Source organism: Thalia democratica, chromosome 1 (assembly GCF_965202585.1).
Source record: "Thalia democratica chromosome 1, ktThaDemo2.hap1.1, whole genome shotgun sequence".
Taxonomy (NCBI): domain Eukaryota; kingdom Metazoa; phylum Chordata; class Thaliacea; order Salpida; family Salpidae; genus Thalia; species Thalia democratica.
The window spans coordinates 72,094,154-72,225,148 of NC_139165.1; the positions used below are offsets into that span (position 1 = coordinate 72,094,154).

Genomic DNA, 130,995 nt, shown 5'->3' on the forward strand with positions numbered 1-130,995 from the left:
TTTATTTTAAAAACTAAATTTTATATCGTTTCTTAACGTAATACTAGAAATCTTTCAAACTATTCAAAAGCTTTTCCTAAAAATTTAAGGTTAAAAATAAAAACATTTAAAGCTAAGTTTTAAATTGGCGACAACATTGACAACGAAAAGTTGTGGTGTATTAACTTGTATGGTTTTTCTTTTAAAAAAATGATATTTTTAGAAAATTTATTGAAGTCTTAGTATTATAAAAAACTGACTTTGTAAATATTGAGTCATAAAAAAGTCTAAATTTTTATTACAAAATTTACAAATATTACAAAATTTTTAAAAACATACTAAACCTTAACTGCTTTCTTTGTCTGAGCTTTAACTTTTTCAGTTGTTTCTAATAGACTTAAAAATGCTTATAAGCAGTAAACTTTTTTAAATTAAATGCGTAAAAAAATAGTTTAAAAAGTTAATAACTTAAATCTTACAAACAAAATTCTGGTTGAAATATTTTGTTAAAAGTACATTTATCAGAGTAGACTTTTGATAATCTTTATAATTACAACATTGTTTTTAAATTTGAGAAACTTAGATCTATATACACTGAAATTGAAAAGCTTTTTGTACCTATAGTTTCTTGTACTTTTATGACTCTAATGAATTGCCAAATTTTCTTATTTTACAAAAACTTACATTTGTTTGTCTTTGAGAATGGGTGCACGACTATTCAAATTCGGACAATTCAAATTCTATAAAAAAAACTGAAACGGCCACAAATAAAAAAGTAATGTACGTTTGTCGAAAAAAAATACATATGTAAATCATATTAATATTTAGAGGCAGTTTTTTCTTTTTGCAAAAAATTAAAAAATTTGAGATATGGCTTTAATAAAGTAAAAAACATAGTCATTTTATTAATTTAAAAATATCTTGATAAATATTTCAGATATTGCAAAAAAGGAAAAAAAAAATTTAGATATTAATAAGATCTACATATGTAATTTTTACTTTTTTCTAAATTTATATTAATATTTGAGATATAGTCTTTTAAAAAATTTTTAAGATTAAGAATTGTCGGAATTTGAGTTGTCCGAATTTGAATTGTCATGTAACCTTGAAAATATATTTGTTACTTCAGTAAACTGAAACTTTCAAAGTTTTAAACACAGACAAAATAACAGTGAAAAATAAGTCATTAGGATTAATTAACTAGAAAGATATAAATCAAACTATGTAAATTGTATAATTCATTTTGTGCTAAACTGAATGCTTTTAAAACAATTTAATTTCAGCAATTTCTACTTTTACACTGACCTTTCCTGATTGAAACTTTTGAGATTTGCAGCATTTTCTTTTTGTTTATCATAACAATTAGTCTGTGAACAAGACAACTTTTGTTCCTGCCTAACTTTCACAGGATTTTCTAAATCTCTTTCAAGTTTGTCCAGACGGGAATTAATTCTTTCAAATCCTCCGACAATGGTTATAGCAAGTTTGTTTATCGCACGATCTATCTTTTCTATTTTATTTTGAGTGAGTCCTGTTGAACAGTTCTCGGTTGAAGAAGTTTAATCGGGATTTTCACACTCGACGTCGTTCGAATGAGGAGTTGAACTTGCGACTTCGCTTCCGTTTGAGGCTTGAGAAAATTCGCTGAAAATTTTGGAAAAACCTCATCATAGATAAATGTTTATTTTTAACCTCACTAAGAAAACTAATATAAGTATTAGTCGTAAATGTTTAATTATACTTAGCTAAAAAACGACATATAACTAGCACAGATGATTTTAACACACTTTACTAAATTTATCTAAGGTTATTAATTATGTACAAACTTTTTAATACCTTGGAAGTTTTAATTGTTTACAGATCATATATTAAATTTTAACTTTAAAGTCTGCAGAAACAACATTTTTTTGAGAAAAAAAAACGCGCTTTTGTAATAATTCTTTAGATTAAAAATACTTTTTCTTCTTAGTTTAGATATGAATTTTTACTAAAGTTAGTATTTCTGACATATAAATTTCAAAAACATAAATTTATTCCAAAGCTTTTAAAGTAGTCATAGGTGGAAATAAATAGTATTTATTTGAAAAGCTCTAATGCTTTCAATCTTAGAGCTTTTGATAATAAATAAGTATTGGAATTTATACACAAACTTTCGCTTTCTCTTCGAAAATGGGAGAAAAAAACAAAAAAAAAAACACAAGTTGTTTTATTATTGAAAATTACTTGAAATTATGTTATATAAAACTCATTAAAAAAAACTTCATTTGATGTTTTGAAGTTATGTAAGTAGTAAAAAACTAAACGATTAATTTTGTACTACATTAATTAGCTTTAGCTAACTGTTTACAGCAAGGTTTCCCAAACTTTTTTTCAAAAGACCCCTAAACAGTAATTAAAAAATCTATGTCCCCCTCCAACAAGATTACTCAAAAAACACATAAAACCTTTTTTGTTGCTTTCATCATCAACTCGAGAATATCTAGTGTAAGTTTCAAGTTATGATCTCATGGCCCATTTGTAGCTCCTTTACATCTCATGCCCCCAAGGGGCCACTTGGCCCACTTTGGGAAACTATGGTTTACAGTATATTACAAAGTATTCTAGCCTCATTGTTATTGACCTTATTTTTTATTATAGTTCTAAAAAAAAGAATTTCTACCAGCGTTGATGCGTGCTGCACTTGGTAGGGGTTGCTGCAGTTTAGTAAATTACCGAAATATCCCTTAGTTTTAGACTTATGTATTAAGCTAACCATAGTTGTACTATAGAAGTCAAAACTCGGTACTCCTAAAATATTTTTGGGTAAATATCAAAAACATATTTTCTTTTAAAGTAGAGCTGGCCAGATCAGGTCCTCGGGGTAAAAATGACTGGCCCGCTAATGATTACAAAATTTAAGTAGAATCCAGCTAGCAAAAGGTAGAACTTAGACTTTCCTCCATGTAAACCTGATCCCTTACCCAAGTTTGGAGTTTTACACTAGATAGTTCGGAATTTGAAATGAAAAGTAAAAAAAAAGGTTTTGGGCACAATTTTAAGGCAGATTTAATACAAAACTATAAAAAAAAGAGACCCAACAGAACTAGTAACTAGTAAAAAAGAATTGGATAATTAAGTTATTTTTCGTCAATTAAATGAAACTGAACATCTCCGGCACGCAAAAAGCAAAGTTTTTCCACATCTGGCCTGTTGACTAAAAAGCTGCCCACCCCTACTTTAGATGCAGTTACTAGTACTACCAGTTGTAATAATTTTTAAACCTTTTTTTGCCCTTATGTTAGTTATACTTGTAATACAAAAACAAGTGAACTTAATTTTATCTCTTCATATAAATACTATCTTTAAGCAAAAATAAAAAGATTTAAAGCTATTCAAAAATTACATTGTTGACATTAAAAAACCCTGTTTATATTTTGATTAAAAAAAATACAGTAAAAACTTAATTATGGTAATAGATTTACAATATCCCATTAAGTCGTCAAAAAGACGTCTAAAAATCTCATTTCTTTGAATATCATTTTGATAATATATAATTTTAAAATCATTTTTTTTGATTTCGATTTTAATTTTATAATTACTCTATCTATTTTGAAAGTTGTTTCTATAAGCCTTGTAACTGTCTCAAAAATGTATTCAAGTTTTCAAGAATTTTAAGCTAGCTGTTCCAAAATAAAAGAAATGATCGTAATATTATTACTATAATAAAAATTTGTGTGTTGAAATTTTTAAATAAACAAAAACTACTCAAATTTCCCTTATTTTAGAATGATTGTATTAAAAAACGGTAAAAAAGCGATTACATCGAAATGTTTAAGCGAGCAAACGTGCAGGCCACGCGAGCTGATGAAGCAACAAGAGCAGGCCAAGTAGCAGCAACACGAAAATGGAAGCATGTCAGCTAGTAGGTGAAGATAGAAAGTTAGCAGCACGAGCTAGCACGCGTAGAGAAGCAACCAAATTAGCAGGTTATGCTAGTGGGTGAAGCTACAAGCTAGGCGACAAGCGCAAATTATCAAAAATGAGCAAAGAAATTAACAAGACGAAGCGCTCATAGCTCAGACAAAAGTTTTAAGTACAGGAACTTTTTAAATGAGTAATTTTTCTGCACCCCCTAACAAAAATATACAATGCGTCGCCGCTGCTACTGAGCACAGTTTTTTAAGAATTAAAGAACCACTGACTTAAGCTACTGTTCATATTAAAATACTTTTAGTAAAAGTTTAATACTTGATACTATTTTACGTTCTTTAAAGAATTTAAGACTTTATAGTATCTGTAATAACATAACAAAAAGCAAATGCTATAAATACTGTTAAAATTAGTGCAGGAGTGGCATTCAAGTAGGCAAATCTTATAAAAAACAAAAGCATAAACCTTCTGAAGCTTTTAAATGACGAAGTTTTCTTTTTTAGTCAAAAATTTTCATAAAATTTTCATTGTATATATAACTAAATCTTGGTGTAACACTAAGCGAAAAAGTAAATTTCAAAGAAATCCAATGATTTTTGTAACACTGAATTTTTTCCCGGGAAATTTACTAAAGTTAATTTAAATCCAGGGAAAAGGGAACCATGCTATGAGCATGACAGAAAATGTAGGTTTGTAGATTCTGTGTTTACAAAAAGCAATAAAACAACTAAAAAGCTAATAAAACAACAAAGATAGTAGTATATTTTTAAATTATATGCATAGCTGGGAGTATGTCTATTTTCTTATCTTTAAACAGCGGTACTGAGTTTGTTATGTATATATATATATATATAAAATTAAGTTATTTAACTTGATAAATCAAATTTTTCACACTGAGCCCACCTTAAGGACTTTGTAAATAAAAAGGTTTATTTCAAGATGTAAAACTTAAAGGACTCGAGTTTCGTGCTTATGCACTCATCAGCTTTGAAACAAATTTGAAATTTTATTATTGTATTGTATCAAAAGTTAATGCTGGTAAAATAGACCTAAACATCTAACTTTGCAAAAATTCCTAAAAACAAAAAATAATCCAAAAAATAATCTAATTAATTAAACATTAATAATAAGCCCATTTTGCTAGATGCAGATTTTTGAGTGTAATGTTTAAAATTTTTGAGAGCTGTGTATTCGTCAAATGTTGTGGTTTTTGTACTATTACAGAAAGAAGTCTAAACCACAATTTACGAAATATTTTAAATACAGTAGATATCCTGGGATTTGCAATGAGTATGGGCGAACACTTCTCTATTTACTGAAAAAGTGCGTTTATGAAAACCAGTGAAAACCCTGCACTAGACTGTACCCTTTTTGCTGTGCAATACTATGATTGTTTTTTTACTTTAAATATAAAAGTTATAAAAATTTAAAAATTGAAGCACTATGAAAACACAGTCTAAGTTACATATGTATTTATGATATATCTTTTAACTGCATATAGCTTTTTTTGAGGATTAGGAAACAACTTTAAGTAAATTTATATTTTTATAGTATCATAAAGAACTGGCAAGTTTTAAATTTGGAAACAAAAATTGTTATGCTGACTTCGTAGTATTTCTTCTTTAAAAACAATTCTTGTTTTAAAGAAGAAACTTAACTTATTATAAACAATAAACTAAAATATATTTTAAATAAAACATAACTTATCTAACGCAATAATATCTTAAAATAATCAATCTATAATCTTAATTAAATAATTTTAGAAGTTTAAATATCGTAAAGGTGCTACAAAAACAACTTTAAATTATTTAGAATGGAACTAATAATTTTTTAAATGTTTTTTTATTTATCAAAATAATTTCTTTACAGAGTTGAACGCTTTGGTAAAAGTTGAGTAATATAAAAATTGTATTTTATCAATGAATTAAATGCGCAAACACAAAAAAAATAAAGAAAATGGAATACTACTTGTTTTAATGATTTTAATGAACAAAGTTTTCTCTAAAAGTATAAAAACAAGTAGTCTTCCATTTTGTCTCCAGATCATCGTATTAGGTTCATTGTCCTGGACAATGTTGTAAAAGTTATTCAAGTGGTGTACGACTCGATAACCGGAAGGTTTTTCGTTCATTAGGTCCTTAGACCAAACTTTTTAGCGCTTTTTTTATCGTTCTGTTCACAGTATCATAGTCACCAACATCTGACACAGTAGTCAGCTGTCGCAATATAGGGTTTGCTTATAGATAATAGGAAATAGAAATTATTTAGAAAACATTTTAGATTAATATAAAAGCGAAAGTAAACTATTCTTTTGTTTACATGAACTAAAAAGCACAAAGATAAATGATCACTACATCGCACTATACTAAAACTACAACTAAACACAAATGAACAATATTAAAAAGTTTCTTAAAGTTTAAGTAAAAAGACTTTTTGATTTTTTAATCTAAGGTGTTTATAAAACAACGTACAGCACACATCAACACCAATTACTGCGAGAAATTGCAAGTGAAATTTGTTTTATAAGCATTTTCAAAAGTGTAACTCTTCAAAATAAAACCGTTTGTTTATTTTTATAACACTTAGTACGAAACTTCAACAAGGTGATAATTTAATGCTAATTATACTTACTAAAAAATCTATATTTATTTAAATTCTTTAAATTCAAAAAACGAAATGTTGATTACATTACACAGCAAACGAACGGCATCTAAATTTTCAAGCAACAATAACTTATTTAAAACAATTAATGTCCTGGACATGATTTTAAACTGTATCCTGGTGTATGACTCGATAACCGAAAGGTTTTTCTTTGGACCAAATATTTGAGCCCTTTTTTTTTTGTTCAATAAACAATATAATGAAATAACAGCACTTATTTATTAAAAGAGCTGTAAGTTTAAAATTTTGAGTTGAAAATTAGAACTACTTGATGATTTTTTTCTGAAATTGGGTTGTTAAAAACTTATTAAAAAAAAAACTTTCAAAAGATATTTTCGAATGAAAAGATAGTTCTGCCCTTTACTCGCATAAAATACAGACCCCTTACTCTGAAAACAGATTTTATTTGTAAAATTAGAAAAACTTTTTTTTATTCTAGACATTAAACTAAATCCATGGTGTATGATTTGATAACCGAAAATATTTTTTGTACACTAATACGCCATAAAATATTTTCTTAGCGCTTTTTTGTCTTTTATTAAATAGTATCATTTTATTTCAATTTGGTTTACGTAAAAACTATAAATAAAAGAAGCCAAATCCTTAGTAAAAACTTTTTTTATCATTTAGTATAGAAAACTAGTTTAAGCAAAAACGTCTGTTGTTATCAAGTATATTTAATTTGACACTAAAAACCGTAAAAAAACTTTTGCTTATCTAAAAAATAAGCATACAGAAGAACATTAGTATTTATTGAAGTAAATCTTTTTTCAAAACGTATTTTAACTTCATTTGAAAAAAGTATTTTTGATAAAGGTTTTTGATAGAGAAAGAAAAACAGAACATTTGAATTTTTTTTTATTTAGTTGTATATAACAGTAAGAAAAGTTTTATCATGAAAGTTAACTTTAGAAATAGGTCTATGTAAAACTGTGTACTTCAAAAGATATGAGTTTATTGATAAACCGTTTAAATTATAAAAAATATATTATTTATAAAAATAAAAATTAAAGTTTGTACTAATAAATAAAAATATTCTTATCAATGAAATATTTAAAAAGTAAAAGTTTTAAATACTGTTTTTTAGCGACAAAAGCGCTTAATATTAAGACTAATCTTATCTGATATTTTAAAACTAAACTAGTATAGTAAAACATGAAGCTTGAATGAGCACTTAGAACACATCGCAAAAGTGTTAAGAAAACCTGGTTTTTATTTAGCTACATTAAAACTAATACAAACATGTTAAAAGCAACATAAATTTACAGCTTTTTTTTTGAAGAACAGCAAATGAAGAAGAGAATATTACATCAGATGAAGATGCGCCAAAAGATGCTGGTAACAATAGTCAAAGTTTACAAGTTACCCATATTCTTGATAATGTTTACACAAAGTCTATTCTAAAATGAGAAGTGTATTAATCAGAAATGCAAGTAGCTGGAACAACCAAAAACAATCACGGATTGTTACAATAGCCTTTTAAAAATAAATTGAAAAGAACTTCCGAAAAACTAAAATTGTCTGCTAAATCCTAACGACAAGCTACACTAACAAACATATTTTCAAAGACCAAAGGATCTAGTTATCAATTAAATTTATCACGCGATATTTATACTGAGTATATAAATTTGATATAGCTTTTTGCACGATGTTTCAATCACGGGGTATGTAAATTTAAAATGTTAGTTTTAAATATTGTATGGATATAATATAAAATTTGTGAGTTATGATTATTTTTTTTTCTTGATTTCATCAGTTATCGTTTTCTTAAATTCAATAGAAAAGTAGGCTTAAAAGTATAGTAGTTTTATATTACTACATTCTGCTAATTCTTTCTTTTTTTGATTTTTAAGTAGAAGAAAATTTTTTATTGAACACAGCGATTTTTAGCTGATAACTGCATACACAACCGGCAGTGTTTACTCGAGTGGCAGGTTCCTGTATTTACCAAATAGGTGAATCTGGCGTTTAATCACACTAAATTGACAACAAAAAAAAAATTGAAAATATACAAGCAATTTATCAAGCTTTTTAAATGCTATGAATTTACAGTAAGAAATACCTTTAAAATGGTAATTAGTTTGTTGTTGGTGTATAAATATTTTAAAATCTTTTCTTGATGATATAGAAGTTTCATAATTTTAATGAATCAAAAAGTAAATTTTTAATTCACATTTTATTGGCATATGCTTTTCTTTGATGGTTTAATAAATAATGATTGGTTTGCTTATAGTAATTTAGTATTTTTCTATGTTGACATTTTTAATAGATTTTTTACATTTCCCTATTTTCAAATCTATCCAACACTTAACTACAAAAAACAACGAATTTTGCTTATAAAGTTCTACAACTTTGTTAGTCTTAAATGCTAAAAATAAAGTTATAAATGTAATACTGATCATCGTAATCTAGGTTCAGAATCATAAACAGTTTTAGTTTATGTTTTACATTATGATTTCGTGAAAAGCCTTTAAAGACCTTTAGTTGTAATAGAAAAAAAACTACTACTTAGAGTTTCTAATCTATTTATATGTATTATTATTTCTAAAAGTAGGCAATAAAGTCCTCTTTTAGCAGATCAGTGGGCAACAAAAAGAAAATTGGCAAAACAGAGCGACTCAAATCATTGAATTTTTATTAATATGTTCAAAGTTTGATTTTTTTAGTATTGTTGAGTAAAGTGTGAAAGTAATAAATAGTACTAATCTATATAATTTTTCAATCAATATTTCAAAATTCTACAGATAACATTTTTAAAAACTTTCAAATTATGTTCTTTTCGATATTGTTTATTAGACGATAAAAGAAAAGCGCTCCAAAATTATTTTTTCCTCAGAATAATCAATTAACCAGTTTTAATAAAAAATATTCTTTCCATTTATAACCCAGTTGAAGTTTGTTATTCCATTAACAAACAGAAACGTATGTTGGTACAATAAAGGAAGATTACTGTATAATTTGAAATCTAATATAGCCATACTCAAGTAATCTTGGACTAAAGCAAATCCACATGATCGGAAAACAGGTACTAAGTTTCATTTTTAAGCTATAGACTTAATATGCTGATATAATCAGTTTTAAACTATTTTAAAGATGCATCTAAATTCTTGATAAAAAAACTGAGTAAAAAGAAAATTACTAAAACAAATGTCATTTTTGTTTTAAATTGGGAATGTCGAAGCTTTCAATCCTTCTTCAAAGCTTAAGTCTTTTGAACTTGCTACGGAAAAAAATAACAAACTTAAAAAGATTTAACGTCAATTTTATTTCCTTCTTTGAGTCAATAAATTCAACTTGACGTGCTTAGTATTTTACAAACGTAACACTTATTTTAAATTCGCTGTTTATTGTGAAAACTGTTTTAGCATTTCTACAAAATATATATACCCGGAAAATAATATTAAAGCAAAAACAATATGAAAATTTGTTTAAAATACGTATGCCGTACTAAAATAATAAAACGAAAATGAACATTCTAAGATTTTTTTCTAATATTTATTTGCTTTCAAAAATGGTTTTGAATATTATAAAATAAAAATATTTAATAAAATATTCAATAGGCGAAAGTTTTCAATTTAAAAAATATTCAAGTCAAACTGCAAAGAGCCGGTAGTCAGTGTAAACAACATAACAATCCAATTTACTGTAAAATAAAAACTTGTATAATCTCATCTTCTAAGTGTTTTGAGGTTTTGGCAGGCCTTTAAGATTGCCAATAAGTCTGTACGTATTGTTCAGCTGTATTTTGATGCAAGTTTTCAAGTTTTTTAAAAATGTGAGTGAGACGCGAAACAAAAACAAATAATCATGCAGCAAGATCTGATGGAAGTGCGAAATAATTAGATATTAAAAAAATAAAAATAAACAGATTATCTGCTCTTGAAAGTAAAAATTTGAAACACGATTGTAAAAAGTTTAAATGATGTAAAACGCGATTAGACACCTCAAAGTATTCGAATTTTTGTCTCGTTTTCTAAGCTAAACGGTGCAAAGTCTCTTAATGATAATGCCAGTTTTCCGGCAATCGTATCCATGATTTTGTCCAGCCTGAAGCTTCAGTTCTTTTATGACGTCACAACACAATTTCACAGGTCGGTGGTTTTGGTCAAGTCGGTGGGCAGCGAGTTGCATGAAGACGACAAACTTTTCTTCTGCTCAACGTCGACCTCTTGCGGCGAAGACGAATTGGCGGCAAACTTGTCGTTGACGAAGGAAAACCCGCGGAACTCGTTCTGGTTGATCACGTTCAGCGCCTGGCTGCTCACCGGGGTGAACTGGGGCGGCAGGCGGGTGAAGTCGGAGTCGAAGTTTCCGGTGTCGTACGCGTTTTTCTGTGACGTGATAAAAATAATGCTGTTGAGTCCATGTAAACAAAAAAGTTTAGTGTAAAATTTATTTAAAAAAAAAATTAATTTTAGTCTTGTTCAAAGTTACTTCTTTACTTAGTGTGAAAATACTAGTTTCAAAATATATGAAAACTAAAATTTTATTCAGCAAATAGCAAAATAACTTGCTGGTAAGGCAACAAAAAGCCTCGTTTAACTTACAAAGTTCTAAAAAAAAAAAACAACAATTCATACCACAGTAGGTATGAACGGAGGCTTCACTTTGCGCTGTTCGAGCAGATCCCACTGCATATTTGAGAAGAAAGAGTGAGACTTGATGCTCCTTTCTCCGTACTCTCCGCATCCCAGCCTTTTCCTCGGATCTTTGGTCATAAACTGAAAAGTTTAATGATTAGTAAACTATAAGCGGTTGGGGTTATGAGGTTTTTATAAGACTTGTTGACTTATTAAAACAATAATGCGTTCTTTGAAATTATTAACTAGTTTTTGATAATGAAGTATTAGACTTAGGCTAATGATAATTAAAAAATAAAATTTTAATATTAATTCGAAGCATTGTTTCCAAAACTTAGTGGCCAAATCGACAACATTTAAGTTAAAAACTAAAAACATTTTTGGTTGTTACACAGTTTTCAGTGATTTCATTACAAGTTATAATGGCAGTATAAAAAAGATAAACATTTTTATCAAATAGGTAAATGTAAAATTTGAAACTACTTAAAAAAAGCTACTTCAGTTAGACTAAGTAGCAGAATTTTTCTATATTTTCATTGAGAGCTATTACAACTAAACTAATTTGTTTAAGTCAAACAACTTTACAAATTACCTAAACAACTGATTTTGAACGGTGTTAAAAAAATCTTTAACTAAATACTTTGTTTAATTTAACCATTATAATAAATAAGTGAAATTTTACGAATATTCAATAGAGTCTAGTTCTTTTCTGGTCAAAACACTAGGTTACATCTTAAATTAAAAAGATACTTTTATAAGATTTTTTCTATTTATTTTTGCAAATTTTGTTAACTTGAGAAAAAATACTAAATATCAAAATTAGTATTTTGATAGCCTTAATGCAGAAAACATTTGAGCAAATTTTTGGTAAAATTAAACTTTAAATTCTGAGAGCAAATGCTGTCTTTTTATTAAATTATGTTGTTGCTGTTATAAGTAATTTCCTAAAAAAGCTTCTTTTTTTGATATTATAAAATTATATTATAGCTTATTTAGCAAATTTCAGGCTTATTGACTAAAGTTCAGATAATGCTGTCTTTTTTATTCAATTAAGTGTCTATTACTAGCAAGTTATTAAAAAAACTTCTTTATTTTGCAAAAAAGGACAGGATCATCTGAGCTCTAGTCTCAATAAACGTATTTGATAAATTAATCTTTTTATGTTACATCTAATTTAGCCGAATTTTTAAGCAACTACAAGGAAATTGCTAGCATAAATGCACAATAACTTTAAGTCACCGCATTTAAATTCTCATTTACTATTTATTTCCGACTGATTATTTGAAATCGCCCAAAAAGGGGCAATATCGCAAACTTTAGGTATGTTCTAATTTATAATAAAACTATTTTAATTGATGCAACTTATTTTAGTACATATATACATATATCGAATTGACCTTTCAAACATGAATTTTATTTTATTTTTTGTTTATTTAAATTTCAAAAAGGTAACCTTAGGTAGAAAAATTCTAAGCTTAATTTATAATCAAGAAGAGAATGCTTTTTGTTTACCCGAAGCGAACAAATTTTGTCGCAAAACTGCAACTAAATTAAAAGGTTAAACAGAGATTTTTCTATCTAAACAGCTATTTGGTGCCGGCGATCAATTATTTACAGTTGACTTTTTATTCAATTATCTTATTGATTTGAGAAAGCTTTCAGCGGCGCAGCTAGCAGCTTTTGAACTTGTCAGTGCTTAAAGTAGTGCACAGAATTAAATCATTGCTTGAAAAAATAAAGCTGTCATCTTCATAACAATTAGAGGTCAAACGAAAACTATTTAAATTTATTGAAAACTCTCATTGAAAAATTAAAAATTTCAGTTATTAAAGTCTGCTTTTCTTTAAACTGGTAACTGTTCTATTACTCTTTAAAAACAATCTTCACAGCTTTTCAGTGAAATTGTGTTTTAAAAACTGACTTATCGTCAAGGTAATATTTTTTTTTAATTTCAATAAAGAACTGCTAAAATTGACTACTTAAAGGGTGGCTACTGGTTTTTTATAAACTTCTAGTAAGTTTTCTGATTTTTTTATATGATTTTCAAAGATTAGGTTTACTTTTCCCTTAAATTAAACCTAAGTTGAATTCTGTTTCAATAACATAAAATAACTGGAAAGATACTGTAACGCTTCTTTAAAAGTGTTTCATAATAAGTAAAACTCTGCATAGTATAAAAAATATTGAACACAATGATTATCTTTATTTAATATAAATTACGTTATTTTGCGAAATGAATTTATTTTAAAATGCAGGTATTTCCATGATTTTGTTAAAAACTGGTGGTTTTACTTTGACTTTATTGCCAAAATTTTCAAGTCCCAGGTTTTGCCGGGTGAAACGGCCACCCCCGAAGAACACAAGTTATAAAACAAACTGCTTTTCTTTAAATTAATAACTTTTCTGAAACACTTTAAAAACAATCTTTATAAAATTTTAGTCAAATTGTGCTTACAAGCGCTAATCTAACATCAAGGTTGTAAAAAACCCCATCACATCAACGAACTATCAAAAACCACAAGTTTCAGTAAACAAACTCAAACTTGTACGGTCAAAATTATTTTCAAACTAAAACTGTTCAAAAGTTGGTTTGTTCGAAAATCAAGGTTTTTTATGCCTGAATTTTCAAATTGCACCAGGACTTTTTCACTACTTCGTTCAAAACTCCAATTTTTTTTACATGAAATTTTCAAAATACCAAACTCGATTGCTGGCCTGCAACCAACAAGTACAAACTCGTGAAATGCATTTAAAATTCCCAGAACAAGCAACCAACCTGCTCCAGCACGTTCACCGCCTCCCGGCTCAGCCACACCGGGTACAGCACGTCGTCGTTCATGATGCTCTCGAACAGGTCGTCCTCGTTGTCGGCTTCGAACGGCGGCTGGCCGGCCAGCATCTCGTACATGAGCACCCCGAGCGCCCACCAGTCCACCGACGCGCCGTAGTCCAGCTCTTGCAAGATCTGTGGGCGGGGGAAAGTTTTCGTTTCAGACAAATTTCAATTAATCAACACTTGTAATTTTTGTTATCTGAATTTTTGTTTGTCTTTACGTTTTGTTTGCAGAAATTGAAAAATTTGAAGCGATGAACGTAAATGTTGTGGTGATTAGTTGTTTACAATTTTTAAACGATATGAGCATTAATTTTAGTTTGTTAAATCTAGAATAAATTTAAACTTAAGGTTGAAACAAGCGTAGATGCTGTGGTGGTTAGCTGTTGGTGACATAACTTTAGCTTGAAATTGTTAAAACTTTGTTGAAGTATTCAAACAATGTAACTACTAATTTTAGTTTGTTAATTTTTGAAACTGAAAAAAAGCAACTTTGAACAATTGTTTTTGTTTTAAAACGATAACTAGTTTTTACTATTGTTTGAGAGTTGACATATTTGGAAAGATGAGCAAAAATGTTGTAGTAATTGTTGATAACGTTATTTTAAATTATTAAGATTTTATCAAACATTTTAAACAATATGAGTATTAACTTTAGTTTATGAAAGTTGAAGAAAAACTTAACTTAAAATAAGCAAACTTTGAGTTTAAATAGTGAATTTCTACTTCAATACATTCGTAATTGTTTTTTAAAATCTTAACTTTTACTTATATTATGTTAAGTAATAGTAAAGATCTAGAACAGATTATTAAGCTCACCAACAGATACAGTATTTCGTCTCAATCCTTTTAATTAAAGAAAAAAAAAGTAAATGCTTTTAACTAATTCTGTTATATACCAATATGACAGAATTATAACGGAATTTAAATAAAAACTAGTGACATACATCAGGAGTGAGTCAGTTATAAAAACAAAAATTTGCTAAATAGTTTCTATGCTTAACCGATATCAGTTTTTTTTTTTTTGGTTGTTAACATATTAATGCTGATCCAAAATACAAATCAACTATGTAAAAAAGCACCATGAAATAAAATGAAATTTCAATGGCAAGCTAACTTTTTCAAGTTAATTTTAAGGTATAATATCTGATACGATTAAGCGGTCAACGACAAACTTCAGGGGCGATGTAGTCGGGGGTTCCGCAGAACGTGGTTGCCAGGTTACCGTCCTTCACGCCGTCCCTGCACATCCCGAAGTCGGCCAGTTTGCAGTGACCCTCCCTGTCCAGCAGGATGTTGTCCAGTTTGATGTCCCTGGCAACGTTTCAAATGTCAATTTTCCTTTAAATAAGCTAAAAATTCATTAATGGTTTTCAATAAATAATTAGTAAAATGAATAAGTTACAAGTTTCAAAAACTAGTGAATTTTTGTATACGAACTAGAAACATTAAACTACTAGTTATTTTAAATATGCTGCAAAACAACTGCTTTATGCTTTTGAGTTTTAAAAGTATTTTTTGGTTATAGCATACTACATCACTGAACTGAAAAGTTTAACTTTTTAGCTCTAAAAAAATACTACTACCATTTAAAGAAATAACCAAAACTGTAATAGCATAAAACTATAAGTTAAACAACAAAATACTATTTTTACATAATTGGAAATTTAGCATATGTTAACGAAATAGTAAAAACTATTGTATATTAAAATACATCTGAAAATTAATCATCTACATCAAATAAGCTTTGGTAAATAAACCAGTAGATATATTTAGTAAAATAAATAAATAAAAAACAAATTAAAATGTCTACTTTAATGCAAATTAAAAACATAGCGTTTTTAATGCATAGTATTAATTGAAAAAGAACTGAAATAAGTTAATTTAAATTGAAAGGATGAAATAAGATACTTAAAAATAAAATAAATAAAGTTCAATGCAAAATACCGCTAATTTGACCTTTATTGCTCTTAAATTAGGCTTACATTTGCAATGACAGAACGAAAACTTATTTATATTCGCTTCATTTGCGTCAGTGGTAATTTTTCGAATATTTCTGCGCTTTGAAAAAAGTTAAAATAGTTTGACTCACAACACATGAACATTTTTATATCACATTTTCTTAAAAAAAACAACTTTTTTTTTCAAATGACCCACAAAAGCGTGAAATTCAAACATCTTTTGTAAGAAGCACCTGCCAAAAAGCAGACTGGAATGTAAAAATATCCGAACAAAAAAAAAGCTACGACTATTTTTTGTTGAACATTTTCAATGCAAGTTTAAAATACAACATCGTTTCAACATGTTTAAATCTTATCGATCGGATGATTTTGCGAGCTTCGAGTGAGAGTAAAGGTTGCTTGAAAGCTCGCTCGTCACACTTTTTTTTTTTTAAGAAAAAGCAACAAAAAGTTGGAACGAAAAAACCGAGGACTTTTCGACGAGAAAATCACAAAAACACACATGGATCGAGCTGATCCAGTTTTTTATTTATGCATGAAAAAATACAATTATGCGCTTTATGAGTAAACTTTCGTTCGGTTCGATTTGAAATAACATTTTGAACCAAAAACAAATACTGTTTAAATATGTTCCATACAAAATTTATGAAACAGACGATAATACTAACCTTGATTCTGGAATTTTCAACTTAAAATTTAAAGAGGGCATATAAAATCTCTCGGCAACTTTAAAAACATTAGCTAGTGCAAACTATGTGTAACTTAACAAATTAACGTAAATTAAATTATTTCATTTAATCCCACGCTTTTCAATCAACTCGTTTTGTTTTCAAAACACCAACAAAAAAACAACAAACCAACGCCGCTCAATACAGCTTTTGACTTAAACGCTTTCAGAAAAAAAAAAAGTTCATTAATTATTAAAGCTTTTCATTGTGATATGCAACAAAAAAAGCTGCAGAGATAATTCAGGCTATAACAAGGATGTGTGTTATATAGAGGCCGCATAACTGGTTATAATGCGTGCAAACGCAACAGCACAAAAGGTAACGCGCTGATTAATATTCTTTTCTTTATTGATTAGCTGCAACTGCAATACTTTATGACGTTATGAAACGCTCACCTAATACTAGTTATTGGTAATGCATGAAACGTTTTGTCGAAGGCACGTTTGAATGTTCTTAGTTGTTTGGTGCTTGCAGTTTTTCTGCTAAAAAACGTTTTGAGACGTTGAAATTACTGGAAACTAGCGGGAAGCAAAACGGCAGTTGCATGAAATTTTGTTTACATGTCAGAATACTTTCTCGTGTTTAATGTTAATGTATAGAATAAACTAAAATAATAGTACAGTATAATCGTTATCTTCGTTTACTGAGTAGGCTGGTGTAAAAATGCATGAATCATTTTGTAATAGTCGTTTTGATACATTATTGAACTTTAAAACCCTACTGGTAACTCGAGCTAAAGGTTAAAAAAATAACAAATAAAGTTGTTTTTAATCAGATAAAATCATACTAAAACCCTGGGAACCAATTACTTTTGAAGACCTTTTTTAATTATTTAAAACCACACAAATTAATGGAGATGACTTATAACTTTACAGATCAAAACTTTTAAATAAAATATATTAAGAATTAAAATTTTTACTATCTTTAAACCTAAGGTTCTATTTGTCAGTTCGAAAGATTGCAATATATTTTTAGATAATGTCAGCTTAAGATTTTTAAAGGCTATGCAAATTTTAGCTAATTTTATTAGTTTATATACTAAAATTGTTCATATCAATGAACAAACATTTTCTAATACAGCATTATATTTTAATTAGTTTTCCATGACAGTCATTTTAGAACTACAACTTGTATATAAGTCTAAAAATTTTGAAACGGGATTCACACTAAATTTAGACAATATTATTAAAATATCAAGAATATAAAGTAATTAATCAAAAACTTTAAAGTATTTATCTTTATCATAAATAAGTTAGAAATACTTATAACTACACTATATTAACAAAATAACAACTTCTTTAAATAAAAATAAAATTATAAAAGCTTATAAGTTATACTTAAAGTAAAAAAATATTGTAATTAGTGCTTTTTAACAAACTTAATTCTTTTCAATTGAAGTCAACTTGCTTAATTCATATACATCAAAAACACTCAAGAAACACAATTTTATGTGTATAGAGTTTCAAAAAAGTTTATTTTTGTAACACAAACAAAAATTCTGTCACGGCTTGACGCATAAAAAAGTAATTTACAACCAAAAAGCAAAAAAAAAACTGTTTATAGTTTGCAAATTCTCAGAACTGTTAAAAAGTTTGCAGTTTTCATGATACATTGACTACTCGATAAAAATGTTTAATTATTAGGTCCTGTTTAATTAGATTAAAACTTACTAGATAACTAAAGCTACAAAGTAAAAAAAAAGCTATTAAAAATCATATACTTGTAAATTGGCTTGTTATTATTAGATAGTTACTAGATTGCTAATGCCATGAAGTGAAAAAGAAAATACCTGTAAATAACTCCGTTATTGTGGAGGAACATCAGTGCGAGTATTACTTCAGAGGCGTAAAATTTGCTCCTCTCCTCCGAGAACCTCCTGCTCTTTTGTATCTGGAACATCAGGTCCCCTCCGCTCACGTACTCCATCACGAAAAACAAACGGTCCTTTTGAATAGAAACGTGTTAATTCTAAATTAAATGTGCATATATATATATATATATATATATTGATTATAATAAAAAAGTGATATTCTAAATTGTAAAAAACAAACTATGTTGTCCGAGGGAATATTATTGCATTCAAACACAAATTGCAATAGTAAAACCTAAAACAAAATTTAAAGCTCTAAGTATATAAATTCATTGAAACCGAGAATACAGTTTCTTAAAGTTGCAAATTGTATAATAACAAATGTAATAATTTTAAAATAAATAAGTAAGTAGTTTAAAATTATTTAATTAACTGGTTTCTCTATTTTGTAAAAACAATAACTTTAGTTTAAACATTTTGAAAAAAGAATATTATTTGTTATAAAGTTTAAAAAAAGTTTATCAATAAGTATAGATGTTTGTTAAATATTTTTTTACAAAATACTTTAATAATAAGGTTTTAGTTTGTATATAAAACTGCAAAAGAGTCTAACTCTATGTTTTAAATTATTACATAGAGTTAAAAACCTTATTTTTTTCTTAAAATGTAGTTCACACATGGTAGAGTAAAGTTCACTTAACTACCTTAGGTGCCTTTATATAAACTGCATTCAATAAAAATTTAAAGTAATTTTTAAAATTACATTACTTACTTACATTACTTACTTACAAAATTAAATTACTTACAAGGTAAAAAATACTACATTACTACATTCGGAACCTCCGAAATAAATTGTTTTCAATAAATATTTGAAACAAGTTTACCATAAACAATTACCGATTTCTCATAAAATAAAAATTAGCGTTGCTTGAATAACAGAGGGAAAGTGAAGGAAACTTTTGGGGTACGACAAAGTGATTAATATTGTGCAAATTGAGGCAATAGATAAAAATTTTAATGCTTGAGTAGCTCTGCATGCTTTCTCATTTAGGTGAAGTTTTTTATAAAAAAATTTTGCATAAATCTACGCTACTTAAAATACTTTCGGCTTTGTTTGCATGTAAATAATAACTTGGTTAGAAAATAGAGTGTTATGGGAATATAAGTAAACTGTTGGAAAGGTGATAAGTCTTAATCAATTTAGAGCCTAATGTTTTACTATTGGTGTATTAATTTTCAAATAAAAAGCATTATAAGTCATTTTAACTTATATACTTTAATTAATGTTCATTTTTGAATGCAACTCTTTTGTTATATAATCACTTTTAGTTATGAATACCCAATTTTTTGAAAACAATACCTTAAGTGTTAATTTGAACCTTCAACTTTTTACAAAAGAAAACATTACTTTAGTTACTATAAATTGCTTTAGTTACAAGAAACTGTTTATTTTCAAGTATTTATCATGGTAACACTTAACAATTAACTTTGATGAAACTATTAATAGTAAACACGGCTTTCGTTAAGAAGTAAGCTATATCAAAAAAAGTATTACTTTAAATAAAATAGTCATAAATATTATCTAATAAAATATGATACTTAACATAAGTGAGCTATAAAAATATTTCAAATGTACTTAACTAACCTATGTTCTTTTTCACAAAAATATTATGATATTTTTTTATTTATACACAATACTATGGTTATTTTATTAAATTTCAGATGGAACAAAAAACAAAAAAAATATTTTACTTAAAGTTAAAAAATAAAAACCATAACAATAAAGATAAAAAACACTTATTATAAAAGTTCGAACATTGAAAGGAAAAATACTTCATAAATCATATTTATTAAGTAAAAAACTTGAATTAAATATTATTTTAAGTAAGTTAATTAATTTAAATCTTTGAAACAACTAAAATGTATTCAAATTCAGTTAAAGTAGTCGATATAGAAGTTGAGGGAACTATTTTTTACAGTAATTAATATTGACTATTAAGTCAACATCCTTCGATAAAAATAGCCAACCAACTGATTTTTGACCACTTATGTCTCGAGAGTTATTTCGAATTTTCTTAAACGTTAAAAAGTGTTTGATAGCTAAGACAAAACTTCTCAAAAACAAGATAAACTTGTAAAACACAAAGTGTACCCCTATAAGCCGTAAAAGCTAATTTCAAAGCAACAATCCTACACTATCATAAGAAAATTTATTAAAAAAAAAATTCATAGAGCATATTAATTCAATAAACCTTTGTTTATTTATCATTTTAAACCGTAAAAGTCAAGCATATTAACTCAACATTGACCTTAATTTAATTATCACTTTTAACTATATATAGTTATTTGTGTTGACCAATAAGTATTGTATTATCATCATGTTAAACTTTAAAAGTTAATTTTCAAACCACGAAACAACCAACTTTGGTTTGGAAAGCGGAGTGTAGGGAGGTGAGGAAGGGGTGCTCCAGCGCCAGCACTCTCTTCTCGGTGAGCGTGCACTCCACGTCGTCGTCCGCGCATATCGAGTCCTTCTTCAGCACCTTCACCGCGAATATGTCCTTCGTGTGCCGGTTGTTCGCCAGCATCACCTGAAAACAGTTGCGTGAGAAATGTTGACTAGACCGTGCTAATGGCGCGCTGAAGGTCTAGTTGTTGTTTAAGAAAAAACTATCTGTTCAGAATAGTTTGTGATAGATCTAACTACTAAAATTGTACGTTGGAATAATGAAGCATCTACCCTTATCTCAAGACAACTGACTGTTCAGTGATAATAAAGCGTATGTGTGTTTAAGTTAATCATTTAAAGCGTATTAACTTTACTAAACTTGTTATGCTTTTTATGTCATTACTAAAGCTTGGTTTATAAAATGTTTTTTTTTATACAAGAAAAATTTCCAGGAAACGATTAGCATACAGTGAGTGATGATGTAAAGTTAATCTACTATCCATCAAAGTATAATGTTCCTTTGCATTTATGTCAAAAAATTATAATAAATGGCTATTTTAGTATACGTTTATAATATGTTGATGGAAATTGATTATTTTTAAAAGGGAAACTTGAACTTTATTAAGAAAAGTTATTATGTTATACTTTATAGTTTATGTTTACTGATATTTGAAATTCAGCAATGCATTAGCCTTTTATGGTTAATGAAGCTTTTTCTTACATTATTGCTTGGTAAAAACAAAAGTTTTAAAGTTTAAAACTATCAAATAAAAAAGACTGAAAAAATTATAATGTAAAAACGCACATTTTTATACACATAAATTTTTTTTTTACTTCATAGGAAAAATTTTAACTTTATAAAAATTAGGCGTTTAAATAACTAATTGCTCTGAACTTAAAACTATTGATTTTCCTAATTGTATTTTTATTGCGTTTGGAAAATTTTCATACCTACTACAGAAAACAAATAAATCACTTTTTCTAGATTTGCATATTATAATTACATTAGCCCTAACTCATAACTTTATTTAATTTTTTAATTAGGATACAAACTAAGTACATTAAATTTAATTCTAGCGACTATTATTTACAAATAACTACAAAAAGGTTATTCAGATAAGTTACCTAAAAAAATAAATAAAAAACACAGTATTAAACAGAATTTAAAAATTTGTACTATTTGATTTAAAAAATACTTTTGAAGATTTACTCTAAATTTTTTTTTATCAGTAAAATACTTTTAAAAAAGATATAACTTAAATTTTTGAATTTTTTTTATTGTAACTTGTTAACTTAAACTACTCTTTAAAAAACTTATATAGCGAACCAATTTAATTATTTTTTTCCTAATAAATACTACAATTTTTTTGTGTTATATAAATCAATAATTTTGTTAACTACTAAATGGCAAAAGACTTCCAAAGTAAAAGGACTACTCAAGGTTTACTAGATTATACCGAAACAAATGTTTAGACTTTTCTTATATATGTAATTTAGATACCTGCTAGACATATTTAATACACTTTATTTAATATGAACAATTTTTTTAGTGATAATAAATAAAATTATAACCAACGCTTTAGTACTTCTCTAATCACAAAAAAAATTGTAAAACTATTTTATCTTATGCTTGTACATATGATCTTAATTGTTTGTAAAAAAAGTTAACTTTTTTAAAGTCATCTTTTACACTTACTAAAGCTATACCTTTTAGTTAAAAAGAGACATATAAAAAACCAATTAATACTGATTTTAAGTATGAAAGATTGTAACTTATCCGTTTTAAACCCAAGCTTCCAACAGTAACAATAAATTCAGTTCAAAAATTACTAATAAACAAATGTACTTTTCCGAAGCTTCCTTTGCCGAGCACTTTTATGAACTGCAGGTCGCCCAACTTGCTCTTGTCAGAAGCAGAAGAAGTGTGGCGATCTGCAAAAGTTACAAGTTACATTGCATAGTACTATTGTACAATGAAGTGAAGATTACCAGCTCCCATGAGAGGCAGCCTGCATTAGCAACTTTTTGCTTTAATCTTAAACTTTTGACCCGAGCACCACACTGGCGTTTGTTGGTAAATTGAAGACTTACTATTAGTATACTGTGTTTATTAGTATACTCAATCGAAAAGCTTGTAGTTTTAGTAAAACTTTTTTTTTTGTAAATAAGTTATCAATCTAAGGATTAATAAGAAACTATTTTGTTAGCTACTGATAAATTGTATGAAAACCTTGCAAAATTATTTTTTTAACAAAGTTAAGGCTAAAAAAATTTACTTTACAAAAACAAAAAGCAGCATTGTATAGTGCATGTTGTTTAATAATAAATACATAGAAAGCATCTAGTAAGGCAAAATTACTTTATTTATAAAGATAAAACACTTAAAGTTTATTAGCGCAGTTCTCAAGTTTTCTGTAAACTTTAAATTAAATGCTAGAACGTGAAAACTTTTGTATTATCAATAAGCTCAAACCGGTAGCGTATCAATCTTATCAGATACATTAAAAAATTGTTAATAGTTGACTAAATTTTCAGGTAGATATAACAGTAAGTTTAAAACTGAGGTTATTTATGTTAAAATAAAACTTAAACAAATATTTCAAACAACTTTTATATACAGATATCTTCCGAAAACTTATGAAATAACAAATCTTCACTCTCAACACTATTGTAAACAAATTATTCTAAATTGTACAAAATCTATAATTATCATGAATTAAACTTTTTCATCCTTTTGAAATTCGATAACAAAAGCTTCTTTAAGTAAATTCCGTTAAAACACTACGTTTATACAGTTTTATCAGTTGTATACGAAATATACTTAAGTTATTTGACATGGTTTCTAATTATTTACAATTTCATTTTTCTATCTATTTGGCTTAAATAATAGTAACGAAAATCCTGTTAAAACTATAATAAGGTAGTTACAGAATTATTAATGAATTATAAAACAACCTAAAGAAGAAGACGATGTGACCGGCTTTAATTTTTGTTGTTGGGTAGAAGTAAGTGAATTTTTCTGCAAAAATATTGAACTAAATTACTTTACCTTTAGTAAACATATTTTTCTTCAGTTAATTCTTATTGAAAATAACAGAGGAAAGAGAATAAAAGTAAAACTTTATCAAAATAATAAGGTCTATTTAAAAAACTAATAAGCAAAAAATTACAATACTTTTTTATTTTTATATAAGCTTATATAATTATAAAATTTATGGCTAATTAAACACAATTAGCTAACGTTTTAACTTTAACGCAATACAAATTATTTTCTGAATTTTGCAAACCAAAAAAAAAGTTACATAAATTTAGTTGTAATACTTTTTTCTGATATACATGTTCTGTAGAATAACTTATTTGAATACAAGTAATTTACAAATTCAAAAGCCAATTTTCTCATGTACTAGTTATGCAATTAACTAATAATATATTCAAAATTTTAGCACGCTTTTCGAAGGGAAAACAAGCAATCAATATTCGCATTAATTCTCACAACGAACAGCTTCCAAATAAACTTAAAACTAATTAAATCATCTTCAATAGACATTGAAACGTTCTCAAGCTTAAACTTATCTACCAAATAAATTTCAAAAAACGTTTCTAATACCAATGAAAATTTTTAAAGAACTTCTAGATTTGTAAAAATACTTTAATAGGCTACCTTAAATATCATAGTCAATTTACTTAAGATCACAGCTTGCCTTTTTATTGTGAGTGTGATTGTTGCTGGTCTTGTCGTCAATGTCGAACTTCCCGATGTCCTTCAGAATGTTTGCTATTTGTTTCTCGTTGATGCCGCACGAGTTCGCGATGTTTCTGGCGCATCTCTTGTGCACGTTCAATTTGCATGCTGAGTAATTTAAATTAGTTAAAAATATTTTTGTTAAATAAACTATTCTAATAACTTGGCATTTCTAAATTATCGCAATGCTTATTGTTGGTATTAAAATTGTTTACTTTTTGAAAGACTAAAGCTTTAGAATTGTAAAACAACACGTTTGTAATTTATTTTAATTTGGTTAAAACTTCAACAAACTTATATATTTAACATTTTATACACTGGTTACTTATCAAAATTTATCAAGAAATTAAACATTATACAATTGCACCCAACTAATTATATACAACAATTTGATTTTTGAACAAGTTTGTTTGAAACAGTATGTAAATAAAGTGAAACTATAATAAATTCACTGAATTTAACTAAGAAATAAAAGAGAAATAAGTATTTTTTGCAATTTATTACGAAAGATTTGAGCAGGAGTGATGAATCATAATGACGTGATATTTACAAAAAAAATATATGTAAAAGCTTCACAAAGTTTAGATAAATTAAAAAAAATACTTATGTATTTTTCTTTAGAACTTTCAAACAACTAATTAATAAATTTGGTAAATTTAAAATCAGATTGGTTTTCATACATTAAAACTTCTTTTGAAATACTGAAGTTATAGAAATATTATAGTTTATGATTTCTAACTTTTGAATATCTTTTTATCTGTTTTAAAATATAAACACAATATTAATTAAATTAAAAAGCTAAAATATGATTAAAATTGGTTGAACAGCACAATTTAAACTTTTTAAAGAAATGGTTTCAAAACAATAATTGACCACAAAATATACACAGCAGAACTTTTTGCGTATAAGTTTGACAAAATACTTATATACAAAACAAGGTTCAAACGAAAGTAAAAAGTCATATATGCCATGCACAAAAACAATGTTCAAACCACTCACACTTGCACTGAAGTCCTTGCGAGTAGAGGCCGTACAGCAGCGATCCGCAGTGATCGCAGTAGGTGAGAAATTTGTAGTTGTGAGGCCTGAACTGATGTGGCACGTTGAAATTTATGCGGCCGAACACGTTGTCCTGTTCATATAATTTATTAGCATTAAATCTATAGTTGAAAGTATGACTTAATACGTCGTTTTAATATTAAAATAGCGAAAAAAATGTACTGATTTTTTTTAATACTTAAATTCTAATTCAAAAGCTTAAAAGGTTAATTAAGCCTCTTTTTAATTGGTGCTTTCAATAAAAATAAATTAAGTATTTTACTCTCTTAATCGCTTTAAAATTTTATCTTAGCTCAACTTTGTGAGTCTATTTAATATTTTTTAAGAGTTTGTAGGTGATATATAATGTTTGAAAATTTTGCATTAAACTACAACAAAGTGAAACAAACCTCAATTTCCTTTTTGCATCCAGGGCACTTTTTCAGAACGTACTTGTGGCATTTCTTGTGGACCACAGTTGTACAGGCTACATTGAAATAAAAGTTAGATTAATATTTAACTATACATAAAAAATATTAATACTTAAGATTATTTTACATATTTCAGTTCTATTTTCCACATATAGCTTAGTATTGATTTTTTTAATATAGCATTAATCAACACGGTTTTTTATTTGTTCACCTAGCTACCGAGCAATTTTTATAATAAAAACTACCAGCTCGCGATACACAAAACACATAACAATTGCACACAATTGATTAGTGTGGAGGCGGTCGATACAAAACAGTTCGATTTTTGCTTTTTTGTGTGTTGTCGCTGATTTTTTCAAGTTGCACAGTTTCAACAAAATCCCCAACAACAAATTGATCGTTCCCATCAATGAAAACAACTGCAAAGCTCCGTCACACACTTGTTTACTTTTGCTTGAAACGAAAAGGTCAACTTGACGGTTTCGTGCTTTTCAAGATTGTTTTGTACGCAGTCTGCGTTGTTATTTTTAGCCTTCAAGTTCAGCGGTTTGATAGCTCCACATATCGCACTAATTAACAGCGCGTCTGCGAAGCCGCACAATAGGTGCGCAGGTTTGGCACTGGAAAGTGCTGATGTCAATAAAATGTTTTCAGTCACGAGTCTAGACTGATGCGCGGCCTGTAGTGCAACGCGTATGAACTATTTACTGTTTTGTTGCGTCACTATACTTGCATTTAGAGTTTTGGAAATGGGGATTAGGTCAAAATAGTAAAAATAAATAGGCTTATTTGGTTGGGAAATAATGCACTACTTAATGCGTTGCTGGAGTTGGCACAAAGCTGGATTCTGTCTGCGACTAGAACAGCATGTCTTATATTTAAAACATTAAATAAGTTTATAATATTTACATAACAGAAACTCACATTGACATTGATATCCTTGTTTTCCTACAAGACCCCTGTAAAGTTTTGTAAGTTCAAGTTTTATATCAATATCAAATGGTAAAAGTTAAGAGTTTTAAACATTAGTTCTAATGTTAATGTAATTACAACAAAACTAAAAAACTAAGTAATTATTAGTTTTAAAATGTCTAGTAAATAAATAAGTAAAGATTTTAACACTTTTGATTTCAAAATTTAGCAAAAAAATTCATAAATAAGTCAAATGCTTTTATTCAAAAACCATTTTTTATTTTAAAAATTAAACTTTAAATAAAAGTAGCTAAATTTTTCATATAAAACTTAACTTTTGTCTTTATCAACTTCGTTCAAAATCAATATAATGATTTTTAAGGAAGTTGATTACGGATGTTTGCTGAATTTCAACGTTTCCTTATATACATTATTTTAAACAAAACAAAATATATATAGTCGAAAAAAACTTAAGGATATTTTTAGCTTATTTATCTTTTATTTAATATTAATTATTTATTCGGGCGCTATCGAATCTAATTAAACAAAGTAAAAATAAACTCTAAAAAATCATTTTGACACATTATAAATTCGAAAATGCATTATACTTAACATACAAATAAAATTACTTGAGTATATTTATTTAAAGTCAAGTGAAAAACATTAATATAAGCTTACTAAAATCTTTAAAACTTATGTAAGTTAAAATAATTATCAATAAGCACAAAAAATAAATCATTAAACGTTTTCTAGCTTTAGCATGAAATCGTATAAGTTTTTATTCTATTAAACAGTTAAAAATAAAAAGGAAAAAGGTTCTGAAATGAAATTATGAAGAAAATAAACTTTACTTATAATAATGATTTAATTTGACTTATTCTAGTTACTAATAGTTTTAATTCCAACTTTTTAACAAAAATAATTCAAAGACAAAAAAGTCATATCATTATTAGGAAACTTTTTTAAGAATGACATAAAACATATAAAATTTATAAATAGTTCACTAAATCAAATTTAAAAAAAAACCTAAACTAAAATTAAAGTCTGAAATTAAGTTTTGTGAAATTTCCAAATATACTTTTTGCTATCATTTTAGAACTTTGCTCTAGTTCTATAGATTTATAAACACTACATTGTTATTTACATTCAAGAAACTTTGTAAACAAAGCAAATGCACTTACCAAATAAACTCTTTACAATGTGAACAGAATGTGGGCTGTCTGAGGTAAGTTGCGAGAAATTTGTGGCCCATAACTCGATGAATTCTGCGCCTAACTGCATTTCTACGGCCCTTTTTGCGCTCTTTTTCTTTAAATCTTACACCTAAAACAAAATTTTAACAGTATTAAAATAAACAAAAATTTACTTTAAAAGATATATTTGAGTTATAAATACATTTTTTTAAAGTATATAAAGAACACAAAAAAAACTTTTAGAAAGTATATCATAAAAAATATCTTTATTATGATAAAGAAATTATTATTTATTATTGTTTTTAATTTTTTCCAAAAGGTTCTAATACTATCAAACAAAAATAAAATTTAATAGTTTTTCAAAAAAAAAGCTAGTTTCCAAAAAAATTTAAATTTTTTCCATTCTAAATATTTTTTAACAATACACAAAAACAGTTAATTTATTTTGACAAACTGTTGCATTTTTAACCTTCATGTAGCTTAATTGACACTCTTAGCTTTCCATGAGGTTCCAAATCCAACTGGATAAAAGATTAAGGTAATGATTTAGCAGCTAATAATATCTAAGTGTTTACAAGAACAAAACATTTAGACATTTTAGATTAATCAAAACAAAAAAAATTTAAGCAAAAAACTGTAGGAATAAAATCAGTTTTAGACATAAACTATTTGATAATAGACATTTTCAAATTAAGCAAGTTAGTTAGTTAATGGATTTATATATAGTTGAAAAGTTTTTTAAATATTTATTCTAAGTTTTCTAAGTTCCTTCAAAATTTTTGAATGTTTATATTTTTCTGTCCATTTTTAGCATAAAATTATATTTAAAGTAAAAAACTGTTCAGAATAGTATAAAATTACTTTAAAATTACATTAAAGCTACTTTAAATGTGTTTTACAATAAATAAAATTTATAATGACAAAAAAAATACTGTATAAAGTATATTTTTTGAATTTAATCAATTTTTTTTTAACATGTAAAAATTGTCTGAAATCTCAGGTTTTTTAGTAAATTTTGTTTAAAACTTCAGGTTTTTTTCAAGTTTCTCAATTTTTTTTGGCTTGAAGTGTTAAATTCCAGGTTTTTCAGGTTTTTTGGCAAACCTGATTATAATACCAAAAAATTTCATCATTAATTTTTCAAAGTTTGCTTTGTATTTTAATTAAAATTTTATAACATATTAAGAATTAATCACAACAAATACATATACAACTAACCCAAAATTCTTTATAACCAGATTGTTTTTTCTCAATAATCTGCTGAAAACTCAACTGAGCATCAGCAACAAAATCGTCTTCACCAACTGATGTGTCATGAAAAATTCTGAAAGCAAGGCTTGTTACATTGTGAACCTAAGAACAACAACATTTTTGTTAGTACTTTAAAAGAACTGCTTCTTGCTTAATGAATACTATTAACATCTAAAACTATGTTTTATAAATGTTAATGTTTCAAAATTTTAACACATAATATTATTATAGATTTTTTTTCAACTTAAATACAGTAAACGCTTTTAAAAGCAACTAAACAGTAAGTACAAAACATTACTTGATCAGAAAACTCTTCTTCCCAGACTGGTGAAAGTGATTTAGGTTTGACTGATGTTTTTCCTATCACTTGATCATCAATATTAATTTCAACATATGTATCCAAGTGAGAGCTTTTCAGGCCAGGTAATCTTTTTATAAATGCAGTTGGTTTCAAGTTGGAACCTTCATTCACTCGAACAAAAACTGATCCTGAAAATCCTGTTGACATCTTTCAGTTCAGTTTTTACATATAACAAAAATACTGAAAAATATGTATTATTTTTTAAGAATAAAACCAATTTAATCTAAGGTTAAACGTTTATCCTTTATTTGCAATGTCCTGTAAAACATTTTTCAAGTATGTATTATTATTGTGTTAAGTATAATAATATTAGATATTGTTTATTTAGAGTAAAATATTTCTAAGTTAACATGGTTTTTAAAAAGGATTAAAAAAATAAAAGTTTCAAAACAAAATTCACTGTTTAAATCATATCTACTTTTAGTATTATTATATTATATATACATATAAACATATAATTGTATAGAACTATTTTAAATTTGAAACTTTGAATTTGATAAACACACAAAATCTTTTTTTAATTTAAATAAAACCTAAGAAGCTACAATAAAAAATAAATATTATAACTTACTTGATATATACAATAACGCAACTAAAAGATATATTTGTTTGCTATAGAAATTTATTTTTTAAAGGTTGTTTGTATAAAGCTGACATTTATTTATTCCAAATATTGTTTTTTAGGACAAGTAACATTGTTCATGATGAAAGTCCACTGTTAGAAAAATATGTTTTGCAAAAAAGTAAAAATTAGCAAGGTGTTGCTTATTTAGAATTTAAAAAACATAAGCAGTGTAGTATAATATGTATAAATTCAAATATTTTTTACAATCATGTCTTAATTCATTTGTTTTCAATTTACATTTTGTTAAATTGTAAAGTAATTGTAACTTGTTAAAACAACAAGTTATTATCTATATACTTTCATGCTATTAGCAAATTATAACTAATAAGTAATTATTTGACAAAATGTTGCAAACTTTAATTTAAACTTCAATGTTCTTTTGATGGAAGTAAAATTCTCTTGAAAAAAAAACTTTTTTGAACAAAAATTGTTTTGTTTTGAACTTTACTATTGGTTGGTATTTTAATTGTTTAACTTATAAAACTACCATACATATAATATTGAAAACTTGTATCAGAGTATTTAAAACCTCTATTTCAGGTTTATTAAGTTTTAAGACAATGTATTCACTGTTTATGATGTAATTACACTCGAATTTTCTAATACTTTACTCTGTGTTCATATAACTAGTCTCCGTTAAGAAGTATTAGAAATTACATTGAAATAATGATGATTTCAAATTGGAAGTAAGGTATTGCATGTTAGAAAGTAAGAGTATAACTAAGACTTTAATCAATGGAAAAAAGGAAATAAAATCACCACACATGCATTTTGGGAACCGGTCAGAAAAGCACAGGTGACACTTTAGCACGGAGTGACACTTTAGCGCGGTGTGAAACTTTAGCACAGTGTGACACTTTAGCACAGTGTGACACTTTAGCACAGTGTGACACTTTAGCACGGAGTAACACTTTAGCACAGAGTGTCACTTTAGCAGAGGTTCACTTTAGCACGGAGTGAAACTTTAGCACAGAGTGTCACTTTAGCACGGAGTGTCATTTTAGCACAGAACTTATTTTGCATTTTTTTCTTTGCTTAAATCACATTAGATACTTAATTGTTTAGAAAATCTAAAAACAAACTATGCAACATGTAAACTAAAATTTAACAAGCTTTAAACGAGTTACAAGTTTAAGTTTTACCTAAAACTAAGACAAAATTTTGTTTAAAAACTTTATTAACTTGTTTTACTATTTAAATTTAGACAAAAATATTTTGATACTTTTACTTTAAAGTTTTCAACATAAAACAATTTTAATAAAGTTAGCAATAAATACAAGCTCTAAGATTATTAAGTTTTTTTTTTAATGCTTTAACTAATTCTAATAAGACTAAACTTTAAGCGTAAGGTTTAAATTAAATAAAAAGTAGAAATATAAAGATTAAAAACTTTCTTATTTCATTTTAAGCCCATAGTAAAAACTTTATTTATAAATTTTTTTAGACAATATTTTAAAAAGTGTTGTAACTAATTTTCAGAAATGTTTGTTAAGTTAATTATTTTAGATAATTAAACATAATTTAAATAAACATTTTAAAAGATTTAAAATTTTTACGTGCAAAAATGTCACTCCGTGCTAAAGTGTCACTATGTGCTAAAATGACGACACTCTGTGCTAAAGTGTCACTCCGTGCTAAAGTGACGCTGTGCTTTTCTGACACCTACCCTGCATTTTAGGTTGACAAAATTAATCACACCTTCTTTAACTTTACTTACCCCATTAATCATCAATTTTAGACAATCAAGTTTAGACATAGAAAAACAAACATGTATGGTTTGATGGTCTAGGGGTCCTGAAAACATGAAAAAAAAAAACTGAAAAATTGTAAGTAGTCAATTGTAAGCAACTAACACGGATACAAAAAGTATAACAATTTTCAGTATTTACTAACATAAATGATAGTTTAAGTACTATTGTACAAACAATATTAAAAGAGAACTAAAAAAGTTAGCTATTAGATAATGATCTTTTGGTAATTACCTAGGATGATGTTTCACATGTATCGAACAAAAATTATATTATATTTGATTTTTTTTCACAATAATTTTAGGCAAAAATTCAATGTTTTAAGCTTAATATGTTTAATCTAAAAAGATACTTTGTTTTAAACAAGCTGCATAAATAAATAATAAGAACTAAATTATCATAAACTAAAATATTTAATTGATTTTATTTTACAACATCATAATTGATATAAACTATTGTATTGATATAATTGCTTTATATCATAAAACAAAAGCAGTTAAGTATTTAAGTTTGAATAGTTTAAGATAAATTAGTTTAATTTTATTGTTATGTATTTAGAGATATAAATTTAAAATTATTGTTAAAAAGACATCAAACATAATAATTTTAGCTTGATATTGGTGCAACATCATCCTAGGTAATTATTGTTTTTTTTTGTATATATGTTGGCCATGGGTTTTTATCTTCCAATATTCAACTCAGAGAGCTTTCAAAGCCATCAATAGGACCTCTATGACTTGTTATATGAACACACACCCACTTTTCAAACCATATTTAGATACCATTAATCTAAAATTATTATACTGGTGACAAAAATTAATTGTCTAGACAATATCAGATATTAAAAACACATGTCCTGCAAACGAGATTGTTTATTAATTTTATGAATGAACAGCAATAAAATTAAGTTTACTCAGTTACCAATTGAACAATGGTCAAGTGTAATTACAGCTACTTTCTTTTGTAATAATTGTATAAATATATAGAATGCAAATAGCTAGTAAATTAACTTCCCCCAAAACAAGCATTTTGCATGAAACTAGTTTTATGTTTTATTTCAGTTTAGTCAACAAAATTATTAACGAATTAATAAAATACTTTTTTCAAAGTTACACATAACTTAAATAACAAAACATATTTCGTACTTAAACTTTACATTATAGAATATATTTTGATAGTTGGGTTATGTGTATCTTTGAAATAAATTACTGAACTGTTTAATCTGAACTAATAGCAACCTTTTTTCTGTAGAAAAATTCACAATTTGAAGACTTTTTTTTAATATATAAGAAACTAGAGCATACAATAAGTTAAATTTTTAATTTTGGCTGATTTTTTTTAAAGTTATATTATAAGATATATTTAAGCGATTATATCGATAGTTTGAAATTTATTTTTTAGTGTAATAAAAGAAGGATACTGTGTAATTGTTATAATTAGTTTAAATTTTACCTATTTTATCAGTGTAAAATAGAATAAAAACTTTGTTAAAACACTTCAATAGTCTATTTAACATAAAAAATAAAAAGCTTTAGATTTAGACACTTCGAATGATTTTTTTGTGTATCAAAAAGGATTTTAGGAACAATATAAACAATGTTTTACATTTGACTTCAAAAATTTTTTTACAAAACAATTTGTAGAAATTTAAATATAGAGAAACAATTTTTTAAATTAGTATTTTTAACTGAGAATTATTACTAATAAGTTGGGAATGGGATATAATTTAAAAATGAATAAAAGCTTGAGGTCAAATAAATTAACTTTCATAAGGAACAAAAAAGTAATAACAATTAACAATGCACAATTAAGAATACTAAAATTTAGTTACTTTTCAATAATTAGTCTAAATACTGGTGTAACACCAGTGGTGTTATACACATAGTCACTTTTTAAATATTTAATTTACATGTATGGCAGAAAAGTTGCCAAAAATAAAGAATTTTTGAAACTAGATATTTTGTAATTGTAACCGCCTGTGTTTTCAAATTTTAAAACTTTAGTAAACTTTAATAATGAAATAGTAATTCTGACTATAAGAATGCATAAAAATTAAATGTACGTTTGATAAAAATCGTTTGCTAAAAGATACAACGAACTTGTTTTTTTATAAAAATAAATTATACCTTTAATTATTATTCAAGCTTTTAACTAAGGGGTGCAATACAAGGTTTAAGAAAAATTATTTTACCAAAAGTATGCAAATATGATTACAGCATTTTGAAAAGTACCAGTTTATTAAACTATACTATGCACAAAAAACGTAGTTTATTTTAATAAATTGAGTTGTTTGGTTTTTCCAACGAACTAATTTTCCTCGGATCTTTTATTAGCAAACATAACTAGTAACTTTTACTTTTAAGTAGTGAATCTAAGAATTCGGACTCGGATTCGGCCAAATCCTATTTTCAAATGAGATTCGGATTCGGATCCGGTAAAATCCTAAATTTCAAAATAAAACTCGGATTCGGCTGAATCCTAATTTCAAAATAAGATTCGGATTCGGTAGACCACTTTAAACTTTTTGATTTTTACTCACTTGTTTGTCAAAAATTAAATAAAATGTAAAACTAATTAATAATTTCACTCGTGAATTGATAAAACAGTGCTTTTTTACACTTATAAAATCCTTCTCAATTTCGATTTATAGTTTTGCACACAGTATAAAAACTTGATAAAATTTTTTAGACTCTTAAATGAAATTAAGTACATAGTTAAGGCGTTTAATATCAGTTTTTTGGACAACCGCTCTTACTTATTCATCATATGTGTATTTTTATGTTTGATCGTGAACCTACTTCGGTTAGAATAAAATAATGGATTTTTTCTTACGAGAATATAAAAATAAATATACTTTTAGGTAGTTTAATTTATTTCACTTTAGTAAGGTTTTCCTCAGGTCACCTAAATTCAGAAAAATCTTATCTGCATAGCTCAGGCCTTACCAAGTTTTTTTTTAACATCTCTATTAAGATTATCTTGAAAATTTATGTCATATATTTTATGGATAAATTTAAGGACTTTTTAGTAGGGAGGTCTAGTTTACAAAGACCGTTAATTATTTAAAGTATCTTTTGTTTGGTTAATATGGTTTTCAGTCATTTAGATGTTATTGGTTATTTATTTAATTGTGTCATAAATGACTTGTGACAAGGATTGTTAGACTTATACTTTTTTCCTATATTTAAAAATTCATTATGTTATTGTGTCTTTTTCTGAGAGCCTGTTAGTTAAAACAAAAAAATCTCAGTTATAGTAAGGTTTTTTTTTTTTTGATTTTTCAAATAAAGGTTAATTATCTAAACAAAAAAAAAAGAATCCAACTTAAATATGTAACATTAAAGCAGATGCTTGCATACTTTTAGCTATATACTTTTTTGTTAATATTTTTTTACATATTTAATAAATAGTTTAAATTTTTGACATATATTTTATAGCTTTAAGCATTTATTTTATTTTCAAAACAATGTTCCAAAGAAAAAAAAATATATTAATAATTAAATCTTAAATGATTTTTAATAAATTTTTATTTTATTTGTTAATCTATTTTTTGGAGTGAAAGATTATTGTGAAAACAAAATCTTAAAACAATTGAAGTTATATCATTCTCCTTAGCACTAACTGGAGACCTTTGATTGTTATTTATCTTTACATCATTTTTTTTAATTGTTAATTATGTGAGTAAAAATTTTGAATGCAAACGTCGTGTTTGACATTGCCGGGAAACGGCGGGTGAGCACACTGGCCAAAACACTTGTAACGTATGTGGCAACTGGTTAATCACATTATTCTACAGCTCTAACCTTTTTTTTTAACAAATGAGTGTAGTAAAAACAATGCATTGCTCTCAAGCGTGGTGCCGCATTCAAGATCACTGACGAAGTTTGTTAACACTAATGAAAATTCAGAAGAACTATCATATGTGTATAAAACTTTAACCAAAAATATAGGAGAGGCTTGCGAAAGGAGGTTCTATACTAGGGGTGGGCAACGTTTTTAATAGGGCCGGATCCGGAAAATTTTTGTCTTAAGCAGGCTGGAGAATTACGAATTAGTGATTTACCAGATACAGTATCCAGATAATACCTTTTTAAATCCGGATCCGGCCGGATCCTAGTTTATGAATATTGTCCGGATCTGATTGGATACTAGTTTTAAATCGAGATCCGGATCCGGTCGGATTCTAAATTAGATAAAAGTTTCGGATTTGGCCGGAAGCTAATTTTATAAATACGGTTGATCACTTTTCTAATCCTCCTAATTCACAAAAATTTCTCAAACGTGACAACTTAAGACGTAAATTGAGACATGTCAGATGTTAATGGTATGTCTATAAATAAAAGTGACATGGTAATTGACAAAGGTTGGTATGTAAAATATCAAAGTTAAACAAACAATTTGCTTTGGGTAATTTGACAAAAACATATTCCAACTAAATTAGAACAACACAAAATATTAGGACAAAATGGTATTTCATTCAGTAGATATTAATTTGAAAAGCCTTTTTTAAGCATTTTTTTATGTCGAAATCTTACAGTTTTGTTTTGTAAAAATATGATACAAAGTTTTATAAAGTTTTTATAATATTGAACTTTTGTAGACCGGACACTTCTATCGCAGGCCGGTCATTTTTATTTGCGGGCCGGATTCCATTGTAATTCAAAAAACGGTCGGTAGCCGGTCATTTCAACTCCGCAGGCCGTAGATTGCCCACCACTATTCTATACCAATAACAACAACTTAAACATAAATGACAAAAAAATACTACTAGTCACAACAGCTGTTGATCCACGATATCGTCATTCCGCTATTCTTTCTTACCTCACCATTGCTACCAGTGATCCAAAACCACAACCCTCTGTAAATTTTTACCCGAAAAAGTTTTCAACTTACTATTCTCTGTTTGAAATGGAATCAAACACAACTACACAGGAGGACGTGCAACAGGATTCTATTGATGAAGAAATTGAAGCAGAAATAAAGGGCTTTTTTGCTAAAGAGAATTTGAATGCAAAGAGGATAAAGTCTTAAACTGGTGGAACTTGAACGAGGCAAAATACCCACATCTTGCCAGCTTTGCAAGGAAATATTTTGCTGCACTATCATCTATTCTAAAAGATTATTTTCTGAAGATGGTAATTTGTACGAGGAAAAGCGTAATCGATTGCTTCCAAATACCGGCTAAAAACTTATTATATCTCCATCACAACTTGAAAAAAACACGAATAGTCTTTTGTAATATAAAAAAGACATCTTTTGCAAATGTAGTTCCTTTTATATTTTTAAACAGTTGCTAAAGTTGATTTTTTTTTGTAATGGTAAAAGTGTAATCCTAAGTGGAATTAAAAAATTTTTTTTATAATTGTAATTCCTATTCTTTCTTAGGTCTTTACTGTAGTTGGTAATATATTTCAATTTATTACGGCTCCATGATATTTTTAATTGCATTTTGTTTTATAAATATTAATACTTGCAAAAGTTTATGTTCTAATTCGTTTGTGGTCACAATAAAAACTAACTCTTAAATTAAACGTTAAATGTTTTAAATTTGTTTGTAATTTGTTTTCTACTCTTAGCATTTATTAAAGTCGATGGTATGTTTATTTTTCATAACAAAAATACAAGTTAATTGTTAATGTTGCTAGCATAGATATCAAAATATTTGAACTAAGATCTAGTCTATCTAGCTTGATTTTTTTTTTCACGAAGACATTTGTTTTTTGGTTCGCTTTTAAAATAAACTATTCTTAAAAAAAATGTATTTATTTATTAACACATTAAAAACATTGTTCAAACCTAATTTACTAAATAAGTGTTAGTATAAAACGTGTTTATTATTTATAAACTTGTGTTGTATTTACATTACAAGCAGCTTAAATCTTTAGGATTCCATTTAAAATAATATTGGGATTCGGACTCGGATTCGGCCGAATAAAAATTTCAAAATTGAGATTCGGATCCGGATTCGGCCGAATCCTAATTTGAAAATAAGACTCGGATTCGGATCCGGCCGAATCAAAAATTTTTGGACTCGGTAGATCACTACTTTTAACATTAACAACTATATTATAAACTTTTGTTAGTATACTGTGGTGCTTATTTTATAGTTAGGTGCATAATAAATTATTATAAATATATAAGTTTGTTAGCTTGAAAAGTTTTTAAATTAACGTAGAGTCCTTAGCATAATCTGAAGGTTTTACTTTACAGAATTAGTATAGTTATTTTTGTCCGTACTGATCGCATAAGATTTTCTTTAATAGTGGTAAAAATATGATAAAATTACTTTTCTATAAATTGATAATTAACGATCAAAACAATTATTTTTTTTAAGTAAAACAGACGCAATAATAAGATTTCTAAAATATTATTACTATCAAAATCTTTTAATTGGTAGAAGTTTTGAAGTTTATAAAAAGCTTTGTATTTTTTCTAATAGTAGAATTAAAATAAAAGCATAGTACCTTATAAATGTTTTGTTTAGTGTAAACATATAAGAAAATAAACTTAACATTTAGTTTATAAAAACTATTCTTTTAAACAAAATCTCCTTTTATTTCACAGTTTAAACTTTATATAATTTTTTTCTCTTGGGTTTTTGTTATTATAAAATTAAAACTTAGACGTTGGAAAACAAATAACATGTTTTGGTTATATCAAAAAATAATTATACTTTTTTTTTTAACAAACAGTCCTAAAAAGTAAAGGATTATGTATGTTTAACAGTTTTACACTTAAAATCTGTTGTTGTTTAAATGTATCTGTGAAACGTTTATTAGTTTTGCAAACTATAAAAACTTTCAATCTTATTTGCAAAGGTTGTACTTTAACAAAAATAAATGATATAATTGAAAAGTACAAAGTGCTAACTTTATATAATAAGTTTCATACTATAATCAATGATAATTAGTCATAAAACTTAAGTAAAAAAGGCTTTTACTTAATTTCACTTAATAAAATATCATCTCAATTTTACAAATCTTAAATTTTATTTCGTCTAAACTAACACTGGTACTTAATTGAAGTTTTATCTTAATACTAAAAATGTAGTAAAATTTTCTAACGTTTTGAAAGCAGTTTAAAATGGCTCAAAATAGCTTTAAATATTAAAAAATAAACAGATAGATCCGCGCAACTAACATAGATTACTGCTTAACAAAACTAAAAGCACACATTATCATATGCTTTACTGTCATCTAATACAGTATTTATCTTTTAAATCAAATTATTTACTTATTAATACATACACACAGTTCTGTCTGAAAACTTATGTTTGTAAATTTAAATACTAAAAAACATAAAAGTTATAGGTCTTTTTAATAAATAATAATATTCTAACAGTATAACCTAACAGTTTTAGCATTATTTAAGTCAGTTGTAAATTACTTATTTATTCTTAACTAGAGGCATAGTATTTCAATTATTTTTTTTTATAAATAAAAAACATAGAACTTTTAATTGATATTTCTTGCAGAAAACGAATTAGTGAATGTTAGTCAGTATATAATGTTCTTCATAACGATTTAAGCTTAAATTAGACAAGCATAAACATAAACTAGATCATAATTTTAGTTACAAATTTTTATTGCTATAGTAAGTCTACAGTAAAACAGTAGTGTTTTTTAAGTAATCGGTACTAATTCTTATGCAATAACTTTAGTAAATTTTATCTTTTACAATTTAATAGATTTGTTAGTTTAAAAGCCTTTAATATTTAACAAACGTCTATTTTAGTAATGTAATATTGTTGAATTCGATGTCAAATTCTTATATATATTTTAACTTTAAGTCTTGAATATACTTTATTGTTATTCTATATTCAATGCAGTTTACTTTTTTAAAGTTGTTAATAAATTTAAAACTTTAATAACTTTAATAAAAGGTGAAAAAGTTCTTATTATAGTAAAAAATGGTTTTTGACGAAGACATGAAAACTTTAAAATCTCTTCCATTGCCGAACAAGTTTAAGGTATTTTTCTGTAAAAGTTTATAGTTTTTCAGTTTAAAACTTGCAAAACCTTTGTCATTTATCATTTTAGAATATAAAGCTTATAGAATTTCAAAAGTTATGATTTTGTTTAATATAAATCAACTATTTTAGTTGGTTTTTGATTCAAAAAAGTAAACTTTTACCCTAATGAGTAAACTGGTTTTAAGTATTAAAAACTTCTGAAATAGTTTCAAGCACTAGCTTTATTAAGTAATGCCAGTCTAGTTTTATTTATACATCAGTACTTAACAGATTTTAATGGAGTTTTTCAGAGCCTTAGAAGCCTTTTTGAAATTATTCAGTAGTAAAAATAAAAAAGCATCATGGAAAAGTTGTAAGAAAATTGTTTTGAAGTTGACTAAAAAGTAAGTTAATAGTTTTAACTAGTTAAAGTTAATTTATATTTAGTGTTTTTTTAGTGTTTAAGTTTTATGTTAAATAAAAACCCTTTTAAATTTTGTTTTTAACAAAATAAAAAACTTTTTAAATGAATATAAATAAGATAAGCTCTTAATAATTTTTTAGGCAATTTACGAAAAAATGCATGTGTCAAATTATACATATTTTTCCCGAAGGATACTTAATAGATTACGAGGAAGACAGTTCTAAAAAGTTTACTTATGGAAAAGTGTACTATATGACGATAGAAGCTAATTTGAAGTTTCAAAGTACTTAAGTTTTTGAGCTCTTCTTTATTTTACTATTTGTATTCTAAATAGTTATTTTTTTAATTTTGATTAAACATATACTACGCACTTAATAAATATAAAAAAGATTTTAGTCAGAGCTTTACTTGATTAATATTTTTTTATAGTCATTCAAAAAATCTTAGCTTTTATTACTTAACTTTAGCAACTTTAGGTTAATTTATATACATTAAAAAAATAAGTTTTTAAAAGTAACCCACTTTATAAATACTGAACTTGTTAACTTTAAGTTACAACTTAAGTGTTAAATTAATTTTAGCTCTAGTTTTTTTTTTTTTTTTACTATTATTTTTACTCAGTAAACTACTACAAGATAAAACTGTCCTTTTCGGAAAACATATGTTTTATAATTTTTTTATTTAATTAAGATAATACTAATTTAGGATAAAGCTACTTAACTATTAATACTTTTTCTTTAATTTAGTGTAATTTCTAGACAAAATACTAAAGAAACAATTCTAATAACTAAATATATGAATTAAAATGCTGTTCAGTTAATGCTATTTCTTAGTTTTTAAAAACAATTAAAATAGCTTAAACAAAAGCTTAATTTAAAAACGGACAATTTTTTAAGTCTGCTTGTTTTAGAAACTAAAGAAAACAATAATGGAATAGAAACATGGAAGGAGCGGGAAAGTATTTTTCACACAAATCTACTGAAGTTCATGTTCAAAAACCACAGAGTAAGTTAATTTTACATTCAGCAATGTATAATAAAATGCTTATATTTATTCTATTCGCAGAACTAGTTCTTTGTATCTTTAAATTTTTGAAAACATTCATTAAAACTAGTAGTTATTTAAACAATGAGAGAAAATCTGTTTGAGAGTTCGTTTGTTAAAAAGTGAATATTTTGGCTTATATTCAAAGAATGGCTCATACCGTCCACTTTTAGTTACTGGTTTATAATCTGCCTTTAACTTTTCTAAACAAAATAGTTAAATTTCACATACTAGTCTTTAAACCAGCTTTATTTTAAAATAAAAGTACACACAAATTTTTATTTTTGCAAAAATATTAAAGGCACCTCTGAAAGAAACTACTAACAAAATTGTGATGTTTTCACAAATTACATCCAGTTCACAAAACATTGAAGACGTCCCACAATCAGACTTGCCGCCTCCCCCCTGCAAAGCTCTAGTTGATTTCAACGCAAAGTTCGATTTCGCTCTGCAACGCTTGAAAAGTAAGGTAAGTGTGAAAAGTAGATATTAAATACAAATTTTTGACTAATTCTTTGTAAAATTTTGAGTTTTGTTTTTGTTTAACCTTCTGTAGCAACATATAATGAGTTCAATAACATTTATATCTGCTGAAACTGTCTCCAACAACTAAAATACACAAAATATTGTTTTTTTCTGATGTTGATTATATATATATATATGTTCTATTTTAATTTTATGTATATAAATAAAATTTCAACAGAAAGTTGAAAATGAAAAACTCCATCAGCGACTAAAAAATAAAGATTTACGATATACCAAAGATGAAAACTGCTTCAAAAATATAAAAAAAACTGTAAGTTTAGTTACTTTGAATTTTAAACAACGTTGTTGGGTTTATTTTAAATATTTTAAAAGATAATAACTACTAAAGTTTATTTATAAATAAAAGTAGAGCTGAGAATATTTATCTATTAAACTGCTTTAGACCATAGAATACAAAACTCAAAAGACTAAAGCTGAATTAAAAAACAATAAAAGAAAAGAAATGTTAGAAGATTTAGAAGAAGTCGCTCGCTGTGTTTACACGTAAGTAAACTGTAGTAATAAAACTTTATTAATAGGGTTGAAAATAAAGTGAGAACGTATGACATAATATTTAAACCAAATATTTTTTATCAACTTTAATGCACTTTTGTTGAATAATTATTACTATTTTTTTTAAATTTCAGGACGTTTATTTCTGAACGAAGGAAGCCAATGTCTTTGTACTTAATAAGTGAAAGAGTGAATAATAACGTAAAACTCAAAAGAAGATCAAGCAACTGTAAGTCATTCGTTTTTTCATTAAGTTTGAATTTATTTTAATTCAAAATTTTCTAGGTACGATTGAAGACCGATTACAGCTGATATCAGATGTTACCAATGGGTGGATTTACATTGTATCTGTAGGCTCTAGAAAGTTTCTTAAAATTAAGAGAAACGAAAGCTTAAAGTCTATAGTGGCAAAAATAAAGTCTGTTCAAATACAAAAACTTTCCTGTTAAAAAGACTGACAAAGCTCTAACTTAATTATTGTGCTAATAACACTATAACACTTTAGAATTTGTTTTTATGTCAGTCAATTTTATTAGAAATGTTAATCTAATTTAACAATCTAATTTAACAGACTGTTTTTAATTTTATTAACACTGATATCTAAATGAATTTTCATTTTACAGAATAGCAATACTATTTAAAACCATTTTAAATAAACTAACACTGTTTTTTTTTAACAATACTTATATGATTTAAACTAAACTTTTATGAGTTGAAGCTAAAATACTTAATAATTCAGATATTATTAAGTTTATAAAATAAATAACAAATTTTCTTAGATAAAAATGACAACATATTGTTTTTGTTGACTTAAAAATTATTATCTTAAAGTTGTTAAAAAACAAATAAAACTAACACAGTAATTTTTTTGCATAAGTTTAAGCTGATATTTATTTATAAAGCTTTTATATTTTTTCAATTACAATATATATTGTTTATTGAACGACAAAAAAGACGCTTAAAATGTTTGATCCTAAGACCTAGTGCACGAAAAAATCTTTCGATTATCGAGTCGCACACCACTTGGATACCTTTTAACGTCTTGTCCAGGACAATATCTCAACAATTACAGATTAAATTTATTCTTTATACATATATACTCTAAATTTAATTTTTTTCTATTCATTATTCATCATTCATATTACCATTTAACGTCTTGTCCAAGACAATATCTCAACAATTACAGATTAAATTTTTTCTTTGTACATATATATTCTAAATTTAATTTTTATCTTTTCATTAATGATATAGCTGTTAATACCTGTCATAGTTTTTTGACCTTCCATTTTAGTGATACTTATAATTATAAAATACACGATTAGATATGTTTTTTGAAACGACGGAACACTAGTACCAATTTAAATTTATGTAAATCATAAAATAAACTTTCACGATTTCATTGAATGTATTGTTTAAATATTTCATTTTTACAAAACAGTTTAATATTCGTTTTAATATTTTGTTTTAACAGCAATAGTGATGTACATCAAAGAAAATAAAAACACAGTATAAGTTATAAAACATTTAGTTATACTTTAAGTTAGAAAAATTCGTTTATAATTTTTTCACAAAAAGTTTCTAAGCAATCAGTAAGAATTTGTATTTAAAGAACTAAAAGTATTACATATTTTTAAACCTTAAAGAAGGTTTTTGATTAAAATAAATGTTAACCACTATCAAAAAGTTTATATTATATTTGTATAGAAAATATTTTTCAACATAAACTTACTTTAAAGTTATCAAACTCGTAAAAATTTGATTTTAGAGATTATAGTCTCCTTAAAATACTATTTAAGGGTACTGTTTAAAATATTAAAAATCATTTTTAAACCTTTTTAAAAGTGAAATATAAGATAGCTTAAGATATATAAAAACAATTTTTTAAGTTAAATGGAATAAGTTTTTTTGGAGTACAAAACTTGAATAAAAATGTCGACAAATAAACTGCATTGTTTTATTAGGTATAAAAACATTTTGAAACACACTTATTCAAAAAACTTACCTTTAAAACTTTTCTGTGCATCTTTAATCTGCTACTTTTAATTTTATTTAACACTTCAGTTGCTTTCTTTCGTACTATTGTTACCCGGACTAGGAGCCTCACTGGTTTCCTTCGAAATTGTCTCGGTCTCAGGCTCGACAATCTCATCAGATTCAAGGTTAGCAGTAGTCTTGGAACAACTCATTTCGGTGCACGAATGTGTGCGTGGCACTTTCAAGACTAATGCCTTTTTTAGTGGTTTTATGGACATAACTATATAATTTATATAACTAAATATAATAAAACTAAGTAATATTGTTTTATTATGTACAAATAAACGCAATGACAACTCACAATAAGTCTAAACACTTAAAGTTAACAATTAGAAGGAAAACGTGCTCTGGATTCCCTCCTTGACGTGTCACTGGAGACGTGTCACTGGTCTGCGGTCGCTCAGTTTCTGGCACTCGACGTTGGTCCGTCTCGTTTACAGAATCTTGATGTACGTGACTTGATCTTCTTCCGTTTCCTTCCCGTAATCGGAGCGTGGCGATAAAATACAATATAAATAGGCACGATGATATAAATATGTATAAATATTACAATACAAGTACAATAGTAAGTAGATACGATAATATAAATATGTATAAATATTACGACAGAATTATTTAAAAGTACGAAAACAACTTGTTCGTAGAAGTGTAGCTAAGGTTGACGCCACAATCTGTGTGGGCTTGCTCAATAAGATGAATGTTCAAGTTTGTTTTCTTTGAACGCTGTGGACTCAATCGTGGAATTCAGTGTTCAAATTGATCCAAAGAAGTTGTCTGCTACAGTATGCGTAGGCTTATGATTATGGCACGTTAACAACTCAAATCGAGTTGTTCGCCCCGTCGACGTTGTTGTATAAGAAGGTTTTCTCGGGTGTCATCTAGCTTTTCCAAGATGGCGGCTAACGCTCAAATTTGCGAGCAGCAGAGTGTCGCTTCGTGCTTGTTTCGAGGTAAAAAGACCTGCTTCACGCTCTGATTGGGCGTATTTATAGTTTTTCGATTCTTTTTCTAGAATTTCCAATAATCACGCGATCTCTCATTTGATTCTCTCATTTTCCTGGACTTTGGACTGTAGATCACTTGATCTATCATTTGATTCTCTCATTTTCCCTTAGCCACACCCATAAACAAGCTATTTCCAGTTCAATCAAGAAATCAAAGACAAAAATCATTTTAACTAGCACTTATTTTGTTTGTGAAAAATAGTTTTTTAGGGAATTAGTTTTACTATATTTATTTGTTGTTTTTTTTAAAGGAAAAATATAATATCAAGTGATTAACATTAATTTCTTTAAGTTATTAAAATTTGGACACAAGGCAAAATAAGATTTTGCATAAGTGTCCTACAGTACCTTTGTCTAAATCTGCTAAATAACTTTTTGGGATACAAAGTTTAATTAAAAAGTGTCGACAAATACATTGCTTTTATTAGAATTTTTTTTTTATAAGAGCAACTAAAGTAGTTGTTAAATAAAATTAAAAGTAGCAGATTAAAGATGCACAGAAATGTTTAAAAGGTACGTTTTTTGAATAAGTGTGTTTTGAAATTTTTCTACTTAATAAAACTATGCAATGTATTTTCGACATTTTTTACTTAAATGAAATATTTTCTACTTGAGCAAAAATTATCGGACTTGAAGTAGTAGCTTTCTAAGATTTGTTGCTGCATACTTTTTGGTGTGATATAAAAAAAGAAGCCTATAGATGTGTAGTAGTTGTGAACAATAAAGTAATGATAACTTTAATCAAAGTCTTTTTTTACATCTATCAAGTGGTTTCGAATGATTTTAGAGACAAAACTAAAAGTTTATACATTTGTAACTAACAATCGGTTATGTGAAATCTACCTGTGTTAATCAATTGGAAACACATAAATTACAGTTATTATTAGTATACTTTGTATATACTATATTATATTCTTTGTTTACTGTGTTTTAACAATTTTTAAAGTTTACCAGAATTAAATCTAAAAAAGTACAACTTTTTTTTTGTAGCAAAAAGAATGGCCTAAATTATTAATTCAGTTTAACAATCGAAAGCTATGAAACCATTTTTTTGTCAACTTACATTTTATAAGCACCAAAAGCCATATTTTCAGGTGGGATGAAATTTTTAAACTTCGGCTTTAATTTAAGTTTGAATGACAAAAAATACATGGTTTTATGATCTACATTATCAAAAAACGTATTCTGTTCCAATTGTAAGTCCATTGTGACATTGTTGGGGTGTACAACAGTTTATTTTCTAATAGTTCTAAAGTTTAGAATATAAACTATTGTCAAAAATATTTTTTATTAATGCTTTTTAATTTTTTTTTTAAAGTTAAATTTAAAAAGTTAAATATTTAAAATATCAATTGTTTTTCCTACTTATAACACATTTTAATACTATATAAATATAAAAATATTTCTTATTGCTTAGAAATAACAATTGATAGTTTTTTGTACCTACTAAATCTATAGAACTTTTTATCAACTATTGTTTAGCTAATAGATAGGATTCTCAATCTCGAGAAATAAATTGTTTATTTACACTCATCTAAAATATTCGTAGTTCCAAATATTAATCTATAACTACTAACTGTAGTACATGTAATTTGCTAAATGTGTTTGGTTGAAAAAAAAGTCGTTTTATAAATGATCAAATATGCTTAAAATTTGTACATATTCGACTATAAAAATAAATACATTTCCATTCTATTTAAGCCATTAAGTAACAAAATATTCCATTAAGTAACAAAAGTAACAAAAAATAAAATACTTTTGTTAATTTAAATTGATCTTTTTGTGAACTCTTAGATAATTTTAAAAATATATGCACACTCAAATCGTTTTTTGTCTTTTTAAATACTAAATAGTTTTAACTTAATTCATCGCCTTAATAATTTTAATACAGAAAATTTTACTCTTTAACACCTTTTTAGCTATTTTAAAGTTTGTCTTGGAGTTATCGAGAAATTAAACAGACTATATGTCAAAAATCTATTAAGCTAAAATAAATCTAAATGTATATACACCAGAAACTGCGGAGAATTTAATGACTTGAGATGTAACTTAGACTTTTTTTCATTATGTGCAGAACAAAAGAATTAAACTTTAAATGATGCATTGATAAAGGTTAAGTGGAATGTTGAAAATTTTACTATATTTATATAGTTTTTTTACACTTAAACTATTAAGTTTTTTTTTTGCATTTTATACAGGTTTTATTTATTTAGGTTTTTCACAGAAATGAAGGAAGTCGAACTGTTTGTAATATAGATATTTTTGTTGGTATAGATAAATATTTTAAGCGAAACAATAAAACGTCTTGTCAATATTTATTTAACGTGATTTTAACCGGCTAAAAGTTTTAATGCTATATGTGCAAAGAGAAAACAACCTTGAGATATCAGTTAAAAAAAACTTATTGTAAATACACAGATTGTTTTATAACTGTAACACAAAAAGATATCACTGCATAGATTGTATAAGTGGTTTAAAAAAGAAGGGTTTTATTGTTTTTTCAAAATCTTTGAAGAGAATAACAGTTTTATCAACAAATTAACATAATAGTTTTGAAGAATATTTTTACATAAGATTTCCGAATAACACTTAATAAAACTATATTTTTTAATGTCTCTATTTTGCAGTTTTTATAAACTTTAAAACTATTTCATAAAAATAAACTTATTTATAGTGTACTTTAAGCTAACCTTAAACTAGAACTTAATAAAGTACTAAAAGTATTCAACTGGAAATGTGTTTGTTTTATCTTTAAGGTGTCTAAGCTAGATTAGATAAGCTTTACAAAACAATTTATCATTCCATAACTTTAGTGTTTTTTTTTACAAAGGATAGCAAAATTTGAAGAAGACAACAATATTTAAAGCTTGTTACTAGATAAAAAAAACAAGTTAGTTTAAGTGTTAGATTATTTTCATTATAAGTGTAGTTTAAGACAAATTACTTTTATTTAATTAAAAAACATTTCAATGAATTTAACATTTAAGCTGATTATTATTGAATATTATTACTAAGTTTGCTTAATATGTTGGTATCAATCAAACTTAGCTGTAAGACCTTGAAATACAAACAAAACTATTATGTTAAATTAGAAGTATTTATGTAACTAACAAAAAATTTGTTTTCCTTTTTCTAATTTTTTTGTCAACATATAATGTTTGAACAATAACGGTGCAATATTACTTTAACGTTAGACAAAACGTATAGTGCATGGTGGGTACAAACAGTATTTACAACTACAACTCGAAAAAGGTTTTGTTTGCTGTTTAATCAAAAAACTTTTTTCAACGTTTGTTTAACACTCTTCTACTAACTAGTAAGCAATTATATGAAAGAGCACTTGCCATACTCACTCACTTTCCATTGTTCACGAAAGAGTTCAGACATATTGTTGTGGTAAAACTTTTGTTTAAGAATTTAATCAATCTTCAAATGTTAAATAGTTTGATTTGAAAAAAAAAAGAGTTGAGCTATGTCACTATATTTCTATTAGCTGTTAAATATTTACCTTAAAAGTATTTTTTATGTAGAAGTAACAAGTTTAAGAACAATTTTAAAGGTAGTCAAAATACTTTTAAACAAGTAATAGAAGTTTTTAAAAGATAGATATGTTTATAGTTAATAGATGTTATAAAAAGTAATTTAGTAAAAAAAGTTAATATTGTTAGGTAAATTAAACTTTAATTGCTTTGTTTTACTTAAATTATACGACTTCTTGAACTAAAATTAAAAATACATTCGCAGAACTTATTAATTAGAAAGAAGTTGTCTTTTAGTATAGTAATTTAATCTTACAAAATGATTAAAATTTTTAATTTTTTTTTTAATTAGCTTTGTTTAAGTTATAACAGATACCATAAATATTTTAAACCTACGTATTGAAATTCTCAAACATTTTTAAAAATGAAGTAATAATCTGTAAATTTACTTAGCAAGTTATGTGACTAGCCTACATAGACAACTATCTATTTTTTAGTCTCATAAAATACAAGTTTTACCTGTAACTTAATAGCTATTTTTATTAAACTATTTGAATATTTAAAATTAATTTTTCCAGGTTACTTTATAAAGTTATTGTGCAGTATCCTTTTGTCTTAAAAATAGCTCACAACCCTAGCTATAATGTTTAATATGTGGTTTTATTTTACCCAATTAAAACTTAGTTTAAAGTAGTTACTGCCCAGCACCAAATAACTGAAAAGTTGTTATTATCTTTTACAACATTTATTTATTGTTATTATTAGTGGTTATTATTTAAAATCTATGGATATTTGTTTGAGTACTTTAACTTCTCTTTTGAAAAGCTAAAATTTTTGTACAAATTTTAAATTCGTTATTAATAAATACTTACCAAAAACATTTGTTTGTGGCTTTTGAGAAATAAAATAACTTAAAGCATTTATGTTGATAGAAGTATATTTTTTGCTTGTTGAACAACCCGACAATATACTTTCTGTGAAATTACTTTAAGCAGTCTTGACACAAAACTTTATTCAGGTTTATCTTAAGAGAGTCACTAGGTTGTAATTAGCATTAGTGACAATGGTAGAGCAAGCAACATCGGTCAATGACGTTGGTAATGTAGATGGGGCGGATCTTGCCGTGATCATCGTTTATTTCATTGCTATTATGCTCGTTGGTGTGTGGGTAAGTTGAGCCGCACTTACTTGATTAAAATTTCAACTCATTTTATGTCTTAAATAGTTAATGTTGATAATAAATATATAGTAATAATAACTAAAGCTACTCTCATAACATGCCATAAAAATAAAAGGTCTATATTATTTTTTAAAGATAACTTGGGTTCTATAAAATTTTTTGGTTCGGTTTATTCTAAATTTTATTGAAAAACCAAGAATTTAACAAAAAAAATTAAATCGTTTTTCTGTTCTAAAAGCATTACTATTATATTTTTTAAAGGCAATGATCAAGACCAACAGAAGCAATGTTAGCGGGTTCTTTTTGGCGGGAAGGGACATGACGTGGTTTCCGGTTGGCGCGTCCCTCTTCAGTTCCAACATCGGTAGCGGTCACTTTGTCGGTCTTGCCGGCTCCGGCGCTTCCGGAGGACTCGTACAAGGAACTTTTGAGTGGAATGTTAGTTGTTTTCGGTTTCAAATTTTATTGAATCTTAAACGTAGTTTTAACGTTTTTTTTTACAATTTAACAGTTTTATTATTTTACTGTTTACATAATTTTTTTATATGAAATGATTAAAACAGTGTTTAACAATTACAACAGAAAATTTGAACAAAATACCGAGTACAAAGTTTTTGTCAACAAAAACTGCTATAAAACGAGTAAAACGTTATTACTTTTAGTATTTGTTTTCAATTTTTTGATGACCAGCAAAAACAGTTTATGAAAAACAAAGTAATACGTTTTTTTAAAGTATAAGTTTCAAGCATTTTGTAATATATTCAAACTACGTAACCATTACAGCCTTGCTACGCTATGTTTTTAGTTTGTTCAAAACAAATTTTTTGTTCAAACAAAACCGACCTTGATTATAACATTCCTTTGTTATGTAAGTAAAAACTGTAATATTTCGTTATAGTTTAAAAACTGGTGAAATGTTTAAAATCTGCATATACTTTTTCGCTGGTAAATGTAATTACTTTTTATAAACGGTCAAAAATAATCTTAATATCAGTTATTTAATTATTTAGTAAACCGTGCTTTATTGTTTACTGCTAAACGTATTAAAATGTTTCATAATTATTTTTTACAAAATGTTGAACCGTAGTTTTAAGTAATTTATTTTTTTACTGATTAAAAATTTAAAAATAAAAATGAAAACTAATTTTTAAAAAAGTATTTTTTTTCTGTTTTTCCAGGCAATGATCACTCTGTTCATACTCGGGTGGATCTTCTGTCCGATCTACATCGCCTCAGGGGTGGTCACGATGCCGGAGTACCTGAGGGAGAGACTCGGTGGCAGCCGCATCAGGCTCTTCCTGTCAATCCTCTCTCTGTTCATCTACGTCTTCACCAAAATATCTGTGAGTTTGAGTTCATGGGCTAAACGAATAAGGGATTGTTACTAGGGTCTTGATGTTTGTACGGTTAAAATAATCAAATTAACTTTTGGAGAGCATTTATAAGTACAAAAAAAGATATAGCAATTGTTAAGCTAATTTAATTTTCATTTATATTTAAAAATAAACTTAACAATTTTGTATATATAGATTCAATTTTTTTTTCTAATTGTTGTTCGATATCTACGACTCATAAATATTAAATAATAATGCTTAATAGTTGTAATTTACTACTTGTTTGAAACTCAAGTAAAAGCATTTTCATACGGATAAAATTGACGTTGAAAACAACATAAGTTTGAAGTAATCAAATTAAAAACAGCTTTAAAATTATAAAAAGCTTTTCTTATTTCTTGTTTGCAATGTTTGTAACACAGTGAAAGCAAACAAAAAATAATAATTAAAAAAAACTAATTTAAAATTTAACACGTCTAAGTCTCTAAAATTATATTTTGTATACAAAAAAATCTTTTATTTTTAATAACATAGCTTTTAATCTCTAACATTCTCCAAAATAGTTTACCTAGTTTTTTTAAACTTTATTTTTATATAAATAAAATAAAAAATAGTACGCTTTATCCGAAAACAACTTTTTAGTTTTCCTATTAAGCTAAACCTTATATTGATTTATACTTACGATAGAGAATTGAAATAATTTATAAAAGGTTATTTTTAAAACTTAATATTAAGTTTATATGTTAATAAATGCTTTCTTTTGTTTTTATAACTTACCTTTAAAATAAGTTTCGACTCTTTTTTTAGAACTGGTAGATTGTAAGACACTTTAGTTTTTGTTTTTATCTTTCATTTTATACATTTTAACATGCAATTATACGGTACTAAAAACCACAACTACTTTCGTACGCTTTTTACAAATACAAATCGTTTGTTTACTTCACTAATATAACTCACCTTTCTTATAGTCATTGTTTTAGAAACTAAAACATTCTTGCTCTTTTGTTGTCAATGAGTGGCTACTTTGACCTAATGAAAAATTTAAGTTCACTTTGTTTTCTTCACCAGCTTTATAAAACATTTCTAGTAAATTTTTATTACAAATATCAAAAGTTAATAATACTTGTATAAAAATTAAGTTATAAAACTAATGATAAAAGCCAAAGCTAATTTAAACTTTTCTGCTTTTAAACTTTTGTTTAAAATAAGTAGCCTAAATAAACAGCCATTAAAAATCAAAATTAAGATAAAGTAATAAAATATAAACTAAAAGCTGTGGTTCTTTATAATCTTGAGATTAAATTTTTATAGAAAAAAATAACTTCTAATACTAAAACTGTAAAGCTAAATATACAAAAACTAATTTTTAGTAAGTAATAATTTTTGTAGAGAGCTGTAATAAATCTCTGGCTACTTTACCTTAAAAAACTGAGCAGGTAAATAGTTAAAAAAATAAATATTTTATAAACAAAACGAAACATTCTACGATAAAACTATAGTAGTTAACTAGGCTTAACATTTTCAATGACTCATGATATGTTTACAATTTCAGGCGGATTTGTTCGCAGGTGCTATTTTCATCGAGACGGCGTTGGGATGGGACTTGTACCTGGGCATCTGCGTACTGCTGGCCATCACTGCAGTGTACACGGTTACAGGGGGACTGGCAGCCGTCATCTACACCGACACCGCGCAAACTGTCATCATGACCGGGGGCGCACTTGCCATGATGTTTCTGTGTCAGTTTATCCTCAGCTTTGCGTTTTATATATACTACCCTCAGCTTTGTTTTTTAAGTATTTATCATATTTAAATCAGAGCTGGTTTGAAGCAAACATTTTGTCTTTTTAAGCCATCTAAACTGTTTATCGTTAAAGTTTAGAACTAAAACTGAAAAAATATAAGACTTTTTTTTGACTGTATACTAACTATTTATTAGTAAAATTAAGACATGACTTAGTTTTTACTTAAATAAATTTTATTTGCCTTATGAAGACTTAAACAAAAAAGTACTTTTTTTTGAATACGTTTTTACTTTACGACCTGGTTTAATACTCGTTAATTTTATTTATAAAGAAACACTTTATTTACAAATATAATTTAGTATATAGTTAGTTAGAGAAATATACTATCAAAAGTTTTTACTAACTTAACTTGTGAATTTAATTTAATATAACTAAGTCTTAAATTTTATTATTATTGTTATTGTTATTATTATTATTATTATTATTATTATTTTTATTATTATTATTATTATTATTATTATTATTATTATTATTATTATTATTATTATTATTATTATAAATTGTAATCAATAAATATGGTAAAAGATTTTAAACAAAAGTGCTTTTACTAGAAAATCAATATAATTTATATGAATACATTAAAGAAAAGTATTCCATAAGCAGTTTAGCTACTTTATTTTTTGTAAATTTGTTATAATAAAGTTATATTAATTGCAATTTACAATAAATAAGGTATTTAATTTACCATAACTAAAGAGCTAAGTAGAAGGAATGTGCAGCTTATGGTGTATCACCAATAATATTTTGATAGACTAAATGTTTGACATTTTAACTGAATTATAAAAGTAGAAAGACTTAGTAAAATCTGTACCGAAAACTTAAGACTATTCGTGCATAATTAAAGCTAGGTTCTCTTAAATCATTGCTTGTTTTTCAATTATCAAAGTTCAACCACTCAAGTCATTGAATATTTGTTTATTTAATAAATCTAGATTAAATTAAACATTTAACACGTTTTCAAACAATATTTAAACATAGTTTCAGATTTTACAAAACTTTAAGACTTAAATAACAAAGTACTCTTAGTTTTATACTTCTAAAAAGTTTAAGATGTATTTTTAAAATGCATTGTTTTACTCCAGCTTTTAAAGAAATTGGTGGGTACGGTAAATTAGAAGAAAAATACGCCGAAGCGATCCCTGACGTAAGACCTGCGAACACGACTTGCGGCGAACCGAGGGAAGACTTCTTCCACGTTTTCAGGGATCCCATCAATTCGGATTTGCCGTGGCCCGCTATGCTTTTCGGCATCACCATCAACTCGGTGTGGTACTGGTGCACAGATCAGGTTGTTAAAAGTTACAAGCTGTTAAAGCGAACTAAAATTTAAAGCTTCACTTTTTTGAATTAGTTTACTTTGTTAACTATTAACTTTTTTTAATTAAAAATTTTAAGTTTATAAAACTTAAATTTTTATTAGTTATTACTATTTGACATATTAGTTTTATGCTTATATATGATTTTTTTTAAATACTTACATATCTATTAATAAGTTAAGTAGTGAGTTTAAACTGTTTCTATTCACCAGGTAATTGTTCAACGAACCTTGGCAGCCAAGTCGCTGTCACACGCAAAAGGAGGTTGCCTGATGGCTGGACTGATCAAAATTCTCCCAATGTACATGATGGTCATGGTTGGAATGTGCAGCAGAATCGTCAATCCAAGTTTGTTTCTTACTTTAATGTGTTGGTCATGCTGGTCGAGGGTATACACGTTTTTGTTGTTAAATAAAATCATATAACTATTGATATTTTTTTTCAATTGGTTTTATGAAAATTTAGGTTTTGTAATCCATAATTTTTATAGAAGGTTCTAAAGTTTCAAGCACACAAAACTTTAGCTTACAACTATTCCAGGTACTTCTTATTTTGCTATTTTTAACATAATTCGTGGACTTTATGTTTCGATTACTTGTACACTTCAGTCACTAATTTAAACGAACTTAAATCTTCCAACAGACGTGGTCGCCTGTGCAACCGAAGAGGCGTGCTTGGAAGCTTGCGGGTCGGCGAGCGGGTGTACCAACTACGCCTACTCACTCCTCGTCCTCCAGCTCATGCCCAGTGGTGCGAGAGGTATGCAACTAAAAAAAATATTTTATTCGTACCACTACTATGTAAAATAAGACTGTTGCATTTTCAAGGCTTTTTATAAACTTGACTTAATTATAAACTAGACTTTTTTACAAACTAAAACTTTAGCATTTCCGTGAATTGCACTTTTCAGGCTTGCTTCTTGCCGTGATGATAGCAGCGCTGATGTCATCGCTGACGTCAGTGTTCAACAGCGCCAGTACTCTGTTCACCTGCGACGTGTGGGTGAAGTTCAGACCGGATGCCAAGAACAGAGAGCTCATGCTGGTCGGAAGGTATACACGTTTTTGTTGTAAAATATTTTATTGCGTTGTTGAATAAAATCATACAACTGTTGAGGTTTATTTATTTTTTAATTTCAATTGATTTTATGAAAATTTAGGTTATGTAATATAGAATTAACAAGTTTAGATTATAAAAAATTTAAAAATTTATTAAGTTTAGTTTGACCAAAAAGTGCTATAAAACAATTTTTTTTGAACTAAAAGTAAGTCCTTTTCAAACCTTATCAGTAAATACAGAGGTATTAAACATAGTAAAAATTTAGAGTTGAAAATTTCAAACTTCAAAAACTTTTTTTTTACGAAAACTGTTTACCTGTTATTGCTCAAAACAAGTTTTTTACTTAACATTTGCTCATAAAAAGAAATTTAAATAATCAAACTGATTAAGTTTAAAAAGTAAACTAACTGTGTTGTTTATTAGTCATTAAACGTTGTTTATTTAGTAAACAAGTTACACCTAAAAAATTATAATAAACATTATGTTAGTGAATGTGGGTATAAAAACTTACGTAAGCAAAAACAAAGAGATATAATTGAAAACAAAGTTTAAAAACGATTAAATTTCTATACAATTATTTTGTATCAAATACTTAAAACCTGTTACGCAGTCAAACGAGCTGCAAGAAAAAATATTAGACAATTTCTTATCGGATTGTTTTGACAAACAACAATCTTTTTGTAAAAGCGACTAATTTAAAACGTGTAATTTATCGCAGGCTGTTCATTCTGGTCATGTGCGGTGTTTCCATCGCTTGGGTGCCACTCATCGAAGCTTTTTCCGACGGTGAGCTCTTCAACTACATTCAGTCCATCACCAGCTTCCTCGGACCACCAATCACCACCGTGTTCGTCATATGCGTGCTGTGGCCACGACTTAATGAGCCGGTGAGTTGTTTTTGAATAACTTTGCTTACATGTTTATGAATACTTTCAAAAAGTATTTTAGAATATCTTACCAAGTAAAAACGTTGTTACAAGTAACTTTTTTTTTATCTTAGAAACAAATCAAATATTCTTTTTTGACTATGCAGTCTTTTTTTATAAAAATCTCTTTATTTTACAACATAAAATAAGTAGAGAGATAACTATATTTTATTATTTCCTTTAATTTTTGAAAAAATTGAAAGGGCGCGTTCTGGGGCCTCATCCTGGGCCTCCTGATCGGCATCGTGAGGATGCTGTGCGAGTTCGCGTCGCCGGCTCCCGGGTGCGGGGAACCCGATTCCAGGCCCGAGCTGGTCACGCAGGTCCACTACCTGTACTTTTCCATGATCTCGTTCTCGTGCACCGCCGTCATCTGCTACATCATCACCTGCGCCACGCCCCCCATACCCGGAAGATGCGTGAGTTGATTTGTATGAGTGAGAGTTTTTTTTTCTGCTTTTGAGCAGTGAAAGCAAAAATCAAAGTTTTGCAAAGTAGCGAGTGAAAATTAAACTTTACAAACTTTTTGTTTTAAAGTCTGATCTTTTAAAAATTGTAATACAGATTAAAATTTTGTAATTATAATGTAAATTAAATGTTATGAAATACTTTGTAGCTAGTACGACTAACGTGGTGGAGCAGACACAACAAGAAAAAAAGAACTCCAATTTCTAACAAGGTAACATAAACACTATCTACAAAATCTTATAAATTAGTAATTGATAATAACAACGAAACTTAATTATTAGCTATTATAATGTATATTAATTAAGCTTTTTGTCCAGCTGTTTTACAAGAAGAACATAGACGCCAAGGAGGATGAAGAAGAAGGACAGGTGAACGCAGCTTACGAAAAGGACGCCTATGAGAAAGACGAGAAGAAAAGTGTCAGTTCGTCAGACAACAGCTCTGACTCACAAGGTATGAAGTGAAATTGATAAAGGGTGTTTTTTGTCCATTTATTTTGAAAATAAAATGAGAAAATTTGAATTTTTGTAGAAAAATTTTACTTCTTGATAAATAGTGTAATATTTTCTATTTTGCCTTATAAATTACTGTTTCTACTACTAACATAAACTTTTAGCTTATAAAACGAAATTTTATATGGCTATAAGTAATAAAACTATAACAAAAAAATATATTAAACCTTTTCTTTGCGCAGAAGACAACAGACCGTTCTGGAAGAAGGCGATTTCGGCGTTCTGCGGCTTGGAAGAGCAGAAGGAGCCTACACCCGAGGAGTTGGAGCTGATAAACTCGAACATGATCGACATCAAGGAGGAGAAGACGCCGGCGATGATCGTCAACTGCGCCGCCGTACTGATGGGTTGCGCCGCGTGCTTCCTCTTCGGTTTCTACGCCTGAAAACCTTTTTTTGATAACTTTGTGTGGACACATTTTGTTTAGATAATTTTTTTTCTTTTGTTTCGTTTTTTACGCACATTTCTAAGTGAAAAGTTTCTCAAAGTAATTGAGTATTTTGAAATTAAAACTAACAACAGTCGGTAACTTTAAAACTCGTAGCTATGCTTGGTTCAAAACATTTGTTTTTTATTATGTCTAAATTATTTAATTCACTTCTGTTTAAGTGTCGCTTGGAATAAATACTTTGTTTTTATATTTTGATTTAATGATATAAATTTGCTTTGTAACTAAAAATACGGGGTAGTAAAATTAAAGTATTTTTTTAAACCTTAGTTATAAAAAAGTTTTATAATAGATTGATTGATATGGATCAGCATGTTTTGTACAATTAGAAGGAATGATAAGTGAATAAAAACAAAAATTTGGTTTCTAAACATGTTTTTTATTTAAGTAAGCCAAAATACTGTAGTTTTTACTCGTACTTTTTTATTACGTAAATCAAGGAAAGAAACGCAATATTTTACGATAGTGCAAAATAAATAAAATGAAAAGAAACCTTAATTTTCTTAAATTTAGTTGAGCAGAAAAAATATTAGATGTAGAAATATAAGTTATAGTAATAAATAGTTAATTTTAGTTTAAAGCAAAAAAAATATTAAACGATATTAACTACTAAGGTAAAAACTGCTTTTAAAAATAGCTTAATCAAGGTATGGTATAATTAGAATAGCTTGTACAAGCACTAATCAAATAATTAAACTGAAAAATTAAAACAAAGATATTATAGCTAAAATCGATTCAAACTTTTATAAAAATCTATAAACTTGATTAAGGGTTGCAAGCCACTTGAAAAAAAGGCAAAGTTTACTTAAGAAATCGTTCGCTGTCCACAGTATCTTTGAAATTTTACTTTAAAAAACACATACATTTATGATCCATGTGTAACGAAATAAACATTAAGTAGGTAGCAGTTTATTCAACAACAATAATAAGAGAATGTTAGTGTTTTATAAAAAGATTAAACATTTTTTAGTTAATAGTATTTTTTATTGAGCGATAAAAAAAAGCGCTCAAAAAGTTTGGTCTAAGGACCTGGTGTTCAAAGGAACCTTTCGGTTATCGAGTCGTACACCACAACTTGTTTGTACTACATTAGTTGTTTTAAGATAAAAAAGTCGCTGATCAAAAAATTTTGCTTGACACCCACATTTTGCCTTCAAGCCGTCAAACGGCTAAAAGTTCTAAAGTCTGCTGATCTTTGAACGAAATAATAACTAAGTGACTTATGTCATGTTGACTTAATTAAATTAAAAAAAAAAATCTAAAAAAACTTAATTATTGGTTAAATACTAATGAACAAATGTATTAGAAAAAATCTTGGAAAATTTAGTGTATATTTTTTTTCAAGTATTTAAAAAAGAAATATTTTGATCTCTTTATTTGTATAAGTATTTTCAAATATTAAAATAACAGGTACTATATTTGAAAGTGTATCTAAATATATTTCTTAAAATGTTATTTACTTGAAAACAATCTATCAAAGCCAATTAAAGTATAGATAGGCACAAAAAACCATGTATAATTTTATTTCTTAAAAGTATATTTAATTATTTAATTTACTGCTCCGTAATGTAACATTTAAAGTGATATATGAAACAAAATAACAATTTAAAAAAAGGTTGTTTTGTTTAGGAATGAAACAAACTTACTTTAAGTATTTAAATTAGCGGTACTGACTTTTTAAAGCTGTTCGTTTTTCATTTACAAGATAGTATATTTAACATCTTAATCTGCACATTCCAACACAACAAAAATAACTACAGGCTAAAATAGGGTTGGGCTGGGCAACGTTTTTAGTCGGCGTACTTAAAGCGGAAATTTTTAAGTGTTTTGTGGTTCTGAGAAAATTAGCCCTTTTAACTAACAGTAAATTATCAAAAAATAAGTCAACCATGACATTCAAGTTAGTGTTTCTTAAGTATACAAAATTCTTTCTAATCCGGTACTGAATTTATGCTAAGTTCAATAAATACCATAATGATATTAAATATTACTTGATAGTAACATTTTAAGCTAATGCATACAAACTTTTATTTATTATTCAGATTCATCTTTTTTAGCAACCCTGAGCTTGAATATACTTTGTATAACATGAAAGATTATACAATTTTATATTGACCGTACCCAAGCTATAAAAAATTAATATTTTTTTTTTGACAAAACTTAAAATAAAAATAAGTTAAATATTAGCCAATTAGAAGCGCCTTAGATCTGCAGTTTGCGCAATTAAATTGCTGAGCTAGTGTGTATCAGCAGCAGTACGTAATATAATCTTAATTTAAACATAAAGCTGCTTTATAGGTTTTATTTTTCTAATTTTTTTTTTACATTATTTAAAACTTATTTTTTCTAAGTTTGCGTAAACTTTTTTTGAGTAGCTTTACTTTTGGTAACTTATATTTTAGTACCATAAGTTATAAAAAATTAGCTTGAATACTTTAGTGTTTAATATTTATGTTGTATTTCAAAACAAACCAGAATATATCAGAAAGAATCGCTAATATTTAAATAAAAATTAAAAATCATAAGAGTAAACGAAAACTATGAATCTATAGACGATTTTGAGTAAAAACAAATTGTCAGATGAACTGTAAAAACTAAAAGTAATCTTCATATCAAAAATTACGTTAATATGTTATTTTACACACTCTGCTCACTTTGAAATCTCGAAATGAGATCTAGATCTAGATCCGAATCCTTAGTTTCATAATAAGATTCGAATTGAGCCGGATCCAAATTTTAGGATTAGTTAAGTCAATAAATTTTTTTATAAGATTTAAGAACAGAAGGAACTCATAGAGTTTACTGCTCCTTAATAGTAAAACTATTACAATCGAATTTTTTACAATGAAAAATATTTTTTTTTTGTAAACTATGCATTAAACTAAACCTATCATATAAAACAGAATAAACAGCTTTTTAGAAAAAAGTAATAAATAGATATGATAGAGTGCATATTTTTAATAAAGTATTGACCTTGCAATACAAAAAGACTAGTATAAATCTCAGTAAAATTCTAAGTTTTAGTATAAGTAATTTCTTATGTTATGAAAAAAGTGAACAAAACAAAGTGTGTAATTGTACCAAATAGTAAAGTTAATAAGTTAATTTTTGAAATTTGTGTATTAGACTAGACTTTTAAAATCTTTATACTAATTAGTTTTATAATAATTATTATTTTTAAATATTTTAAAAAGTGTAGTTTTGTTTTGATTAGTTTTTGTCGTTGGTTCATTTTATTTTGATTTTAATCTAACAAGTTTGAAAGTACAGCAAAGTTTAAGCTTTAGTATTTATTTAATTATTAAGTCTACTTTTGATTATTACGTTATTTTATAACTTTAACATTTAATGTTCTGACAACAAAATACTTTTAATTTATTTTCAATTCAGTTCAATTTAGTAGGATACAGTTTTTAATAAGTCTTACTCGAAAGTACTATAAAGTAAATTAATAAAATGTGTTTTGTTATATTTTTGAACAAGTTATGCTCCGGAAAAATAAATTAAAAAATTTCTACTAATTTAGTTTTATATTCTAGTTGACATATTTTAATGTTTAATATTCACATCAGAACTAAAAATACTAGAAACTCTGCTGTGCAGTGGTGTAATGTATTGTTTATTAAACAATAGCGCTCAAAAAGCTGGTCTAAGGTCCTGAATAAAAAAAATTTTAATATAACTAGCTCAACTTGCACAGTAGGCTGAAATGGGGGTTGAAGCGGCCACTGATTATAAAAAATATTTTTTCTGGTTAGTTAAACTAGGTGTTAAACACAGTTAGACAGAACTTGATTTCTTCTTTTTAAAATTGGTTTTGTTACTTTTCTGCTTCAAGTATTTAAGAAGTTGTGTAAGTTTAAAATTCCAACCAACCAGTTTTTGCATTTAACAGTGTAAAAAGTTCTCAAAATTCTCCATAGTTTTTGTCAAATTTTGCCTGCAGAAAGTTACTAAAAATACTTTGTTTTAAACTTTTTTTTATCATTTAAATTAAAAAGGTATGCTGTCTATCGAAAATGAAATAAGCTATCAAAAACCAAAAGTTTTAAGACTTTTTTTATTTGATAATTAAAAAAAAAAGAAGTACAGGTAGACATCAGAATACCGCTTGTAATAACCTAAAAAATAGTTTTATGTCTATTGATAAAACTTTTTGTAAACTTGTATATATAATTTTTGTAAAAATTGTTAAAACATAAAAGAAAAATTAAGATATTTCTGCAATAAGCAATTAAGATTTATATCGCTTAAAAATACCCTTCATTGCCCAAAGTTCACCAATGATGTTTCGAAAATAATTACAGTCTTTTAAATGAGAAATAATAAACTTTTCTTTCTAGAATTTAGATTTAGAAAAACTAACACCATATCAAAGAGTAGAAAAAAAACTTTTAAAAGTATTTGAATTAAAGCTTTTAAGGTATTATTAGCAGTTGCTGTAGGCCTCAACTTTAGAAAAAATTTGCCAGATTCAAGCTTACATAGCTTTTTAAACACTCAAAGCAGAAAAAATACTTAAGAAAATTAGATTTAACTGTTGGTTTAACTTTTTTGTTAATAAAACGGTCAATGGCTACTTTCCAGCCCACTGTGACTTGACTGCTTTGAAAAACTCTGGTTTTATAACCTATTCCCAACGAAGAAAACAACAATTTTTTTCTTTTTTATCGGCTATTATTATAAAGCCATGAGATCAATTAAAAAGAATCTTTAAAAAAATCTATAAAATATTACTTTAAATAGCTATAGTTGTATCAAGAAATGTATAATTGCTCTTAGTTTTTAAAATTTTAATTTCTGGTATCTAAAGTTACATAAGTGTTAAGGCTTATTGTGTGACTGTTTTGAGACTAATTCTATTTTTAATTCCTTCCATTATGGCACAAGCTTGGTAAGCAAACTGCAAACAATAAATATTATGCAAAACAATGTATCAAGTCTGACTTAGTTTTGAATTAAATGTAGAAACCATTAACATCAAAGAAATGTTATGTTGAAAATACTAATGCAGGGTTGCCACTCGGTCAGGAAAAATTTAAAAAAGTGACAAAAGTCAGGAAATTTTATTAAATTAAAAAAAGTCAGATTTTGTCAGTTTATATTTACAAAATTCCTTGTTTTCCAAAGCCTTTAAATGGTAAAAATTAATTAAAAGTCCTTTAAAGTCAGAAAAAAATTCCAAAATTTTCCTAGAAATTTACAAAAATATTTTATTTAATTTCCAATACCTTCACCTGGTATAAATTGGTAAAATATCCTTTATAAAACTTTAAAAAAATTTTATTAACATATTGAACAAGTACCCTACTTGAACAAGCAGATTTTGTAAGCTTTTTAGTATTGATGATCTGTAGCAAGGACACTTCCATAGTGAAACTGATATATATACAAAAGTTTATCTAGCATAATTTTATAATCAAAGTGTTTTTTGTTTAAATAATTGAGTTCTTTATAACTAAGCAGTTAGTTTAGTATCTTATGTAATAAGTTAATGTGTATACTTTACCTCTTAATAATTTTTTCAAAGTTGTTTAAATTTATAAATTAAGTTATAAGAGAGGTATATACCAAGATTAAGTTTACTTATTGTTTGTATTTTAGAGTAACTTAATTTTTAAAGTAAATAAGAGTATGTTTATTTGTTACAAGTTTTAATCCTAAATGATAAGAGGAAATATTTCATACAACAGAATATAGTTTACTTTTGTATGTCTTTTTTTTACAGTTACTTAAGTATATTCTTTTTTAATTGATTTTTAATTTAAGGGTTTTATATTAAATTGTTTGTGTAGTATTTTATTAAACTAAGTGAACAATTTATATAAGTAAAAATGATTTAGAAAAGTCAGGAAAATTTTGGTAAAAAGTCAGGAAATTTTTCTCAGCTTGATCAGTGGCAACCATGCTAATGAATGACTTGTATCATCTATTAAACATAGTGTTCTACATAGTGCTAAAATATAAGTATATGTCATTATTTTGTTTCAACTTGATTTAAAGTCCCAAGGCTGATTATAAGTATTAACACTTTTAATTGTTAACTTTTAAAAATAAATGCTAAAAAGTATAGTTATATAATTAATCAGTAAAAATGTTGTTGTGGCATGCACTATTATTTTTAATGAAGAACCAAGACCACATATATGTTCAGTATTTTAGCAGGGTTGTAACTAAATTTGAATAATTATTTAATGTGCTAAAAAACTTGACTTTTTTATACTATAATAAAGAGAACATTTCAAAGCATGCTTGGAAAAAAAAGGATTTTTCCAGCACCGCTTTCAGGTTATGTAAAACTTTTCAAAGTTGTAATTTGTGTAGTTTGTATAATTTTGCAAATAAAAAATTACTGTAGATAACAAGAGAGTCATTCCATTAGGCAATTCTCTCGTTTTTTCTGCCTAATATCCTACATTATTACATTAAAAAAGGAAACACAAAGCAAAAACTAAACTTTATTATTTTCCAAAATTAGATAAAAAGTAGCTAAACATCATTTAAATCTAAAATAAGATTATACTTACTGCATTATACAAAAACATTTTTTTTGAATTTAATAATATTACAACTGTCAAGAAAATTGAATTCTTTTTAAATCTTATCAAAACAAAATTTAACTTTGAGTTTTCAGAAGAGTCAGTTTGCAAGTGTTGAGTCATATACTTTATTCCACTGCCATTCAATTTTCATCTGGTTCATGTGGATAGTTTTTTTTTTATTATAGAAAAACATCATACTTACTCTTCTCTCTACAACAATTAACATTTTTTGAAGGTCAAGCAAGCGATTTGTCATCACCTGTAATTCTACCTCCCCTTTAAAATTAACACTTAACTAATCAAAAAAAAATATTTAACTGAAAAAAATCCCATCATTTGGCAAACACTCACTAGGTTAAAATTTCAACATTAAAAACCACAAAGTGTGGGAAAATCATGAAGCTCAAATCCCCAAGCAAGTATCAGCTTGACGCTACAACAAAAAACACACCAAGCCACCAGTGTGAACTCACAATCAGCTGTTGCAAACTCAAATAAACCATGTCTAATCGAAACTATAAAGTTCTATAAAAAAAAAACTAGAATAAAGAAAAACTGTAAATAAGAAAAAACAAATACTGTTTGTATTTTAAAAATATATATGAATAATAAAATCAACAAAATAATAAGTATTATATAAATTTGTTAGTATTAACTTTATACTTTTACCTCTAATTTCTAAAAAAAAGCTATAAAATGAACCATCTTAAATCTAACACAGTAACAAAAAAAACAAATAAGTAAATTAACAATAAATGAAATTTATAACAATCACTTTTTCATTATCAAGACATTCGTAAAATAAAATACCCATCACAATCTGATGCCCATATAACATGAATCAAATTTCAATACAATCAAAACATACATTCAGAAGTACTCTAGAACTGCTTCTTGTAGTTATTTAATAAAAAGTTTTTATAATTGAATTTAAAAGTACTTTTTTTTTTAATTATTAAAAGTTTCAGGGACACTATACCAAAACTTGGGACTAAATCAGTCTAGGCCAAATCTTGTTCTAGATCTTTTGGTTATAAAATTCACTTTCTTTGAAAACCTTGTGTTGTAAGAGTGAACAGAGTTAGCAAGTGTAAATATGTTGTGCTCCACATCAAAATCTGTTATAGTACTTTGCATAAACTTACAAATTTGCATTTTATACACATCATTTAATTTTAGCACACCAGTTTTTTTTTTTAAACAGAGGGTTTATTGTGGTCAAGGCAGGCACACGACAAACATACCTGATTACTCTTTTTTACATACATACAGTTGGCTTTAAGTAACAGTCAGCAGCACCACCCCAAGCAGATATACAATATTGGATATGGATAAGACAAACTATAATACAATTTTAAGTGTAATTGTGTCCAAATGTGTGATAACAGTAAAAGAACTTTTTTTGTGTATTTTAAAGATATTATAAGTTTAATGCTCATTCAGACCTCCAGAATACAGTTTAGAATAATTAAAAATAAAAAAAAGATAGAACAACTAAGATTTTTTAACACAAAAATATTATGAAATTTTCTTTTCATTATATCTAAAATTAATTTTAAAGCTTTACAAAAAATCAAAAATAGTCTATGCAGCAGGGTGGCCAACATCCTGAAAAAACCTAGAATTTTACAATTTAATCATAAAGATCTAGAGTTTTGTACAAAAACTGAGAAAAAAAAACCTTGATTTTTTTAAGTTATAATTTTTTAACAATTTTATATAAAAATGTTGTAAATTTATTTTTTTTATACTAAAAAAGTGTATTTAAGTAGTTATTAATAAATTACTTGAATTGATTAAACTACATTTTTACTTGCATTTCCATTGGTTTGAATCTCATGCAAAAACAGTTTTCAAGAACCTATTTCTTATTGATGCAACTTTTTAGAGTTTAGATTAAGAAAAAACTAAGAGCAAATTGAGAGCAGAGTCAAATAAAAATTTGTAATGCAATGATTTATGCCCATTGTATTTATAGCAGTTTTAACAAATCTTAACTTTATAGTGAAAGTTCTAAGTCATTAGTTATGCTTTATTTATTAAAATTAGTATAATAAGTATCATTTGGTTAGTTTGATTTTTTTATTCAATTAAATAGGTTAGTAGTTTGGATTAAGACTATGATAAAACCATACAAGTTTTTTTAAAATTTTAGTATTCTTATGTCTATGTGTAGTTAAAAGACTTTTTGATTAAGTGTTTTATGTTACCTTTTGTTGGTTAGTATATATTTTAAATAGGTTGATAGAAAAAAGAAAATTAACAACAAATTTTTACTAAATTGTTTGGCTATTTATCTTATATATCAGCAAAAAGTATTTTGAACAACTATATGAGAGGAACATTAAATTTTAAAAAAAAGTTATAGTAGTTTTTATATAATATTTGTGAAATCTGTAAGGGAAAAGTGATGTTGCAAAAATGTTTTAAACTGTTCATGTTAGCGGCTTAATTTGATTTTAACTAAACCTAGTTAACAAAAAATTAAACTATGCACACAAACAGTTTTAATACATTTTTCCAACATAACTTTTCCCTTTTGTTATTTAATAAAATCTATCATAATAATTACTAAAACATTTTCAAAGTGTACATTTCCTAAACTTATAAAAAAACAATGTATATTCAAACTCAACTTACTGAGTACAAAAATCTTCAACATCATTACTACGCTGAAATATTTATAATTCTAAAGCTTGTAAAACATTTTAAATAAATTAAAGCCTGATGATTATATGAGATAGAAATATCTCATATATAAATCAATTGTAGAAAAATTTTCTTTAATGATATATATAAACTTTTATTTAGTTTAAGAATTTAGTTTTATCTTTAAAAAATAGAATATCCCTATTTTTTATTAATTATATCATAGTAATAAATAGGCTATTTTAAACAACTTGCTGACCCTGCTATAGAGCTCCTTCTTAATCGTTTACGACTATTTTAGAATTTAAGTTTTTAATATATTTAAGTCTGCAGTTTAAAATAAAACAACATTTTTCCACAAACTTGTCATGAAATTTTTCAAATTTGATTCTAATATTAAGTTTTTAGTTTATTTTGTATTGTTTTTATAAGTCCTGTTGTTTAAGTTTTATTTTCATAAAAGAGTTTATCTTCAACAGAAGTTTCAATAATTTTACTAAAAATGAAGTTCCTCCATAACCCACACTTTGAAAAATTGTGTGATGAGTTTTCAAAATGTTCTTGCAATTACGAACTAACATTGAGGCTTGAAAGTTATTCATGTAAACTTACAAATGAAGATAAAAAGTGCAAAAGAATCTTTGCCAGCAGAGTGAGCTTAGATGAAGCAGTTGCATTTTCTCCCCCAAAAGCTTTTCTGGCTTGTGGTAGCCCGTCTTCAAGTTTCAACAGTATGGAAGGTGATACCAGAATTGAGGGCTACGACGGCAGAACACTCTTTCACTTGGTTTCAACATTAAATGCTGCCTTCTCTCCAGATTATGACTTCACTCATGCAAGGAGCGATGAGTTCACCTTAGAAACTAACTTTGAAAGAGTAAAGCACAACATAAATGATGGTTTAAAAGATTCTTTAGGATCCAATTATAACAAGTAATTGTAATGTTTAGGATTTTCTTTGAAGTATGCATTAATGATAATGATTATGATAATAACAATAAATTGAAACTGTATTTTGATATAATACATAAGAATTTATTTTAATAAACTTTGAATAATATTCTGTTCTGTAGAGAATGAGTTATATTTACTTTTGTTAATACATAAATTTATTTATGTATTTTACAAAAATGATGCTAAATTGACTTTAACTACATAAATATTTATTCTATACATTTTAATAAACAGTACATATACTTATAATTTTTTTCTAAAAGCTATTAGTTAACTTTTCAGCAAAAATTATCAAAATTTCTAATTGTATGTTTACTTCATAAAGTTATGTTTTTTGAAATGTAGTTTAAGGGCATAGGGGGGGGGGGGGGGTAAACACCCTTTTTTGGTTTTTTATCTTATAACTAGAAATCACTAAAAATCTATCTCCTCCTACGTTTTTTAAGATAACTACTTCAAATTTTCAAGAAATGTTCCTTGGAATATTTAGAAAATTCTGTCGGAACAGAATTTAAAAAAATTAAAAAATAAAAATTTTATAATAAAAAATCTAAAAAAAAAACTGTTTTTTTTGTTTATTTTTTATATAAAATTATTATTTTTTTAAAATTCCTTCCAACAGAATTTTTAAAATATATCAAGGAACATTTCCTGAAAATTTTAGGTAGTTATCTCAAAAAACGTAGGAGAAGATAGATTTTTAGTGAAATAGTCTATTTTTGCCGTTTTAGTTTGCGCCTCCCATAAGGTACCTGTTGTTGCCTCCGACTTTGACCGGCTATATCTCAAAAAATATTTTGAATTTTTTAAATCTGTAAAAAGCATTTTGTAGCTTAGCAAAAACTATATAAAATAAGATCAAAAACCAAAAAAGGGTGTTTACCCCCCCCCCTATGCCCTTAAATTTAAATTGTTTAAAAAAAAATAATTCGATTAGTTATATTACTTTCTTTAAACTAAAGGTAGTGTCAAATATGCACAAAGAGACACTTTTGCACGGAGGGTCACTATTGTACAAAGGGACATTTTTGCACAAAGACATTTTTACACGGCTTCAATTTTGCACAAGTGGTCACACTTGCACAAAGACACTTTTGCACGGGTTGAAAAAAATTCAATTTATTAAATTTTTTATTTCTTTAATTTTACTATCACGTTTACTCCATACCCTTGGTCTTTAACTCTTTTTTTTCTTCTTTTTGTTTTTTTGTTAATTAATATATTATTTAATTTTTGTTTTCCTGTTTTTTTTATAAAAAAATTTAAAATTTATTTTAACTATTAATGTTACCCCTGACCCTCGGTCAGTAACTTTTTTTTTTATTTTTAATTAATTTATCTTTTTTTTTTTATTACTCTCATGCAAAAATGTCCCTTTGTGTAAAAGTGTTGTTTCGTGCATATTTGACCCTTCTTGCAAAAATGTCTTTGTGCATATATTTGACCAGTTCCCATATTTTCTTTAAATTACATAGTTTAAATCTATTAGAATTTTTCAAACTCAAATTTTAATTAGAGTTCAAAGTTATTAAATATTTATGGCTAAACTTTAATAAGTTTTGTAAAAATAAAAAACTCTAATTAACATTTTAAGTTTTTGATAAACAAAATACTAAGTTCAATTTGAATTTGTATGAAATTGAAATTTATTAAATGTTCACAACTAATTATAACAATAATTAACCATGGAAAAGTATATAATATATTATTTAGTAGTAGTAACATACTTTATATTATAGTAACCCACTGTGTAAATATCTCTTTTTAATTGTTCCTGTGAAAAGTGGGTTCAAACATATGAATGATAGGTTTCTTTAATGAAAGTAAATTGTAGATTGTTACTCTACTTGTCGTAAAATTTTTTAGTCTTTTTAAAAAACATATGTTAAGGTTTTTTTTTAAAGGAAAATTAAGTAAAACTTTATTTGAAAGCATTTAATTTTGCCCTAATCAACAAAGGATAAAAAATATTTTTCAAAGAATATATATGGAAAGTCTCCTTTTTTCTAGTTAATCTTTTCCTGAAAACTGTATACAGGGTTGCTAAAAAACTTAGAATTTGACAATTTAGGCTTAAAAACCCGGAAATTGATAAATTTTTAAAAAAACCTGGAAAACCTGGAATTTTAAACAATTTTTACATGTTAAGTAGAACATTTTTGACTTGACACAAAAGTATATCATAAAGATAAAAAAAATTGTCATCATCAAAAGTTTTTTAATAAAAAACACATTTAAAGTAGCTTTACAGTATCTTTTCAATGTTTTTATACTATTTAACACAGTTTCTTACCTTAAACTTAACTTTAAACTAAAAATAGACCCAAAAATGTTAACTTTTAAAAACTTGTAGGAAATTTTGAAAGTCGGAAGAAAATTTGTAATGTATACTCTTGTAACTTAAAAATATTCATTGTAAGAAAATCCAAAAGTCTAGAAAATAGGTAGAAAAAATATAAACTGAAAAGCTGCTTGTAGAGTTTTGTTTTTGTTAATAATTTGAATAAATTGAATTTAATAATGCTTTAATCATATATATTTTTTCAGATTATCTCAAGAACTATGGACCCTTGTAGACCAAGATGTAAGTTTAAATAATTGTAGTATTTTCAGCTATAGCCCTGATCAACAGTCTAGCCCATTTGGTAGCGATGATGGAACTATTTGGTCGTATTGTTACTTTTTCTACAATCGTCTGAAGAAAAAAGTACTATTGTTTACAGGGCAACTGGATAGCAACTCGTTTAACAGTGAAAGTAAGTTTTTTAGTTATTGAAAATATTTTCACTAGTAGACAAATTATAAAAGAATGATAAGTTTTGAACATATATTAAGTATGCTTTAAAAGGTAAAATTAGCTTGTTAAACATGCTTACGGTGTTTAGGAAATTGTCAAATATACTTAGCTAAATGCTGCAGACAGTTATTTTATTATAAAAAGGGTGATAACTTATAATTTTTAAGTATTTTTCTCTTGTTTCATAAAGTGTGGTTGGTTTCTCATAGTTATTTATAGCTATCTTAATTAGATTAAATTTGTACTAATTTTGATAATAGTACTTTATGGTTAAAAGAAAAAGGTTGTACTACCTGGTCGGTAAATAACCATCAAGTTTTAACTACTTACATTTTATAGAATATATCTAACAATTCCTTATTTATGCAAAAATTTAAATTTGAAATGTATTTGAACATATTGTTCAGACTTTCATACTAAAAATAGGTTGTGTATGCATAGTGATTTTTTGGTATGTAAACTACAGCTAGTGAAACTTAGCGTTATAATAACCTAATGATTACATTCATTTAAACTAAATAACTTTATGATTTTGTATGTATAGTTTAAGTATATAAATACTTTTTTTTTAATTAATTAAAGTTAACATCTTAAATCATATTTAAATTAATTTATTAAATATAATAAAGTACTTCTTATAAACATGTATGATAACATCTTTTTAAATCAAGTTTTAATTTAACAATTTAGATTTTTTATTTAAAATCACATCTCTTTTCTATTACAGGGTTGCCAGTCACACAGGCTAATTTAAAATTTTTTATTTAAAAAACCATACAAAATTTATTTTTTATGACAGTTTTATGACACGGCTAATTTATAGTTTTGCAACAGTAATTTAATCTTATCCTGGTAGATAAGTTATTCCGATGAACATATTTTTTTATAAACTTTAAAGAAATAAATTTTTCTATCTCACTACCAAGAAAACAGGTATCAGTTTTTTTCAAAATAAAACACATGAACTTAGGCAACATTTTTTTGCTTACTTTTAATTTTTGCAACTACCCTTACATTTAAAAAGTACTTAACTTTTCTAGCTACTCTATAAAACATATGCTAGCTCAGGCTTTTTTTCTGGTGACAATTTTCTTGTGAGTGGCAACCCTCGTTACTATTGCGACTTTCTCAACGAGCCACAACCTTGACGAGGTGAGAAAGCTTGTGCGCCTCGTTGACCCATTGAGCTGTGCTGGCTGGAACTTGTGTGAGTTAGGTTCAGTTTGGTTCCTAGCAGGGTCACCCTTGCCAGAGTGGTCAATTGGGTAGAGGCCAGACGAATGTGGCTGTTAATTTTTTGTTAAGAACTTTAAAAAGTACTACTAAGTTAAATACACTTGAATGTTTTATAGTTTAATGTGAACATAAACATTTAAATCTGCTATTTAAGTCTTTTGAGTGTAGCTTATTAAGGTTAAATTATTTATCCTTATATCCAAAATTTAATCTTAATATTGTTTTAATCATATTAAGTCTTATTTATAAAATTTTATTATATTTGTTTTAAGCATATATTTTTAATTAGATTTAATAATGTTAAGTAATTATATGATATTTAACTAAGTTAAAACATTTTAAAGTTTATTTAAATATTTCAGTTGTTTACCACATAAAATATAATTCTAACTTGTTTTGTAAGTAATATAAAACACTTTGTTATTCTGACGTAACACTATGTAATTTCATACGGTCAAACGGAGACAGTTTTGTGATAAGATAAGTATTTTAAATTTAGCAATGTTATGTGGCTTGCATTATCCTGTTTCCAATAAAAAAATTATAAGCAAATGTTTTTACTTATGTTTTAACATAATGTTTGAGTTTCACTTACTACAAATCAAAAATTTTACTTAAAGATTAACTTAAACTCATGCCTTACTTTATCTTAAAAGAATAACTATAATCAACAAGTTAAATTTATACTCTATGAATTTTGGCATGAGAATATTGAGTTTTCTATTTTTGTAAAACAATTGAAGCAAAACTTATCAGTTTGTAGCCAAACAAAAAGTCAAGTTTTTTTAACATTTAATGATTACCAATTAAACTTATAGCTACAAATACGATATTTTTATAATTACTTCAAGTATGTATTTACTGTAAAAAAGTAAGACAGAAAATGTCATGTGATTTTGTCTTGTGTTACAAAAATGTCATTTGTCAAGAAAATCAACACGTGTTACTTGATATTTTATTTTCACTATAAAAACCCATATTATTAAAACTTATTAGTAAAATATGCAAACTAAATGATAAAACTTGTTTGTTTGTAAGACAATTTTAGATAATATGACATATAACTTTAAATAACCTTTACTTTGAAGCTAAATATCATTAAACTATATATTACAGCACATTAATTATTAAGATCTAGCCATTTAAAACATCTTTTTGTATGTAAATTGTAGATTCAATGTCTTATATACCTTATAAACATAAAAGCATATAACTTTATAGTTCGACGAGTACCGTAAACCTTAAAAGTTTATGTTTTTAATAAAGATAATTAACTTAAAATTATTTTTACTTTATAAAAACAGTTTAAAAATTTTTCTAAAGTGATTCCGTGCTTTTCTGGCCCGTTCCCATTAAAACATTATTAAATAATAGTAGAATTAATTTCAAAACTACTGTATTTTTCCTCCAATTCCAAGAGCCGAGTCCGTGCGGTCATGGTAAAAGTACTTGTTACTTAAACTTGATTAAACAGATCAGGAAGCTTTGTGGAACGAGGGCACAATTCAACCCCTTATGTTTTAAACTCCTAACGACACTTCAACTTTGATCATTTCACGACCGTTTTTATTTTTGTAGTAGTTTTAGTTCTTTTCCCAATTATTTTTTTCTTTAAACTCATCGTGACAAGACTGTGAACAACATATTTACAGTCTGTTTTGTACAAATTTTCTTTGAACACTTTTCAACTTTGTAAATTTTAAATGTTTTCATTTCAATCATTTTGGAATTCTTTTAAGCTGTCTTTTTCATATCTGTAAAGCGCATTAAAAAACTTGTCACACCTTGATTTCAAGTAGACTTTGTAAATAAAAACTAATGCAAACTTCCGTTGAATTATTAGCATATAAGAAAATATTAAAATAGTTCTATTAAAATAAAGTTTATAAAAAAAAATAGTAGCTAAATTATAGTATATTTATGAAACTAGTTTAAATAAAATGTTGTAAATATCTAAAACCTTATAATAATACTATTAATTTTTTTTTTTTGAATTATCATTCATAAAGATAAATTGTTAAAGATGTAGTATACAGTTTTCTTACCAGATAATAACTTATTATTTCATTTGTTTTATACAAGGGGCTATGACTATTTAGTTTAACAAAGCAACAAAATATAAGAAGCATTAAAAAAAGCAACATAAAGTATGAAATATACTTGACTGCTTAAAAAAAACACCTTAAAAAAGTTCTTTCCCACTTTTTAAACTCTACAATAAGAGCTTTTTTAAATTAAGACTTTTTCAACATCAGTAAGTATTGTAGAAGTGCTTTATTCTTCAACAATTAGTAATTTCAGTCATTGAATATTTTAAAACCGTTTTAATTATTTTTACTTTTATCAGGGTTACCAAAAAACCTGGAATTTGACATACTAGGCTAAAAAACTGAATTTTGAGAAATTTAAAAAAAACTTTGAATTTTTAAAGTTCACCTAAAAACCTAGGTTGTTGAACAGTTTTTACAAGTAAAGTAATGAAATTTCAACTTGGAACCAAATATCCACCATATAGATAATTTTCCTTATGTTAACATTAAAAACGCTTTTAAAGTAGCTTTACAATATCTGTTATACTGTGTAAGACAGTTTTTTACCTTGAACTTAGTTTTATACTAATAATAGATCCAAAACTTGTACTTTTGACAACCTGGAAATAACTTCTCAATACCTTTTGGCAACCCTGTTATTTAAAAAAATTATTGAAAATAATTTACCTATGTTTAAATTAACTTACACTAATATATATTGTTATAAAAATATTTTTGAATCAATTAAAAAGTTAACAATTTAAATCTAATAATACTCAAAACAAAATTTAGGTCTTAGTTTAATTTTATTATCTAAAAAGTTAAAGTTCATACTTAGCATGAAATTTTTATTGCCTAAGTACAGACCATTTTAGTATCAGTTTTAATGTTATCAACAAATTTTAATCTTTATAAATAATTTCAAATAGCTTAATTTGTAACATATTTTGATGGAGCAGTATTTTCAAACGCAATTTCGTTATTAATACTATGGTAAACAATTTGACAAGCACTTAATGTGTTCATCAAGGAACCGCTCAGTTCTAACCTGCGCACAATTCCCAGCCAATCAAATCTGGGAACCATTTACCTACCAAAGGTTAGAGGTAACAGTGAAATTATCACTGATAATAAAAGGGTAAAATTGTTTTTTTGTATTGCGATTTGAAGTTAGTTGTTAACTAAATCATATGAAATTAGCCACTAATTCATGCTACGTAGAATTTCAACTTTCAAGTACAGTAGTGATATTCATGCTAAACAAATGTTTATAAAATAAGTTAGAAAATTTATGGTGTAAATACTTTTTGTATTATGTATAGACCTGCAATATACTTACATTAGTTTTTAGTAAGATATGGTTAGTTGAGCAAACTAATAGGTCATAAAATCAACTATATATTTTATCCATCAAGTTTAAACATATCTTATTAGTGCAGACTTTTTATAGCTAAAATTTTAGGATGTTTTAAAGTTAATCGATTATATAGGAATCTTGTTAGAAAACTGTATTGATAACTAGCAATATTTTAAACGTACTATAGAAAGTTTTTTTTTTAAAATGCACTCAATTCACATGTATTTTTAATCTTAATTAAAAGTAAATTTTAGTCATATTTGTTTTTTAACTGATTAAAAATTTTTTTGTTATTATAATTGTATTTAATCTTAAATAGTTACACTTACTCTAAAAAAACTGCTTGCAGATTAACTGTTAATATGTTTTTTTACTTATCCTCAAACTTATACAAACTTTTAATTTTAAAGAATTCAAAATTAATGTTACTCAAAATTTATTAGATGTATATAAATTGTAAATTACATTTCTCTGCTAAGGAGCTCTCATTCAACAGGCTACCTCAGCTTAGTTCTGGTCTGTAGCATATTTAAACAGAATCTCCGCAGTCTATAAAGTTTGTTGCTGCGCGTCATCTTTATTAAAGTCAAGTTTTTGCTAGTGTTGTTCTTACTTATTATATTAAATCTCTGTATTAGTATTTCGATTTTTATATATCCATGTTTAACCTTGTAACAGGAAGGTCAGGGTATTTATTTATATTGTCACCTGAAAGCAGACGCAATGTATTTGTATTTTTTATATATAAATTTTATTCCTTAAATCGCTCCAGGAAGCAGTCAAACTGTTTTGTGATTTTAAGATTTACTCAAAGGATTCTTTTTACAAAAATCTACTTAGTAACTTCTGCATATATATACTTAAGTTATTCTCCTTTTCAGGAAGTTTTGGTATTATTCGAAAAAAAAACAACTTTAAATCCGTAATAATACTTTTGATTACTGTAAAAAGAGTCTTTCGAGTTAATTTTAAATACATTTTTACTCTTTTCTTTAATTTATCTTTTATAAAAATAATAATTTTATTAAAAGTTTGAAATTTAAGATCAAAAGTTCTTAAAAACCGAATTACAAATCTACTAAACACCTATTTAGTTTACAGATTATCGTTATTGTAATACGTTGATGCTACTAGAAATGTTAACTGATTGAAGCTATAAGAGGGTCAAAGGTACTTTTTTATAAAACATAACGTTAACTTTTACATGGAAATAAAAATTGAAAACTCACGTCATTTTTTTTGAAGTAAGTTGAAATTTAACTGAGAACTAAAAATAGGGTTAAACATTAAGGTGAGCATAGATAATAACTTTAGTAGTCTCTTTATTTTTGTCTGTAGTTTTGACCTTCTGTACGAAACCTATTAGACTAACCAACTTTGATCCCTCATGTTTTAAAAGTTATTTTTTAGTTGTTATGAGGCAAATAGTGTCTGGTAACTGGCTTAAAACTAGATCAATTTCTAAAAAGTAGTTGGACTCTCTTTGACCTTGAACTACTTGTTTAAATAGATTTTTTTACTAAAAATGTATTTTTTTTTTAAATAGCAAGTGAATATGAGGACATAACACCTAATACATATGAGCCAGTAGCTGTTAGTCAAAGGTTACAAGCTAGCAATGTTCTGAATAGTGTTTACGCAAAGTCAGTCATTTTGGAAGAAATGCTGTCTTCAGCAGAAGCAAGAGTTGCTGCTGGCAATAACTACGGAGAATTAAAATCAGCGTTTGATAATTTTCAAAAATCATTGAAAGAAACTTGTCAATAAAAGAAGTCTGATAAGCTACTTTAAGATACATTTTTAAGTATTTTTTATTTCACTGTTCATGGTTTTCGCTAAAAAAATCACATGTCTTTGTTTTGTTAAGTAAACAAAATTTTGATGAATAAAGTTATTTCAATTTTATTACCATATAGTTAACAATTTTTTAAACGTGTCTTTATTTTATAAAAATAAATAAAATTATTAAAATCCGCAAGAGAACAAAATTTGTTGTATCATAATGAGACTTATTGTAATTCTGAGGTGAAGCACCTACATTAGATAGTAAGTTTATGTTATATCAGGGACAAAAATTTCAAATGTAAATGATATAATTATTGTTTATTGCGACAATAGTTATTATTTGTTATACTTTTTAGCAAATACGGCAAACTTAAGAAAAAAATTTGGAAATATTTATTAATATATGGCAAATTAGAAGAAAAAAATAATATAAGTGGCATTTGAATTACAACAAAACAAAGCAAAATTGGGATAATGGTAGTAAATATATTGCAATTAGACCAAAAAAAGGGTAAAATTGTAAAAATATGGCAAGTTTTGGTAAACATCTATAACGAGGACAATTGAAGATTTTGTTTCTAACAGTATAATTTAAATTTACTAACTGTTTTAGGGGATTCACATTCGTGTTACAATCGGGACCTGTTATAATTTTGATTATAAGCTTGATTACTTTTTGGCAACATTGTGTTTGTGACGAATATAACCATAAATGATTTTGTGATCAATTATTAAGTGTGTACTGAATAGTTTTAACTTGTTCTATCTTAGGATCTTAAAATTCCTGTAAGTTTTTCATAGCTCTGTTTCAGTATAAGTTAATATAAGATCTTTTTGTTAATAATTTGTTAAGATGTATTTTGTTGAACATGAGAAAGATCACTGTTAAAAATTTACTGCTAAACTCATTATACAGTTAAAGCATATAAACCTTTCAATCACTTTAGTGAAAAAAATTCATGTTACAAAAAAAATTAAAGCAATTGATTAAAACACTATAAGAAAATTTAACTCATTAGAAATTATCAAAACTGTCAAGGTCAAAAAAATATGATTTTAATAAATATATGCTTAAAACAAAATTTAAATAATATTTTTTTTCAACATATTGCATTTTTCATCTAATACACCACTGATAGCAACTGTTAAAGTATAAATCATTAACTTTCTTTCAATAAAGAAACTATTTTATTTTTTAAGAATTAAAGAAATCATTTATTCTCATTAAAATTTAAGACGTTAGTGCACTTGGATCCAGTACAGCAGACAAGCTTGATTGGAGTGGTCCTAAATTTAAAATAAAAAGTAAAACTTATATAGTTTATCTGGAATTAGTATGTGTATCTTTGTACATAAAGCAGGGTTTCTCTAAGTGGGCCAAGTCGCCCCTTTAGAGGCCATGATCAGTAAATGGGCCACAAAAGAGCCATGAGGTCATAATTTGAAACTAACTTACACTAAATATTCTGGAGTTGATAACGAAGAGCAAAAAAAATGTTAGGTATTTTCAATGATAGTTTTAAAAACTACACTAGATATTAAAATAAAAGTCTAAGGTGTTTTTAATGGTAGTTTTTTTAGTAATATTTTTGGAGGGGGCCATAGCTTTTTTAATTTCTTTATAGGGGGCCTTTTGAAAAAAAAAGTTGAGATACCCTGGTAAAAACTATAGAGCAAAGTGTTATGATGTGAACTGTTTGGTTGAAAAACTCGATAAGCTTTAACTTTTTTATTTACTTTTATTTAAATAAGTGTTATTGCCAATCATTAGGGAATTTATATTTAGCTGGTAAACTGATGTTACATCTGCTACAAACTTGATATGGCATGAATTTTTTTAAATAAAAACCATATTAAATGCATCTTAAAAACATGATCTAGGGTATAGATTGAAAATACAAAGTTGTTATAATATTAATTATGAAAATTTAGCAAGTAAAAAAACTTAAAATACGGCTATACTTTTTGTGAGGCTTATGATAAAAACTAATTTAAGAAATTTAAAAATATAGTAGAAAAACTTAAGTTAAGCCTTAATGTACTCTATTACGTTTGTTTAACATTTTAGAATTTAATTGTCACTGAAAAGCCCTACAAAGCGAAGAATTGTTTTTAAAATAAACTCTTTAAATTAATTTTAATTTATAGTAACTTTTCATAGTTATTTAATGATATTCTGAACATTTAAACCAGCTCGTTGTGCATAGTTAAACATAGTTGAATGAAACGTTTAAGCTTTTTAAGACACAGTTTATGTTGTGTTAAACAAACTGACTGAATTTCCTATATTACCGACTATTCGATTCAAACTACAAACAAACAAATTACTCAAATATTCAGTTACATTAACTCAAATAAACTAAACACTAACTCTACAACCCCGGTTAGGATGAATGCCCAGCCTTCACCGTTGATGATAAATCTAAACTGAGCTGTTTCTGTGTCGTTTTTAAGATCCTCACAGCTCTTTTCGCATCCCTGGTTTTTTTAATTTTGTCAGACGAAAAAAACATTAAAAACAAATTATGAATAAAAAAGTTAAGTACTTCTGAGCAAACCAATATTTTTTGTCAGCTGGCTGAAACGAACGATCCTTTCCCGACCATACATGACGTCACTCCCTCGGTGCGGTCCTTGGCAACGATATCGATCTTCTTCGCGGTGCCGTCAACCGTCCACTCGCGTCTTGCATGACGTCACCTTCAAAGCACGAGCACGCAAGAGCGAAAATTGTCATGATTGCCAACTTAATTTTTTTTAGAATTTCCTTCGCAACTCTGCTTGTTTCTGCACAAAATAATTAGAGTATGCGTCTACAGCAGGGTTTCCCAAAGTCGGGCCATAGGCTCCCCTTGGTGGCTATTTCAGAAATTTAGGGGGCTATTAGCTGCAAAGGGGCCAGAGGTGGGGGCGTGAGAAGTGAAATATATAAAATTTACACTAGATGTTCTAGAGTTGACAATGAAGAGCATAAAAAAGGTCTTGGGCGAATTTAAGGTTAATTTTTTGAGAACTCTTGTTGGAGGAAGCCATAGTTTTTTTTTTCTCCAAAGGAGACCTTATGTAAAAAAGTTTGGGCAACCCTGCTCTATGACCTTGAACTGGATGTTTAAACTCGAATAAAACTTTATATTAAAACTGTTCCTTTTGAAAAGCAGCAAATGAATATAAGAACATAACACCTGATACAGATGAGCCAGTAGCTGTTGGTAACAGTCAAAGGCTACAAGCTAGCAATTTTTTAGATGGTTTTTACGCGAGGTCAGTCATTTTGGAAGAAATGTTGTCTTCGGCAGAAGCAAAAGTTGCTGCTGGCAATAACTACGGAGAACTAAAATCAGCGTTTGATAATTTTCCAAAAAGTTTGCTAATCCAAATGATAATAAGTTACTCTAAGAGACATTTTTTAATATTTTTAATTTCACACTCATCGTTTTCGTTAAACATAAAAAAAAACGCTTTTTTGTTTCAATCAGTAATCAAAATTTTGGTAAATAATGTTTTTGAAAAAAAAAGTTTTTTTTAACTTTAATTACCATATACTTTACAAATTCTAAAAATGTGTCTAAATTTTTTTAAAAGAGTAAAATTATAAAAAGTTTGCAATAAAACAAAACTTTTATTAGTTAAGATTTTCCTTTTATCAAGAAAGTAAAGTTTTTTTTTTTTTTTGTATTCTTTTGAACAAGTTTTCATAAGGTCTCGAAAGTTTTAGTGAGTAAAATAAATTAAAAACAATAATAACCAATATAAAAGAAATAAACGTATAAAAACAATTATCATTTTAATATTAATTTTAGAGATATTTGTTATAAGGAATACGAAGTGAAGTACAAGTATAGAACAAAACTTGCTATAAGTAAAGTTATCTGTATTGATAATGAAAATTAAAAACTATTATAACTTAACAAAAATTGAACTCTACAAAAATTAAAATTCTAATTAAAACAGTAAGTTTAACAATGCTGAAAAGCAGAAATAGTTATTCAATTTTTTTGATGATTTAGCAGCTAAATATTAAAATCTAAAGTTGCTGTAATGTTGCTTGTACCAATGCTTGATTTCAGACGCGACGCTCTGAGTTTATCAAAGAAATCTTTGTCGTAACAAGTAAGATTTTTGCCGTCAATTTTGATATATGTTATACCGTTGCTTTGATCAAGTATTTCGAATATTGACTGAAACAAAATCAATAACTTATTTTGTTTTAATACGTGTTTATAATTCAATACCTGAAAATTTAAACCGAACTTTCGTCCATACACGCGATGGCTTTGTACAACTCTAAAAAATACATAAAGACCTATTTACTTACGAAAAATTTCAAACAATAATAAAGATTAAAATTTTAGTTTATATTTTATCGTTTTTAAGTTCTATTTTAAGTTTCAATTGTTGTTATATAAATTATTTTTCTCTGTATTACGCTTTAAAATTAGTTTTAAAATTTTATTTTAATTTTAATTATTACTTTAAATTTAATTTAACTAAGTTTCTCGGTCTCTTATTAATTTACAAAATATACACATTAAACAAAGTTATTTAACAAAATATAAACAAAAAATTAATAACTTCTAAACAAAAAGTATTCAAATAAATACTTAGTGTACTTATTAAGTTAGTAAAAATTCAGCTGCTCTCTCTTTGTAATTTCCTATGTGTCATTTTAATACAAAACTTATGTCAGCTCTTTGTAAGTCGGTGTTGTTTGATTAAAATTTTACCTAATGCTAGTTTTTTGTCCAAAACTTGAATCATAAAAATAAAGTTAAACGTTAAAGCATGTAGTCTTTAAGTTTGATACGGGTAAATTTTACTTTTATTTGATTTAACCTTTTTTTGGCTATGCTGTGTATCATTTAATATTTTAGATTTCTTATTAAAGTTTTTTATTAAAAGTTTATTTATACTAACAAATCTCATTTAAAAGAAAATAGTTTTTCTAAAAAAAAAAGCTAATATTTTAATTTATTCGAAAATTTACTATGAAAATAAAAGTTTTAGGTTACAAAAGGAACATAAACTTCTAATCTTACACAAGTTTGCTTTAGTTAAATTACTATCAATTGAATAAACTATTTTTTTGAGAAGAAAACTTCATTTAATTTTTGAGTGTTCTGAAAAGAATTTAAAACTTTACAAGCTTTAAAATGTTAAATGATAGTTAACAGATTCAACAATTTTAACATAAAAGTATTACCTTTTAAAATTTTGGTTTAAATTAATGTAAAGTATTCTAGCTTCAAAAGTATTACATAGTACAGAAGTATCTTTCTATTTTTAAGTGTACCAAATTTTACCAAATACATTAAGTTTCCGTTATACATTTGAAAAAACATACTTCACAGCTTTACTAATGGTTGAATACAGTGTAGTAGTCTATATTAAGTAAAAGAAGCACAACTGACTTAAAAAAACTTTTTTTAAGTTAGTGAAAAAAGGATAAAATAGCTATTGTAATTTCATATTTAAAAAATCTTTGTTAATTGCTTTAAAAAAAATTCAATATAGAATAATACAGATAATTGTTTTTAAAGGTGAAGGAGCATTATTAATGTAAGTGTTCAAAGTATTGTAATGAAGTTGTGAACAACCTAGCTTATAAAGCACCTATTAACATACTAGCATTTCAATTAGTTTTTTTATTTGTAATACAGTTAAAAAGATAAAACATATAAAAAGATAAAACTTCTACAATCACCTAACAAAAGCTGAGATGAAAATTTTATGCTTGTTGATCCTTGCATTTATTATATTCACAAGTTGTGTTAATTCTAAAAATAGTTTGTATATTGGTTTTTATGTTTCTACGTGAATTTTAAACTAGTTAACGCTTCAACTATTAACTGATATTTAATGGGTAGAAATATTAAAGTCATCTTCAGTTTTGCATCACACAATAAGCACTAGTCTACTCCGTACGAGCATCAAAAATAATCCACACGATATTCTACCTACCAATTCTGTTGTTATCATTTTTTCACTACTCATCAACTTCAAAGCACTAAGTACTAAGATCATGTGATCTTTAAATAAAACAATTACTGTACATGTTTATTTGTTGAAACTAAAAAAAAGAACTCAATCTTTGACACAACTCTTTAAAAAACTCAGCTCTATCTCGAGTTGTCTTACGTTTACATATGTATCGCCTAAAAACAGACGATTTTGACCAAATTTAAAGTACCATTGGAAAGCCAAGACTCTCAAAAAAAATTCCAATAGTTTTAATCTTCGTGCGATAATAAAGAAAAAAAAGTTTTCTCTAACCTTTTTCTTCTAAAAACATAATTAAACACTTAACGAAATTTCTGACAATCTCCTATATAAGATATTAAAAAAGATTTAATATACTGCAAGAAAAAAAATTAGACATTTTAATTAGTTTTGAAAAATTGTGACTTTTTAGTTCAACATAAAAACTCTAATTTTAATTAGTTTAAAAAAAAAACTTACCTCTATGATATTTATTAAATACCAAAATTTTCTTTGTTTAGACTCAAACATATAACAATTATGTGTATGATCAAACAAAAAACTTTAAAATTTTTCAAAATTATGCATAGGTCTAGTATTAAGCCAGCTACTAAGCCTACTATTTTGCCTACTAATTTCTCAACTACTTGGCCTAACAGTTGCCAAACTACTTAGACTACTAGTTGCCCAACCACTTGGAATACTAGTTGCATAACTACAAGGACTACTAATTTCCAGACTACTTGGAAATACTAGTTGCCCAACTACAAAAACTACTAGTTGTCTAACTACTTAGTCTACTAGTTGCCCAACTACTTTGCCAAATACAGATAGTAGTTAGCTGAACAACATTCTTTAAGAAAAAACGGATGTATTTACCAGAAGAAACAAATTCAATTACTATCGTTTCATCATTGTTCATCAAGTTCAAAATGCTATTTTCTTTTTTTTTTAATATAACCATCAAAGCAATTTAGCTCAGGAACTTTAAACAAAACAATTAAAATGTACATGTTCATTTGTGGGTTTTTTTTTTCAAGTTGAGAAGTCAACCCAAAACAGGAAGGACTTTATTAAGTTATTTTGTACCTCCTAAATGCGGTCGATCTCGGCCAATTTGAAGGTACTGTCGGAAAACCAAGACTCTCAGAAACTTTCCAATTACCATAATCTTCGTGCAACAAGATATAACAAAGTTTTGTTTTCTCGATCATTTTTCTTCTAAAAATATAATTAAACACTTAACAAAATTTATGAAAATCACCAATTTAACTAAATTTAAAAAAGGAACTAATATATTGGAAGAAGAAAAATCAAATATTTCAGTTAGTATTTGACAAATTGTAACTTTTTAACCTGAAAAAAAAACTCTAACCATTATTAATGTCCTGGATAAGACATTAAAAGGTATCCAAGAGGTGTGCGACTCGATAACCGAAATGTTCTTCGTGTACAAGGTCCTTAGACATAAAATTTTGATCGTCTTGTTTTATGTCGCTCAATAAACAATACATGTAATTAACTTTTAATTTAAAAGCTATTCAAAAAATCGAGTTTTCTTTATGTAGTCTAAAACATATAACAACTATCTGTATGATCAAAACAAAACCTTGAAAATTTTTCAAACTTGTGCATATGCCAACTTTTAGGCAAACTATTAGGCAAAATGCAGTCTCCTAAATGCAGTCGATCTTAGCCAATTTGAAGCCACCGCGGAAAGCCAAAACTCTCAGAAACATTTTCCAATAACCATAATCTTCGTGCAACAGGAAAAAACTAAATTTTATTTTGTTCTAAAAATATAATTAAACACTTAACAAAATTTCTGACAATCTCCAACACAAAATTTAAATAAAGAATATGTTAAAAATTTAATTAAATTTTTAGAAGAACATTGTTCGAGAAAACATAACCAGTTATTTATTTTCGCATGAAAGTAAATATTATTCATAAATGTTTCTAAGAGTCTTGGCTTTCCGACGGTACCTTCAAATTGTCCAAGATCGACTGCATTTAGGAGATAGTATGTAAGACAACTCGAGAAAGTACTGAGTCTTTTATAGAGTTGTGTCAAAGGTTGATTTCTTAATGTTTTTAAGTTTCAACAAATGAACATATACCATAGTTTAATTGTTTCGATTAAAGTTTCTATGTTTTATTGAAAAAAAACTGAACTTGACGAAAAATATTAAGATGGTTGTAAATGAATTGCTCTCTTGTGGTTAATACTTACTTTTTTTTTTCTTAAAGAATTTTTGTTCAGCTACTCTCTTTAATAAAACTTGTTTGTATGCTACCGTTTATTGGTTTGTTTTAGTAGCGTAATGACTTAGCTGCCACTAATCGGCCTAATACTACACCAACTAATAGGCCATGTATTATTCCAAGTAGTTGGCGACTAGTACTTTAAGTAGTAAGTATATGCAGAATTCTGAAAAAAATTTAAGGTATTGTTTTGACAGTACTGATAGTTGTTCTATGTTTAAGACTAGATGAAGAAAAATTTGTTTTTTTGAAAAGTGTTGAAATTAAAAGTTAATTAAAACTAGTTAGAATTAGAGTTTTCGTTAAATAAAAAAGTTACAACTTGTCAAATACTAATTAAATTTTTTGATTTTTTTTCTTGCAATACACTAATTCTATTTTCGAATTTTATTTTGAAGATTGTCAGAATTAGAGTTTTCGTTAAATAAAAAAGTTACAACTTGTCAAATACTAATTAAATTTTTTGATTTTTTTTCTTGCAATACACTAATTCTATTTTCGAATTTTGTTTTGAAGATTTAAGTGTTTTATTTGATTTTCTGAAGAAAAACGTTCTTGAAAACATATTTTTGTTATTTTTTGTCCGCAAGAAGATTATAACTATTAGAAAATGTCACTGAGAGTTTTGGCTTTCCGACGATACCTTCAAATTAGCCAAGATCGACCGCATTTAGGAGACATATATGTAAACGTAAGACAACTCAAGAAAGTGCTGAGTCTTTTATAGAATTGTGTTAAAGGTTGATTTTCTAAATTTTTAAGTTGAGCAATTTTTACTTGATGAATAATTATGAAATTAAAGTTAAGAAGTTGCTTTCTTGTGGTTAATATTTACCTTTATTTTTTATAAAGAATGTTTGGACAGCCAAATACTCTATGTACTAATACTTCTATGGTTTCTACCGTTTGTTGATTTGTTTTAGTAACGTAGTGTTTTAGCTAATAGTACTTTAAGTAGTAGATTTAACAGTATACCAAGGAGTTGGGCAACTAGTAGACCGAGTAGTAGTAAAAGATGGCAGCGTACTTTCAGCGGGCCAGGTCCGACTAGCAACATAAGTTTCTAGCTCGCGACGTATTTTTTAGTCTCAAAACATTTTTTGAAAACCAAGTAAAGCTGAGATTTAGAATAAAAGTTAACTTCAAATGTAATTTATTATGTTTTTAGTAAAATTAAGTGCTTATTTAATCGTTTTTGTGTTGTAATTTTACTTTAAATGAGTTTTATTTTACAATTATAGTAGATATTTTTGTAATTATAAGACCCATAAAGACTTTTTTATAAGCCAAAAACCTAAACCGCATAAGTTTTGTTGTGTAGATTGGGTCCGCCGTCTAGAAAAGTAGTCCAGACTTGTTTCATAGCATTAAAAAAAAAAAAACTACGATCTGTTTCAAATTAGGTTCTAACTGTGATATTTTTGTAAATAAAGTTTTATTTAAAAAAGCTTTGTTAAAAATAGTTAGTGCTTTTTTTTATGACTTTTTTTGATTTCTAAAGGATATCCATTAATGAAAAACACACTTTAGATTAAAGTTCAGAAAATGTTTTTTGTTGCTTTAAATAAAAACATTTTAGATTGTTTCTACTGAATTCAAACTTGTACTCCTTTTAATACACTTAACCAAAAATAAAATATGTCAACATAGCTGTTTTATAATCACACTTTTGTCGCATCAGCTAAATATCAACTTGGGTGGCAGATTATTGTGTTAAGATAAAATATAAGTAAAACTCATTGTTCAGTTTCAGATAACATTCGTTTTAAAACAAAAAGTACTCAAGTAAGATCAATTAAAACTGTTTAATTTAAAAGACTATGAATAAAAACACATGTAATTTGTGTTACATATAATACCAATTAAATATTTTTAAACATGCTAAAAGTAAAGTTTTAACTAAGTAGGTCTGAATTTTTTATATCTTATATTATACACAAATTTTATTTAAAATGGATAATTAAAAAAACATAATTCGTTAATTCAAGTAACAAAAAACTTAAAAACATACATTTTACATGAACTTTTGAATATAAAACTAGATTTACTGTTCCATGCTTCAATTTTGTAGCTTCTACCATAAAAAAAATAAAACGTATTACGATTGAGATAATAAAATTTTGAATTATCTTCAGTATGGTGTCAAATTTACTTTTTGATAAGTTTAAAATGTATCACTTGCGTTTTTTTAAACTTTTTGTATCTATAAAAATATCTACTTTTTAAGAATTCACGACTATTCAAATTCGGACAATTCAAATTCTTAAAAAAAAATTGAAAGGGCAACTACTAAAAAAGTAATGTATATTTTTCAAATGTAAAAGATACGTATGTAGGTCTCATTAATATCTGCAAGCCATTTTTTTTATTTTTGCAAAACATTAAATGTTTTTCGAGATATAGCTTAATTAAACTATAAAACATAGTTATTTTTAGTAATTTTAAAATTTCTTGAAAAATATTTAAGATTTTGCAAAAAAGAAAAAAGTGGCTTGTAGATATCAATAAGATCTACATATGTATTTTTTATTTTTTTTAAATGTATCATAATTATTGAGATATAGTCTTTCAAATATTTTTTTAAGAATTTGAATTGTCGGAATTTGAGTTGTCCGAATTTGAATTGTCATGTAACCACTTTTTAATTAAAATATCTTTCTAATGAAATATCTACTACAAATAAGTAAAAATGAAATGTTTAACAACTTTAAAAAATTATATTTATAAAAATGTAAAATAGCAAGGGGATAAATTCGCATGTTTAGTATGGAAGACCTACAGTTATATATAATGATTCTAGCAAAAAACTCATTCGAAACATAGCTATTTGCATCAAGTCAAATAATAGTAATTGAAATTCCTTTAAACTTATTTTTCTGAAACATACTACTGGCAGTGAAAATAAAATGCACAAGTGCAGTTGTTATCTTTTTCTAAGAATAGGTAGGTACTTTTTAGATTTTATGTAACATATTTTAGCAATAATAATGTTTTTCGCCCAATAGGGCTCTTCAATTATAAGTTATTGAGTCTGTAAATAAATTGAGAACTGTTACAAGAACAATTTAGGACTAAATACACATACAGCTTTGTTACATTAACTATTATATGCAAGTACACATATCTTCTAAAGTTATTAGCATTGTATTGCTGTGCTAAAGTATAAATTAATTTATTAATAAGATGTTTAAATATTTCGTTCCAATTATTTTAAATATATGATAACTCCCCTCCATCATTTTATCTAGCATAGTTTTTGTGGTGAATAAAGTAAATGCACTGAAAGCTATTTATCAGTAGCTATATGAAATGTTGCAGTTAGTTTTATAAGTAAAAATCTTAACGTTATAATTAAGTCCTTTGAACAAAAAATAAATAAAAAAAGAATAATAATTGCAAAGTACCTAACAATTTAATGTAAATATAGCATTTTACGTAAATATTTTTTACCATTCAATTAATTGTATAGCAAATTAGCTACACTAGCTTTTTTTACGGAAACTAAGAGAATCAATAAGATAATAAAAATGTATAAATATTATTAATATCATATCAAAAATTACTTAGTTTCTTGCAATCTTCACTATTCAGGTTACTGTCACTAAATGATGCAAAACATGATATGATGCTTGAGTTATACCAAAATCGCCTTAGTCAGCCTTAATTTGTGAGAAATTAAAAAAAAGTTAGTAGTAAGATTTTTAAGAGTCAAAAACTGAAAATAATGTAAATCAAGCTTGAATACATAATATTAATATATTTAATTATTATTCAAAGAAATAAAACAATTAGTAAGGAAAAAGTTGTTCATAAAAGTTAAATAGCCTGAGTGCACTGTATGTGTGGAAACCCTGTTACTACAGTACATTTAAAAACTCAAAGACTTCTTTTATAACCTACCTATATCCTACAATTCTCTTATAAATTTGAGGAGTTGTTTTATATTATTCATAAATTATTATTTTTTTATTTTTTAGTTATACTTTTACTTCAATAATGTAACGTAAAGTTTGCTAACTAAAAAAATTGCTAACTGAAAACTTGCAAAATGTAATATTAAAAATAATTAAGGAATATCTTAAATACAGAACAACCTTCATTATGCTTCTTTTTAATTCAAACAGAGAAAAAAAGTATTACTTATTCAAGTAAAAATAAGTAAAATAAATGTAAAACAAGGTATAAACAACTTCTAATGCAATAGTAATTTTTACCACTAACTAGTTGAATTAAATTCTAAGCAGGTATAAATTTAAATGTGTATTTTTTATACTAAAAATTTTAAAACTAGCAGAAGAATAAATAAGTATTTTGTGTATTAAAATCTTTAAATAAATTAGTGAAAAAATATTTTAGGGAACAAAGACTTGTACTCTATATTACTTGTTACAAACATTAAAGCTTAAAAAAAAAAAGCTAAGCATTAAAGACTAAACTAATACAATAAAATAACTTTTTTTTTTCAATTACAAATTTTTGTGACGAAACATTGAATAAAAGAATGTTCATTTTGATAAAAATTTTCTAAAAGCTAAATATTCATTAATCAAGCAGTTGAAAACATACATATAAATACCTTAAAAAAATTAATCTTATCTAACAATTCTTTTTCTAGCAAAAATAATCATCTCTTTTCACATGACCTTCTAAATCTAACCATCAACCCTTATATGTGTGACGTCATAAAAAATCAACCGTCATCTGTGACAACTGATAATATTATCGTTATATCGTCAGGCTTCCCACCTATGAATAACAAAAATTAAACTACTTTTATGTTTCAAACCTGTTTTATTTTAGACATTGCCAAAAAATTTCATCCACTAAGGTGGAAATTTAAAAGTATATTGGAAAAAAAAACTGTTTATTGATTATAAATTCAAGTTACAATAAAAACATAAATTTTTTTACAGATGGAAATCATGAGATATTTAAGCTCTCACACAAAAGAAACAACTGTTGTTATAAACAAATTTTAAATAATTTTAACTAAACAACACTTTTTGCACGAGATTTTTGAAATTTGTTTAATTAGAAATTATATGGTTAATTAACTACAAACAACTTTTTTTTAAATTAAATTGTAGTAAAAAAAATTTATATAAACTTTAATTTGTCATACTACTTTTACATAAAACTATTTAGATTTTTTTTTACAACATATAAATTTTAATTACCAAAAGTCATTAAAATAAAAAACAACCTCAAACAAGTTTTTAAACACTTTAAGCAATATAATTTACAGTTTTTATTAATATTTACTGTGAATTTTTTATGTCTTTAATTAGATTTTTAAAAGCAGAACTTAAATACTCAGAACCTTAAAAAAATAACTATTTTTTTATGTAACAAAACAATTAACTGTCAAAAACATATTGCTACAAACAACTTCAAACTAGTTTTTTAATACTTCAAGCAATATAATTTACAGTTTTTATTAATATTTACTGTGAATTTTATATGTCTTTAAATATATTTTAAAAAGCAGAACTTAAATACTCAGAACCTTAAAAAAATAATAATATAATAATTTTTTATGTAATAAAAAATTAATTGTCAAAAACATATTGCTATAAACCTCTCATGTAGTAGCCATTTTTCCTGGCTTCTTTTGAAAACGGTGACATGTATTCGGTGTCAAATGACAAATCTCTCGCCTGTTCCGCCAGGCTTCGCGCCATCTTCTTCAAACTTTCAGGGTTTTCGTCCTGTAGAAAACGATATTAAATTTAATATCAGTACTATAAGTAGTACTAGTAACTCAGTTTGGTTGCTAAACATTATATAAAAAATTAACTGAAGAAAAAATTGACTTGTTAATATGCAAGGTACATTGATTAAGCTTTTGGCTGGTAGTAGATAAAATTAAACTCAGATGACCGCAAAGTCGTCCAGTGTTAATTAGATTAACTAGTAAAAAGAAGCGCATTTAAATTTAACCAGAAGCCTTAATAACAAAGCTGGAGCGACAGCAGAAACGTTTCGTAAGCAGAAAACCGCGGGTTTTATAAGTAGCCGCGAGATATGAGTTGGAGAACAGTTTTCAAAGTTACTTAACTTTTCATAGCAAGCCATTTGAAAATATATAAATGAAGCTGTAGTGAAAAAAGCACAATATTTTCCAAACTGAACCTCGAGTTTTTGCAGCTCTTTCACGATGAGCTTATCTGACATGTTGTCGAAAAGACCGTCGGTGGCGGCGAGTATGATGTCTCCTATCTGCAGATTGTAACTCGCCGTATCGGCATCCTCCGCTCTGCGTATATCACATTGTTTATATTTTTATGCAGAAATAGTTTATTGAATTTATAATAGCATGATAAAAACTTTTAAATCGAAATAGAGTGTTGTTTTGAAGAATGTAACAAGTTAGTTTATCATTTGAAAAGTTGTAGTACTGCTTTTTAAAATGTCAAAACTCAAACTGATAAGTATGACTAACTGCAGGCGGTACTGAGAATGTATTTATTGCGGAAGAAAAATTATAGACTAAACAATTAAGTAACATTAACCGTTTTCAAGTTTTTTAATAAAATTTTTACAACACTTTTTTTTTAAAACTAACTATTGTAAAAAAACTCTTAACTACAATTACAAAGTTTGTAAAAAGTCTTACAATCTAGAAAACTAGTAATTTTTCCAGAAATTGTTTTTAAAATTTAAAATTTTTATTATTGAAAACATGACTAAAATTCATCATAAAAATCCGTGACTTTTGAGTAAACGGAAAAAGTTCCAAGTTTTTATATTTTCAAAATTTTACAAAACTAAAATATCATAATAAACAAAGTCAGCTTTTCACATAAACAAATTACAAATAAAAGTACTTTGATCAATAAAATTTCAAGCACACCATGTGATCTATATTTAATGATATAAAAATATTTACTTCCTGCAATTATTGTTTTCATTTCTTAACATTTAAAAGTAGGCCTTTTTTCCTAAATTTTAACTAAACATATAAAATTAAAACATTGTTACTTAAACAATTTTTTTTGAAAATGAAATATTCATCGCTTAAAACAAAGTAAACAAAGTACTCAAAAAAGCTAAAATCTTTGGTTTAGGAATTTGAATAATTTAACAAAAAATGAAGCATTTTTTACATACTTATTCACACGGCACGTTTAGTATGTCTATTGACAATATTTTTGTTTACTTTTAATGCTAATTTAAATAAACTAAATTAATGTAAATTAGCTAAATTTACTTGCTAAAATTCATAAAAAATAAGGTCAAAAACTACTGTATATACCACTATTCCCTTTAAAAGCCTGTTAAAATAATCAAATCTTATAAACTGCATTAAAACAAAAGAAAAAGAAAATGTTACTAAATATAAACTTTACATTTGTATAACAATATAGTGTATGTTTACTACTAAACTATTTTAAGAGAAAACTTAAACTGATTTTTCCATTCAAACTTTAACTTTTACTTTTGAAATTCCTTTGTCAATGCTATTGATTTCACATAAAAGTTCTAATAAACTAGTATAAAAATTGAAATAAATACTTAAGTATTACTTTTACAGAATATTAAAACCTGAATGGAAAATTAAAAATAAATAACTAATACTTATTCTCAAACTATTTAAAATGGATGCAACATTATTAAACTTTTAATTACTAGATTAAGTACAACTAATGAATTAGCATAAATAATTAACTAAAATTAAGTTGTATTGTGAAGATATTGATTATTATCTCTTTAAAAAAAATTCTACGTTTCTTATACAGTCCTTTTTTCAACTTAACTTTAAACAATTGATATTTAAATATCTATTTTGTTAAACTATAAAAATGCTTGTAAAGATTAAATGGTATATGAAACTTTATACTTGATAGAAAATTAAAAAAAATATATTTTACAAGATTTTATCTCATCTAAATTAACTACTGATTCATTTATGTTATGCTTCTCGAAAATCATCTATTTAGTTGTACTTTCTCATAAATGTGCATCTATTACTTATTTTTTGTATGTACCAAGTTATCGCCTTTTATTTTAAACAAATAAGTTTAAACTTACTAATTAGTTCTTTGAAAATTAATTTTGTTTAATTTTTTTGCTTATGTTTGTTTTTTTATCTTAGATTCTTGAATATAAGTTTATTTTTATTTTTTTCTTGTGTGTCCTGTTTAAGTGGCTCAAATTTTTATGTCTGAGTTCAACATTGCACAATAAACAATATTATAATAATTTAACTTAAAAATTTCTAATTTAAACAAAAAAAACTTATACTAAAATTCGAAAAAATCAAAATTAAATATTGAGAATAAAAACATCCAACTTATTATAAACAATTTAACGATTTATTTTAATTGAAACTATTGTATTGTAGCATTTTATATAGCTTGTATAAAAAATATCAAGTATGTTATACAGTTTAGCATGCTAAAAAATTATTTTATAAACTGTCTATGTTATTAAAATTTATATTGCTTTAAATGTGACCTTAAAAAACATCTGGCAGTTTAATTGAAAATAATGATCTATGTAACTAGCTTAATTTTCAAAGTAGACAATAAAAACAGTTTAACTATTTTCTCTCCCATGTATAACAAAAAAAATATTTTGTTAATTTTTTGTTATCAACCTCGTTTATAGGATGTATTTATCGATTTGATATTCTTTAAAATGTTCCAAGCAAAAAATAGTAAAAGTTCATAAAGATAAATTAAAATATTAGAAATAGGTCAATAAAAACAGTTTATTTTGTATATTTTAAAACCAAACTAAAACTTATCCACAATCATCAATTATTAAAACAGTTACAGCCCACAAGGCACGTCTGTAACACAGCAAAATCAGAATGCTTGTTTTGTATTAAAGTATAGTTTACTTATTTTTGTTTTGTAATTTACATAGATTAATCTTTTAAACTTTAACATAGACATGCAAAGCTATAGAGATTGCAAAAATACCTCTAAGCTTAAAGAAACAAATTAGATAAAGGTCAACTTTCAACATTAATGCCTTAACACATTTGCCTTTAAAACCTTAAACACGCTGGTGTTGTTTTTTTTCAACTTAAAGGGCAGCCTAACATACTTTCATCCTACAAGTTTCAAAAGCTTAATAAACAAAGAAACTTCACAAATTTCTCTGTGTGCCAACCTGTCGTCGACGGCGGCGGATTTGCTCTCCTGCGGCGGTATGGCCAGCTGGTAGGGGCAGTTGAAGAAGTGCTGCTGGTCGGTGGACCTGTGGACCACCTGGCCCTCCCTGACCACCATGAACCCGCTGTCGCCAAGGTTGGCCGTGTGCAGCGTCTGCCGGTTGCGGTCCATCATCACTATGCACGCCGTGCTGCTTCCTGATTGGTGGAAAACTTGGTTAGTAAAACAGTTGTTTGTGTACATTATGACTCTTTGCAAGTAATGCGTGTTTAAGGTACAAAAATCTACTACATTTTTATTCTAGAAAATTTCATTTAGTTTTACAAAAAAACAAACTAAAGCGAATGTAAAAATAAATTAAATCGGGAAGTAACTGATGCAACAAAAAAATTTTTTTTTAACTGTTTTGATAACTTAAAAGATAAACACTAGGATAGTTGATGAATTATGTTTACACTATATGCTGACCAAAAAGTTTTATTAAAAAATATGCAGTGTAAGTAGACAAACAATATAAATGCTTTGAAATTTTTACAGCAACAAAAGCGCAGTGAGAACATAAAGCATCGGAATTAAAAAAACCACTAAAATAAACATGCTAAAAAAATTTGCTTTAAAAGTTTTAATTAAATTTTCCAAGAACTACTAAAAAATTACAACATTAAATAATAAGAATGTATAGATATTAATTTAATTTTTTTTTTATATAACTAACAATTTAAAATTAAATTGAAAAAAAAACATATATCAACTAGAATTTTTAAGTTTATTTTATTTTAATATAAAAGAGGAGTCTGTTCAAATATTGCTTACTCCGTCTGTTTTGAAATTTGTTTAAAAATTTTCATATAAAGAGATTGCTACTTGTATGTATTTACAAAAAAATATTCAAGTTAAATTCAAATATTAAATAAGGCGAAAGTGAATTGTGCGTCAATTTTTAAAAATCCATTCAAAGTTTGAAATGACGCACTTATTACTAATAATAATTTTGCATCAAAGTCAAGTTTATTTTGTGTTAAGTTTTTTTTTATATAAAAAGTATTTTATAAAAAAACACAGCTCATAAAACAACACTGCATTTTTAGATTTTATCATACAAAAAAATAGCCAATTAAAATAGTTAAAAATAACAATAATTAAATTAACCTTTAATCTAAAATATTAACAAAATGTTTAATCATAAACTTTTCAATTAATAATTAAATTTAATTGCTTTCAGTACTTAAATTCAGTAGTTTCTGAATTTTTTCAAAATTTTTAATCAAAGCTAAGACTAAATTAGGTTTAATTTTTTTTATTTAATTGAAATGTGTCATTAAGCTATTTTATACTCTTTTGTACGCATAAACATTCATTATATGTACTACTTTTTGAATATTATGTTATGCTTTATAAGATACATTTAACGTATAAGTGCTGCTTGTATAGTTTAAAACTACCCACATAAGATTTGTTCTAAATAGTTTTTATTAACAACAAAGACAATTTAGATCATTAAAATTTAAAACATCAAATTAAAAATACAAAAGCAAACTAAAAATATACTATTCTTTAAAAAAAGTTATACATTATTAAAGGCTTTGTTTTAAAAATAGGTTCTGTTTAAAAGAATTTTTAATTAGAAAATAAAACTAATAAAAATCAAAAAAAAAAAGAATTAATTTATTATTATATAAATTAAATAAAACTTAACTGTAAAATAAAAAAACAATGTTTTATTAAGTAAAAAAATTAAAAAGAAACATATGTACATTTGAGTTATAAAAAAACATACAAAGAAACTATTTTACTTTGCATAGGAAATGTTTTAAACTATTAAATAGTTTTAAATAGGTTTACACTTTACTTTAGAACTTCCTGTTATTTCTTATGTTTTGGCATACTTTAGCTATTAATTTTTATAATCAATTGTTCACTTATTTTTTTAAATTTAAAAATATTTGTTTATTTAGTTGTTTGTTGTTATTTCAACAAAATGCTAAAACGGCTGTATGTAAGCTTTTCCCATACTATGTTCTCTACAGACTACAGTTGTACATACTGTTGTCAAAAAAATACACATTTAACTTGTTTAGTTAAAAACTTTTGGTGAGATCAAAAATGTGAAGTATTTTTTTATTAAGAAAACTAATTGAAAATATAAACATGACAACCTTTCAGATAAGTAATAACCCCAACATTATACTGCCTAAGTACTAAAATACATTTATTTGTTTGAACTTATGGAGCTTTCTAAGAGAATATACAGTATTGCAGATACGCAACAACAGTTTCTCTATTTTTTTCAAATACACGCACAAATGTTAAAAGATTATTAAGATTAAATACAATAAGGTGTATTTCAGTTCTAAACTATTTATTAAAAAGTAAATAAAAAAGTAAATAGTTATTAACTTAAGTTATTAAGTTTAAGTTAACTACAACTACTTGCACATTAAAAAACAAATAATTAAACAGTACAGACCTATAAGAAAGGTTGACTTGTTTTCTACAAGTTCCTTGAAGCCACTTGCAAGCAATTCACCCGGCCTACTGGTGACAAACCTGCCTGATTTGACAAGCTGCTTGCACGCCTCCATCAAGCCCATGCTGAACTGTGATGGATCAATTCCGTGTGATCTCCACCCTCCTACTCCGTCTGCAATTCCTGAAAACTAATAGTTTAAATAAAATTGTTGACATGGCTGTGTATAGGAAAAATTTGTTTAACATATTAACTTATAAACACCAATTAAAAATATTAAATTAAAAGTTCTTTTAAATAAAAATTGCAAAAGCACAAAACTAATTTTAAAATCATTGAAAAACTTAATTAAACTGGTATAATGAAAACATGTATCAGTTAATATATACCTAGAACATCAGTGGACTTATTGAATGCAACAAAGCAAGCATCATCTCCAAACAAATTTTCCTTAATAAAGTTCACAGGAGGAGCTTGCACGCGGCGTGAATTGGTTCTTGGCGAGTCAAACTTGCTGAAGCCCCAAACAGCAGACACGAGCTTGCACTGGTATGAAGGCTTATCTGAAATATTAAGTATAATTTTAAAGACAATTTACAAGTAAACTTTACATATCAATACAACAAAATAACAAGTTATTAACAAAATAACCTATTGTATTAAAATAAGTGGTAAAGAAGAAAATTAATAAAAACCTTAAAAATGTTTCCAAGTATGTTGATTAAAAAAATAACTATCATGCAACTCATTTTATCATAAACAAAAATTATTTGTAGCCAAAACTCTAGAAATAATTTTAAGGAGTAGATGATTATGTAAACACACAGATATTTTATTATTAATTATAATTTACTAACTTTAAAGAAAATTTTAAAACAAATAAGAAACTATTTAGTTGTCAAATATTGAAAAATACTTTTTATTTATTTGAAAAAATACGTAAAATTAAAGGAATCAGAACCTTAAACAAAATATGTTTAAGCTTTTTATTTAAAAAAATCAAAATAAATAATTTAAATTTTACAAAAGTTGAAATTTAGATGTTTTATAAAACTTAAAGTGATATTAAAAAAGTTTAAAAGGCTAGACAAACCACAAAAAGAATTCTACTTTGAATATATTTTTACTTGTATTAGTAAATATTTAAAATAGTAAAAACAATTTTAATACTGTCTCAATTCTATACACCAAAAACTTTCAACAGATATATTTTACTTACTATTATTAAATGATAATATAAACTAAACAGCTTTTATATGACTAAAAACCTGCTAATATTTAACTGAAATTAAATAATATGTAATTAATTAATTTATACTTTTTTATTAGTAATAAAAATATAAATATATAACGGTAGCACACTTAGGTCATTAAAAAAATATGCTTTGGGTGTAAAACAAAAATCCAAACATACTTGATAATCTGGCATTTGACTGTAAGAAAGTTTGGAACAACCGTTTAGAAAAAGGAATGGGAGCCAGTGCAGCAGTAAAGTCTCTTTGTGTCACAGAGTTGGCAAAGTACCTTGCAACAAACCGGCCACAAGCCACCACTGAGAGCATCAGTTGAGGAGGCTGCAAGGAGGAAAATATCTTGCTCAACTGCATTCTATTCAGAAAACTACAGTTGTGAGCTGGACAACTTTTTTAAAAATAAATTTTCTGTAGGAAATAAGAAGTAGTTTAGATGCAAGAAATAAGACTTCTGAAACACTTTGTTTCATTATTATAGTATACAATTGTAGATTAAACGAAATAGAAATTTAATTTAGAAAATTAAGCTGTGAAAAAACTGTTTTATATAGTAAAATAATGTTGAAAAGATACTGTAAAGCTACTTTTAATGTGTTTTTTGATAAAAAATCTGATGATAAATTTTTGGTAATTACTAGCATGATGTTGCACCAATATTCAGCTGAAATTACATAGTTGGACTTATATTCATATTTATATTCAACATCTTTTTTAACCATAAATTTGTTAATTAATTTTTAGTATGATGAAAGATACTTTGTTTTAAATAGACTGTACAAAAACATAAACAATATTAAATTTATTTATCTAAAACTATTAAAACTTAAGCAGTTTTATTTTACAATAAACAATTATATTGATTTTAGTTTTATGTATTAAGCTTTTTCTTACTACAATTGAAAATTGAGTAAAATGTTTTGTTTTTTATAACTAGGAATATATAACCTGGACATGACATTAAACTGTATCCTGGTATGACTTGATAACCAAAAGGTTTTTTTGTACACCAGGTCCTTGAACCAAATTTTTGAGAGCTTTTTTTTTTGTTCAATATAGTTATAAATTATTTTGTAAAACACTACGTAATTATTTAAGGCAAAGTGTGTTATTAAAGTGTTAAAGTGTGTTATTCATTTTTTCATCACAATTTTATTAATTAATTTTCATTAATTCTAATTATGATTAAAATAGACATTGAATATAGTTATGAATATAAGCCTTTTTTACAATATGATAATTTTTTGTATCTAATCAAGTTTTTATTAATTTACATGAAAAATTTTCAATTTCTCAAATTCCAGGTTTTTTGCATCTCTGTTTTATGTGAAAAATTACAAGGACATACTGTTTTGATAACTTCTAAAAACTAACTTTATTTCTTCTTTCTCAATAGTAAATTTTGATTTTATTATGTACAACTTAACAGTTTTCCATTTATTATAACCTTTATTATTTTTTTTAAGGTAGAAAAACATCAGAACTCACTCTCCCCTCTGCAACAATAAACATTAATTCCATCTGAAGGGAATTTATGACCCTTACATCCGCAAGCCACTTTATACTTTATGTTAATGTTTAATTTTAACACAGCATAATTAATTTTGTGTACTTGTAAAAAAGTATTAATTCAATTTTTAATGCACTTGATGAAGTTGAATGTTTTGGTTTTTTAAACTTTATTTTGCAGAATAAAAATTCCAAGTTTTTTTCATATAAACTTCAAGACATGTATACATGTTAACTTTGAAAACAGTTACAAAATTTACACCTATTCCAAATCAAATATATGATATAATATTAGTTTAATACTTGTTAATTTCTATTTCCAATATGTTGCTTTTTTGCTAAGTAATCTTTTTTAAATGGAATTGCAGTTTTTCAAAATTTACCACCTTTGAAAAAAACCTTGACATGCTTGACCTTAGAATTAAACAACTACTATGAAAAAATCATAAAAATTATGAACACTTTTTAAAACTTGAGCGCTACAGCTATAAAAACTTTTAATTCACACAAAGTGAGACAATTTTGAACATTAATAAAAATGTAAATGCAAATTTAGTAAAAGTATATGCTTTAAAAAAGACTGCTAATACAAAAAAAATTATAGACAAAGTTTTTTTTTTGTAAAGTCAAACACAAACAAAAATTTAATTCAGATAACTAGTTTCATTCACAGTTCAGTTTTTTCTACTTAATGGTAGAAAAACTAACTTTAATCATAATAATAAACGATTCCTTTGTTATTTAATAGTTTCTATTAAATTTTAAATTAACTTTTCTATATTTTATGATTCTGTTCAAAATTTCTTTAATTTAAACAAAAACTTAATTGTATAATAACAGTCCTGGCTAGCACTCCTAGACATTAAACTATATCGTACGGAAATGACTTGAATACCGAAAGGTTTTTTCGTACCCAAGGTCCTTAGACCAAACTTTTTAAGCTTTTTTTTTTCGTTTAAGAAAAAATAATACTTAAGCTTTTTAAACTAAGGTATTTTTTTTTTGCATGAAACATGTTACTTGAAATACTTTAGGCTTTAGAAAAGTTTCATTTTTAAACTTTTATAATAAATATCTTTTTAAGTTAAGATTTAAGGAGTCCAACTCCAAGTACTTTTATAATTTTTTATATTTAACTATGTACATACTGATAAAAGGGATAACATATCTTTTTAATTATAACTACGATTTCAGACTTATTATGTTTCACAAAGTTGTTTAAAATACTGCTCTAATAAACTTGAAGAATTTGAACTAGACAAATAACTTAGAAGCATTATTTATTTTTTTTTTTTGAATCTTGTTTAAGGATAGATTTTTAATACTAGTTCAACGTATATAAAATAATAAATTTGCAAATATTTTAATTTCTATTAGCTATCAAAATGCATTAATTTATATGTTATAAAGTTGATATGTTTAGTGTTTTTTTTTTGAAAGTCAAGTTCTTTTTTGTTGCACTAAAACTAAACTATAACACTAATGTCATCACATTCCTAATCCTAACTAAAAAACTTTACTTAGATTTGTAACTAGCTTTACTTAAAAATTATAGTTTAGACTTTAAACTATAGACTAATATTGTAAATAAATTTAGTATTATTTTGTAAAACTTAATTTTGTTTCCTAATAAAGTATAGCTAACTAATTAATTAATAATTTTAAAAAAAATAGTTACAAAATAATAATATATTAAACCGTTTTTAAACAACTTTTTTAATCTGTCATTTTTACAAAGAAACTTTTTTTACTTTTTTTTTTAAACAATTAATTAATTTTTCAAAGTTTATTAAAAAGTGAGTTGTCCTAAAACTAAATATATTTTATGTAGTGTTGGGTTATTCTTTGTAAATGTTACTAAATTTAGCTTACATATGAGAAACAGTTTATTAAGCAATTAATAAAGACGCTTAAAATATTTTGTCCTAAGACCTGGTGCACGAAGAACCTTTCGGTTATCGAGTCGCACAACACGGATACCTTTTTTATGTCTTGTCTAGGACAAGTCATGCGGCCCGCGACTATGTTTTTATTTTAAGTTGGATGCAACCCGATTAAAGTAAAACTCCGGCTGGCTAAGGTAAAATACAACCTGTAAAATAACATTTGTAAATTTTTACTAGACTTAAACATAAAATAAAATATTTAAGTCAAGCATTTTAATTTTTTCTTTATAGATTTTGATTTAATTCAAAACTTATATATTTTCAAGACTTAAGTTTAAAATATTACTTTAAGTACTTAAATAATTTACTTTAAACTGTGAGTTTAAAAGCTTTGTTGATAATGAAGTACATTTAGTTTACAACTCCCCTACAGTAGTTTTATTACTGATTCTGATTATTATTTAACTTAGTTAATTTTATAACAAATCTATTTGTAAAATTTCATTAAATAATTTTATTTTATTTATAACAAATTTGCTTCATTAGTTTTTATCAAAAATATTTTATTTGGTTAGGTTTAGCAAACTTAACAAAGACTCTCTAAACTTATCAATTACATTACGATGTATATTACTTATCATAAATCTGTTTAACCAAAACAAAACTTTTCACAAACAGTATTTAAATAAAATAGTACATTTAAATTTTCACACATTAAATTGAGAAAATTCCAGTTAAAGATTTTAATATTTTAAACAGTACTTAATTCTGAAAAACAATAGTGGGCCCACAACTAGAAGTAGCAAAAAAAACATTTTGAATTTTTTTTATAGGTAGAAATCCAAGATACAAGCGCATTTAGTGTTTCAAACTAAACTAAAAATTACATTTATAACAAAATTTATGCCAGTTTAAATATTGAAATTTGATGGGTTTTTGATTAATTCATTTTTTGTGGTCTTTAAAAATTAAAAACCAACAATTAAATAAAAAACTATAAAAACAATTTTAACATCAAAGTAACTTATTACGTTTTTTATAGTTTAAAAGACATTTGAAAAAATTGTTTTATTAATAGTTTAAAAATTTAAAGAATAGTTCTCAATTTTTTTTTTGTCAAAACATAAAAAGGTATTGAAATTTTTTTCTATTGATATTCTACTAAACTTTTTAAAGTGAGAAATTTCTGGAATAGATGGAGCATATGGGTAGGAGTCAAATATGCACAAAGGGACACTTTTGCACGAAATTTTTGCACGTGTTGAGACTTTTATATATACATTTTTTTTTTTGAATATTTGATTAAATTTTTTCATAAACTTTATTATTTTTTTGCTTTTACTATCACTGACAGGTCAAAATAAAAGAATTAAAAATAGGCTAAACTAAATCCATAAATTATTTAAGTCTCAATCTACGAAAGGCTTGTGGTCTGATAATGATGACCAAATTGGTATAATTAAACGTTATGTTAACTTTAATTTGTCTCACGACGACATAAAAAGTCTAGGCTTAGTCTCTGTAGACTTTTGCCAATTTTTTTGTTGACAATTATTTAAGTTATGAATATACATGAGTAAAACAGTTCTTAGTAGAAAATAGTCATCCAATAGAAACTCAGTCATGTAAACTTTTTTAGAATTCTGAATCAAAAACAGCTTAAGTATAGGTTGCGAGTTACAAGTTAGACCTTTTTTTTGATAACTTCGTTTAGTGTTTTATTAACAGTTAATATAACAATTTATCATAAAGCTGTTTAAAATAAAACGTTTTAAGTTATTAGACAATGTAGTATAAATTCGCTACATTTTATCAATGTTTGATAAAGTTATCCGAATACCTTTATAGATATATATTTTAGTTTTTAGTTTTTTCCTCTAAATTAATGAGGATAGTTTTGTATTTATACTGAAGTTTGTATTTTGATACTTGGTTTAGAATATCAAACTATGTCTACAATGCAGAATATGCATGGTTGTTGGGGCTTATGCCAGATAAAGTTGTAGTAATTTACTCATGAAACTGACTCACACTATTCTTCATTATTTATATAAAAAAATTTATTATAACGCATAAACTTCCTATCCTTGGTCAATGTTTTAAACATTTTTCTATAGTTTTAATGACAGCATCCGTATCAAATTTAAGAAGTGTAGTGTTACTAAAGTCGTAGTATGTAAAATACAAATTTTTATTGCTTAGAAATCAAATTTTAAAAGTTACAGCTGTACAGCTTTATAGTTTAAAATTCATTGTTGTAGAATGGGCAACAAGAAATATGTGAATGTAAATGATCATAAAGATCAAAATCTAGGGTAGAAGATGGTGTGGAGCCCATGGTAGAATATGGTTTCCATGACCAACATTGCCAATATTGGCAGTAATGGGTTGAAAAAGGGTGCTTACCATTTTTAAACTTTTTTAATGTATATATAATTACTTTTAAAGTTTTTAATTTTTAATTTTTTTATTATAGTCTCAAAGTTAGCTCAAAGTATTAGTTACAAGCAAATTACAGCTTGATGACCAAAGGTCTTTCTCCACACCAATCCATTGACCTTAGTTGTGAGCGTTCTCATTTTCTTTCATTTTCTTAGTATAATTTAACTTCAACCTTAGCTTAGATTAAGCACTTAATATACAATACAAAAATTTTTGTTCATTTTTGTTGTTGATTGTATTTAATATTAGTTTATCAGATGTCTTGCCTAGTGGACAATGTATTGTACTTTGCATGGCAAAAGACAATGCTGACATCACTGATCAATAGCTTCATGCAAAGCATGATAACCGTTTGTAGATTGTAGACTGCAAGTCTTATGGTTGTGACTAACTGACGAGTCCTAATGAGGACAGAACCGGTCTCAGTCTACCAAAGCTTGTGGTATGATGATAGAATTGGAATGATCAACCCTTTTTTAATATACAATATTAAATGAGTTTGAAGGTATTTAGTACTAATCTTAAAAAAATTATTTTATTGAAAGCTGCATTGATGTTAATTTAGTAAGCCCTAAGTAACTATTTTAATTGGTTTTATCAAAACAGATTCACATGCATTTTTTAACTGGTTGTTGTTAATTTTTACCCCTATTAAAGTTAATGTTTGCCATACATTTAAGCTACTTGGATTTTTTTTTGAAAAACTCAGGCTTGGTTTGATTATTTTTGTAAATCTCAGGCTAAATTTTTTGACATATATTTTTCTTATTTCTGAAAAATCATGTTTTTATACAGTTGTTCTGTTATTTTTACATATTTAAGCTTGATTTTTATTTAAAGTAGCCTCTTTAGTTTATGGCTTATATATGTTTTTAATTTTTTTTAGGATATTAGACTCTCAGGCTAGTTTTACTTTACTTAAGTTGGCTTTTTTGTCTCAAAAATTGGCAACCTTGATTTCAGTTCAATAAAAACTGATTATGTTGTGTCAACTATTTAAGTTTTTTTATTTATCTTGAAATTAATACTCATAGTTTTTCTTTAAACTTAAATTTACTTAAAAATTTTTGTTGCATATATGTTTTATTGGTACTATAATACTATTGATATGAGATTTTTTTCAATAGTCTTATTTTAACTTATATAATACTTGTTAATGTTATATGAAGCATTTTGAAGTCTGAAGATTTTTTTAGTACAATACAACTGCCACATATAAAATTAATAACTTATTTTAGTTTACAGATTAAATGTTATTTATGAGGTTTAAAGTTCTAAAAAAAGTAATGAATTTTTATATATGACACAGGAAAAAGGTTAGTTAAACAATTATGGTAAAAAACTATAATAAGTAAACTTTAATTAGAAAATTCTCTACCTTTTTAATTGTACTATATAAAAGGTTATAGTTTAAAAATGATTAAAATATAATGGTTTATTAATTTTGTAGTAATTTTACAATAATTTCGATTGAAAACCTGTTCTCGATCTTTTTTTATTAGGTAAATTATTTTATATTAAGAAAAATTATGGATAACATGTGTCCAATATTCTATTTTTCAATACATCTTTATAATGTTTTAAGGAAAACCTAGAATGAAGAATAATTGTAGTGGATTGTGAAACTTATAATTAAAATTCTAGTATGTATTTATATGAAAAAGAATGCTAACTCACGCTGGTTTAAAGTTTTGAAAATACCTTGCTGGGTCAGGCTAATTTGAGATATATGAAAACTAAGGCTAACATATAAATGTTGGAAAAACTCAGGCTATGATTTGTCAAATTTAAAATAGTTTTGATTTTATCTAGTTTTAAATATTTTGAGGTTTTGTAGTAAACTAATGTTGTACTATTTAACTTCTTTTTAAAATATAGTGCTAATTTAATGATTAGGTAGAGTTAAAGTGCAATAGCATATAATTACAGTTCTGCTCTTGGTGTTTTAAAATTTAATTATATGTATACTTAATGCAAATGTTTGGAATGTTTAAAAAAACTGTGCTCAGTAAATTCTTTAGTTGAAAGTATTTGTAATTGAAAAATATTTTATTAAAATTAGTTGTATTTCTACTTGCATTAAATTTTGAAGCTTGTTAAAAAAAACTGTAAAAATTATGTTTAAAAGTTTAAACAACAGTGGTAATGCTGGGGGCAGGTCTATTTTACAGGAAGTCACTTTTGAACAAAGTATCACTTTTCAAGTGTGTAATAGTGACCTCCTGAAAAAATGACCCTTCATCAAAAGTGACGCTTTGTGTAAAAGTGTCCCTTTGTGCAAAAGTTCACCCACCTAGTAATGCTTTGTTCAAACTGATTTCGTAACATCAAAGAGTTTCTTGTGCACACTTACATGCATTATTTGCACTTTATTATTGTATACAATGCACACTCACTTAAAAAAAGTGTGCCCAAGCATAGGCTGACTCAGGCAGTTTTTTTTCTCTCAATAAGTGACAACCATGATAAAAAGTATTAAACACAATAACTTGAGTGTAGATAACTATAACTTAAGAACAGTAACATCCTTTAATTATTTTAAAGTTGCTATTTATTATAAAAATTGTTAGTTTTAAAATATTGTATTTTGAGTGCTTATATAATATTAAACTGATTTTAATTCTTTACTTTATTAAAAAAATATATTTATGTTAAGTAATAAAATAATAAGTATGATTGGTATCAAAAATAAATAGACTAGTTGCAGAATTTGACTCAAGTCAGCTTGTGGAAAAATATAAGACAGCTAATGTCTCATCATAGTTTTAAAACAAACCAAAAGGTGAAAAGTTTTTTTAAGTTTCCTTTTCTAACTTTCAAAATATTAACTAAACCATCAAAAATGTTTTAATTATTTTTTGCAAGGTATATCATAAAGTAATAAAAAAAAATAAGACTTTGTTCTTTTTTATTAGCTTTAAAAACAAGTTATATTCAAAATGTTTTTTTACAAACTATTTTTAATATAGTTTAGTCAATTTTGTAAATAAATTGTTTTGAAGTCAATTATTTTACTCAATTTTTTACAAGATGTAATTCAACCAACCTTTTTAATTTTTTAAAGTTGAGACCTTTAGTTTTCACAGAAACTTTCAGTTTCATTAACTAAAATAAAATTAAAGTTTCTTAATTTAAAAAAAAAAACATATCTTAATTAAACTTATGAAAGTGAGGTAGTTTTACAAAAGCCAATAAATTTCCATGTAATTTAAAAATTGTTTTAATTTTTTAAAGAAAAAAAATTATATAAATTGAAAAGTACTATTTTGAATTTTTATTTTGAAATTTTGTAAGGAATCTGTTAAACTTTTAAAGGTTGATACTATATATCTAAAACTTTTAGAAAAATTACTATACATAGTGTGTGGTAGCTCAGATAAAAATTTATAAAACAAAATAAACTTAATAAAAAGATGATAAATCCCTTTCTTGTGATTAGTAAACTATAAAAATTATTTTTAAAGCTTATAAAGTTTTTAGGTTAAAATTTTGAAATGAGATAAGTTGTTTTGATGTGTTAAAAGAAGTTTAACTATGAAAAAATGTTCCTCTTATTATACAGTTTTGTTTATAAATTTGCTGCATTTATTTTATTTTGACAAATTAGATAAAGTAGCATACATTTTATTATTCAGTCCTTATATAAGAACTATTGTTAAATAATTGTTCAAATCCTCTTATGATTACTTTAAAATGTTTTTGTTACTTAAATGCAGTATTTTTTGCAAATTTTTAATGTGTTTTATAAAATATTTTTTTCTTAAAAGTAATCTTTATAAAAATAACTTCCAGTGTTTGACAACATTTAATAAACAGATATCAAAACATTTTCAAAAATGTCAACAAGACCAATAAACAGAGATCAAGCACCAGTAAAGCTGTACTCATCTAGCAACAACAAGACTAATGCCAGTAGTGATGCTAAAATTGTATACTCCAATAAATGCTATAGGTACTATTATCATTTTTTTCTTGAGTATTCAGTTGGTTTTTAAATCATGCAGTTTTATAAATCTAACATACAACTACTATTAATTAGAAATATTTTTATAATTTATTATTGCTTTGACTTTCATCTAAATAGATTTATGTCCTTTAACTAACTAAATGTGTACAAACTCTACAGCAGTTTTCCAAAACCTATTGACTAAATCTCCTCAACTAAGGTTAAGATATAAAAATTGAATGCTTCTTCAACTTGATACTTTAAATGTAACTTTACCTTATTATTTTTTTTTTACATTTTTTATAAAAGTTATTATACTATAAATTTCATTGTTGAAAAATAATTAAAGTTTGCAAAATATTAGTTTACAAATATAAGTTTGAAAAATAAATATTAATTAAAACTCTTATATTGAGATAAATAGTTTTATGGCATTTAGTTAGAAAAGTATTTTTTCAAAAGATTTTAAGTTTACATAAAGATTACTAGAAAAATAGAGTTTAAAAAACAACTTTGTTTGTTATTTAAAACTCAATTATTTTACCTGCAAATCAAAATAGTATTTGATAAAGCAAGCTAATTGCATTAGGTACGCAATTAGCTTGAACGACCACAATAAGTTGCAAAATAACTAAGCTTTGTAAGTATTTAAACTTCTAAGAAACATATGCAAAATAACTTAGCACAGCTTTAATTTAAATATATGGTAACAAGACTATCATAATCTATTTTCCTTAAACATTTAAAGCGCAAAAAGCTGATATATTACTTAAAAAAACCATCTGTAACTATCAATATCTTATTTTTTTACAAACTGTATTTTAAATATTTAACTTATAAATTTAAACTCTTAATTCAAAATTAATAATGTTTTAATGTTTTTGTTGAATTAATTGAAGTTAATATTTTATTTACCACTTTCCTTTTTTAAACTCTATCTTAGGAAATAAATATGGAATAGTAAGCTTGTAATTTAAGGGCATAGGGGGGGGGTAAACACCCTTTTTTGGTTTTTAATCTTATTTTATAAAATTTTTACTAAGCTACAAGATGCTTTTTACAGATTTAAAAAATTCAAAATAATTTTTGAGATATAGCCGGTCAAAGTCAGAGGCAACAATAGGATCCTTATGGAAGGCGCAAACTAAAACGTCAAATAACTAGAAATCACTAAAAATCTATCTCCTCCTACGTTTTTTAAGATAACTACCTCAAATTTTCAGGATATGTTCCTTGCAGTATTTAGAAAATTCTGTCGGAACAGAATTTAAAAAAATTAAAAACTAAAAATTTTATAACAAAAAAACAAAAAAAAAAACTGTTTTTTTTGTTTATTTTTTATATAAAATTTTTATTTTCTATTTTTAAAAAAATTCCTTCCGACAGAATTTTCTAAATATATCAAGGAACATTTCCTAAAAGTTTGAAATAGTTATCTCAAAAAACGTAGGACAAGATAGATTTTTAGTGAAATAGTCTATTTTTGCCGTTTTAGTTTGCGCCTCCCATAAGGATCCTATTGTTGCCTCTGACTTTGACCGGCTATATCTCAAAAACTATTTTGATTTTTTTAAATCTGTAAAAAGCATCTTGTAGCTTAGTAAAAACTATATAAAATAAGATCAAAAACCAAAAAAGGGTGTTTACCCCCCCTATGCCCTTAATTAAATCTATGCAATAAATAGCTTACTACCCCTTGTTTGCCTATTTAATTAGTATTATATGCCTACTGACAAAAAATCGCTAAATTTTGTGACATTGCCCCTGTATTATGAAACCTTGATCTATTAATGCCATAGGAGGTAAGTCACTTTTTCACAACTTGATCTTATTTTGTAGAGGTTTAACTAAGCTAAAAGTTGCATTTACAGATTAAATAATTAAAAATAATTTTTGAGATATTATCAGTTAAATTTAGAAAGTACAATAGTTTCCTTATGGGAGGAGAAAACTATAACAACCGATAAATACTAAATAGAAATTACAAAAAATCTATATCCTTTCGTTTTAGATTAATACCTTAAATTTTTAGGAAATGTTCCTTGCAATGTCAAAAAATCTATCATAACAAAGTTAAAAAAAATTAAATAGTAAAAGTTTGGTGACCAACAAAACAAAAAAAAAATCCATTTTTTGATTGCAAAAAAAAGAAAGTTTGTTTCGATAAATATAAAAAAATTCCTTAAAACAGATTAATTTAGACTTATTTACGAACTTAACACCACCTGATAGCCAAAATCGCTTCTAAAAGGCAATTTTTCTCACATTGAGAAATGTTAGTCTAAATAAGTCCCAATCAAGAAATGTCAGGCATTTGACAATTTTTCCCTGCCTTATAAGAAGTTCATTTTAAATTGTTTATCTAAAAATGAAATATTAGCTGTTACAAAAGATTGTTGTTTTCTCTTAGTTCTATTATATATTTAATTTTTACACGTGGTTTAGGAGCTAAATTGAAAATTTATAATAGCTTTTTAAAATATCTCAACTTTTATTGAAAACACATTCAAATTATTTTATTACGTTTTTACTTAAATACTTAAATATAAAAATACTGTTATGTTAATGAAAAATAAGTTTTTACTCTCTATTATTCAAGTTACACGTGATAAATAATTTAGTAAATTAAAACTTATATTATAAGATATAAACCTTTTATGTGTGGTAACTGTTAAACAAGAGATTTACAAAACTTATTTTACATTTAGAAATAAAACCGCTGAACCACAAATCCAAAACAAACTTACGGTTAACTTTTTATCAATCAGGTCATAAAAAAAAAACATGCTTAAATTTATTTAAATTGATTAATATTAAAATTTCTTAAAAAAGTATATTAATTTAGATTTTTAATAATATATATATTATGTAGTTTTCCGTTGAAAGTGTGTGGTAGTTATTTAATCTTTCATGCTTTTCATTAGACAATTTAAGTGAAGTTTTTAAAAATAAATAAATGATTTTAAAGCATGTACAATGTACATAGAATTACAGTTTTGACTTAAAGTATTAGCTAAAAAATAATTTAAATTTAATACTGACTACTTGTACTATTCATTTTGGCTAGTACATATCAAATATTTTATTATTTACATTTACACTAGATTTGTTTTAAGTAAAAGTGTAAACAACAAAAGTATAAAAAACTATAGTATAAAAAAAACAATAATTCAATATTTATATTAATCGTTAACTAATCTTTTGTATGTTTAGTAAATAAATAACAAAGGTGAAACAAATTTAAGCTTATGTATATATAAATAGATCTCTCTTCTTTAGCCTCAGTTAATACTAATTAAATATTTTGTTATAATTTACGAGATAACCACTTTTGTCTCACCTGCTATTTTTGCTTTTTAAGTAAAACTAAACTTTATTGAAGTGCCTATAAAAGAGTAATAAGGTCATTAGTTCAACATGTACACTAAAGTTTTGACTGTTAGTATCATTATTTATTTCAATTAAAAAAAAAATTTAAATGCAACATGACAGTTGTAAAATCGATACAGTTTTTTACACAATATTTTTTATTTGCATTTCATAGTAACATCGTCAAAAATTATAAATAAAACCGCGCAAACAGACATGTGAAGGAGTGCATCTCGAAGTTAGACCAACACAATCAGCACAGAAGAAACTTGTTGAGCTTGTTTCAGCATGAACAAGTCAAGTTGAGGTTAGTAAATCGATTTCCATTGATATTTATATGCGGTGTAGCAAAACACGTTGGTTTGTATTGTTTACCTGATTTTTACTTAACTTTATTTTGCTTATAACTTCTTGTCATTAATTATTGTAGTTTCAGTAAAGTCATTTAGATGTGCTTAAATGAAATGTTTTGAATTTTTAGAAACTACCTTTCTAATTTGTCTTTTTGTTTTACTGATGTTTAAAAACTAAATTGAAATAAGTTTGTTACAGAGAAAATACTAAAAAAATCTTGAATCAAAGGAAATGTGTTTCTAAGGTTCTAGATATCTATATTTAAAAACAATTTATAACCTAAAATAAGTAACTTTAATATTTAAGTTGACTATTATCAAGTTATTTTCAGAGTTAATGCATTAGTTTAATTTTGAGTTTTGTTTGATCTTGATAACAGGCAAAGATGGTTGAAATTTAATGAATGAAAAATAACAATTGCTTTATGTTAAAGTTTATTTTGTTAAAAATGTTAATAAAAGTATCTACTAAAATATTTAGTTGACAAATATTACAATGTTTTACATAACAGGAGCAAAGTGAGGGATGCTTGTGAAAAGCTGATGTTTGTAGTTAGTCCGATTGAACAGTGTATAAAAGCAGAATCCTTGCTGTGGAAAAAATGCTTTTACGAAGTTATTCAAGCTATCAAGAGCAGAAAAGTAAGTTTAGTGTTTATCAGTAGAAGTTTGTAGTTTCAAGTTATTTTGATTATATAAAAAAGATATATAAAATGTTCAAATAAAAGCAGCTTGTAGTTTAAAAAATCGTCAAAACTTTCAAAAGCTTTAAACCTAAAAAATTATAATTTTTTATTAAGCAAAGCTAAATGTTCCTTGGTTTTGTGTAAAAATGTTTTTTATACTAAACTTGTTTCCAATGGTCTAGTTTATATTACCTAATTAAAATATTAACCACAGTTAAACTTCTGTTCAAACTTTTTTGTAGAAACATTTTAATTTGTATAGAAATTTATCATTAAAGTATTTATCATTAGTTCAAAAAACTACCTTTGCAGGTGACACCAAACTTGCCGGGAGCAATGACCCAGCCGGAACTAATGCCCTACTTCCAGCAGTTCCTCAACTCTGCAGTGGGCTACTACACCCATCTGCGGTTGAAGATGAGTGAGAAACACCCCAACGACTACCAGTACGACTACCGCCTTCTTGCCAGCCCCTTGCAGAACTTCACCAACTCGACTTTGAGCAAGGAGGCTGTTGAGAAGTGGAACGAAGTTTTGTCTTACAGAATATTCAGCTGCCTTGGCGACCTGTGTTAGTTACACTTTATATAGATTATATAAATTAACTGAATTTTACAAAGGATTTTATTTTTTTTACAGGTAGTTATCATCAGAAACGATAACTTTTTTAGCTGTATTTACAAAAAAATGTTACTTGGTTTTAAATGTGTATACGTATATTAAAAATATATACTTAGTTAAAAGTTCTGACAAAAGAAAACCTGAAAACAACAATATTTTTAGTGTTTTTTCCACAGGCAGGTACCAGAACTTGTTCTTCGGAGCGGACGAGGAGCTTGCGGTGAGGCACTACATGCTGGCGTTGCAGGTTCAACCGGGACAGGGTCAACCGTACAACCAGCTTGCAACGCTGATCAGAAGAAGTGACGGCAGATGCCTGCAAGCAGCCTACTACTACTGCTGCGCGTTTGTTGATTATTAGAACAATTTTACATTTTGGATTATTTATCATTACGTTAAACTAATTCTTATGTTAATTGTTTCAAACAAAGCCTTTATGAGTAGTATAAATGATAAAATTTTATTCATTTTAGGTGTATTGAATTAGAATAAGATGTTCTCTTAATTTTTTACTTTCATAGTGTCCACTTAATCCGAATAACTCAGGCTATTTTCACTCAGGAAAGTTACTTTTTTACAAAGCTTGCACAATTTTGCACAATAAAAAGAAAACTGGTATAGTATTTACATTTAATTAGGCCTTAAAAGTTTTAGTTTTAGTTTTTATGTATTTTATAGTGTAGTGTTATTAAAGCTCAACCGCCATTTAAAAAATCACTTTGTGGTTACCTTTGCTTAGATAACTAAATATTAATATTTAATAACCTTTTTATCTCAATCTGACTCAGGTTGCTTTGTTGTCAAGGAGGCTAAATTTAAGTGGCATATTATAATTTTTACTTCAATAAGAGGCCCATGGTATACAAAGTTCTTTTGTTGTAAGATGTACATGTTTTAATATTCAAAATAAGACATTTTAAATGAGTTTAGCTGGGTCTATTTTGTACACTTATTCTTAGACTTTAGAAATTATTTCTTGTTTTCAGGAGTTTTCGTTTTACAATAACTAGGTATTATTTTTTTAATTGAAGAAATGTTTGTACTCTTGACAAAAGTTGCGGTAATTGTCAATTTCTTATTATTTATGACTAACGAAATGCTTGTTTAAATTAGAATTTATGTTAAGGCTTCAAAACCATCAAAAGTACGAGCAGGCTGAAAAGAACTTGGACCAACTGTTCGACCACAACAATGGAAAGTATCATGAAATTCACCCTGACAGCATGCTTGATAATACCGGCAAAACTTCACAGTGAGTTTAACATATAATTGAAAAAGCACGTTTAAGATTTTATTTGTTTTGCATTCATTTTTAAATTAAACCTTTTAACAAAGTACTTACTTGACTGTAGATTTTGTTACAGGAAGGAAAAGTTGCAATGTTTTGTCGTGTCATTCATATATTTATTTGATCTATTTCGTCCTAAAACCTATGCAAGAGATGCTGATATATATGGTTCGTTTAGTTTCATTGAAAAAGTTTGTGTTTGTGTAATTAGTGATCTGCAGAATTGAAGTGTATTGTTTAAAGCAATGGTCTTAAACCTTTTCAAAAGCTGTCCACATTAATTACTGGAAAATAAATTCTGCGTATACTATTTCATATATATTTGTCAATAAAATAAACACTATTTTTATGTGCTGAATGTCTTTACAGATAAATAAGATATTAGATAAGACAAAACAAACGTCATTAAAAACAAAATCAAACTAAATTTTCTATGCCTAGTAAAATATTTTTTATGCACTTTATATTACATAGTTGCAAACCGTGAAGATCACTTGTTTTTTGTAATATATAATTCATACAAATAATGCTTAGGTTATGTTTATATTAAAATTTGTAGTTTTCTGAATTAATATTATTTTGTTTACTTTATACTTAAACAAACTAAAAAAAATGTATTAATTATACAGTGTTTTTTTATGATAAGTTAAGTAAACTATTAGTCTAATGTTTTCTTCTAAGAATATTTTGCATTTAAGCTTTTTAAAAGAACTAAGTCATTTACTTCAATAAACATAGGATATTAGGGACTGGTATTAAAAGCAATCTTGTGCAAAAATGCAGGACTTGTTTAAACTATGTTTTTTACAACAAAAGTTCCAATATGTTTTTGATATTTAGATGTGTTGTCAATGATGTATAGAAGTTTCTAGTATATAAATATTCTAAGAAAGTAAATAAATTATTTTCTAGGTAAAAAAATCAAAACAGTTTATGAATAATTTTGGGTAGAAACTTGAAATTTTCAAATTAGTTGTTACATATATAAAGATCTTTATTTATTTTTTACTTTATATGAAGATTTTATCCTTGTTTTTGTTTCACATTCCTTAGACTTAGCTCTTAAATATTTAACCTTATTTCCTCTAAATTAGTTAAGCAATCTGTTAAGCAATAAAACATGTATATTGTTTATCTTTAAGAACGAAATTTGTAAAAACCTTTTACCTTAGTTAAATAAAGTCTTATGCTTTAAGATATTTTTGGTAATGTTGTAAAGTTATGGGTTTAATAACTATAATGAATACTTTTATATTTCTGAAAATAGTTTAAAAGCATTGAATTTATGTTTGTCATTATTTTTTAAAGGTTTTTACAAAAATTATGTCATGTAAATCTTTTACAAGTAGTTATATATAAACAGTTTATGGTCAAAAGTTTTAAATTTTTCCGTTATCACTTATTAATAAATAATTTATTGTTTTTAATATCTAACATAGACTCATAATAAAGTTTTAACTTTTATAAGTACAAAAGTTAATTAAGTATATTAGACATGTTTTAAGTTGGGATGACTCATCAACCTATAAAGTCATTTTTTTCAATTTAAAAATGCAAATTTAATTAGTTTTAATTAAAAGACTAACAAAATTATTTACATTTTTGTGGCAAGCTGTTATAAAAAATAAAAATTGCAACATAACATATAAGAGATCATAATATCTAAAAATTTGTTACAATTATACTTCAGTCTTTTGTAAACAGAAATGAGATTATGCTCTTAAGAGATCTTAAAAAACTCAATAAATATATGTGTAATAATTTTTGTATACAAGTTTGTAAACTAATAATTATACTTATTCGTAAAAACACATTTAGTCTAAATTATTTTGAATTATTTTTTTTAGTAAGGGGCCTGTATCCAATGGCCCGCGAAGTATATTTTATTTCAAATAACTTATGCATAAAAACGAACACCTAATTTTTTTTTACAGTTCAAATTAATATCTGTTTTCTTAATTTGATTTCAAGTGAAGCAATGGTGCTAATTTAATGATTGTTTCTTGAAGTTTTCTAAGTGAATTAATTTTTTGGTACAATTTAAAAAAAAACAAGGCTCACGAAAAGCTTAAGAAAACGGCAAAATTAAATTTTGTTACTAATAAAAGGCTGCCGATCCTTTTTGATCTAGGTTATACAGATTTGAATAATGTTTTTGTTTTAAATTTTGCTTGAATAAACTGTCATTAATCTGTTATTTAAATAATTTATTTTGTTAATCTTCCTACATTTAATGATTCTTGTACGTATAATTTTTGATAATATTTTAGAACAAATTGTATTTTAAAATGTTATTTTTTTTATATATAAGACTACACCTCAAAGTTAGAACAATATTTTAGTTTCATATATAGTTTTCAAAGGTAGGCTCTCATGTAATATCTAATGTTGTTTTTTTTCAAAAACATAGCTTTTACCTAACCTATGTGCTAAAGCTTCTCTAAAAAGAAGATTCTGTAACTATCTTTCCTTATTTGATTGTTTTAGTTTTAAGCTGAACGACGTTTAAATGTAAAAATAAATAATCTTAAACTTTACTTGCACCTAAATATATTTTATAACTTAAATAAAAACAAACATTTTTAGAAAAAAATAGCTAATTTGATAGCAAAAAAAAATTTACAAAATAAAAAACTAGGTGATTTGAAGGAGCTAAAATAAAGAAATATTCTTTGAAAGTAAAGCGTAAGATTTTATAGAATCAAAATTATTTTAATTTTTTTTTGGATTTTTATTGACATACGAAAGATATAAACTAACTACAGTACACTACCGCTTAAGTACGCAAATTGAACCCGACCAAAAAGTGCGTACTTAGCACGGGTAGTGCGTACTTTTTAAAGACATAGTATAATATAAACTTTAGTTGTTTGTTTTCTTTCTTAAAACTAGCCACCAAATAATTAAGCCAAATAAACAAGTCTTTTTATTTTAAATAACATTTAATACATAATTCTAATCTGCAAAACTTTTTATTAGATTTAAAAAACATTATTTTGTCTATAAAAAGTTTCTACATAATTAATACATACTATTAATATAGAAAGTCAATGTCAGTCAATGGTATAAAAAAGAATATTAAGCCATATTTTGTTTTGTTAGAAGTAAAGTACCAAACTACATTGTGTTTGCCAAACATTTTGAAAACATCAATGTTTGTACATTTAAATTAAGTTATGACTTAACTATGTTGTATTTGTAGGTTTTTTAGCTTTTTCATCTAGATTTATTAATTTAATAGCATTACAGCTAAAATAACATTATTTTTTTCAGTTTTCTTCGGCCACTATATAAGTATTTTGTTTATTAACATTTAGCAACAGGACTGTCACAATTGGCCACTTAGACTACTCAGGATTACTCACCCTAATTTAAAATTTGTGAAAGTCTTAGGCTAACTCAGCAGGTTGGCCATTCTACCTTTCTTGATAAGTGCGTACTTAAGGCGTGATGCGTACCAAAAAAAGTGCGTACTTAAGCGGTAGTCTACTGTACTTACTTATTTTTAATATATACTATTTCAGGCATTTTTACTATCATTAAAAAAATGTTTTAGTTAGACTATTAGTACACTGAAATTGACTTAAAATTATATTGAAATAAAATTTGATGAAAAGTTGATAATTTTTTGTTGTAATTCCTGTGTAAGCTTGTAGAAAAAAAAAGCAGTATTTGAAATTTTGTTCTTAATTTTAAGATATTAGAGTGTTTGCGTTGACATTGAGTATTTATAAATTACAGATTTGTGCAGTAGATTCATGGAAGCCTTGCGCTATAATTTGCAGTGTATTAGAAATTCGTCACATGAAAAAACCACAACTAATTGCAGTAAAAGTAAGTAAACTAATTTTTAAAAGCTTTTAGGTAAAATAGTTAATTATTTTTGTATGTGCACGTTATAAATAAAATTAAAAAAACAATTTATCTACAACTAATTAGTGTAAATGATGTGAGCTATAATTTTATATAGTTCCACTTTGCTCTAAATAAAAAAAACTTTAGTAGCAATAAGAAAAATAATTTTACTTTTTTTAGCTCAAAATGGAGTTGAAGAAAATAAAAATGTTTCTAAAAGGTTAGTTTTAATTACTTTTATTTATTTTTTGCATTTTTTATAGAATATTATTTTGAATTTATTTTGTCGACTATAATACTACTTGTTGTTATACAGTTTTAAATTTATTTTGAACAGTACAGATATTTAGGATTAATTAGATTGGATAACTACTGTTTTATTAACAGTGCAAATGAGGGTGTAGATGAGGATACAAGTAGTTGCATGTCTGGTGAGGATGTCTTCCATATTTTTGTTATTTGCCTTTCCAACATTCACGATTTAAAGGTATTTTGAATGGTTATTAGTCATTCTTCTAACTGATAAGTAAAAATACTTATAGATAACATTTAGTTCTATAATCAGTGTATTTTTAGAACTAAGTTGTATAATCAACAATGTTTATAAGGTTAGTGCTGATTATATATTGAAATAAGACTGTGAAAAATCTGCTAAATCGCTTTTAATGTTCATATAGTCTTAAGTTTAAAAGCGTTATAACTTACTGACCAATTTTAAAAAACAAAATGATGATATAGCTTTATGTAAAATTATAATTTACTTTATATCTGTCTGGCCAAGAGTTAAAAGTTTAATTTAACTTTGTAGATTTAAAATACAGTATCAGAAGTTTTTATAAAATCCCATTATCGTAATATTTTTTGAGGCTAATGAATTTTTATTGCATTTCAAAATATTTTTTTAACCTTCTTATGCTGTTATTTATTGATATTTTATTTTTCTTTTATGTTGTTTTGCAGTCCTAAAATGAAAAAATAAACTTAGAAAAATCAGTATAGCTATTTATGAATCTGTTAAGTTTTACATTTGGTCAGATTTAGTTATTTTATGTGAACATTGACTTTTAAAACATACAAATTGTTTTTTAGGACAGCAGAAGTCCCAAGTTGCCCGCAGCCGTGGCATTTCTGCTGGAGCTCACTTGCATACTAGTACAGCATCTTATTGAGTTGAGAGGCAAAAATACAGGTTTGTTGAAATTGTTAAATGTATTTTAAACAAGTATTTTGCTTTAAGAATTAAGTCAATTAGTTGTTTTTTCTGTATAAAAATATAAACTATTTTTTAATATAAAGTAAACTAATGTGTAATTTATTTAACAGATAATAAGAAAGCTAATGTTTCTGAAGAAATCAACTTTGCTGATGGTAATTATATTTTATATTTTTATTGTAAATTTAAAAAAACGTGTATTATAAAATATATATTTTGTACTTTGTAAACTATCGAAGCTTAAAGTATTCGCTAACAAAATTTTGAGTGAGTTTATGACAAAATCAGGAGACAAACCGAAAACAGCGTCAGTGACAAGAAACAATTGTGACGTCACAATTAACGAAGTTGGAGCAGGAGATGACATTAACACCAGTAGCGATGATGCCTGCAAAAAGCCTGCAGTAATTTTTTTTTATAAGTTGCTTTATTTTAAACAACTCTTTTAATTATTTAAGAGTTACAACTAAAGTAAGCATAAACTTTTTGTTTAGTTAGTATTTTTCTAACTTCCACAAATTTTTACATTAGCCTTTGCGGAGAAAAATTGTTTTGGCTCCAAATTTTTCCAAACCAATAAAGTCTAGAGTAAAGAAGGATTTAGTCAACAATGCATGCGATGAAGTGGCAAAATTAAATGGCAAAGTTCAAGATCTTAAGATTGAAGATGCCAAGATTAAAGAAAAAAATAAAAAATTCAACCCTTATTTTGGATCTAATACGGGTAAAATATTATCTTTTGTAGATCTATACGTGCTGTGTTTTTTTAAGTTCATAAAAAAATCTATAGTTAAAATGTTTTTGTATGGTAATACAAGTTAAATAATAAAAAAAATCTATCAAAATAGAAAAAAAAAGTTATACGTCTACTATATAGAACTAAATTAACCAGATTACATAAACCTGCTTACTGGTCGAAATCACATGACGTCATCGCTAAAACTGGCTTGCGATTGGATGATTAACAACTTGGAAATGGTTGACGTGGAAACCAATTACAAGCTGTTTCAGTTGATGGTTGAATTTTCAAACATGCTGCCTAGTGCCTCTTACATGATTGACACATCAGGCTAGTATTAGCAGTAAACTTTTTAACTATAGTTATTTGCTGCTGATATATATTTAATGTGGTAATTCTAATAAAAAATATCATATTTTTTCTAGTTTAATATCTGAATTTCATTCCAATTATGTTTAATAAGTTTACTGGTTGTTTTAAGTGAGCTAATTTTATAACAACGTTTTGACTTGCTGTAACATCCTAAAATTGTATGAATGATACTGTTATAAATAAATAAATAACGTACGTAGCTCATCAAAAGAATTAAAAGTATTTTTTAGTATGCTGTTCCTGACAATAAAATTGTTTTAGTGTTAACAGTTATAAAAAAAATATTAAACTCTATTACAGGGTTGCCATTTAATTAAGAAATTCTAAAAGTTTTCCTAATTAAACAAGCGGAAACTGTGTTTAGTAATTAACCTTTTAATTCTAAACGTTGTTAGTGTTTTAGTAACCCTTTTGTATCATAAAATAAGTTGGTTATATGAATTTATAACTTTTTAGATATTTAAATATAGTAAAATTTGTAGAAAAGAAAGGGTCTTGCCTAAAAGACTTTTTATCTGATGAAAATGATAAGGAAAACATCGATTCAAGTAAGTGGATAACTAATTAATTCTTGAATGTTGAAAAACAAAAAAATTATTAATTATTATAATTTTATTTTCTTGATAAAAGAATAAATAGAACTTAAGTAGAGTAAGTAAAAAGTTAGGTAGTAGAATAAGCTTCAATTTATATATGTTTGTTTATCAGGATATTTGAAAAAATAAAAATGTTTGCTAAAAATTATTAGATAAAGAAAAATTAGTTGGAATGCTTCCAGAGGACAAGCAATTGTTTCACATGAATTTTATTTCTAAATCTGCAAGATCATCAACAAAAACTGACGACTTGACAGATTTCGATCAAGTTAGTATTATTTCAATCAGTTTGAAGTTTTTATAATTTATTTTAACTCATAAGGCTGTTTATCTGTTTTATTTCAAAATATTTATTGGTTTATTATTGTTTTGATTCACCACCAAAAAATTTCAGTTGTGTCTTCGAGTTTTCATGCTCCGAAATCTGCTCAAAAGTCACGTGTCAGCCAAAAACAAACCAATCAGCATTGAGATTGACGGAAAAGAGAAGTTCACAATTACGAGCAAGAACGGAGAGGAAGTTGAATTCGCAGATCTACCAGCTAAAGTGGAAGTTAGCAATACTCTGTCTAATAGTCAATTTTGAAAAAAAAAACACTATATTATTGGATAAATTTTAATAATTATCTAGTAGCAGTTGTAAAACAGAAAAAAAAACTGCTTTATTATTTAACCTCAAAAACTATTAATTTGTTAAATTTTTTTTTTCCAACTTTAATAACTCTGCAGAGGATCAAGGATTTGCGGCGGGAGGAGCAGATGAAAAAGATGGCGGTTTCCAAGCTCAAATTGGAAGTCGAGCAGCTGCAGTCGGACCTGCTGCTGAGGGCTGTGACGTCACAGTTCACCACGCTGTACGTGCTGCCCGACACCGCCACCATGTGTTCACACCTGCATTTGATAAAGAAGCTGGTCGCCAGCGGAAAGTTCCTCCTTGTCGTCTGCAACACTGGTTGGATAATATTTATTTAATTAACTAATGCCTCTAAATTTGCGTATTCTTTATTAAAAATATATAACAGAATGCATTTCATTTTCTTTTAATTTATTTAAGTACTTTCAAGTAGGACTCGTCAGAAATTGTTTCCTACTGGATTGGAATGAATACAAATTGAAATAAAATTATACTGCAGTTTAAAGTTTTAAAATATAAAATGACGTAATAATCAAATGTTAAAAATTAAATAAGTGCTAATGCTAAACAAATTTGGTATACTAATAAAACTCAGTAGAATTAAAACAATCTAAATAAAGGAGCGATAAAAATTTTAAATTAAAACTATGCTTAAAAATAAAGTTTAACAAGAAACTAATTACTTTAAAATTACTAATATGAGGATTTAAAAAGTCTAGTTTGGTTTTACCAAACTTCGTATTAAACTTTACCAAACTTTGTATTCATTCCAATCCAGTAGGAAACAATTTCTGACGAGTCCTACTTGAAAGTACTTAAATAAATTTAAAGAAAATGAAATGCATTCTGTTATATATTTTTAGTAAGTTATGCACCGGAAAAAAGATTTATTCTTTATTGTTGTATTTAATTTCTAGTTATGTACGTTTTTTGATTGTTTAAATTTAAACACTTATTTAACAGGTTTGTATAATTTCTAATCTCATATTTATTCTATTGTTAATTATTACATTTTAATTTTCATAATAATCTTTGCAGTTATTGAAGGACTTGATAGACTCAAAAAGGGAAGCCAAGAAGCCAGATTTTCTATCAGATATCTTGAACATGAGTTTCAAAAGGGCAACAGGTTTATATAATTTTTAATAAAACATTTAGTTTTTTTTTAGTTTTACTGTTTAGATGAAACAACTTACAAACTAAGCTACTTAAACTAATCCTAAAACTTTATCTCTGAATACAAAACTTAATTTTGACACAAAACCAGGTATCTGAGGTCGCAAAAGTCAGCGGAGAGCGTTCCTGTGGAGGTGAAAAAAAATAAGGAGAACGAGGAAATAGTGGAAATGATCGAGTGCGCGAGGCACATCACCGACAATCACCAGTTCAAAACTAAAGATGAAAACGAGAACAAAACCAGTGAATTTTCAATTAGTATAAATTATTAATTAAGTTCTATTTTCTTATCGATATTTCCTCTCAATTTTTAATTAGATTAACCCTAAATGTAGTCAGCACGTTTTTAAACGTTTAAAAAACTTCAACAGTCTTTTTAGATATTAAAAGTTTGAAAACATTTATGTTTGTAGTTTAAAATGTTTTGTATTTAAATTGTTATATATGCTATAAGAAATCCTTCAGAATTTAAACGAAAAGTAAATTTATCAAGTAAAATATTTATAAGTAACAAAGTAACTTAATTTTGATTTAAACTAGCTAAAAGTTATCAATTTTATATTTATTAAACCAAAAACATTAAATAGGTTTGGTCACCATCCTCACTGACAACGACCTAGTCACCAAAAGCCACGTTGCCATGGCGCAGAAACATAACATCCTGGTCCGCAAAACCTCTAGGGTCGAAAAGAGCCTCGTGTCCGACCAGAAACAGTCCCCGACCTAACACGAACTGACCAATCAAAATGCTCCTAAAACTTATATGATGACAACGAACATTCGAAAGGCAAATGTTTTGGGTTTTTCCCGCCAAACGCGACCGGGTTCCGAACGAGGGGATTTTGTTTTGACGCGGCCATTTTGTGCGCATCGAAACAATTTTTATGCCAAGCAAAAATTTTCTTGTTATGTCCAAATTTGTTCGTTGTTGCTTTATCGGCCTTACTTGTGTATCTTGTTTTCGTCTTCAAAATAAATTACATCCTACCTTAAAGGTATTAAAACTTTAATTAGTAGATTGGTTACAACTGAATTCATAAATCGTTTTTTTGGTATTAGTTTAATTATTTCAAACAAAAAAAAAAGTAAAGTTGGTAGATTGTAATTTGTTTTAAACAGAAACTTTTGTTGCATTAATGTATTACAATATCCTTGAAATTCAGTAAAAGTTCTATTAACTCATCATGTTCTTTTTTTTTCAATGCGTCTGCGAGAAAGTTAAGTACAAGAGAACAAAACAGAAATGAATTATATTTGTTATTAAAAGGCGAAGTCTTGTGCTTTTTAGTAAAAAACCATAATACGTGTAATAAACTAAGGTATTTCCAGTTTTTATAAGTAAAATTGAAAATCACAATGACTACTTCCATAAAAAAAGCTAATGGCTAAATGGCACATTTTTCTTTTTATACAATAGATATAAGCATCATAAAACACTAATTTTATTTTATAGTTTAATTCATTTTCAGATTTATCTATAAGTTATACATATATTACTTTCTATCTATGTACCAATAGTGTAAAAGTTAGTTTTAAGTTGTTTAAGAAACTATGGTTACAAAACAATGCTAAAAACAATTCTGGTTTTGTGTAGATGACAACTACATATGTTAAGCAAAACTGTGCAATTATATACAGGGTTGCTAAAAAACAGGGTTGCCAATTTAAGCAAAAAAACCTTATAATACTTGAATTCTGAAAATTTACAATTTAGGCTAAAAAACCTCGAATTTAATAAATTATAAAAAAAACTGGAATTTTGAACAAAAATCACGAAAATACCAAGAGCTTTAAACAATTTTTACATTTTATGTAGTTAAAAATCGATTTGACCCAAAAATCTGTCATAAGGATAAAAATTATTTGTCATCATCAAAAACTAACTTTGTTAAAAAACAATTGAAATTAGCTTTACAGTATCTTTTCAATGTTTTTAAACATAAAGTAGACATAAAAATATTATTCATTTTGGAAAGTTCCAGGATGAACTTAAAATTATCTATTAAATAGTGATTCTCAAGGTCATTAGTGATCATTGCTTCTCGTTTATTTACTTTTGTTTAAGGAGTTTATAGTATTTGTCATTTAATAACCTTTTTTTTTTTTAAAGTTGATTTGTTTGGTCACAATAACAGTGGTTTTCTCTAGATTACAGCATTTTTTTATCTAGTTATTCTTTAAGATTACTATTTTGAATAAGTTCAGAATATTTACAACTTTTTTTTCTAGCATGCCATTGTAAAAGTAAAATAGTTATAGATGTATACACTTTAGCAGTAAATTAAGTATTTAAATAGTAAACTGAGATAACTGTTTCAAGCAAACTTATGCTAAAAGATTTCTTTTTTTCAAGAAATCAAAGAAAAAAAACTCTTCTTTTTAATGTTTCCAAATATTGTTTTCTTCTATCATTACAATTTTAGACTTGGACAAGTACTCGGAATTTAAAAAGTATATATTAAAACAGAAGGAAATTTGTTGTTGCTAATATTATTATTGTTGTTTTTTTTTTCTTATTAAAAACATAAATTTTACATTACTTATCTTTATATTTTCATTTAGAAAAATTAAGTTCAGTTATTGTAGAACTAACTTCTCTAAAATTATTTAAAAGTTATACAATATTTTATTTAACTATTCAAACGAAAAATTGTTTTTACTGTTCCAGGAAAACTATTAAATAAAATAAAAACTACACTTTTAGCACAGAAAACTGATAAAATTATTTCAACGTATAACATTTATACTTTCTTTAAAGAGGTTTTGTAACCTATCATTAAAGTATTCACATGTTTGCTATTAATGTTGTTTATCTCCTTTTTTAGGCTAATTTAAAATTATATCTTTTTTTTTGGTTTTTATGTTACTAAACAAGATTTTAAGTACGTTTTGAAACAAAAAATTCAGTTAATTTTCGTTTAGTTTTCTTTTCATTCATTTCTTTTAATTGATTGTTCTAGTACTAAAGATTTAAATATTTAAATGATAACAAAATTATGTATAATAGCTCGTTAGAAACTTAATAAGCATGTGGTGTACAACTCGATAACCAAAAGGTTCCTTTGATCACCAGGCCCTTAGACCAAACTTTCTGAGTGCTTTTTTTTATTATTTAATAAACAATAATAATTATAATGTTAATAGACCCTAAAACGTGTACTTATAAAAAATCTGGTGGAAATTTCGAAAACCTGGAAAAAAATTTCCAAAAACCAGTGGCAACTCTTAAAGTAGCTTTATAGTATCTTTTAAATGTTGTTATACTATTTAAGACAGTTTTTTAACTTATGTTTAATTTTATACTAAAAGTTAACCAAAAATTTAAATTTTAAAAACCTGAAAGAAATTTACAAAAAACCTTTGACAACCCTGTATAAAATTCAAAAGGGTTTGTTACGTATTTTGCACTAAAAAAGCTCTGATGAAGGTGTAATAACTGTCAGAAAATGGCCTTAAGACTAGTTTTTACGCTTCAGTTATTGCAATCCTACGGCTTGTATTATATCCTTTTGTTATTACAGTCACCTTTCACGAAACTACGAACTCTCGTTCAGTCAATCATTTTAGAATTGAAAAAAAAAAGGAAAAACTTTAGTTGTTGTGAAATTGGTCCAAAATCAGTAAAATTTCTCTAAAATCAAGAAGATTTAATTTTATATTTAAGGTATGCACTTTTGAAAAAAAAAATTGGTTGAATTTACAGCTACATAGTTCAAATATTCAATAAAATTGGTTTTAATCAATGCATTTAATAGCAAAACTGATATTTTGTTATTCAGTTCGTTTTCATAATTTTAAATATATAATTTTATTTTTATATTCGAAAAGCTATTTACAACGTATTAGTTAACCTACAATAAAAGCTATCATCTTAATTTAAGTTCGTAAATAGTATGTTACACTTTTAGTAACTTTTTATAGTTACGATATAAGTTTAGCAGAATATTTTAAATGTACATTCTAGTTTTCAATTTATTTCATTCGGATAACATACACAATTAATTTAAGTAACTAAAACTAGTCGTGACCTCACACTGCAAACAACAAGCAAACAGAAAAATAAAGTCCAAAGAAATTTAAAATTTTACAAAGTATTGGTTAATAAAAAAAACAAACTAGGTAGTTTAGTTGGTTTATTTCCTACCTCTTGTTTACTAAAGTTCTCTCGTTTAGTAATGCACTTTTGCTGTGGACACAGTGTGCGTAGATTCGCGAGAGATGACTGTAAATAAACATTTTGTAGTTTTAAAATTAGTCAAAATATCCTTTTCTTGCAGCATATTACAAATTAAAAAGTTCAGTAACTTTTGTTTTTATTTTGCAAACAGTTCTATTAAAACTTCTTACAGTCTATTTCTGCTTGGTATAGACCATAAGTAATTAAAGTCACTTAAATTGAAAGTATATAGAATCTTATTATTTAATTACTTTTTACATTTTTCTATTTTATTGACTAAAATTTAACTTAGATGATCAAAAATGATTACACCTACCACATAAGTATGCACAACATAAGCTACTCTAGTGCAAAATGTATTTATAGGCCTGAAGTTACAAACTTATAAGTATGTACACATTTTTACTGCCAACTATATAATTAAAGAGGTACTTCTAGTCATTACAGCTACTTTTTTTAATTAATCTATAAATTGAGATATTAACAATTTTAATTGAGATTTAAGTTAAAATTTTAGAACGGACAAATTTAAGTAAAATTGTTAGTTTAAATATTTTAAAAACTATCCTAGATAGAAATAAGTAATTATAAAAAAACGCTAGTAGCCTCAGGATAATTATATATGTAATTAAGATAAAACTTTAAAAATTGTGTAGTTGTATTAAAAAGTAGCTTTGAGATAACAGAAGATTAATTTTGTTTTAACTTATCAAGATTTGGTATAATGTTAAGTAAACATAATTTGAATTTTTATTAATTTGGTAAACTATTTTATATCATAAATGATTTAGGCTATTCATGTACTAAAATCATAATAAATTCAGAATGCATTAAAAACTAGATAAGTTTAGTTAGCAAAAAAGTTCATATTTCAAGGAGGAGCTCCAGTTCTTAAATAAATAGTCTTTATAGTACTAAAATGATTAAACTTAAAGAAAAGTGTTTCAAACTTTAAGCAGGTAACTAAACAATGAAAAATTTATTAAGAAGCTATTATTTATATTTTAAATTAGTTGTTAGTTGCAGAAGTTAATTTCAGTTATTGTTAAACCTTTCTGTTACTACTTTTATTTGTTAATCCTTAGATTTATCACCTTTGGAAAATTAGAAAAACACTTTATTTTACTTATGTTCCTTGAAATGATCATACAATCTGCTATACTTTTAAAAATTAATTAAACTAGTAAAAAATTGAACATCTTTAAATTTTGTAAACTTAAAAAAAAGTTTAGTATTACATAAAAACTAGGATAACTATTTATAAGACGCATGTAATACCTGTATATAGTTTTGTTAGATAAATAAATTAAACAACAAACTAAAAAGTATAACTAATAAACCTTAGTAAATTTCACAACTAAAATCCTAAACTTAGAAAAAAACTGTATTCTAAATTTTATTGCAGACATACAAGACCAAAATTAAAGCTATTACTTTTTTACCTAAACTGGTAAAACGTAATTTTTTTTTCTTTAAACCTTTAAAAGTAAAATATAAAACTTGTTTATTTATTGTTGTTCATATATTCTGTTTAATTTATACTTAGATTACTTTAAAAACGATGAAACTAAACAGTAGTCTTTTTGAGATATTAAAAAATATATCTCAGTATAATAATAAAACGTCAAAGTATTTGAGGGTGTCACGGCCTCACGGGTAGTACTTAAATTTTGAATTTCAATGTTTAGTTTTAAGGTTATGTTTTATTCAATTAAATTCTTTAGTTAAGAAAAAAATACACGTTTGTTTTATATTTTACTATTAACTACTAAACTATTACTACTAATTTTTAAAGCTTCTTTTAATTTTTAGACATTAGGGTAAGCAATTATAAATTTTTTGCTTTGAACGCCTAATTATCTTAGAAATTTATTTATTTTAATAGTAGAATTCAATGGTTTTATATAACTGACTTTAAATAATTAAAAAAAAACGTTGTATGTTAAGGATATAAGTTTTAAAGACACATATAAATATTTTTTACTATATATTTTATTTATAGTATTCAGTTTATGTTTTTTATATTCACATTCTTAGCTTTTGTACAACATATTAAACATTTTAAAGTGAAGTTTTTGTTCTAAAAAAGTTTTTAGTAAATATTTTAAATTATTAAAGCAAAATGTAAAATACTTTTGAATTAGTTTCGAATTTAATTCGATATTAAAACTAAGTTTAAAACTTTAACATACAAAATGATAAAATTAATTTATTGACACATAACAGAACTTTTTATAAAAAAAATTGTACTTTTTTCGTTCTAATTTTAACTATGACCGGAAGGCTATTGAAATAAAATCGATGAACAGGAAGTACAAATATGGTTCATTTTTTAAAAGTTCATCAGCGATTTCTTTATTTATAGAAAAATAAAACGCGAGATTTAAAACAAACTGTATGTTGATTCAATGTATAAACTTCCATGCTAATACTACCTCGTTCTCTATGCTAAAAATATATGTTTATATATTTACTTGGTTTCCATCGTTTCAGTAATTTTTAATGTGATCAAGCATGCAGGCGTTGTAAATCTTAATCTTCTTGCTGATTTGTTTAGGTTAATATTTGGAAAAATATTTAAATAACGTCTTTTGAAATAGTTAAGTAACTGTATCTTGTGAAGAGAACGTACATTTCTTTACTAAAAATGCATGCACAAAACGTTAAAAGAAAAATAATTTAGAGAATTTTGATACTTTTTTTTGTTTCATGTTAATAATGAAATATACTTGAGTAAGTACACCAATCAGTAAAAAAAACCAAACAGTACTTGTGTATATGCATAAATTTAGTTTGCAATAGCAATTAAGTTCACATGACGAGAATTTTACGTGTATCATGCATTATTGATTTGCTTTTAAATAAGAGTGATTTGAGTCTTAGTTTACAAAGAAAAAAATTATTTCAAAAAAAAATTTAGCGTCTGACTTATCATGTGATTTTAAATTAAAATAGTCGTATATAAAACAGCAGTGTTTTTTTTAGCCAATAAGACTCGTTACTCTTAAAAAATGAGAAAACTACAATTTCACAATGTATAAAAGGAGTTTCAAGATTTAAAAAACAAAAAGTAAAATTGTAGTTCTAAAAATCGAATCTTTCACATAAGTTTTTTAATTTAGTTAAGGTATTAGATGTATACTTATTTATTTTTTCTTAACACTTTCATACTAATTTTGATTAATTGAAACTCTTACTAAGTACTTCTTATAAAACTTACTATTTATAAATAATTGTTTTATACAATTACAGTGATACTTACTAATCACTTATAGTTTAAACACTTATTTAAAACGCTTTTAATAACTAAGCAGTTATACTTAAATTACTTTTTAAGTATTTAAAGTTGATAAATTAATTAACTAAGTTACAGTAGCATCTTTTTTTTTAAAACTAACTCATCTAAAGTTCTATTTTTAAGAAACTTGAAAAAAAATTCGAAGTCTTCATTTAAAAAATTAAATTTCTGT

The 130,995-nt window shown here is 26.0% G+C and overlaps 5 protein-coding genes across 5 annotated transcripts; 3 read left to right on the plus strand and 2 right to left on the minus strand.

Moving 5' to 3' along the window:
* Nucleotides 1–9,525: 9,525 nt before the first annotated feature.
* On the minus strand, nt 9,526–30,013 carry LOC145843200 (protein kinase C-like 1B). The gene is made up of 16 exons (XM_082950696.1): nt 29,776–30,013; nt 29,445–29,579; nt 28,696–28,747; nt 28,215–28,356; nt 27,046–27,080; nt 26,101–26,177; nt 25,652–25,784; nt 24,612–24,760; nt 23,866–23,929; nt 22,757–22,842; nt 20,885–21,052; nt 18,441–18,595; nt 15,138–15,276; nt 13,906–14,094; nt 11,130–11,270; nt 9,526–10,880 (listed from the first exon to the last, which is right to left on the minus strand). The coding sequence occupies exons 1-16, from the start codon at nt 29,983–29,985 to the stop codon at nt 10,635–10,637; spliced, it is 2,121 nt and encodes a 706-aa protein (XP_082806822.1). The 5' UTR covers nt 29,986–30,013; the 3' UTR covers nt 9,526–10,634.
* Nucleotides 30,014–50,252: 20,239 nt separating this feature from the next.
* On the plus strand, nt 50,253–58,378 carry LOC145849569 (sodium/glucose cotransporter 4-like). Its single transcript, XM_082954532.1, has 13 exons — nt 50,253–50,353; nt 50,627–50,803; nt 51,544–51,708; nt 53,252–53,438; nt 54,587–54,792; nt 55,033–55,168; nt 55,463–55,579; nt 55,731–55,872; nt 56,598–56,766; nt 57,009–57,224; nt 57,422–57,484; nt 57,591–57,726; nt 57,968–58,378. The coding sequence occupies exons 1-13, from the start codon at nt 50,336–50,338 to the stop codon at nt 58,168–58,170; spliced, it is 1,935 nt and encodes a 644-aa protein (XP_082810658.1). The 5' UTR covers nt 50,253–50,335; the 3' UTR covers nt 58,171–58,378.
* Nucleotides 58,379–67,907: 9,529 nt separating this feature from the next.
* On the plus strand, nt 67,908–74,229 carry LOC145828646 (repressor of RNA polymerase III transcription MAF1 homolog). Its single transcript, XM_082936405.1, has 3 exons — nt 67,908–68,357; nt 70,926–71,134; nt 73,886–74,229. Exons 1-3 carry the CDS (start codon nt 67,927–67,929, stop codon nt 73,933–73,935), a joined length of 690 nt encoding a protein of 229 aa, XP_082792531.1. The 5' UTR covers nt 67,908–67,926; the 3' UTR covers nt 73,936–74,229.
* Nucleotides 74,230–90,120: 15,891 nt separating this feature from the next.
* On the minus strand, nt 90,121–99,070 carry LOC145828813 (protein phosphatase PTC7 homolog). Its single transcript, XM_082936570.1, has 7 exons — nt 98,828–99,070; nt 97,803–97,976; nt 97,414–97,596; nt 94,945–95,143; nt 91,957–92,080; nt 91,403–91,532; nt 90,121–90,570 (listed from the first exon to the last, which is right to left on the minus strand). The coding sequence occupies exons 1-7, from the start codon at nt 99,018–99,020 to the stop codon at nt 90,515–90,517; spliced, it is 1,059 nt and encodes a 352-aa protein (XP_082792696.1). The 5' UTR covers nt 99,021–99,070; the 3' UTR covers nt 90,121–90,514.
* A 6,666-nt stretch (nt 99,071–105,736) lies between these two features.
* Nucleotides 105,737–124,336, plus strand: LOC145829924 (nonsense-mediated mRNA decay factor SMG5-like). The gene is made up of 23 exons (XM_082937812.1): nt 105,737–105,816; nt 108,317–108,452; nt 112,030–112,122; nt 112,681–112,810; nt 113,167–113,425; nt 113,652–113,820; nt 114,602–114,727; nt 114,840–114,931; nt 118,505–118,597; nt 118,799–118,838; nt 119,006–119,105; nt 119,708–119,807; nt 119,942–119,986; nt 120,120–120,235; nt 120,363–120,555; nt 120,724–120,900; nt 121,425–121,490; nt 121,691–121,806; nt 121,933–122,091; nt 122,268–122,490; nt 123,211–123,301; nt 123,440–123,591; nt 123,936–124,336. Exons 1-23 carry the CDS (start codon nt 105,801–105,803, stop codon nt 124,073–124,075), a joined length of 2,832 nt encoding a protein of 943 aa, XP_082793938.1. The 5' UTR covers nt 105,737–105,800; the 3' UTR covers nt 124,076–124,336.
* Nucleotides 124,337–130,995: the final 6,659 nt, after the last annotated feature.

Bases quoted from the DNA above. Each gene is read 5' to 3' on its own strand.
- LOC145843200 (XM_082950696.1), bottom strand. From the start codon at position 29,985: ATGTCAACAGGATTTTCAGGATCAGTTTTTGTTCGAGTGAATGAAGGT. The intron at 26,178-27,045 runs GTGAGTTTCTGT...ATTTCAATGTAG, and splicing joins ACAAGGATATCAATGTCAAT to CCTGTACAACTGTGGTCCAC. The intron at 24,761-25,651 runs GTGAGTGGTTTG...TAAATTACTCAG, and splicing joins GCAAGGACTTCAGTGCAAGT to CATGCAAATTGAACGTGCAC.
- LOC145849569 (XM_082954532.1), top strand. The intron at 54,793-55,032 runs GTTGTTAAAAGT...TCTATTCACCAG, and splicing joins GGTACTGGTGCACAGATCAG to GTAATTGTTCAACGAACCTT. The intron at 56,767-57,008 runs GTGAGTTGTTTT...AAAAATTGAAAG, and splicing joins GGCCACGACTTAATGAGCCG to GGCGCGTTCTGGGGCCTCAT.
- LOC145828646 (XM_082936405.1), top strand. From the start codon at position 67,927: ATGAAGTTCCTCCATAACCCACACTTTGAAAAATTGTGTGATGAGTTT. The intron at 68,358-70,925 runs GTAATTGTAATG...ATATTTTTTCAG, and splicing joins TTAGGATCCAATTATAACAA to ATTATCTCAAGAACTATGGA. The intron at 71,135-73,885 runs GTAAGTTTTTTA...TTGATTAAACAG, and splicing joins CAACTCGTTTAACAGTGAAA to ATCAGGAAGCTTTGTGGAAC.
- LOC145828813 (XM_082936570.1), bottom strand. From the start codon at position 99,020: ATGCAGTTGAGCAAGATATTTTCCTCCTTGCAGCCTCCTCAACTGATG. The intron at 97,977-98,827 runs GTATGTTTGGAT...TTAATATTTCAG, and splicing joins GTCAAATGCCAGATTATCAA to ATAAGCCTTCATACCAGTGC. The intron at 90,571-91,402 runs GTTTATAGCAAT...TGTTATTCATAG, and splicing joins AAATGGCTACTACATGAGAG to GTGGGAAGCCTGACGATATA.
- LOC145829924 (XM_082937812.1), top strand. The intron at 120,236-120,362 runs GTAATTTTTTTT...TTTTTACATTAG, and splicing joins ATGCCTGCAAAAAGCCTGCA to CCTTTGCGGAGAAAAATTGT. The intron at 123,302-123,439 runs GTTTATATAATT...ACACAAAACCAG, and splicing joins GAGTTTCAAAAGGGCAACAG to GTATCTGAGGTCGCAAAAGT.